Source organism: Delphinus delphis, chromosome 1, assembly GCF_949987515.2.
Source record: "Delphinus delphis chromosome 1, mDelDel1.2, whole genome shotgun sequence".
Taxonomy (NCBI): domain Eukaryota; kingdom Metazoa; phylum Chordata; class Mammalia; order Artiodactyla; family Delphinidae; genus Delphinus; species Delphinus delphis.
In genome coordinates, this window is record NC_082683.1 from 96,846,245 (window position 1) to 96,990,423 (window position 144,179).

General features: G+C 38.4%; 2 protein-coding genes, 1 non-coding gene and 2 pseudogenes across 4 annotated transcripts in view; 2 read left to right on the forward strand and 3 right to left on the reverse strand.

Moving 5' to 3' along the window:
• Positions 1 to 15,125: 15,125 nt before the first annotated feature.
• LOC132423058 (large ribosomal subunit protein uL13-like) lies at positions 15,126 to 15,690 on the reverse strand (annotated as a pseudogene).
• A 20,297-nt stretch (positions 15,691 to 35,987) lies between these two features.
• On the forward strand, positions 35,988 to 64,415 carry CD53 (CD53 molecule). The gene is made up of 8 exons (XM_060006787.1): positions 35,988 to 36,075; positions 49,897 to 49,976; positions 50,869 to 51,057; positions 53,134 to 53,208; positions 53,777 to 53,872; positions 61,514 to 61,594; positions 62,624 to 62,707; positions 63,568 to 64,415. Exons 2-8 carry the CDS (start codon positions 49,914 to 49,916, stop codon positions 63,637 to 63,639), a joined length of 660 nt encoding a protein of 219 aa, XP_059862770.1. The 5' UTR covers positions 35,988 to 36,075; positions 49,897 to 49,913; the 3' UTR covers positions 63,640 to 64,415.
• A 3,560-nt stretch (positions 64,416 to 67,975) lies between these two features.
• Positions 67,976 to 69,023, reverse strand: LOC132421950 (polyadenylate-binding protein 2 pseudogene; annotated as a pseudogene).
• Positions 69,024 to 76,069: 7,046 nt separating this feature from the next.
• LOC132416079 (U6 spliceosomal RNA) lies at positions 76,070 to 76,172 on the forward strand. The gene has a single exon (XR_009517456.1). It is a non-coding gene; the product is annotated as a U6 spliceosomal RNA (small nuclear RNA).
• Positions 76,173 to 131,561: 55,389 nt separating this feature from the next.
• The window catches only part of LRIF1 (ligand dependent nuclear receptor interacting factor 1), a 17,910-nt gene continuing 5,292 nt past the window's right edge, over positions 131,562 to 144,179 (reverse strand). Inside the window, exons 2-4 of one of the 2 annotated variants that reach the window (XM_060027032.1) lie at positions 136,504 to 138,013; positions 134,970 to 135,242; positions 131,562 to 134,166 (exon numbers count right to left, since the gene is read on the reverse strand). In XM_060027032.1, coding sequence (XP_059883015.1) covers positions 133,714 to 134,166; positions 134,970 to 135,242; positions 136,504 to 138,013 — 2,236 coding nt within the window. In that variant the 3' untranslated portion in view covers positions 131,562 to 133,713. The remainder of the gene's footprint in view (positions 134,167 to 134,969; positions 135,243 to 136,503; positions 138,014 to 144,179) is intronic. The other variant, XM_060027041.1, reaches the window with a different exon arrangement.

A 144,179-nucleotide genomic window follows, 5' to 3' on the forward strand; every position in this document is an offset into this window, starting at 1 on the left:
TAAATTATAAAGAAGAGTGAACAGTACTACCTGATTCCTGTAAGAATGTGTGGTGTGAGACGAGGGGAAGATGGCAGACGAGGAAGATGCAGAGATCTCCTTCCTCCCCACAGATACACCAGAAATACATCTACACGTGGAACAACTGTTACAGAACACCTACTGAACGCTGGCAGACGACCTCAGATCTCCCAAAAGGCAAGAAACTCCCCACGTACCTGGGTAGGGCAAAAGAAAAAAAGAAAAAACAGAGGCAAAAGAATAGGGACGGGACCTGCACCAGTGGGAGGGAGCTGTGAAGGAGGAAAGGTTTCCACACACTAGGAAGCCCCTTCGCGGGCGGAGACTGCGAGTGGCAGAGGGAGAAAGCTTCGGAGCCGCGGAGGAGAGCGCAGCCACAGGGGTGCGGAGGGAAAAGCGGGGAGATTCCCGCACAAAGGATCAGTGCTGACCGGCACTCACCAGCCCGAGAGGCTTGTCTGCTCACTCACCAGGGCGGGCGGGGCTGTGAGCTGAGGCTCGGGCTTTGGTCGGAGCGCAGGGAGAGGACTGGGGTTGGCAGCGTGAACACAGCCTGCAGGGGGTTAGTGCACCAGGGCTAGCCGGGAGGGAGTCCGGGAAAAGTCTGGACCTGCCTAAGAGGCAAGAGACTTTTTCTTCCCTTGTTGTTTCCTGGTGTGCGAGGAGAGGGGATTAAGAGCGCTGCTTAAAGGAGCTCCAGAGATTGGCGCGAGCCGCGGCTACAAGTGTGGACCCCAGAGACGGGCGTGAGACGCTAAGGCTGCTGCTGCCGCCGCCAAGAAGCCTGTGTTCGAGCACAGGTCACTATCCACCCCCCTCTTCCAGGGAGCCTGTGCAGCCCGCCACTGCCAGGGTCCCGGGATCCAGGGACAACTTCCCCGGGAGACCACATGGTGCGCCTCAGGCTGGTGCAAAGTCACTCAGGCCTCTGCCGCCGCAGGATCGCCCTGCACTCCGTACCCTTCCCTCCCCCCGGCCTGAGTGAGCCAGAGTCCCCGAAGCAGCTGCTTCTTTAACCCCGTCCTGTCTGAGCGAAGAAAAGACGCCCTCCGGTGACCTACATGCAGAGGTGGGGCCAAATCCAAAGCTGAGCCCCTGCGAGCTGTGAGAACAAAGAAGAGAAAGGGAAATCTCTCCCAGCAGCCTCAGGAGCAGCGGATTAAAGCTCCACAATCAACTTGATGTACCCTGCATCTGTGGAATACATGAATAGAAAACGAATCATCCCAAATTGAGGAGGTGGACTTTGAGAGCAAGATTTATGATTTTTTCCCCTTTTCCTCTCTGTGTGAGTGTGTATGTGTCTGCTTCTGTATGAGATTTTGTCTGTATAGCTTTACTTCCACCATTTGTCCTAAGGTTCTATGCGTCCTTTTTTTTTAAATTTTTTTTCTTAATAATTATTTTTTAATTTAATAACAATTATATTTTACTCTATTTTATGTTACTTTATCTTCTTTCTTTCTTCCTTTTTTCCTTTCACCCCTCCTTCCTTCCTTCCTTCCGCCCACTGTCCCTCCCTCCCTCACTCCCTTCCTTCCTTCCTTCCTTCTTCCTTCCTTCTTTCCTTCCTTCCTTCCTTTCTTTCTTTCTTCCTTTCTTCCTGCTTCTACTAATTCTTTCTCTCCACTTTTTCTCCCTTTTATTCTGAGCCGTGTGGATGAAAGGCTCTTCGTGCTGCAGCCAGGAGTCAGTGCTGTGCCTCTGAGGTGGGAGAGCCAACTTCAGGACACTGGTCAACAGGAGACCTCCCAGCTCCACATAATATCAAATGGCGAAAATCTCCCAGAGATCTCCATCTCAACGCCAGCACCCAACTTCACTCACCGACCAGCAAGCTACAGTGCTGGACAACCTATGCCAAACAACTAGCAAAACAGGAACACACCCCCACCCATTAGCATAGAGGCTGTCTAAACTCATAATAAGTCCACAGACACCCCAAAACACACCACCAGACGTGGACCTGCCCACCAGAGAGACAAGATCAAGCCTCAACCACCATAACACAGGCAATAGTCCCCTCCACCAGGAAGCATACACAACCCACTGAATCAACCTTACCCACTGGAGAGAGACACCAAATCAACAGGAACTATGAACCTGCAACCTGCAAAAAGGAGACCCCAAACACAGTAAGATAAGCAAAATGAGAAGACAGGAAATCACACCGCAGATGAAGGAGCAAGATAAAAACCCACCAGACCTAACAAATGAAGAGGAATAAGGCAGTCTACCTGAAAAAGAATTCAGAAAAATGATAGAAAAGATGATCTAAAATCTTGGAAATAGAATAGACAAAATGCAAGAAACATTTAACAAGGACCTAGTAGAACTAAAGATGAAACAAACAACAATGAACAACACAATAAATGAAATAAAAAATACTCTAGATGGGATCAATAGCAGAATAACTGAGACAGAAGAACTGATAAGTGACCTGGAAGATAAAATAGTGGAAATAACTGCTGCAGGGCAGAATAAAGAAAAAAGAATGAAAAGAATTGAGGACAGTCTCAGAGACCACTGGGACAACATTAAATGCACCAACATTTGAATTATAGGGATTCCAGAAGAAGAAGAGAAAAAGAAAGGGACTGAGAAAATATTTGAAGAGATTATAGTTAAAAACTTCCCTAATATGGGAAAGGAAATAGTTAATCAATTCCAGGAAGCACAGAGAGTCCCATACAGGAGAAATACAAGGAGGAATATGCTAAGACACATATTAATCAAACTGTCAAAAATTAAATACAAAGAAAACATACTAAAAGCAGCAAGGGAAAAACAACAAATAACACACAAGGGAATCCCCATAAGGTTAACAGATGACCTTTCAGTGGAAACTCTGCATGCCAGAAGGGATTGGCAGGACATATTTAAAGTGATGAAGGAGAAAAACCTGCAACCAAGATTACTCTACTCAACAAGGATCTCATCCAGATTTGATGGAGAAATTAAAAGCTTTACAGACAAGCAAAAGTTGAGGGAGTTCAGCACCATCAAACCAGCTTTACAAGAAATGCTAAAGGAATTTCTCTAGGCAAGAAACACAAGAGAAGGAAAAGAACTACAATAACGAACCCAAAACAATTTAGAAAATGGGAATAAGAACATACATATAGATAATTACCTTAAAAGTAAATGGACTAAATGCTCACACCAAAAGACACAGATTGGCTGAATGGATACAAAAACAAGACCCATATGTATGCTGTCTACAGTAGACCCACTTCAGACCTAGAGAAACATACAGACTGAAAGTGAGGGGGTGGAAAAAGATATTCCATGCAAAAGGAAACCAAAAGAAAGCTGGAGTAGCAATTCTCATATCAGACAAAATAGACTTTAAAATAAAGACTATTACAAGAGACAAAGAAGGACACTACATAATGATCAAGAGATCGATCCAAGAAGAAGATATAACAATTGTAAATATTTATGCACCCAACATAGGAGCACCTCAATACATAAGGCAAATACTAACAGCCATAAAAGGGGAAATCGACAGTAACTCATTCATAGTAAGGGACTTTAACACCCCACTTTCACCAATGGACAGATCACACAAAATGAAAATAAATAAGTACACACAAGCTTTAGATGATACATTAAACAAGATGGACTTAATTGATATTTATAGGACACTCCATCCAAAAACAACAGAATACACATTTTTCTCAAGTGCTCATGGAACATTCTCCAGGATAGCTCATACCTTGGGTCACTAATCAAGCCTTGGTAAATTTAAGAAAATTGAAATGGTATCAAGTATCTTTTCCGACCACAATGCTATGAAACTAGATATCAATTACAGGAAAAGATCTGTAAAAAATACAAACACATGGAGACTAAACAATACACTACTTAATAACAAAGTGATCACTGAAGAAATCAAAGAGGAAATTAAAAAATACCTAGAAACAAATGACAATGGATACACAACAACCCAAAACCTATGGGATGCAGCAAAAGCAGTTCTAAGAGGGAAGTTTGTAGCAATACAAGCCCACCTTAAGAAACAGGAAACATCTCGAATAAACAACCTAAACTTGCACCTAAAGCAATTAGAGAAAGAAGCACAAAGACCCCCAATGTTAGCAGAAGGAAAGAAATCATAAAAATCAGATCAGAAATAAATGAAAAAGAAATGAAGGAAACGATAGCAAACATCAATAAAACTAAAAGCTGGTTCTTTGAGAAGATAAACAAAATAGATAAACCATTAGCCAGACTCATCAAGAAAAAAAGGGAGAAGCCTCAAATCAATAAATTAGAAACGAAAAAGGAGAAGTGATAACTGACACTGCAGAACTACAAAGGATCATGAGAGATTACTACAAGCAACTCTATGCCCATAAAATGGACAACCTGGAAGAAATGGACAAATTCTTAGAAATGCACAACCTGCCAAGACTGAATCAGGAAGAAATAGAAAATATGAACAGACCAATCACAAGCACTGATATTGAAACTGTGATTAAAAATCTTCCAACAAACAAAAGCCCAGGACCAGATGGCTTCACAGGTGAATTCTATCAAACATTTAGAGAAGAGCTAACACCTATCCTTCTCAAACTCTTCCAAAATATAGCAGAGGGAGGAACACTCCCAAATTTATTCTATGAGGCCACCATCACCTTGATACCAAAAGCAAAAAAGGATGTCATTAAGAAAGAAAACTACAGACCAATATCACTGATGAACATAGACACAAAAATCCTCAACAAAATACTAGCAAACAGAATCCAACAGCATATTAAAAGGATCATACACCATGATCAAGTGGGGTTTATTCCAGGAATGCAAGGATTCTTCAATATACGCAAATCAATCAAAGTGATAAACCATATTAAGAAATTGAAGGAGAAAGACAATATGATCATCTCAATAGATGCAGAGAATGCTTTTGACAAAATTCAACACCAATTTATGATAAAAACCCTGCAGAAAGCAGGCATAGAGGGAACTTTCCTCAATGTAATAAAGGTCATATATGAAAAACCCACAGCCAACATCATCCTCAATGGTGAAAAACTGAAACCATTTCCACTAAGATCAGGAATAAGACAAGGTTGCCCACTCTCACCACTCTTATTCAACATAGTTTTGGAAGTTTCAGCCATAGCAATCAGAGAAGAAAAGGAAATAAAAGGAATCCAAATCGGAAAAGAAGTAAAGTTGTCACTGTTTGCAGATGCCATGATACTATACATAGAGAATCCTAAAGATACTACCAGAAAACTACTAGAGCTAATCAATGAATTTGGTAAAGTTGCAGGATACAAAATTAATGCACAGAAATCTCTTGCATTTCTATACACTAATGATGAAAAATATCAAAATGAAATCAAGAAAACACTCCCATTTACCATTGCAACAAAAAGAATAAAATATCTAGGAATAAACCTACCTAAGGAGACAAAAGACCTCTATGCAGAAAATTATAAGACACTGATGAAAGAAATTAAAGATGATACAAATAGATGGAGAGCTATACCATGTTCTTGGATTGGAAGAATCAACATTGTGAAAATGGCTCTACTACCCAAAGCAATCTACAGATTCAATGCAATCCCTATCAAACTACCACTGGCATTTTTCACAGAACTAGAACAAAACATTTCACAATTTGTATGGAAACACAAAAGACCCTGAATAGTCAAAGCAAACTTGAGAACGAAAAACGGAGCTGGAGGAATCAGGCTCCTGACTTCAGACTATACTACAAAGCTACAGTAATCAAGAGAGTATGGTACTGGCACAAAAACAGAAAGATAGATCAATGGAACAGGATAGAAAGCCCAGAGATAAACCCACGCACATATGGTCACCTTATCTTTGATAAAGGAGGCAGGAACGTACAGTGGAGAAAGGACAGCCTCTTCAATAAGTGGTACTGGGAAAACTGGACAGGTACATATAAAAGTATGAGATTAGATCACTCCCTAACACGGTACACAATAATAAGCTCAAAATGGATTAAAGACCTAAATGTAAGGCCAGAAACTATCAAACTCTTAGAGGAAAACATAGGCAGAACACTCTCTGACATAAATCACAGCAAGATCCTTTTTGACCCACCTCCTAGAGAAATGCAAATAAAAACAAAAATAAACAAATGGGACCTAATGAAAATTAAAAGCTTTTGCATAGCAAAGGAAACCATAAACAAGACCAAAAGACAACCCTCAGAATGGGAGAAAATATTTGCAAATGAAGCAACTGACAAAGGATTAATTTCCAAAATTTACAAGGAGCTCATGCAGCTCAATAACAAAAAAACAAACAACCCAATCCCAAAATGGGCAGAAGACCTAAATAGCCATTTCTCCAAAGAAGATATACATACTGCCAAAAAACACATGAAAGAATGCTCAACGTCATTAATCATTAGAGAATTGCAAATCAAAACTACAATGAGATATCATCTCACACCAGTCAGAATGGCCATCATCAAAAAATCTAGAAACAATAAATGTTGGAGAGGGTGTGGAGAAAGGGGAACACTCTTCCACTGCTGGTGGGAATGTGAATTGGTATAGCTGCTATGGAGAACAGTATGGAGGTTCCTTAAAAAACTACAAATAGAGCTACCATATGACCCAGCAATCCCACTACTGGGCATATACCCTGAGAAAACCATAATTCAAAAAGAGTTATTACCAAAATGTTCATTGCAGCTCTCTTTATAATAGGCTGGAGATGGAAACAACCTAGGTGTCCATCATCGGATGAATGGATAAAGAAGATGTGGCACATATATACAATGGAATATTACTCAGCCATAAAAAGAAATGAAATTGAGCTATTTGTAATGAGGTGGATAGACCTAGAGTCTGTCATACATAGTGAAGTAAGTCAGAAAGAGAAAGATAAATACCATATGCTAACACATATATATGGAATTTAAGAAAAAAAATGTCATGAAGAACCTAGGGGTAAGACAGGAATAAAGACACAGACCTACTAGAGAACAGACTTGAGGCTATGGGGAGGGGTAAGGGTGAGCTGTGACAAAGCGAGAGAGCGTCATGGACATATATACACTACCAAGTGTAAGGTAGATAGCTAGTGGGAAGCAGCTGCATAGCACAGGGAGATCAGCTCGGTGCTTTGTGACTACCTGGAGGAGTGGGATAGGGAGTGTGGGAGGGAGGGAGATGCAAGAGGGAAGAGATATGGGAACATATGTATATGTATAACCGATTCACTTTTTTATAAATCAAAAACTAACACACAATTGTAAAGCAATTATACCCCAATAAAGATGTTAAAAAAAAAAAAAGAATGTGAGGTGTGTATGTGAGTGTGTGTGAGCTAAGAAAGGGAGAAGAGAGAGAAAGGGGAAAAAATATGATAAGACATACATCAAAATATTAATAGCAGTTATTTTTAGGTGATGGGATGTAGTAAATTTATTTTCTTCTTAAAAATAAACATTTTAAAAACAGTCTGTTTTCAGTCGATCTTTGACTTCACAATTTATTTTTTATTTTGCATAATGATGGGGTGAAACTTTGTGTTACACAGGTCAAGCCAATGCTAAGTTCTGAATCCCCCTAGCTTCAGTTCTGACTTTCAGACTTTCTACTGTCACCTGATTTCTGCATATCCTCACCATCATTATCATCATAATTTGCATTGCTTTATAGTTTACAAAGCTCTTCTTCTGTATTGTTTCATTTTTCCATTGGGAAAACAAAGGAAAAACTTTAATGACTTAATAAAATTTACACTGTAAAAATCTTCCAACAATATTTAGAGCTTAACTCTTCACACAACATTGGTGTTCAGAGTTTTAGTTTCTATAGGCAGTTAAATATATCTTAATGCTTTCCTTTAGTCAATAGTTTTCTATTGGGGGCATAAAATTTTAATTTTTTATTTATAAATTTTTAAAATTTTCTTTTGAACGAGATACATAGTAAACACTCAATAATGCTTGGTTTTGGATGTTGTAGTTTGATGCTCTTGATTACTGGTAGTGATTTTGAATATAATGATGTTGACTGCTGTTTGAGATGATGACAGCCTTGATTTCAATTGTTATCTTGTTGCTCAACTTATTATGATTCACTTTAACATCTTATCCACAATGTCTTTTGTGTAGTGTTTTCACCTCTGTTCTTGAAAAATGTTCTTTCTCACCAGTCTTTTAATGATTAGCTTTTCAAGATTATCTCCCAATGTTAAAAAAAATTCTATTGGAAAGGATGGAAACAAGAATAATTCACAATAAAGAAGATAAAATAGCAGTTGGATCTACTTTGTTGGATGCTCAGAATTAAAAGATGAAGTTAAACAGCTCAACTAGTAATGTTGCTGTGTCAAATATAGGTCTCTTAGTAGACATTCTCCCTTTTTTCCTAATAATTACAGAACTTTCTCTCCTGCCAAAAAAATTTCAGCAGGGCAAACGACTATCAAATTAGAGTTGACATTTCCAAAGATGTAAGTGCAGTAATGTGTTCAATTTCCTTGTCAAATTATTAAAAGGAAATTGCTTGCTTTCACTTTCTCCTTTTCCTGATATTACCTTCTCCTTCTCCCTCTTCTTTCCTATTTCCTTTTCTCAAGACTATGAATGTGAGGATTTGGGCTACATATCCACCTTGGAATAATGAGGGAAAAGTCAAGATCATTACAGAAACCTCAGTCCTAAGATTCTGGGCCATCAAACCTATGCCAGTATCTGCTTAACTAACACTTCTTGCTACATGAGAAAATTACCATCCAAAATGTGTTTAACCATTATATAGATAACTTTTCTGTTACTCATAGCTAAACACTATTCCTAACTGATTCATGAAAGAGCAAAGAGAAGGTAACTCTCACTGAGGAAAAAGAGACAAGATAAACTTCCTTCAGCAGAAACAGATTTTGCTACCTATTATTTATCTATTGCTATTATAAACATGCTGTATGACAAATGACAATAAAGCCTCAGTGGCATTAAATAGGAAACATTTATTGCTTATGAATCTGGAGCCTACTGGAATTTGGCTAGGTGGCTCTGCTAATCTTGGTTGGGCTTGCTCACATATCCAAGGATGGGCTGTTTCTTGGCTGATCTAGTACGCCTCACATGGGTTGGCTTCGGTGAGTCTCTACCTGTTTACCATCCTCCAACACAATAGCTTTGGAATGTTCTCATGTTAGTTGCAGAGATACAAGAGCAAGGGTAAACTCAAGTGCTCAAAAACTTTTGAAGTCTCTATTTGCTAACAACTCATGAGCCTAAGCAAATCAAGTGGCCAGACCAAGATTCAAGGACTAAAATAGAATAGCCACGGACTTGCCTGGTGGTCTGGTGGTTAAGACTCCATGCTTTCACTGCAGGCAATGCAGGTTCAATCCCCTGGTCGGGAAACTAAGATCCCTCAGGTCATGTGGTGCAGCCAAAAAAAAAAAGAAAAAAGAATAGCCAGGACACAAATTACAGCACTATGTTAGGATAAAGAATTTGTTCACTTAGAAAAGAAGATAGTAACTCAGGTTATCTCTACACTGGTTATTTTGGGGAAGTTCGGGATAGGTACCACTATCCCCCCCGAAGTTACTAACTGCCAGAAATTTTTAAACAGCTGAGATCAAACATCTACAAAGATAGATATGATCACCTTAGGACATGGTGATTAAGTTAAGACACTTTTGATTGTAATTATCAGAAATTCCACTTCCAATATCTTAACTAATAACACATTAAAGAAGTGGAAATTTAGTAGAGTAGGTAATCTGAAAGATCTTCTACCTAAAAATGTCTAGAAATGCCTAAATTCTAGATTAAAACAACAACGTCTTTCAGATGCGTGACTGAGCTCAAAGAGAGGAAGAGGAAAAAAGCAGAGAAGGCAAAAACTAGGGGAGTGAGTGAGTGCTGAAGTCACAGTCACCTTTGGGTCATTTACCAATCTCAGAAGACAAGACACTTGTTTTTTTGTTTTATTTGTTTTTTGCGGTACGCGGGCCTCTCACTGCTGTGGCCTCTCCCATTGCAGAGCACAGGCTCCGGACATGCAGGCCCAGCAGCCATGGCCCACGGGCCCAGCTGCTCCGCTGCATGTGGGATCCTCCCGGACCGGGGCACTAACCCGTGTCCCCTACATCGGCAGGCAGACTCCCAACCACTGCGCCACCAGGGAAGCCCGACACTTGTTTCTAACTGGCTACATGAGGCCAGGGAATAAAGCTTTGGGCTCAAATGCCGTATAGTTGAATTTAAGCCTCAGTTTAAAGCCGAGACTCTACATGTCCTATATGTTCAGTGAAAGAGTGGATTAGAAAATACGCAATTCTGTCAAAAAGAGATAGCAAAGACTATCTGAGTGGAAAGTAGGGTAATCTAAAATTCCTAACCACAGCCTTTCATCAATCATGTGGTAGGTAGAATAATGTTTCCCCCAAACCCCCAAGATAGCCATGTCCTAATCCCTGAAACCTGTGAATATGTTACCATAAATGGCAAAAGAGACTCTGCAGATGTGGTTAAGTTAAGGATCCTGAGGTGGAAAAATCCTCAATTATCCAGGTGGATCCAATGTAATCACAATTTCCTTATAAGGAGGAGACAGGAAGGAGTGTCAGAGAGGTATTTGACATCTGGTTTGTTTCACTTAACATAATGCCCTCCAAGTCCATCTATGTTGCTGCAAATGGCAAAATTTCATTCTTTTTTTATGGCTGAGTAATATTCCATTGTATGTGGAATCCACATCTTCTTCACCCATTCATCTGTTGATGGACACTTAGGTTGCTTCCATAGCTTGGCAATTGTAAGTAATGCTACTGTGAACATCGGGATGTATGTATCTTTTTGAATTAGTGTTTTTGGTTTCCTTTTGGATACATACCCAGCATTGGAATTGCTGGATCATATGGTAGTTCTACTTTTAGTTTTTTGAGAAACCTCCATACTGCTTTCCATAATGACTCTACAAATTTATATTTCCCACCAACAGTGCGCAGTTTCCTTTTCCTCCACATCCTCACCAATATTTGTTATTTGTGATCTTTTTGATGATAGCCATTCTGACAGATGTGAGGTGATATATTTTTGTGGTTTTAATTTGCATTTCTCTGATGATTAATGATGTTGAGCATCTTTTCATGGGCCTGTTGGCCATCTGTATGTCTTCTTTGGAAAAATGTCTATTCAGGTCTTCTGCCCATTTTTTAATCAGGATGTTTTTGTTTTTGTTTTCATTTGAGTTGTATGAGCTGCTTATATATTTTGGATATTAACCCCTTATCAGATATAATGTTTTGAATATCTTGTCCCATTCAGTAGATTGCTTTTTGTTTTGATGATTGCTTCCTTTGTTGTACAGAAGCTTTTTAGTTTGATTAGGTCCCATTTGTTTATTTTTGCTTTTATTTCCTTCACTTTAGGAGACAGATCCAAAGAAATATTGCTACAATTTATGTCAGAGAGTGTTCTGCCTATGTTTTCTTCCAGGAGTTTCACAGTTTCTGGTTTTACATTTAAGTTTTTAATCCATTTTGTGTTTATTTTTGTACATGGTGTTAGAGAATGTACTGATTTCATTCTTTTACATGTAGCTTTCCAGTTTTCCCAGCACTACTTATTGAGAGACTGTCTTTTCTCCACTGTATATTCTTGCTTCCTTTGTTGTAGATTAATTGACCATAAGTGTGTGGGTTTATTTCTTGGGTCCCCGTTCTTTTCCATTGATCTATGTGTCTGTTTTTGTGCCAATACCATACTGCTTTGATTACTGTAGCTTTGTAGTATATCAGAAAAGCATGGAATATCTTTCCATTTATTTGTATTTATTTCTTCCATTTCTTTTATCAATTTGTACCTTCTTCCATATCTTCAGTGTAGAGGTCTTTCACTTATTTGGTTAAATTTGTTCCTAGATATTTTATTCCTTTGATGCAAGTATAAATGGGATTGTTTTCTTATTTCCTCTTTGCAATAGCTCTTTTTAGTGTATAGACAAGCAACTTTTTTTTTGTAAATTGATTTCATATCCTTCAATTTTACTGAATTTATTTATTAGTTCTAACAGGTTTTTTGTTTTGTTTTGTTTTGTGTAGTGTCTTTAACGTTTTCTACCTATTATATTATGTCATCTGCAAACAGGGACAGTTTTACTTCTTCCTTTCAAATTTGGATGTCTTTTTTTTTTCCCCCTTTTTACCTAATTGCTCAGTCTAGGACTTCCAGTACTATGTTTAATAAAAGAGGCAAGAATGGGTATCCTTGCCAGGTTCCTTATCTTAGAGGAAAAACTTTTAGGTTTTCACTATTGAGCATGGTATTAGCTGTGGGCTTCTCATATATGGCCTTAATATGCTGAGTTACATTCCCTCTATACCCAGTTTTTTGGGAGTTTTTTTTTTTTTTTAATCAGGAGTGGATGTTGAATTTTGACAAATGCTTTTTCTGCATCTATTGAGATAACCATATAATTTTTATCTTTCATTTTGTTACTGTGGTGTATCACATTAATTGATTTGTGGATGTTGAACCATCCTTGCATCTCTGGAATAAATCCCACTTGATCATGGTATATGGTTCTTTTAAGTATTGTTTAGTTTAGTTTGCTAATATTTTAATAAATTTTTGCATCTAGGTTGATCAGAGATATTGGCCTGTAATTAAATTTTCTTGTACTGTCCTTGTCTGGTTTTGGTATCAATTAATACTGGCCTTGTAAAATGAGATTGGAAATGTTTCCTGGTCTTCATTTTTTTGGAAGAGTTTGAAAATGATTAATATTAATTGTTCTTTAAATGTTTGGTAGAATTCACCAGTGAAGTCATCTGGTCACAGACTTCTATTTTCTGAGAGGTTTTGATTACTGACTCAATCTCCTTATTAGTAATTGGAGTTTTAGATTTTCTATTTCTTTATGGTTTAATCTTGATATGTTGTACATCGCTAGGAATTTGTTAATTTCTTCTAGGCTGTTCAATTTATTTGTATATGATTGTTCAGAGTAATCTCTATAATCTTCAAACTTGTGGGGATCGATTATATTAATTTTCATTTAGAATTTTATTTATTTGAGTTTTTCTTCTTTTTTTCTTGGTAAATCCATCAAAAGTTTGTCTACATTTTTAATCTGTTTTAAAAATTAACACTTAGTTTCCTTGATCTTTTCTATTATCTGTTTAGTCTCTATTTCCACTCTGATCTTTGTTATTTCCCTCCTGCTACTACTAACTTTGGGTTTAGTTTGTTCTTTTTCTAGTTCCTTGAGGTAGAATGGTAGTTTGTTTATTTAGGGTTTTTTTCTTAATGTAGGCATTTATTGCTATAAACTTCCCTGTTAGAACTTCTTTCATTGCATCCCAAAGTTTTGGTATGCTGTATTTTCATTTTCATATGCCTCAAGATAGTTTTACCTTCTCTTTTATTTCTTCTTTGACTCATTGGTTATTCAGGAGCATGTTGTTTAATCTCTGCATATTTGTGAATTTTACAGTTTTCTTCTTGTAATTGATTTCTAGTTGCATACTGTTTTGGTCAGAAAAGATGCTGGATATGACATCAATCTTAAATTTATTAAGATTTATTTTGTGGCCTAAAATATAATCTATCCTGGAAAGTATTCCATGTGTGCTTGAGAAGAATGTATATTCTGTTGCTGTTAGATGTGATGGTCTGTAAATGTCTTTTGGTCCATCTGATCGAAAGTGTAGTTTATTTATTTTAAATAAATTTATTTATTTTTATTTATTTATTGTTGGCTGTGTTGAGTCTTCTTTGCTACACACGGCCTTTCTCTAGTTGCGGTGAGCAGGGGTTACTCTTTGTTGCAGTGTGCATGCTTCTCACTGCAGTGGCTTATCTTTTTGTGGATCATGGGCTCTAGGTGCATGGGCTTCAGTAGTTGTGGCTCAGGGGATCTAGAGCACAGGCTCAGTAGTTGTGGTGCATGGGCTTAGTTGCTCCATGGCATGTGGGATCTTCCCAGACCAGGGCTTGAACCCGTGTCCCCTGCATTGGCAGGTGGATTCTTAACCACTGTGCCACGAGGGAAGTCCCTAAAGTGTAGTTTAAACCCAATGTTTCCTTATTGATTTTTCTGTATGGAAAAATTGATTTTTCTGTCTCTATTGTTGATAGCTACCTTCACTTTTTAAAATTCTTTTTTTCTTTTTTCTCCTCTGATTGGATAATTCAACTGTCCTGTCTTTGAGTTTACTGATCCTTTCTTCTGCTTGATCCAGTCTTCTAGATCTAGTCTTCTATTGAACCCCTCTATTTAATTTTTCAATTCAGTTATCATGTGATTTCTGCTTTGGTACTTTTAAATATTTTCTATCTCTTCATCAAAATTCTCACTTTATTCATGTATTACTCTCCTGACCTAAGTGAGCAACTTTACAACTATTATTTTGAACTCTCTATCATGTAAATTGCTTATCTCTGTTTCATTAAGATATATTTTTGTAGATTTACCTCGTTCTTTTATTTGGGATATATTTCTTTTTTTTCTTCATTTTCCTCAACTCTCTGTGTTGGTTTCTATACATCAGATTAAAACGCCACCTCTCCCCATCTCGACAGAGTGGTCCTGTGTAGGAGATGAACTTTGTCTATCAGTCCAGCCAAATCTCCTGATTACCTCTCAAATCTTTGATTGTCCAAGCTTATTCTTAATACCTCCCCATACCTGAGGGTGTACCAAGGCCCATTAGCATCCCAAAGGAAAGATTACATTCAGCACCTAGATGCAGGCTGATTGGAAATCACATCCTCTGACAGCAACTGAGAAAGTATATAGTTAAGCTCCTTCCAAGGAAGAAGAAATTGGGAGATAGTTGATTTTGTCTGTTTTCTCTGCGCTGGGTCCAAGTGTATAGCTGCAGAGGGGTTCTCCTGCACTTGTTAAGAACTGCTTCTTTGCTATAGTACTATGGGACTTGTGAATTCAAACCCCATTGGCTATCAGAGCCAGGCAATCCAGAGGCCCATCCCTCAGCAGCCACAAGATCTGAGGTGCCAGATATGTGTACAAGCTCTTTCCAGGGAGATACTTGTGACTTTGGAGTGGGCTAAAGGGAAAAGAGTGTCCAGTATCTTCCACAGAAACTGGAGAGGACCACAGCCAGCTCCCAGATGCATGCTATATTAGAAGCCTGACCCGTAACCTCATGAGCTGCTTCTTTTTCCGCTAGTGGATCTTGGCCTTCTCCTTTCTCTTCTCAAGTGTAGCCATTACTACGTGGTACTTCCAGCCAGCCTCATGAGCCAGGCACCCTAGGTAGGCAAACTTCCGTGTAGGCTTCAGACGAACAACCTTGAGGGTGGCAGGGACCACCATCCACTTTTCCTTGTCATAGGGTGGCGGGATCCCATCAAACACTTTGGGGCAGTCCAGAGCGGCCTGGCCTCGCTTGGTCTTGAGGGGCAGCATGCCTCGCACTGTCCGCCAGAAGATGCGGCTGGGGGCTCGGAAGTGGTAGGGGCCACGGGAGGGGTTGGTGTTCATCCGCTTGCAGAGGAATGCCAGGTACTTCAACTTGTTTCTATAGAAATTGCCAGAAATATTGATGCCCTCACAGCGCACAACCACCACCTTTCGACCCAGAAGCACCTGCTTAGCCACGATGGCCGCCAGGCGGCCCAGGAGACGGCCTCGGCCATCGAGAACCAGGACCTGCCCCTCCGCCATCTTCGGCAGCCGCCTGGGAAAAGTATTCAGATAGAACTTTCTCAGGGAAAGACTAGAAGCAATTTTGCCTGCTTCCTCTCTGTTGAACCCTGGGGAGACAGCCATGATGTGTGCCTGCACCTGCTAACAACTCTTTCTTTGCTATAGTTTTGTGGGTCTTGCAGATGCAAACCTTGTTGGCTTTCAGAGCTAGGTGTTTTAGGAGCCTGTCATTCAAGTTGGAGTCTTAAAAGTTGGGGCCCTAAATATGGGGTCCAAACTTTAATTCCTCATGTAGAAGTTTGGAATTGGGCATTTCCTCCCAATTGTATGACACTGTGTTGAGCATGGGGCTTATGCCAAACATGTCTCACTCTGCTTTCCTACCTGTTTTGCTGTGGGTATTTTCTTATTCACCCAATATGTAGGAGTCACACAACTTGCTTCTGGATTTCTTTCAGAGGTAATTGCTCTCTGTGTAGTAGCAGAACATTCATTGTGTCCATGGGAGAAGTGGGGTTAGGAGCCTCCTTTGTCATCATCTCAGCTGACCCCTCTTTCCCTCAGTCTTCTTTTAAAGTAGTTTTATTTATATCTCATTTTATTGACATTATCTGTTTGTACTCAACCTCCCTAATTGGACTCAAAATAACATGAAGGCAAGGCGTGTACCTTCATAATTTCCAGTCTGCATTACCAAATTAGCACAGAATACATAGTCAATTAATTAACAAAGACATAAACCAAATGGAACCAGGAAGCCTAGTAATTATGTAGGTAAATAGGTCCCTTCCTTCTGAACCTTCAGGCATGATATCTGGAAAACAGTTTGAGCAAGACAACTTTGGAATGAGTGAATTAGAGCCATGGTTGCCAAGAAAGCCTTTCATGATTGGAAGGGAACCACCAAACAATTTATGTAGGCTCAAGGAGTCACTCTGAGAAACAGTTCTGTTTCTTCTTCCATTTTATAAGAAAAATAGTAGGAAATAAAGATGAAGAGGAACTTTGAAATAAAACCTTATAAAGCAAAAAGCGATGCCCCTCCCATCTTTTAACTATTGTTCACAAGTCACTTAAAAGTCCTAAGAAGGTAAATTAATATCTTCTCTTCTCACAGGTTATGAACAGGGAAGTAAGACTGGACTAGAGCCACCTATCAACAGACCCTGAAGCTCAGGTTCTGGAGCAGTCCACATTCCCCACAGTGCTTCTGGCCTTAAGCAAAAATTCACCTTGATATGAGGCTCAGACAATAAATAAAATAACCTATGAGGAACTGGAGCTGGAGTTTATATATATTTTTAAAATCTTTATCTTCACTTAAATTTTATTCAATGCAAGTAATTTATTTCTTTACTATTCACATGTCTATTTTAAAATATGGCTAAGGAGTAGGATTGTGTGGTCGACATTTCCTCTGTCTGTGGTCTGCATGTGAAGAATCTTGACTGGTTAGTCATTGTTGAGAGTTTTGCTAGACTACTCGATAATATTGCTGCCCCAGCATCCATTTGTGTGGCCAAGCAGCCTGCAGGGGACTTGAACTGACTGGCCCCCGTCCTGTGAGTGCATGCCCTAGATAACACCATTACAGTCATAAGTAAATGTAAGATCCTGATATGACTACCCCAGCTACCTTTGGATAATTACTCTCCCCTGCCTGCCAAGGCCTTCTCCTTGCGTACCCCTTAAATAAGATGCCCCACAAAGTTCACCAAAATCCCACTCTTTTTGGTTTGAATTAACCAATCTGGACTTAGCCAGGGAACACCAACATATTCCACCTGTAGACCCTAATAAAGGCATATGCCCCAGGTCCTGCCATGCTCTCTCTGCCTGTACCCTGCCTTGACCTCCTCTCATGGCCCCATGAGGCATGCAGTGCACCTCCTCCAGGACCTGTGAGTAATAAACTTCTCTATTTCAATTCCTCTTCTTGAACTTTGGCTCAGCAACCAGATACCCAGGGCTCTACTTAACAAATGCTCATTTAACAAAGTCACAATAGTCATACAAGTACCATTTTCCCCCTGAAGGCAAAGTCCCTAAAGAAAATAACCAGTCCCTAAAGGGGCTGAAAATCCAATCACTTAGAATAACTGCAAACTTCAGGTAACACTATAGATTTTTGTTTTCATTATTTCCTGCAAATAGTTATTGTCTACTATGTGCCAGTTATTACCTACTGTGTGGAGACACACAGACTATCTGCACTGGATATAGTAGCAGACAAGATAGAAACATCCCTGCTCTTGTAGGATTATAGTCTTAAGGGGGAGATGGTCAACAACCAAGTAAACAAGTAAAATGAAATGAAATAGTGATACCCGACACAAAGAAATGGAAACAGGGCATAGTCTAGACAGAGTCAACAATTACAAAGTCTCTGAGATAGAAGGGGCTTGAGGTTCTTAAGGGCTGGGGACGAGGGAGTAAAAGAGAAGATGTAATTGGCAAACATACAGTGAACTTTCCATTATATCCACAAAGTCACCTTCCCAATCATCTTGAATAACTGAACTTAACACATTAGGCTCAAACATGCTATTATTTTAATACTTTTAATTTTCTTTTTAGAAATTTTCACCTTTTTTAGACTTACAGTATGTAGACATTATAATTTAAATTCTTCTTGAAGCCAAAGGAACAGAGTTATAATTGCTTGTTGCACTGTGGTATATGGCTTGAGAGTCCAAAGTGTTTACCTGGAATATGAACCAGCTGCAGAACATATCTGAAGCTTGTAATCTTAAATAAATTTGCATCAGTGGCTTGGTTTCCAAAAAATAAATATCTTTTCTTTTTAAGAGTAGAAAATGGTTTCACAACCTCTTAGAAATTGAGAAGTAGCCTTTCTGAAAAATAACTAATTGGCTTAATTGCTGAATCAGGCTTCTCCTAAATGACTTTGCTCTAAATAAAATAATCTTTGCTTTTTTTTTTAGGTATAATTTGCCATTAAAAGTTTTTTAGCATCAGTAACTGCTTCCATTACCTAGTCAGCTTCAAGTCAGGTTTTAGAGCCCTTCCTTTAACTTAACAGGGCTACAGTATCATTTTGTGAAGGTTGGAGGAAGGGGCTTGATAAAACAGAAAGAACACTTTATATGAAGTCAGATATTTGCTCACGTATTTATTCATTCATTGATTTATAAATATTTATTAGAAATCTTACTATGTGCCAGGCTCTGAGGTAGATAGAGTAGTGGCTGAAATAGACATGCTCTGTCCTCATGGAGCTTTTAGTCCATTTCCAGTTCCCTCACATTCTTCTGGCTGGGTAATTCTGAACAAGTCATATCACCTCTAAAAGCCTGGATTTCCTCATGAGTAAAATAAGCAATATGTAAGAAAGGTTGTGAGGAATATAGATAATAGCATAGGCTTAGCACAATGTCTGGCATATGGTGGTTACTTAGTAGATTTCAATAAGGACATCCTACCCAGAAGCCTCATGTATTCAGATAGTTCATTAGAGGAAAATATTTCAGTTCTAAAGAACAAATGAGGTAGTTTCAATTCATTGATTATTTTATTACTGTTTCATTTGTTACACTTATTGGATAGCTGTATTAATATGTTAGTTTGAGCTAATAGCTCTCCAGTTTGTTAATGTCTATCAGTAAATGATAACTTTAATTCCGTAAGGTTTCCACTCACAAATGTATACTTCCCAGAACAGAACTAGCCTTGCTTACTATTTTTAATCAATAACAAGAATCCAAGACATCACAAGTTCTTTAGAATCCTAATTAATGGCTTTGGTGATAAATGTTTACTATCACAGATACTTGCTTCAGTTTCTACCAAACCTACACAATAAAGATGTGCACAGTAATTTTTCTTCCTGAGGATAGAAAAAAATTGAATATTTCCTTCAAAATGTTACTTTAATCCATTCTACCAAAACATAACATAATGATACATTTTCAATAGCTCTTTACAAATTAAAGCTCTTTACAAAGGTCATATAAATACAGAGTCATTATTAAAGTAGAAACTTAACACAAAGCAAGGGGAAGAAGATATTTCCTCTAAGGTAACTTGGTTTCATATTATTTCCAAAATAAGAACAATTCCCCACAAATGTCACTTGGGAAATGCCCATGAGCACCAATATCAGAGGAGGTTATGGCTTTGCCCACAGAGGGACTTAAGTTTACACAGAGGAAGGAGGTTGAAAGATGGGGCCAAAAGTCAACTGGCCTCCTAAGGTTCATGTGGAAATATAGCTCCAACTTTGTTTTTGTCAATTGCACAGGGAGGTGTATTTTTGGATAAAAGCAGGATTCCAGCTGTCTAGCCCAGTTCTATGAATCAAGGGGAGATTTACATGCATTGTCTTTGTGGCCTGACTCCCCAAATTTGATGTGGACCCCTCTGAGGCACTGACAGGTAGAGCTTATCTATTCTGCTGGTGTATGCTTCTTTTTTTCCTGTTTAAAATCTGTCCTTTACTAGATGAGGTCAGAGATACAATTCCCTGGCATACTAAATCAGTTATCAGTTTAGTGAGAAAATCAAATTATTTGTCTGTCTGGTAGACCAACTGTTCAGCTGAATTAACCAGCAGCTGGCAAGAGACAACAGCCCTTATCAATAAGCCAAATGTTGGCTGACTTGATTGGTTAATTCATTGACCACTGAATTCAGCTAAGAGAATGGCTCCTTTTCAGATAACACCTGAGTCATTTCATGTCTTTCCTTGATTTTTGTTAGTGGAAGATATAAAACCTCTGATTATTTACTGAGTATTTGTGTTTTTACTTTGCTTTGTGAGAAGTCTCTTCTCTTTCCCACAAGCTTGCTTTATGTGTGTGTCCTAAGGGAATGGAATGTGTCCCAATTAGGAAAAACATTCAAGTTTGGAAGGGATGTTAAAAATCATCAAATCCAAATAACTCTCCAGTGCTTTAGTCTCTTTGTCTTTATAATTTGTCCTCTCAATATCTCCAATGAAGGGAAGCAGATGCTTTTCTTTTAGCATAAGAGCTCATCTACCTATAGATAGCACTAAATGGGCTGGCATACTTGGGAGGAAGGAAGGAGTGGAAGAGAAAGAGATGAAGAAGAGAGGAGGGGTGGAATGTGCTACAATTTATTGAGCCCTTACTCTGGACCCAGCTCTGTGCAGACATGAAGCACAGACATATCATGTGATTTGGGGTTGTGGCTCTAGAGTCCAGCAGTGTGCATGAGCAGAGTTAACACAGGAGCGTGTTAGCAGAGTCCACATCTCTACCTTTTTTAATAATATCCTTTTTTGATTTCCTCGCTTCTGCGAGGGAGATAGAGGGAGAGATAGTAGTTGTATATTAGGGTCAGAGGTGGGGGATTAGTATCATCAACCTCTCTGCTGCCCTTAAAAGATTCATCTTCTCAGACCTAGAGGCAGCAGAGTTGCTCTTCCCTTAAAGGTTATAAAATGGTTTCGCTCACATATATTCGTGGTTGAGCAGGAATTTGAATCTAGGCCAGTTTAATTTTAGAGGCTGTGCTCTTAACCAGGCTCCACTGCCTTTCTAGTCAGTTATCTCATACCTTTCACCTGCTTTCTATTCTCTATCATGCCTTCCTGTACTGCATCAAGATAGTGCAGCAGCTCTATAATTGCCTGGTAGAGGGAAAGTAGTAATTTCCTATGCACATATCCAAAAAATGTTAGATTTATTTTTAAGGTAATAAAGAAAGGACATAAAAGTAGTAGTGTGAAAGCAAGTAAAGGAGACAGGTAGAGAAGGTTGTCAGAGTTTGTAACCCTTTATGGAATTGTTCCCTCACCAACTGAAAAAGCAAGTCTCACCTTCCCTGAAGTTAAAACTTGGATGAGAGGCTTCCTTGTGGAACCGTTCCCCTTCCCACCTCTGTGAAATAATGCAAACTAGCCATGTACCCAAGCCCCATGAGAGGCAGTGTTCATGGTTAGGAGTGAGGGATCCAGAGCAAGTCTGAATCTCACCCCTTCCATTTTCTAGCTGATGACCGTGGTTAAGTTATTTAGCTTCTCTGTGACTCCATCTGGAAAGTAAAGATAATAAGAGTACTCACTACATAGGGTTGTTGTGATGATTAAGTGGGTTACATATTTTCAGCACTTAGGACAGTACCTGGGATCAAGTCCTAACATCATCATTAACAGCAACAAGCAGTAACATCCTGGAGTTTGGTTGTATTCTGTCAGACCGAAGCCTTCTCTCTGAGATCTCAGGTTGTTATTTGCACTTTGCAGAGGACTGAGAGAAGTTCTCTCTTTGTGCCTTCTCCATGCTCCACTGAATGGGCTCAGTCTGAATCGCCAGTTGCTGGACATCTTCTGGGCACCAGGAATTTTGGTCAGCACAGATTCCAGGTTAGTTCTATGAGCCCCTTTGAAAAGCTGGAACCAGACCTCCACAAAATGGTACCTAGGACACTGGGTCAATTTTAAAATGGGATTAATGTATTGAAGGCTTTTGTATGATAAGAGATAGCAGGACGAGCTTCACTACTCACACAATTACATGCTCACACACTGCAGGATGTGGCAAAAGAAATGGCCACATTTCTCTGCTGCTTCCTTCTCACAGCAATCACAATGGTCCTACTGTCTAGACTAACCTTCTGTGAACCCAATGAAATTGATCACTTCTTTTGTGACTTCACACCTCTGGTCCATCTCTCCTGCATGGACACTTCACTGACCGAGACCATTGCCTATGCCACCTCTTCTGCAGTGACTCTGATCCCATTTCCTCTCATCACAACCTCCTACTCCTTCATTCTTGCTGCTGTCCTAAGAATTCCATCTGGCACAGGCTGGCAAAAGACCTTCTCCACCTGCTCCTCTCACCTCACCATGATCATGGTGTTCTATGGGACACTGATTGCCACATACCTCATGCCCTCAGCCAATTCTTCCCAACTCTTGCACAAAGGATTTTCTCTACTTTATACCATCCTAGCACCCATGTTTCAACCCCATCATCTATAGCCTGAGAAACAGAGACATCCATGAAGCCCTGAAGAAGTGTTTGAGTAAGAAGCCAGGTTTCCTTAGATGATGCAAAAAGGAAAAGAACTATATTTGTTCAATGGTTCATAAACTGGATTGAGTAATTTAGAGTTAACATAAAAGGCAATTATCTAAACTATTAGCTACCAAAGACTGATGACCAGATGCCTATGAGTATGGCTGTGGACACTGCTGAATTCTGACAGTGAACTGGTGTCCCAGGAATGGTCTAAGCAGGTCAGATTCTGCTCCATTCTGCTCCAGGATCCTTGTGTAGAAGCTCATCTCCAAAATGAACTGGTAATGCTGGCCACTCATTTGTTCAAATACTCATTGAGGGTCTACTATGTCCAAGGCATTGTACAAAATATAAGTGCAAAATAAACAAAAACAGAGGAAGTCCCTGCTCTCACTAAATTCACAGTCATGGGGGAAGACAAACGTTAATCAAATAACTAGTGTAAAACTACATATATAAAATTACACTTGTGATTCAAAATTAAAAATAATAAGATGACTACTACACACCTATTAGAATGGCCAAAGTCCAGAATACTGACAACACCAAATGCTGGTGAGGATATGGAGCAACAGAAACTCATTCATTGCTAGTGGGAATGCAAAACAGTACAAATGCTTTGGAAGACATTTTGGGCATTTCTTACAAAATTGAACATACTTTTACCATATGTTTGAGCAATCACACCACTTAGTATTTACCCAAATAAGTTGAGAACGTATGTTCACACAAAAAACTGCACCTATTTGTAGCAATTGTATTTATAATTGCCAAAACTTGGAAGCAACAAAGATGTCCTTCGGCTGATGAATGGAAAAATAAAATGTGATGCATAGACAATGGGATGTTATTCAGCACTAAAAAGAAATGAGCTATCAAGCCATAAAAATACATGGAGGAAACTTACATGCATATTACTAAGTGGAAGAAGTCAATCTGAAAATGATATATAGTGTTTTATCCTAATTATATGATGTTCTGGAAAAGGCAAAACTTTGGAGACAGTAAAAAGATCAGTGGTTGCCAGTCTTGCACTCAAGAGTTAGAAGTGGGAAACAAAGATTTGGGGAAATGAGGGCTAGGCAGAGGACCCATGATGAATCTATGATGCTCTATCTCCCCTGCTATTATGGTAGCAGGCTCAGTTGGAAGCTGGGACATTGTATTTATTGAGTTCCACCTCTTCCTGCCAGGCCCTCTACCAGGCTCTTGCCTGCACTTGCTCCCTCTCCTACTGGCACATGTTCTTAGTAAGTTAGAGCATAGGGTGTGGTGGGCATGTGTTTTTTGCTCTTTGCAACTCTAAAGAGCTGAGTTGACTTCTGAGTAGAAAAGCTGAGGTCAACATTGCACATTCAGATGCTGCCTGACTTCTTTTCTGGCTCCTACAAATTATGTGCCCCTAGTGCTGAGGTTAGGATTATCTCTTGCCTAAACTTTCTTCTGAAACATTCTTTTTTTGAGTTAAGCAAAGAGATTATGTTCACCATGCGTGGGTGTTACTCAGAACCTTGGATTGGAAACAGCACATATGAGACTATGCTGGGTATCTGAAAACATTCTCAGACCTTGCTTTATGAAGAGAGAATTGCCCTCTTCTTGCTCCTCTTGTAAACTAGGAAAATATTGTGTGATCATCTTAGGGTACTCCCAGTAAAAGTAAAACTTGTCAGCTTTCATTTATCCACAGGTGGCTCATTGGGAGCCAGGGTTAATGTCAGACTAGCTCTGCAGGAAATTGGATAGGAGAGCAGGCTTTTGTGTCATGGGAAAGTTTTTAATTTTAGCTCTGCCACTTTCTTGTAATGTGCTTTGGGAAAGTTACCTAAACTCACCAATTTTAGTCTTTCTCATCTGTAAAGGAGGACATGCCATGCCCATCTCACACTGTCCCTAAGTGAGAACATGCACTGCCTGTCTGGCCCATAGCAAGTGCTCAGTAAATGGTAGCTCTTGTAACTCTTCTTCTAGGTTCCACCTTCTGTACCAAATCCCAGCCAAAACTATTATGTAGTCAAATTTCATTTTGACATTACAAAGTAATAAATATTCAGAATGTTTAAGGCCCAGAGAGAATGTATGGATTACACAACATCTTCTTCACAAGAAGTGATCCCCTAAGGGATTAAGTGGACTTTCCCCAGGTAACACAGACTAGAATCCAGAAATTCTATATCTGAGTCCTGTCCTCTCTCCCCTATACCACACCACCTACCAACTCAGTAGGTTTTCTCCTTGCCTAGGGACACATAAGGAGCATTTCTGTATATGCCGGCATCACTGTTTGGTTATACTTGGCTAGGAGAGAGTGTAGTGTATCACAGCACATGCCAGAGCCGTGGAACTTCCCCTCCAGCCCCAAGTCTTACATTCCATCTCCTACAAGCCTGCAGCTCCACTCAGGTAACAAAGCCTCAGAATGTTTGTGGCCAGCACAATTGCCATCAACTGGGAGAAACTTCTCCACTACTCCATCTGCAGGAAGCCACAGCTCTCAACCTCTCAAATGGGGAAGGGGACATGTTGCGGGTAGAACTGGCTTCCTATTTCCACTGAGACATGGCAATGAAACATGAAGCCTGGGGAGTCTCTTCCAAGTTAGTGAGGGCTACAGGAATGGAGCAGCCACAGCCCTGCTCCCACAACTGAAAATAAGCCCCAATACTGCCAAAGAACCCAGGAGTCTCATCTCACCCAAACCAGTGGTTTTCTGACCTTAGAGTTGGGCAAAGGTGCTTGAGAAGCCACCAAAGGTGAGGAAGAAGTTGAGCAGTCTCTGAGCCCCATCCCTGCACTCACTGAGCAATTCTGTTTTGATGTATCTTATTTATTCCATTTAAAACTTCATTTGAATAAAGACTTTTGCTGCTAAATATGTGTACACACACACACACACACACAAACACACACTTTTTTTTTTTTTACTAGACCTTTCCTTCCATTATAGCTTCCCTTATTTTCCCTGCTGGAAAAACATACAAAAACATGAAGGTCATGTTTGGATTAGTTTACATCCCATAAAGTCAAGGACAGTTGGTGTACCCTGACTAAGAGGACAAGACAGAGAAAGTATTTAGAGAAGACCACAGCTTCTAGGATGATGATTTCTGCAGGAAATTTTGTATGTCAATTACCTGCACTGTATTTTTTAAGCCTCTGAATCTCTGTAACTGACTTCTATCAGGTTGAAGCAACACTTGTCAGTGACTTTCCCAGGTTTATCAGGGATGCCTGTCCTTGGGGGACACTGGACACCTCCAGGTAGCATGACCACACCCTGACATATTTGTGCCTTTAGGCTCAGGAGTGGGTTAGTCTGCAAAAGAAGCCTTTTGTCACTCACAGACTTAGATTCCTTCTGAGAAGAAGTGAAAGGAAGGTTACACGATGACCTGTAAATTTCTGATTCTTGTCCCAGGGCTGTGCAGGCCTTTACTGGTAGATGAGAGGGATATAGATGTACAACCAACTAGATGGAGTCAGAAGAAAAGGTCATAGCCACTCCTGCCATCATAGGGAGTAGCTGTGTTTCCACAGAGACCTGCCACCCTGCTCTCTCTGATCTCAGGCAGGAGGGCAAGAAAGCCCATATACAATCTTGGTGGTTTCTCACTGGTCCACACCTGCTCAAGCTCAAAGAATTTGGGACCTTAGTAAGAGAGAGTCACAACTTTCAGGCAGAAATCAAGAGTCTTCAGCACAAGGGGTCCACTCCTTGTGCATGCTCCTGGGGTCTGACCACACCCCTAACCAGTGAAAGAGTAGAGGGTTGTGGTATCTGCTTAGTTCTTTCTTAGCTGAGGGACCTGAGGCAAGTCTCTTCAGCACTTTAGGTTTTAGGCTCTGAATCTGAAAAATTGGGAAGATTGGCTAAGTGTTTTCCAAGGAATATGCTGAGGATAACAAGTAACATTCATATCATACTTTAAATTTTATAAAGCTCTTTCACATAGTTTCTCATTTGGTCCTCATTTGGCTATAAAGTAGAAACGATCCCCACAGCACAGATGAAGAAACTAAGACTCAAAGATATTAAATGACTTCCTTAAAGTATCTCTCTGAATGCCTTTTGATTTCCAACCCTCTGTTATTTCCTTTACAGTGTACTCCTAGCTCTGACTTCCATAATTCAGTTCTTCTCTTCTGGGTATGTGCTATAAACTGAAAGTGTTCCCCAAATTCATATGTTGAAACCTAATCCTCAATGTGATGGTATTAGTAGGTGGGGCCTTTGGGAAATAATTAGGTCATAAGGGTGGAGCACTCATGAATGGAATCAGTGCCCTTATAAAAGAGACCCCAGAGCTCTCCATCTCTCCTCTGTACCTTGTGAGGACACAGCAAGAAAACGACCTTCTATCAACCAGGAAGCAAGCTCTCACCAGACACCAAACCTGCTGGCACCTTGATCTCAGACTTCCCAGTCTCCAGAACTACAAGAAATTAATTTCTGTTGTTTATAAGCTACCCAATCTATGGTATTTTTGTCATAGCAGACTGAACATACTAAGACAGTACTTTTTAATTTTTTTAAATTTATTTTTTATTGAGATAACATTGGTTTATAACACTATAAGTTTCAGTGTACAGCACTGTATTTCTACTTCTGCAGCCCGTATCACTCCTAGGGCCTAAATCAGGTAGGCATAATATATCATAGACATTATGTTAAAAAGTGCCAGGCACTTCCCTGGTGGCACAGTGGTTAAAAATCCACCTGCCAACACAGGGGACACGGGTTGGAGCCTTGGTCTGTGAAGATTCCATATGCCGTGGGGCAACTAAGCCCGTGGGTAACTGAGCCTGCACTCTAGAGCCCACGAGCCACAGCTACTGAGCCTGCATGCCACAACTACTGAAGCCCACGTGCCTAAAGCCCATGCTCTGCAACAAGAGAAGCCACCACAATGAGAAGCCTGTGCACCGCAATGAAGAGTAACCCCCACTCGCCACAACTAGAGAAAGCCCGCATGCAGCAACGAAGACTCAACACAGCCAAAAAAAAAAAGTGCCAAACTTTTTGGCAGTATGGTATCTGGGACAATGATGCGAGTAGGGGGCTGCTTTGGATGCAGGTTTCCCAATCCCAATGTCACATTGGATTATGCCTTAAAAGCAAGGCAGTATCATTGTTGGTTATTATAGCTGAAATTAAAAAAAAAATGCTCTCTACCCTCAGCTTGGAATTTTATCTGTATTCTTCTCATATTTCAATATTTTCCAATAATAAAAACAGACTCACTCATCTTAAAAAAAAAAAAAAAAGAAGGCTTAAATGGGAACCCAGTGATTTCTCCATGTCTATGTGAGGTTTTGTCCATTCAGGAGGCGTTTTGGCAGGTACTACTGCATGATAACGCAGCATCAATATTTTGTGTCCCCACTCCTTATCTGGCCAACTTCAGGTCTCCTAAACACCCAGATTCTGTTATCACCTACCATACTTGATCAATAACATGCACTGAGAAAACCAAACCATGGGTCTGACCTTCTGCTATATCCTTTTTCTAATTTAGTTTTTCTCATAGTTTTTGAGCTTTCTTCTGGATTATTCAAAAACATGGGCTGCCCTGACATTGTCTTATTCTCCATTTTTTTTCTTCTTCCTCCAAATGGATTGTAAATATCTAATGGTCAGAAACAACATTAAGTTCTCAATGAAATCTTGTAGGTTTGGGTCTGAGTGGGTATAGAGCTCTCTACCCTTCCCTGACTCCCAGGACACAGCTGCCTCTGGTTGTCAAGCACTTGGATCAGCAATTGGGATGAAGGAGAGGAGCACATTAAATAAATTTTCTCCATCAAAATGATCATTCATTTCTGCTATGAGGAACTCTTGTCTTGAGATATTCTTCCTGATATTCCTAAAATCCTCTCTCTAATAACCACTTCTCTCTCCACAGATGTTCACTCTACTTATCTCTCTATCCTTCTCTTATTTTCTCCTCCCTTCCCAAGTCTCCAGTTCTCCTAAGTTTCAGGCCTGAAGTTATTCAAACATTTATAGAGCACCTCTTATGTTCCAGACACAATTGTTCAACATACACAGAGCAACACAGAGGTTTACAGAGCTTTGAGTCTACAGGTGAGAGAATATTCCAAAGACAAGAGGGGAGGGAGGGAGGGAGAGTGAGAGAGAGAGAGAGAAAGAGAGAGAACTAGAGTGATTTGTTCAAGCAATTAAAAGGAATTCAATAACCAGTATGGCAGTACAGTGGGGGTGGGTGTGGGGAAGGACTGGCCAGCTGAGTGTGAGGAGTTAATAGGACCTGCTTAAAACCTATGGGAAGCCATTAAAGAGTTTGTTTGGTTTTTTTTAACATCTTTATTGGAGTATAATTGCTTTACAATGGTGTGTTAGTTTCTGCTTTACAACGAAGTGAATCAGTTATACATATACATATGTTCCCATATCTCTTCCCTCTTGCGTCTCCCTCCCTCCCACCCTCCCTATCCCACCCCTCTAGGTGGTCACAAAGCACGGAGCTGATCTCCCTGTGCCATGCGGCTGCTTCCCACTAGCTATCCTCCCTACGTTTGGTAGTGTATATATGTCCATGCCACTCTTTCACTTTGTCTCAGCTTACCCTTCCCCCTCCCCATATCCTCAAGTCCATGCTCTAGTAGGTCTGTGTCTTTATTCCCATCTTGCCCCTAGGTTCTTCATGAGCATTTTTTTTTCTTACATTCCATATATATGTGTTAGCATATGGTATTTGTTTTTCTCCTTCTGACTTACTTCACTCTGTAGGACAGACTCCAGGTCCATCCACCTCACTACAAATAACTCAATTTTGTTTCTTTTTATGGCTGAATAATATTCCATTGTATATATGTGCCACATCTTCTTTATCCATTCATCTGTTGATGGACACTTAGGTTGCTTCCATGTCCTGGCTATTGTAAACAGAGCTGCAATGAACATTTTGGTACATGACTCTTTTTGAATTATGGTTTTCTCAGGGTATATGCCCAGTAGTGAGATTGCTGGGTCGTATGGTAATTCTATTTGTAGTTTTTTAAGGAACCTCCATACAGTTCTCCATAGTGGCTGTATCAATTTACATTCCCACCAACAGTGCAAGAGTGTTCCCTTTTCTTCACACCCTCTCCAACATTTATTGTTTGTAGATTTTTTGATGATGGCCATTCTGACCAGTGTGAGGTGATATCTCATTGTAGTTTTGATTTGCCTTTCTCTAATGATTAATGATGTTGAGCATTCTTTTTCTGTTTGTTTGTTTTTATGTTTTTTATTCTTTATTTTTAAAATATGGGTGAAAATATATATTTAGAATTAGTCATCTGGACTCAGTTTAGATGATTCCAATTTTGTTGGCAATATTCAAGGCACCATAGTCAGGAACCAGTGGAACCTATGCCTTCTTCTTTCTTTTAGGCCTGATGAGAGCGTTGACCTTGGCCACATCAGTGTCACAGAGCTTCTTCACAGCCTGTTTGATCTGGTGCTTGTTGACCTTGACATCCACAATGAACACAAGTGTGTGTTATCTTCTATCTTCTTTATGGCTGACTCAGTGGTCAGGGTGACCTTGATGATGGTGTAATGGTGGAGCTTGTTTCTCCTGAGTGTGCTCATCTGAGGGTATTTGGGCAGCCTTTTTTTTTTTAAGTATTTATTTATTTTTACATCTTTATTGGAGTATACTTCCTTTACAATGGTGTGTTAGTTTCTGCTTTATAACAAAGTGAATCAGTTACACATATACATATGTTCCCATATCTCTTCCCTCTTGCGTCTCCCTCCCTCCCACCCTCCCTATCCCACCCCTCCCGGCTCACAAAGCACCGAGCTGATCACCCTGTGAAATGCAGTTGCTTCCCACTAGCTATCTACGTTACGTTTGGTAGTGTATATATGTCCATGCCTCTCTCTCGCTTTGTCACAGCTTACCCATCCCCCCCTCCATATCCTCAAGTCCATTCTCTAGTGGGTCTGTGTCTTTATTCCTGTCTTACCCCTATGTTCTTCATGACATTTTTTTTCTTAAATTCCATATATGTGTGTTAGCATACAGTATTTGTCTTTCTCTTTCTGAATTACTTCACTCTGTATGACAGACTCTAGGTCTATCCACCTCATTACAAATAGCTCAATTCTATTGATTTGAGGCCTCTCCCTTTTTTTCTTGATGAGTCTGGCTAATGGTTTATCTATTTTGTTTATCTCCTCAAAGAACCAGCTTTTAGTTTCATTGATCTTTGCTATCATTTCCTTCATTTCTTTTTCGTTTATTTCTGATCTGATTTTTATGATTTCTTTCCTTCTGCTAGCTTTGGGGGTTTTTTGTGCTTCTTTCCCTAATTGCTTTAGGTGCAAGGTTAGGTTGTTTATTTATGTTTCCTGTTTCTTTTTTTTTTTTTTTTAACATCTTTATTGGGGTATAATTGCTTTACAATGGTGTGTTAGTTTCTGTCCCATAACTGTTTCTTAAGGTAGGCTTGTATTGCTATAAACTTCCCTCTTAGAACTGCTTTTGCTGCATCCCATAGGTTTTGGGTCGTCGTGTCTCCATTGTCATTTGTTTCTAGGTATTTTTTAATTTCCTCTTTGATTTCTTCAGTGGTCACTTCGTTATTAAGTAGTGTATTGTTTAGCCTCCATGTTTTTGTATTTCTTACAGATCTTTTCCTGTAATTGATATCTAGTCTCATAGTGTTTTTGTCGGACAGATACTTGATACGATTTCAATTTTCTTAAATTTACCAAGGCTAGATTTGTGACCTAAGATATGATCTATCCTAGAGAATGTTCCAGGAGCACTTGAGAAAAATATGTATTCTGTTGTTTTTGAATGGAATGTCCTATAAATATCAATTAAGTCCATCTTGTTTAATGTATCATTTAAAGCTTGTGTTTCGTTACTTATTTTCATTTTGGATGATCTGTCCATTGGTGAAAGTGGGGTGCTAAAATCTCTTTCTATGAATATGTTGCTGTCGATTTCCCCTTTTATGGCTGTTAGTATTTGCCTTATGTATTGAGGTGGTCCTATGTTGGGTGCATAAATATTTACAATTGTTATATCTTCTTCTTGGATCGATCTCTTGATCATTATGTAGTGTCCTTCTTTGTCTCTTGTAATAGTCTTTATTTTAAAGTCTATTTTGTCTGATATGAGAATTGCTACTCCAGCTCTCTTTTGGTTTCCATTTGCATGGAATATCTTTTTCCATCCTCTCACTTTCAGTCTGTATGTGTCCCTAGGTCTGAAGTGGGTCTCTTGTAGACAGCATATATGTGGGTCTTGTTTTTGTATCCATTCAGCCAGTCTGTGTTTTTTGGTGGGAGCATTTAATCCATTTACATTTAAGGTAATTATTGATATGTATGTTCCTATTCCCATTTACTTAATTGTTTTGGGTTTGTTATTGAAGGTCTTTTCCTTCTCTTGTGTTTCTTGCCTAGTGAAGTTCCTTTAGCATTTGTTGTAAAGCTGGTTTGGTGGTGCTGAACTCTCTCAGCTTTTGCTTGACTGTAAAGGTTTTAATTTCTCCATCAGATCTGAATGAGATCCTTGCTGGGTAGAATAATCTTGGTTGCAGGTTTTTCTCCTTCATCACTTTAAATATGTCCTGCCAATCCCTTCTGGCATGCAGAGTTTCCACTGAAAGGTCATCTGTTAACCTTATGGGGATTCCCTTGTGTGTTATTTTTCCCTTGCTGCTTTTAATGTGCTTTCTTTGTATTTAATTTTTGATAGTTTGATTAATATGTGTCTTGGCATGTTTCTCCTCAGATTTATCCTGTATGGGACTCTCTGTGCTTCCTGGACTTGATTAACTATTTCCTTTCCTATATTAGGGAAGTTTTCAACTATAATCTCTTCAAATATTTTCTCAGGCCCTTTCTTTTTCTCTTCTTTTCTGGGACCCCTATAATTTGAATGTTGGTGTGTTTAATGTTGTCCCAGAAGTCTCTGAGACTGCCCTCAGTTCTTTTCATTCTTTTCTCTTTATTCTGCTCTGCAGTAGTTATTTCCACTATTTTATCTTCCAGGTCACTTATCCGTTCTTCTGCATCAGTTATTCTGCTATTGATCCCTTCTAGAGTATTTTTATTTTCATTTATTGTGTTGTTCATCATTGCTTGTTTCTTCTTTATTTCTTCTAGGCCCTTGTTAAATGTTTCTTGCATTTTCTCTATTCTATTTCTAATATTTTGGATCATCTTCACTGTCATTATTCTGAATTATTTTTCAGGTAGACTACCTATTTTCTCTTCATTTCTTATGTCTGGTGGGTTTTTAACTTACTCCTTCATCAGCTGTGTGTTTTTCTGTCTTTTCATTTTGCTTAACTTACTGTGTTTGGGGTCTCCTTTTTTCAGGTTGCAGTTTCTTAGTTCCCTTTGCTTTTAGTTCTGTCCCAATTGGCTAAGGTTGGTTCAGTTGGTTGTGTAGGTTTCCTGGTGGAGGGGACTAGTGCCTGTGTTCTGGTGGATGAGGCTGGATCTTGTCTTTCTGGTGGGGAGGTCCACGTCTGGTGGTGTGTTTTCGGGTGTCTGTAGCCTTATTATGATTTTAGGCAGCCTCTCTGCTAATGGATGGGGCTGTGTTCCTGTCCTGCTAGTTGTTTGGCATAGGGTGTCCAGCACTGTAGCTTGCTGGTCATTGAGTGAAGCTGGGTCTTGGCATTGAGATGGAGATCTCTGGGAGATTTTACCCATTTGATATTATGTGGAGCTGGGAGGTTTCTTGTGGACCGATGTCCTGAAGTTGGCTCTCCCACCTCAGAGGCACAGCACTGACTTCTGGCTGGAGCACCAAGAGCCTTTCATCCACACAGTGTTCTTCAGGATTTCTTGGGTATATTTTTCTTTGCTTTCTTTCTTTCAGGTATTTTTTTTTCCTTACTTAGTTGCAGTGAAATTTCCAGGAATGAAGCAATGGGCAGATGAATGGTCTCCAATTCAAAGCCAGGCATTTGTCAAGCTCTTGCTCGTTCTTGTTTTCCTTGTTTCTCTGGAGGGAGAACCAGGAGGTGGTTCCAGGCTCTGTCCCTACTGCTTCCCCATGCGGACCCATGCACACACGTCCTCTTGCTGCCTCTGCTCTTGGAGGGGCAGCTTTCTGAGAGATGAGAAGTGCTTGCAGACACCAGAACTCCAGGCTAAGATCAGAGGAACAGGACAGATTGCTTACATTTCCCCTGAAATGGCTGCTAGTGTTGGAGGGTCTCCAGCAGAGGCCGGGAGTGTCTCTGTTTCACTGTGGGGACAAGGACACTGGCAGCAGAAGTTCTGGGATGTACTCCTTGGTGTGAGCCCTCCCAGAGTCTGTCCCATTGAAGAGTTTTAAAGTGGGGAGTGACATGATTAAATATGCATTTTTAAAAGCGCTGTTCAGGACTGAGGCAGAAAACATCCAAGCTGATCTTGAAGGAGGCTGGTATCCAGTGACCCAGGAGAGAGATAAGGATTAGTGTAATGGTCCTGGAGTAATAAGAAGTAGCCTGATTTGAAAAACATTTAGGCAAAGGTATAATTTAAAACACTTTTTGGTTGATAACATTGACATAACTCTTTAGGCCCAGGATGGAGCTGCTCCTGCCCCAGGTGCCATGTCAGCAAACTGAAATTTTTTATAACTTTTGTGTCCTTGTAAATGCTTTGCTTGACTGGTCAACACATCAACTCTAGGCTCTATGCTTATTTCCTTGTTCCTTCTCACCCCAAGCAAGTTTGACTATGTGGCCCCAGTCAACCAGATATTTTTCTCTTTTTCTCTTCTTTGCTCTTTATTTTCTATTCTATAAAAGCTTCCTGCTTTCTGCCCCACTTTGCAGTTCTCTGAATGGAGACTGTCTACTTCAAGAAGTGTTAAATAAAATTTGCTCCTGTCACCAAAATTGTCTTCTTTAATCATTTTTTAGCAATAATATGTGGTAGTGTGGGAGAAAGAGTAGCCTAAAAAGATGCTTTGAATCTGACTTGGGCAACTGAGAGTTTAGTCAATCTTTCCCTGAGATGGTAATGGGGGTGAGGGGGTGGAAATCAGGCTGAGTGGGAGGAAGGAGTTTACTAAGCTGAATTTTGGATACTGTACTTGAGGTTCCTGTGTGGTGCTCAAGTGAGAGACCAGGTTGCACATAGAGATGTGAATCTTTGACACAGAGACATAGTAATCAAACTCATCAAGAAGTCTTTCCTCAATTACTCCACTTCAGCGGCCTCGGGTGAGGGGCAGTGATTTCTCAGAGTGATGCCAGCTGAAGAGAGGAAAGTTTATAACAGCATTTCCTGAAGTACAATTACACTGAAAAATTGTTCCCTGAGAAATACCTCCCCCCCCCACACACACACACACGCACACACACACATTGTTCTATGATCTAACAAGTTTGGGAAAAGCTACATATTTAGGGAATGTTAAGAGAATATTAAGGACTGACACAGCACAGTCTGCAATAAAGAACATTTTCTTCTTTGTTTAACTCAGCTTTCCCCATGAGCCAACCCTGGCCAGAAGTTATTCCAGAATCTTAATGTCTCAGGGCAAAGGAAGATAGTAGAATTATTATTGGATGTTACTATTAATAAACTGAAGCTGAGAGGTTGAGAGTTTCTCAGTATCTCACAGCTAACAGAAATAAAGCTTAGACTGAAACCCAGATGTTGGGACTCTAAACCTGGAACTCCCTCTACTAACCAAATCATTTCTACTAGTGCCCGCTGGATTGTGCCTTGGAGTTTGCTCCTGAAAGTACCTTTACATAAGGACAGTCCAGCTTTTGAGACATGGAAATCTGAAAATAGTGACCCAATCAAACTGGAGACTACAGATCTTCTGGAAGGTAGTTGGAGGGAGGGTGGAGAGAAGGTGGAATGGCTTAAGAGACATTCCTAAGTCTCAGTCCTAGAAAACTTCTTAAAATATTGATTCTTGGGTTCCACTCCAGTCTGTCTACCTGAATGGGACTGGAGAAGTATGGTGGGGTCAGGCCTACTTATCCTTGAACAGATCCACAGGTAATTCTGAGATGTCACCTTGATTGAGAAGCACTGCCCTTTTCTAGACAAAAAACAATGTCAAAATCTCCCCAGAACCCACCAGTTCTCACAGATTCCTACCTGAACCAACTTGGTCGTTGAGATTTTCCTGAGTTGCAGAGAAACTGGTTTAGACATTTGGGTGGGTTGTGGAGTAAGCTTCTAAAAAGCCTCAGGGGAAGGATTGTATCTTTGAGGCTAAAGAGGGCGGGCCCAGCCCCACTTCCTCTGTCTCCTCATCTGGGCTTCCTGTCATCACAGTGTGATCACATTTATTCCCCCTTCACTTCTCCTTTTACACAAATAGCCCCAACTTCCGTGTTACCAGCCTTGTCTCGGCGCCTCATTGATAATCACCAATTCTGCCTAAAGGACTGAGGAAAAGAGCCTGCAAAAGGTAAGATTGGTGATATTTTAACCTTGTTTGAGAGCAGAGACCTGAACCATATTATGTGGGCTAGGGTATCTTCTCAGGAGTCTCTATATACCTCTCTAGTAACTACAATTTCCTGAAACTTTTGCAAATATTTACTGCAGGTAGTAAAATTATGAACAAGATTCTAGTGACCCTCAAAAGGCAATCAGGCTGGAAGGAGTTTCAATTAACTGGATTCCCATTATCTGATATCACTTTGGGTCAGGGCATTTATGTGCTTAAATTGCTTCAGAACTTGAATTTGGGTCTGGTCATTTCTGTTGACCAGAGCCATCTGTACAAGATGAAGCTGGGGAGATTTCCTACATGTGCTGATCTTCAGAAGATTTGTCTTGTGATTTTTAAAGTGAGCAGAGAACAAACAGTCATAGTTATTTTAAAAGGTAGCTGGGAGATGCAGATCTTCTTCATCTGAGAAATTTTCAAAAGTAAAGTTAGTGACTCCCACTGTGATTCCTCAGAGACACTAAACAGAAGGACTGATATAAATCACAATACCCAACTCAGAGTCAAGGACACAGGACATGCTCAGAACCTGTATTTTGAGAAGTAAAAGCTAGATACCACTAAGAGATGCTTAGATTTGTTGTTTTTAAAGGGCAGGAAGACCACTGTGATCCTCAGGTTTCCCCCAAATAAAAGTATCCTTAGTATTCAAAACAAGAATATTGATAAATATAATATGACGTGCACCAACTTTGCATGACTTGCAAAACAAACTTGATATTGCAATGATTTCTAATTTAGGCCCCATAACTAATAACTGAGGTCTTACGGACTCAGAAAGTGATAGCTAAGCTTTGGTCCTGGCTTTCTGTAACCACTATAGTCACTGGGGGTAAGGTTACCACAGGGAACTCTAGATGAAAGCTTTCTCCTTCCAATATTTGCAAGGATCTTACTGGGAATGGAGAGGAAAGTCCCCTAGAACCACACTCACCCACCTAACAATGAGGCATGGGAATGGGGGAAAGGGCTGTAGATTCCCAAAGCACCTCAGGGACTATTGCACTTTGAATTTAAAAAATAATCAGATGTTAAGTACCTCCTAGGGCCAGGCACTGTGCCTGGGAGGAAGGGGCAAAGTAGAAAGAAGATATTTGTCCAAAAAACAATCTTGCCCTTAAGGAACTCCCTTGGGAGATAAGAAATATCAGATATGTATGCAAGGGCTTTGGAAGAGAACTGAACAAAAGCAGAATCTTAGCTGCTGGCTAAACAAAGAAGTTTTGCTTTCTCAATCTCTACCAGAATCTGCACTATTTTGAAATTGTGGTTGAATTAGAGCAGAGGTTGAACTGAAACATGATTTCCTGTGATGTTTCCTGTGTAGGCCAGTTAGAGTATTTAACCTTTAAATGAAAGGATTGGACACCTTTATACCAGCAAGGAATGATTCAAAGCCCAGCCTTTTACATCTACTACTATCTAAGTGACCTTGCATTTGGTAATTGACAAGAGACACACGCTGGAAACCTCAAACTCTGTTGGTCTGTAGTTTCTTATGTCCTCGGGTTGACTTCTGACCGTGCAGAGGGCTTCAGACTAGGACCTGAGGTCTGTTTAAACTTCCTCACTCCTACTTTGCAACATGCCAGCAGCTAGGCATATGCTAAACACTGGAGACCCAAGGATAACTGATGTGGTTATCAATTTCAAAGCATTTGTAGAGTAACATGAAGGACAGACACAGCAATACAAAAATATGACACAATGTGAACTTTTCTATAATGGAGCAAGTGTGTGCACAAAATGTAGGAGTTCAGGAGTGTGCCAAAGACTCCCTGGGAGAGGTGACTGCTTGGGTTCATTTTCAGGGAAGGATGAGTTTGCTATGGAGACTGGGGGTAATGGCATTTCAGACAAGACACAGTATATGCAAACTCAAAGAAATGTGAACACACAGGCATGCTAGAAATGAGAGTAAGAAAATGAGATTGGACTATAACAAACCATGGTTGCAGGACCACAGGAAGTAGGAAATTTCTCCTACTTGGTTCTAGACCCCCAACACCTGAAAGTGGAAGGCAAGATCTCTAACCAGGAGGGTCCCAAGCCCAGCCCTGGATGGAGCTATGCCTGAAACCTCCACTTGACAGGCTTGATGGAATGTGGTTTGAAATGAGGGTGAGAGTCAGATTTCTTCTTCTTCAACCTAGGTTTTCCCCCTAGATTTAAGTGAAAGGTGGAGCTTTTTGCAAGGTTACAGACATTCTGTTTCCCTCAGCTTCTGTTTCCGGAAATGCTGTGTTGATTTAGTCATGGTGGTTTGGTTTATGTTCCTGAAATAGTCAGCCTACAGTACTTCTTGTACCGAGTGAGCATCCAATGTGTGCAGATCACCATGGGCCTAGAGACTGGACACTTGCCTTCAGGAACCTCCAGGACCCAGCTGCCACTGCAGGTGCAGAGCACTGAATGTCTAATGCAGAGACATTAGACAGCTCTGCAGAGTGGGTCTCCAGGGTGGCTGCTGGGACAGAGGAGGAGAGGATTGCAACTGGTGCTTGGGTGGTCAGTTTGGGAAGGCCGTCTGGAAGTAGGTCTTCTGAACGAGGAAGATAACATTTTTCCAAAGCCAGTGGGTGAGCCCTCAGGCCATCCATCTCTGTGTTGGGATATAGAGGCAATTCCTCTATTCATTTCCCATTTCACAGTAGAGTTCCTACCCAAGCAGTAGCAACAATACATCCTAGCTATGGCCAAAAGTTGTTCAGCCACAAGGATACATTTCCACAAACATTTAAAATAAATGCACTATATTCCAAGTGTTAGAATGTTGACACTTAAAGGGAACTTAGAGATTATTTAAGCTTAAATAAATTGTCCAACTCATAGTGGGAGCCCTGTTTTGCTATTATAACATTCCAATCTGTATATTTTTCAGGTCAGGTGACTTGTCCAAAGTCATAAAATTACTTAACTAGTTATCTAGAATGTTTCCTGAGTCTCTGTGAAATGTTCTTTTCTCCACACTACATTATACACCTTTTCTTATAGACTTCTTTTTAAATAGGCATCATTAAACTGTGTTATTTGTTCACATAAAGAAGTTTCCAGTGCTTTTTAACATAGGTAGACATGAAAATACAACTTAACTATAAATCCAGATGATCTGAAATCAATATGCTAACAAATCAAGTATTTAATATCTATTTAATTTGTCAAACTTTTGTTTGACATTTTATATTTCAGGAGAACTAAAGAATAAAGGTGAGAAATGATTTTGATAACTCACATCTTTTAAAATTTATTCAAGTAAATTTGAACTCATGGCTTAATATTTACTCTATATTATGAACAAATAGAGGCCTTAAAGAATTATCCCATGGTTTATTCTTCTAAACATAGTTATTGTAGAATCACAGTATTTATACCATGAGGGACTTAAATCGTAATGATTTCAAGATAGGTATCCTTCAGATCATTTACTTATGTTCAACTTTTTTTTTTTTTACTTTTTATTTTGACAAAAATTTGTACTTACAGAAAAGTTACAAAAACAATATCAAGAATTTCTGAACCCCCTTCATTCAGATTTCTCAAATATTAACGTTTTATCACATTTTCTTTATCCTTCTCCAGCTTTCTCATTTGAGAGTAATTGCTGACGTGATATCTTTTCCCCTTAAGTGTTTTAGTGTGTATTTTCTACAAACGAAAACATCCTCTTATATATCCACTTTACAATATCAAAATCAAGATTTTAACACTGATACAATACTATTACCACTCTACAGATTTTATTCAGATTCCACCAATTGCCTACTAATATATTTTACAGCAAAGGGAAATCTCTGATCATACATTGTTTTACACCCTCGTCTCTCTAGTCTCCTATCTGGAATGGTTCCTGAGTCTTTCTTTGTGTTTCATGATGCTGATATTCTTGAAGAGTACAGGCAAGTATTTTCTAGACTGTCTCTCCATTTTGGTATTTCTGATGTTTCCTTGTGACTAGATTCAGGCTATTCCAACTTCTGTTAGGAATATCACAGAAACGGCTTTCATTATCCCACAGAGAGCCTTGTCCACCATGGGCATAACTTGCCTGAACACACCATGGACAGGTCTCTAGGACAGGGACCCTCCACAGCAAAATTCTACATATTTTATGCTAAGGAAAGAGAACCACTAGTCCACTGACTCTGGAACAATGGTAACTGTTTTATGTAACTGTTCCTGATTTACAGAGAGCCCTTGTTATATAAGTCCCTGTCTCAGCTCAGCTGCTAGGAGCATCTATGATTTTTCTGTTGAGTGATGATCTTCCTAAGCTCCCAAATGGAGGAAAATGAGACCCCCAAGATAATCTGGATTTGTTTTTCTTCATTTCTTCTCTTCTCTTTGCTTCTTGCTTCTTTCTCTCTTTTATAAATCACCAATTCCTCTCCCTTGAGGACAGCCTTGAAAGGAAATTTTCACCTGAACACAATTTCAGGGAAGAATAAGATGACAGACGCATTCCTTTGACAAAGTGATGGAGAGGTGAGAGGAAACTAATACATGAAAGTTGATGGTTTGATTTGGTTTTAGTATCACCCTTTCCCCTGTAACTACTTATTACTCCATGAATAGACAGAAATGCAAAACCCACAACCTACCTCAGCCACTGCTCACAGGGGTTCAGACTGAAAGATGGAAGGAGTCCTCCTGGAGGCTCATCACATTGCAGTGGGGGGAGTTGAGTTGGGAAGTGGGAGGTAAGAACTCAGAACCTGGGACAATGAAAGGAACGTAGGCTTGGGAGACTGAAAGACCTTGGCCTGTGCCCTGTCATTGTTGATTATTAGCTGGGTGATCTTGTGCCAGTTACATAGGCTGTCTGAGTCTTGGACTTCCTGTTTGAAAAGTGGGGCTATTGACACCTAAGTTACGAGGTTGATATGAGGATTATAAATAAAATTTATTTATGAAGAGCTTGGCATTTTGCAGAGTTCAGTGAACTATATCATTTATCTAAATTTATTTTGTCAAGACGGCCATAATTTGGGAGCCCTCATGGAGAACAGATTTCCTTTCCTATTTAGAAAAAAACTTATGTTAATAATGGCCCCAATATTGTTCAGTGATGAATTAAAGACCTCCACAGACTCTGTGTAGGAATAAATGGGAAGCCAATACTTACCTTGCTGGATGTAAGAACATTACATGTTCTTCTATGTAAATTAGCAAATAGATCTGTATATCAAGAAATGTCTGGAAAGATGTTCACCAAAAATGTTAATGGTGGTTATCTCTGGGATGTGGAGTTTCAGAAGATTTTATGTTTTCTTCTTTGTACTCTCTTTATGGTTTAAATTTTTTCACAAGAACACACAAAACTTTTTTAAAAAGATATTTACAAAAAATGAAACAAGCAAAGGATTACTAAAAAGGTGTTCTGGCACCCAATGTATTTTATTCCTGAAAATCTAGCAGAAATTTCAGAGTCACCCTTAAGAATTGACTGTTAGGGAAGCTCTGAACTTGATCTTTTCCTCAGTTTTCACTGAACCAGGCACTCTGATACTGAACCATCCAGGAAATATTATCTCATTTAACTCTCAGAACAACCTATGAGGTATGCATTAATGTATCACCATTTTAAAGGTGAGGAAATTGGAAAAGTTAGAGAGATTAAGGAAATTGCCTAGGGCCATACTTCTGGTATGTACCACTGCTAGAATTCAAAACTAAACTTGCCCGCATCCATTACTAGTGTTTGTCAAACTGTGTTCCATGGAACACTATGTTCTCTGAGCTGTTAATAAGTAACCTGTAATATATGAATAGGTTTGTAGTTATATAAGTAGACTTTTCTCTTAGACACCCACAATGTACATTAGTACATATCAGTTTTCACAGAAGTCACTCATTAAAAAAACTGTTCATTATTTTATGTTTTATTTTTATGTAATCTCACTTCCAAAATTATTGACCATGGATACCTCTCATTCCCTATGGTTTTGTTTGTTTTTGTTTGTTTGTTTGAGGAATATTTATTAACATCTCATAAATCTAATAGTCCGTGTAACACCAAAGCTGTCTTGCTGTGGCTCCAAATCTAAAATTGGATCAGATAAGGCTGGAGAGCAAGAATTGATAGTTTCTTGAAACTTCTGTCCAACTTTAGCCACTTCTAAGCTTGATTACCTTCAACACTGTATTAGATGACCTGCAAGTATGGGTTAAAGAAAAGAAAGAGATTGAACTAGAAATCCATGAGACAGCTTATCAGCCTGAGCTCTTTGCTTGGAGGAAAATTAGTAAAGGGTGAACTTCCTCCCTGGCCTCCACGTTGGGTGTGGGAGGTGCTGCAATTAACTGCAGTTCAGTCATGGAGGTTTCCTGGAAACTGACGTCAGGGGCTTTCTTCACAGGGCCACATTAGTCACAGATTTTGACTGCAGAGGGGTGTCAGTTTTTCCAGTGGGGTTGGAAGGGGTGGAAACTCAATAACTGACCAGCTACAGTGAAGAAAGGAAAGGGGAATTCTCTCTTGATTTATGTAAAAACTGGGTTCATTGTTGCATATGGTAAAAGTAGTAATGATCTTCACAAAATGGGCAGCTTTTCTCCTTCCGTTTGGTGCAAGTCTAAGTGGAAAATCAGGAAGGAGAAAGAGGTTCTTTTTCCTGTCTGTGAAGGAAAGAATCAGTGGGGATATACGCAGGTTTGTGGGCACCTCATTAGTTGGTGTTCTGTGGACAATTAGATTACAGGGTCCTGAAGCAGCTGTCACAGGATCTGAAGATATTGGACATGAGATGACTCTAGGAGGCATCTGGCCCAGTCTTCTTCTGGGTCAGTTATTTTCAATGTCTGAAAGATTAGATTAATGGCACAATAAATCTCAAGCCCAAAGCTCCTCACTCTGCAGTGTCATGTTCATTCCACTACACAAGATAATTTAGAGTTAATGAGCAAAGTTCCAGTCATTTGTTCATTCAACCATCTTACTTTTTTAGTGTAATTAGGTACTGTGTTAGGCCTCGAGGATTCAAAGATGAATCCCTCAAGAAGCTGACAGTCTAGTGAGCTTAGACTCAGGATGATTAGTAGCTAACTTAATTAAGGGGTCACAGGGAAAGAAAGGGGCAAATTCCAGCAAAGGACTGCTGAGCAAAGGTAAGGAAGGAAGAATGGAGAAAAGTATTCAATGTTACTTGTTAGATTTTAAAGTATAAGACCAAGAACGTTGCTATGAATTTGGAGAGATGGACAGGAGCAAATTAGGAAGGACCTTTTAACATATGTATACATGCATAAAACCTAACTACAAACACTGTAAATTAACAATACAATAAATAAATAAATAAAGTTGTAAATTTTCCTCTAAAAAAAAAAAACTGAAGAGGAACAGTCAGCTCTACCCACCACCAGTACCTCCCATCAGGAAACCTACACAAGCCTCTTAGATAGACTCATCTACCAGAGGGAAGACACAGAAGGAAGAATAACTACAATCCTGCAGCCTGTGAAACAAAAACCACATTCAGAGAAAGATAGACAAGATGAAAAGGCAGAGGCCTATATACCAGATGAAGGAACAAGATAAAACCCCAGAAAAACAACCAAATGAAGCAGAAATAGGCAACCTTCCAGAAAAAGAATTCAGAATAATGATAGTTAAGATGATCCAGGACCTCGGAAAAAGAATGGAGGCAAAGATCGAGAAGCTGCAAGAAATGTTTAACAAAGACATAGAAGAATTAAAGAACAAACAAACAGAGATGAATAATAAAATAACTGAAATGAAAACTACACTAGAAAGAATCAATAGCAGAATAACTGAGGCAGAAGAATGGGTAAGTGACCTGGAAGACAGAATGGTGGAATTCACTGCTGCAGAACAGAATAAAGAAAAAAGAATGAAAAGAAATGAAGACAGCATAAGAGACCTCTGGGACAGCATTAAATGCAACAACATTTGCATTATAGGGGCCCCAGAAGGAGAAGAGAGAGAGAAATGATCAGAGAAAACATTTGCAGAGATTATAGTCGTAAACTTCCCTAACATAGGAAAGGAAATAGCCACCCAAGTCCAGGAGGCGCAGCAAGTCCACTACAGGATAAACCCAAGGAGAAACATGCTGACACACATAGTAATCAACTTGGCAAAAATTAAAAACAAAGAAAAATGATTGAAAGCAGCAAGAGATAAATGAGAAATAACATACAAGGGAACTCCCATAAGGTTAACAGCTTATTTCTCAGCAGAAACTCTACAAGCCAGAAGGGAGTGACATGATATACTTAAAGTGATGAAAGGGAAAAACTTACAACCAAGATTACTCTACCTGGCAAGGATCTCATTCAGATTCGATGGAGAAATCAAAAGCTTTAAAGAAAAGCAACAGCTAAGCGAATTCAGCACCACCAAACCAGCTCTACAACAAATGTTAAAGGAACTTCTGTAAGTGGGAAACACAAGAGAAGAAAAGGACCTACAAAAACAAACCCAAAACAATTAAGCAAATGGTCATAGGAACATACATATCGATAATTACCTTAAACGTGAATGGATTAAATGCTCCAACCAAAAGACACAGGCTTGCTGAATGGATACAAAAACAAGACCCATATATATGCTGTCTACAAGAAACCCACTTCAGACCTAGGGACACATACAGACTGAAAGTGAGGGGATGGAAAAAGATATTCCATGCAAATGGAAATCAAAAGAGAGCTGGAGTAGCAATACTCATATCAGATAAAATAGACTTTAAAATAATGAATGTTACAAGAGACAAGGAAGGACACTAGATTTAAACCCACGCACCTATGGTCAACTAATCTATGACAAAGGAAAAGATAGACAATGGAGAAAAAACAGTCTCTTCAACAAGAGGTGCTGGGAAAACTGGGCAGCTACATGTAAAAGTTAGAACACTCCCTAAGTTAGAACACTCCCTAACACCATACACAAAAATAAACTCAAAATGGATTAGAAACCTAAATGTAACACTGGACACTATAAAACCCTTAGAGAAAAACATAGGAAGAACACTCTGACATAAATCACAGCAAGATCTTTTTTGATCCACCTCTTACAGTAATGGAAATAAAAACAAAACTAAACAAATGGGACCTAATGAAACTTAAAAGCTTTCGCACAGCAAAGGAAACCACAAACAAGATGAGAAGACAACCGTCAGAATGGGAGAAAATATTTGCAAATGAATCAATGGACAAAGGATTAATTTCCAAAATATATAACCAGCTCATGCAGCTCAATATTAAAAAAACAAACAACCCAATCCAAAAATGGGCAAAAGAACTAAATAGACATTTCTCCAAAGAAGACATACAGATGGCCAAGAAGCACATGAAAATCTGCTCAACATCACTAATTATTAGAGAAATGCAAATCAAAACTACAATGAGGTATCACCTCACACCAGTTAGAATTGGCTTCATCAGAAAATCTACAACCAACAAATGCTGGAGAGGGTGTGGAGAAAAGGGAACCCTCGTGCACTGTTGGTGGGAATGTGAATTGATACAGCCACTATGGAGAACAGCATGGAGGTTCCTTAAACAACTAAAAATAGAATTACCATATGATCCAGCAATCCCACTACTGGGCATATACCCAGAGAAAACCACAATTCAAAAAGACGCATGCACCCCAATGTTCACTGCAGCACTATTTACAATAGCCAGGTCATGGAAGCAACCTAAATGCCTATCGACAGACTAATGGGTAAAGAAATGTGGTACATATATCCAATGGAATATTACTCAGCCATAGAAGTGAACAAAATTGGGTCATTTGTTGAGACATGGGTGGATCTAGAGACTGTCATACAGAGTGAAGTAAGTCAGAAAGAGAAAAACAAATATTGTATATTAATGCATATATGTGGAACCTAGAAAAAATGGTACAGATGAACCAGTTTTCAGGGCAGAAATTGAGACACAGATATAGAGAACAAACAGATGGACACCAAGGGGGAAAGCCACGGGTGGGTGGGTGTGGTGGTGTGATGAATTGGGCGATTGGGATTGACATGTATACACTGATGTGTATAAAATTGATCACTAATAAGAACCTGCTGTATAAAAAGATAAAATAAAATTCAAAAATTAAAAGAAGGATGCTAAGTTGTGACAGCAATAGGAAAAGAATACCAATCGCATGTAGTAGCTACCTAAAAAAATCAAATAAAATAACCGTCACTACAGTCAAAGTAACAAACATATTCATCACTCACAAAATATTATTCATGGTCTTTTGTGATCTCTTCTTCCTGTCCTTCCCTGCTCCCCCTCTATTTACCCCATGCCATACTCCTCTACCCCAGTCTCCAGGCAATCATCCATCTGCTTTCTGTTGCTATAGTTTTCAACTATAGTTTTTCAACATAGTTTTTCAACTATGGATTTTCTTTCTTTATTTAAGTATAGTTGATTTATAATATTGTGTTATTTCAGGTGTACAGCATAGTGATTCAGTATTTTTGCAGATTATACTCATTATAGGTTATTACAAGATGATGCATATAATTCCCTGTGCTATGCAGTATATCCTTGCTGCTTATGTATTTTATATATAGTAATTTGTATCTGTTATCCCATACCTTTAATTTGTTCCTCCATCTTCCCTCTCCCATTTGGTAAACACAAGTTTATTTTCTATATCTATGAATCTGTTTCTGTTCTGCATATTCATTTATTTTTATTATATTTTAGATTCCACATGTAAGTGATATCATATAGTATTTGACTTTCTCTGACTTATTTAACTATGCACAATATTCTCTAGGTCCATCCACATTGTTGCAAATGGCAGTATTTCATTCTTTTTTATGGCTAATATATATATTATATATATATATTTCTTTATTCAATTCAATATCTTATTTATTCAATTGTCTGTTGATAGGCACTTGGGTTGCTTCCATGTCTTGGCTATTTTCAATAGCCAATAGGCTATGAACTTTAGGGTGCAACTATCTTTTTGGATTAGAGTTTTTGGTTTTTCTCAGTATATAACCATGAGTAGAACTGCTAGATAATATGGTAGTTCTATTTTTAGTTTTTTGAGGAACCTTCATAGTTCCTTAGTGGTTGCACCAATTTGCATTCGCACCAACAGTGTACAAGGATTCCCTTTTCTCCACATCCTCACCAACATTTGTTATTTGTAGACTTTTTGATGACAGCCATTCTGACAGATGTGAGGTGATACCTCACTGTGGTTTTGATTTGCATTTCTCTAATAATTAATGATGCTGAGTATCTTTTCATGTGCCTGTTAGCCATCTATCTGCATGTCTTCTTTGGAAAAATGTCTGCTCAAGTCTTCTGCCTGTTTTTGATTGGATTATCTGGTTTTTTGATATTGAGTTGTATGAGCTGTTTATATATTTTGGATACTAACCCCTTGTTGGTTGCATAATTTGCAAATATTTTCTCCCATCCCATAGGTTGTTTTTTTATTTTGTTGATGGTTTCCTTTGCTGTGCAAAAACTTTAATTAGGTCTCATTTGTTTATCTTTGCTTTTATTTCTTTTGCCTTAGGAGACTGATGCAAGAAAATATTGCTATGATTTATGTTGAGAATGTTCAGCCTATGTTCTCCTCTAGGAGTTTTATAGTTTCTGGTCTTACATTTAGGTATTTAAACCATTTTGCATTTATTTTTGTATATGGTGTGAGAGAATGTTCTAACCTCTCTGTTTTACATGTGGCTGTCCAGTTTTCCCAGCACAACTTTTTGAAGAGACTGTCTTTTCTCCATTGTGTATTCTTGTCTCTTTTGCCATAGATTAATTGATCATAGGTGCATAGATTTATTTCTGGGCTCTCTATTCAGTTCCATTGATCTATGTATCTGTTTTGGGGCTGATACCATGTTGTTTTGATTACTGTAACTTTGTATTGATCTTATGGATAAAATCTTATAGAAAAGCCCGCAAGAACTTTTTGGCCAACACAATAGTACATGTGAAGTCTGGGATGGTTATAATCCCAGCTTTGTTCTTTTTTCTCTGTACATTGACCAAGTATCTCCCAGACTAAGATATATCTATGGATAAATTATTTGTTTAACTAGAATTTTAATTAATTTAACTCTTAAGATGTAAAATTTACCAGTCCTTATCTCCAAATTTTTGAGATTCCTTACAATAGCCCTTTGCACAGGCAATATCAGGTAATGAAATAGAATGAAATAGATTTGAATATGTCAAGTCCCAAAGAACAGTACTAACTGCCATGGAAATACAAAGATTTTCAGCTGGATTGATGAAGGAGGTGACATTCAAATAAACACATTCAAATGAGTGTAGTCTTTTTGAGCAGCTAACTCTTGACTATGAGGCCTGGGAAATACTCAAATCCATCTAAATAAACATGGGTTCCATTCATTGAGTACTGGTCATACATCAGTCTCTTTGGTAAGATGATTTAACCTTTACTTCTACCCTATAATGTATAAGTATTACCTCATTTTACACAGGGATAAATTGTAACTGGAAATGTTAAGTAGGTTTACAAATCTCACACACCTGTTCAGTGACATAGGTGAAAGTTGACTTCAACTTTGACTTCAAAGCCTATGTAATAAATCATTATACTTTTTTTTTTTACCTCTTAAGCATTTCCAAATAAAATTAAAATCTACCTTTATTTTAACTTGGTTAAAGTAATTGTTAACAATTAAGAATAATTCTGAGGGTCAAGATAAGAAGGAAGGGAAAAGAGAAGGACAAAATAAAGAAATAGGAAAATGGTATGAGATAGATATAAGTATTTGACCTTTTTAACAGAGAAGATTACTCTATTATGTAACATAAGTAGCTCATCAGGCTTATTTATAGCCTGAATGAACTATCACTTAAGACCATCTGATTTCTGGGTATCTTGACACTGAAATGAGGGTATGATGGATTATAAAAGCAATCTATGCACTAGAAAAAGCATAGTTCTAATGGGAGAAAAAACAAAAATTGACTTTATTGCTTTGTATATCAGTCTTATGTGCAGTTTTAAAATATGAGTCACTATACAGAAACTCATTACTTCTGAGAGAAAATTCAAAACTGTGTATCTGGATCTCTAGAATTGAGGACCAGACTGTGGATACTGATGTCCTCACTGAAAAACAAAATTATATTTTTAAAAATTTCAAGCTCTCATTGTAATCTCTTTTTGTTTCTTCACTGGATATTTGTTGCTCAATATTATCTCTGCTGTAAGGTTGACATTTTCTGGAGGATTGCTATTGCTTAGTCATGTTTATATCTCCCACAGCACCTAGAACAGAAAACACCATATATATTTCTTCAGTAGAAGGATGAATGAGGCATAGATATGTTCCCCACATTTTCATGTGGAGAAGTTCATAGACCAAATGTAGAGTGTATATGCAACTCAGGGTATATAAGAAACTGGTGGATCAAGTCACTGACCTTCTCCACAGCTGATTGACCAGCCTATCCCTGATCCCAGGGCTTCCTTCAGTCCCTGAGCACTGACATGGTATGTGTCACTGACTCAGCCTCCTCTAAGAATGGCTCTATTACTTACTTCTAGAGTGCTTAATTCAATGTTAAGCATCTTTAGCTTGCTGAATTGAAACAAACGTGGTGTCCAAGATGAACCAATTGGTTCCTCAGTTCAGAGACTAAAAGAGCAAGAAGTTTGGGGAAACTTTCCAGAAAAGATTCACAGCTCAAACCCAAGGTGATGCTGGAGATCCTTGAACCCTGGACATATGTGTCCTCTGATCTCTGGTGCCACTTTGCAGAGCCAGGTCACTTATGTCCTCTTTTCTTCCTTCTACATTTTAGGGCAAGAATATCTCAGCATGGGCATAAGTAGCTTGAAATTGCTGAAGTATGTCCTGTTTTTCTTCAATTTGATCTTCTGGGTAAGTCTGTCTCTTATGAGCATGGTTGAACTCACCTCTTCCTAGCTATACTCTACTTCTCTCTCCTCTCCTGAAGAGCCTGGTGTGGAGTGGAACCCACACATGCCCAGGTCAGGTGCAGTATACACAGCCTAAGAGGAAGGGGATGATAATTTTCTCCCCTCTTTCCATCCTGCCATAATATAAGCCTGCAAAATTGAAAGATACCAGTGCAGTAGAGGATACTGTTTCTCTGGGAGCTTTAGGCTATTACTGCTCACTGCTGACATCTATGGGTCAGAAACCTAAGACTCTACATTCCCTGTATTTAATGGCTCTTTTCTTCTTGCTCCCCCGATGCCCAAACCTAACCCCTTGGAAAGAATAGATGATTGAAAAGGAAGTCACCTTTTCTGGGGAGGTGTCACTATACCAGATTAAGCAATTGAATTTCAGACATAGGATAGGTTGGTACTCATGTTTCTATGAGAAGATTCTTAAAAGTTTGGCTTCTCTAGTTTTCTGCCAAGAAAGATGAACTTCTCAACCAGGGTATTCCCTTTACATGGTTGTGGTTTCCAAAGGGAAGACCATATATAAGTAGTTGAGGGAACAAGGAGTAGGGATCTGAATCATGAAGATCTGGAAGCAAGAGTGGGAATCTGAAGCATGAAGATACTGTGTTACCCATAGGAATGAGCTTTCCCTGGTATCTGATATGGGTAGGATGAGGCATGAGTGGGACATCACAGGAGATGATAACTTTTTTTCTAAGGGCATGGGGAAATCTGGGTAAATAGTTTGTTGTGTAGAACCAATAGAAAAAGGTGATTCTAATCTCATGTAAGTGAATATGAGGAGATATTCAAGGACCACATTTTATTTCAGAATGTTATGTGATTCTTCCTTTCAGCTCTGTGGCTGTTGCATTTTGGGCTTTGGGATCTACCTCCTGATCCATAACAACTTTGGAGTGCTCTTCCGTAACCTCCCCTCTCTCACGCTGGGCAATGTGCTTGTCATCGTGGGTTCCATTATCATGGTGGTTGCCTTCCTGGGCTGCATGGGATCCATCAAGGAGAATAAGTGCCTGCTTATGTCGGTGAGTTACTCTCGCAGTTGATGTGGTGCCCTAAGTGGGGAGACATGATGCCTTGGCTTAAGCCACAAGCAAGATATTTTCTGGCAACTCACCTATTAGTGCAGGGAAATCATAGGAACATAAAATTGGCACCTCAGGTCAGTCCACTCTGTCTAGACCAGTAGTATTTTGTTCTTGACTGCGGTCCTAGGGATAGATAAGAGAGGGCATTGCTATCCTCCTTGACATCCATTTTACACTGTTAATGATGAACTTATCATTATAATTTGCCTTCATAACTTTTATTTCTTCTTTCTTTTTCCTATAGATTTCATCATTTATTTTATTTTAAAAATTTTTATTGGAGTATAGTTGATTAACAATGTTGTGTTGGTTTCCAGTGTACAGCAAAGTGAATCTGTTATACATAAATATATATCCACTCTTTTTTTGTTTTTAGATTCTTTTCCCATGTAGGCCATTACAGAGTATTGAGTAGAGTTCCCTGTGCTATACAGCAGGTTCTTATTAGTTATCTATTTTATATATAGTAGTGTTTCTATGTCAATCCCAATTTCCCAATTTATCTCCCCCCATTTCTTATTTATATCTGGTTGAAATCAACTGTCATCCATCTGCCTAAATCCTCCTCACATTAGTATATATTTCCAGGATCTGACTCAGAGTCACTAACTGATGGAAAATATAGTCTCTAGATTCTTCTGAGTGCTGTAACCCTCCTAAAATGGCAGAGGATGCTTACCTATCTGATATCTGCACTAGATACACCATAGTTTGAGTGACCCAAATGGGTGAAGGCCTAGGCTGCAGCTATTGAGGTCTAACATGAGAGATGCTAGAGCTTTTCACTTTCTCCCTGTCAGTTACCTATCCTAAGGAGCACCTTTAGACTTAGGTTTTTCCTGTAAGATCTATGGAGGAAGAGCTCTTCATTCCTCTGGTGTACTCAGAACAGAGCTCGGTATAACAGTGTCACTCTATCCATAAATATGGGTTCCCAATCACCTTTCTTTTTCCTCAAGTTATGTGGTTAATCTTCTTTCCATTATGGGTCAAGTGTTAAACTGGAGTCAAGAGATAGAATAAGAGGGCTTCCCTGGTGACACAGTGGTTAAGAATCCACCTGCCAATGCAGGCGACATGGCTTCGAGCCCTGCTCCAGGAAGGTCCCACGTGTCGCAGAGCAACTAAGCCCATGTGCCACAACTACTGAGCCTGCACTGTAGAGCCCTGCGAACCACGACTACTGAAGCCCATGCGCCTAGAGCCCATGCTCTGCAACAAGAGAAGCCACCGCAATGAGAAGCCGGTGCACAGTAACGAAGACCCAACACAGCCAAAAATAAATAAATTAATTAAAAAAGAATAAAAAGGGGAGATAGAATAAGAAAGTCCTTGTTCTCAGATAGTTCCCAGACTAGTGGCAAAAGATGGAAGATTATAGACTTGGTAAAAAGGTTTTAAGTAGTCAAAATTTGTGTTGGGGTAAAAAATGAAGGAAAGTGAATAAGTGAAAATGTGTTTTCTGTTAATTGTGATTGGTATAAGCACCTAGAGTTGGAGATAAATATGAGTTAAGATCATGATTAGAGCGCCTTTTCTCCCCATCTGTACAGGGCTCCTCTCAACCTCTACCATTACCTTCCTCCACCCTAAAATAGCCCTTTGCTTGCAGAAAGGACCAGGCCCCAAATTCTAAAGACACATGGTTCAGTTTACTAGTTTTTGCTCAGTTGTTTCAATAGGCTGATGCTAAAACTTCTTCATTGATTCAACAAATGGTATTGCCTATTCATTATGCACATGGAGCTCAGTGGGCACAATGGGTAGAAGCACAATGGGAAGAAGAGAAAAAAGTTAGAAGACAGCTGATCTGCCCTCTAGAGTCTTGGAGTATAGTTGTAGGAAAAGAACAAATATTCCTCACAAAACAAGAGAAAGCTTATGAAGGCTCAAACAGGCAGGAACAGAACCTCCTGCCCATGTGCAGAGACATGCCTGGATGCTCCCAGGGTGGAGTAGAAGTGGGGGAGGAATGAGGATCAGTGCTGTGAGCATCTCTCTTCTTTGCCCCAGTTCTTTGTCCTGCTGCTGATTATCCTCCTTGCTGAGGTGACCTTGGCCATCCTGCTCTTCGTGTATGAACAGAAGGTAAGTTATAGAGAATCAAACTCGTTGTATTGCTAAGAGTGGGTAGTGTGCAGTGGAGAAGAAATTGGCACAAAATAAGTCCTATAATAGAGTTAGAATCAAAGTAGGATGAAGGAAAGAGGGATTAATTGCAATTGGGGAGAGAAAAAAAATCATGAAGGAGATTGCATTTGAGTGGTGTTTTGAAGGATGAATAGGAAGAACAGTAAAAAAGCAAGTTTATCTTCCTCTTATTTACCTATTTACTTTTCTCCATGTGTTTGGCAGTACAGAATATCTGTCTCAGTGCCTAAGAGAACTCATGCTTTGATTGTCCGTTTTCCTCCTTTGTAAAACCAGAGTTCTGGAAGGACAAGAGACCACTGTGTACTTCTTCCTTCAATGCCATCTCATCCTCAGCATTTCTTCCTATATATAAGCTCCCTCCCCTCACTTCCTAGTTCTGAGGAGACCATTTGGAAGGGAGGAGCAGATGGAACCATTTTATTAGCCTACATTAGAAATTCCTTGTTCCTTGAACTCACTTGCTTTTTACAATGTCTTCTCTGCTGGAATGTGCCCCACCCAGCTGAATGACTATGTGGCTGAGGGTCTGACTGACAGCATCCAGCAATATTACTCAGACAACAGCACCAAGGCGGCATGGGACTCCATCCAGTCATTTGTGAGTACAAGTGGAATCCTCCTCGGCTCAGCCCAGACATAATTTTCCAACCTCAGTCCCTGGGGACTAGACAGGTCTTCCTTTCATGAAAGTTTCAGAATCTAAGGTCCACAGCTCCTAGGTTAAGAATAATGCTTGGCTATCACAAACAGGAGAGCACAGGAATCAGCTTGATTGGTACAAAGTTGTCTACATTCTCTTTTACCCTTCATCCACTCAGGCTCATTTTTTAAGCCCTACTAAGATGTAAGAAAGACCCAAACATGCTATACTGGATTCGTTTATGTATTTTCCAAAATTTTTCTGAAAACAGAAATTGTTTAATGCAAGAAATCTCTTTTGAAGTCCTGAGTAGCCCAAATCATTCTTGTTATCTAGCTCACCAGCACCCCATTCCTTGTACCCTAACCCACCAACAAACATATATATTAACTTGGTATTCCTGCCTTGGTGTGTTGGGGTCAGGGGGCCAGCATGACACTGGCATAGCTTGTGTCTCAGACAATACCATTATGACCACATGGAGCCGCCTGTGGTCCTGCTATGCCTGCTTAGTGTGGAGTAAAAGAAATAGCACAGGGCTTCCCTGGTGGCGCAGTGGTTGAGAGTCCGCCTGCCGATTCAGGGAACACGGGTTCGTGCCCTGGTCCGGAAAGATCCCACATGCCGCAGAGCGGCTGGGCCCGTGAGCCATGGCCGCTGAGCCTGCGCCTCCGGAGTTTGTGCTCTGCAACGGGAGAGGCCACAACAGTGAGAGGCCCGCGTACTGCAAAAAAAAAAAAAAAAAAAAAAAAAAAAAAAAAAAAAAAAGAAATAGCACAGAAATTAAAGCCCAGAGACCAGGATTGGGTAGTCTTGGAAAAGTCACTTAACCTTTCTGGATCCCCAATTCTTTCTTTTTTTTTTTTTTAACTCCTGTTTAGAAGCCTTCTTACTATAGAATTTCTAGACTTATACAAAAGAAAAGAGAATAATAGAAAAATGTATCTCTGGGTACATATCACCCAGCTTCAATAGTCAACATTTTGCCAATGTTGTTTTAGCTAACCCTCTATACTTTTTTGCTAGTATTTATTAAAGCAAATAATAGATATTATATCATTTAAAATTAAATATAAAGATAATAACTTCCTTTTTAACAAACACTTTATTTATTTTTTTGCGGTACGTGGGCCTCCCACCGCTGCGGCCTCTCCCGCTGCGAAGCACAGGCTCCGGTCGCGCAGGCTCAGCGGCCATGGCTCACGGGCCCAGCCGCTCCGCGGCATGTGGGATATTCCCGGACTGGGACACGAACCCGCGTCCCCTGCATCGGCAGGCGGACTCTCAACCACCGATCCACCAGGGAAGCCCCAAACACTTTATATTTTTAGAGCAGTCTTAGGTTTACAACAGAACTGAGAGGGAGGTACAGAGATTTCTCATATACTCCCACAAATGCATAGCCTCCCCCATTATCAACATCACTCACCAGAATGGTACATTATTTTAGATGAAGGATGAGCCTACATCGACACATAATTATCAACCAAAGTCCATAGTTAACATTAGGGTTCACTCTTGGTGTTGCACATTCTATGCATTTGAACAAACTTATAATGACATATGTGCATCATTATAATATCATACAGAGTAGTTTCCCTGCCCTAAAAATCCTCTGTGCTCTGCCTATTTATACCTCCTCCTACCCTCATCCTTGGCAACCACTGATCTTTTTATTGTCTCCATAGTTTTGCCTTTTCCAGAATGTCATATAGTTGAAGTCATACTGTATATAATCATTTCAAGCTGGCTTCTTCCACTTACTAATATACTTTTAAGATCCCTCCATGTCTTTTCATGGCTTGATAGCTCATTTACTTTTAATGTTAATATTCCATTTTCTGGATATACCACAGTTTACTTATTTATTCACCTATTGAAGGACATCTTGGTTGCTTCCAAGTTTTGGAAATTATGAATAAAGCTGCTATAATCATCCATGAGCAGTTTTTTTCCTGTGGACATAACTTTTCAACTCCTTTGGATAAATACTGAGGAACATGATTGCTGGTTCATTTGGTGAAAGTATGTATAATTTGTAAAAAGCCTCCAAATGGTCTTCCAAAGCATCTGTACCATTTCTCATTCCCACCAGCAATGTATGGGTGTTCCTGTTGCTCCACATCTCATGAGTATTTAGTGTCAGTGTTCCAGATTTTGACCACCTTCACAGGTGTGTACTGCTAGCTCATTGTTTTAATTTTCATTTCCTTGATGACATATAATGCGGATTTTCATATGTTTATTTGCCATCTGTATATCTTCTGTGGTGAGGTGTCTGTTAAGGTCATTGGTTCATTTTTTAATCAGGTTGGTTGTTTTCTTATTGTTGAGTTTTAAGAGGTTTTTTTTTTTAAATATTTAGGCAAAAATTCTTTATCAGATGTGTCTTTTGCAAATATTTTCTCCCAGTCTGTGGCTTGTCTTCTAATTCTCCTGATATTGTCTTTTGCAGAATATAAGTTTTTAATTTTAACTGAGTCCAGCTTATCAATTATTTCTTTCATGGGTCATAACTTTGGTGTTTCTTCTAAAAATATATCTTCATAATCAAGGTCATGTAGGTTTTCTCCTGTATTATCTTCTAGGATTTTTATAGTTTTGTGTTTTACTTTTAGGTCTATGATCTATTTGGAGTTAACTTTTGTGAAGGGTGTAAGGTCTCAGTCTAGATATTTTCTTTCTTTCTTTCTTTCTTTTTTTTTTGCATGTGAATATCCAGTTGTTCCAGCACCACTTGTTAAACAGACTACCTTTTTTCCATTGTATTGCCTTTGCTCCTTTGTCAAAGATCATTTGACTATATTTTTGCAGGCCTGTTTCTGGGCTCTCTAAATCTATTTGTCTATTCTTTCACCAATACCGTACTGTCTTGATTACTGTAGCTTTATAGTAAGCCTTGAAGCTGGGTAGCATCAGTCCCCCAACTTTGTTCTTTTTCTTCAATATTGTATTAACTATTCTCAGTCTTTTGCCTCTCTATATAAACTTTAGAATCAGTTGGTTCATATTCATAAAATAACTGGCTGGGATTTTGATTGGGGTAGCACTGAATCTATAGATCAAGTTGGGAAGAACTGATACCTTAACATTGAGTCTTCCCATCCACGAACATGGCATATCTCCCCATTTACTTGGTTCTTCTTTGATTTTGTTCATCAGAGTTTTATGAGTTTTTTCCTCATACAGATCTTGTACATATTTTGTTAGATTTATATTGAATACCTAAGTATTTCATTTTGGGGGATGCTAGTGTAAATGGTATTGTGTTTTTAATTTCAAATTCCACTTATTCATTGTTGTAATATAGGAAAGCAATTGACTTTTGTATATTAACTTTATATTCTGCAACCTTGTTATAATTGCTTGTTAGTCCCAGGATTTTTTTATGTCAATTCTTTCAGATTCTCTTCATAGATGATCATATCACCTGTGAACAAAAACAGCTTTATGTCTTCCTTCCCACTCTGTATACTCTTTCTTTCTTTCTTTTTTATATTTTTGTGTTCCTCTCTAAAGTTTTCACTGTGTACATCTCTTATTTTCCCTAATTCAGTTAACATTTTTATTACCAATATTTTGAATTCTTTATCTGTAAATTATTTCTATTGCATTATTTATTTATTCAGAGGTTTTCTTTTGCTCTTTCAATTGAGAGCAGGTCCTCTGCCTTTTCATTTTGCTTAACTTTCTCTGCCTCTATGAATTTAGGTGAAAGAGTTACCTATTGCAGTCTTGAAGGGGTGTTGTTATGTGGGAGTGTCCCTGTATAGACTATGCATGCCCAAAGCCTTTGGTGGGAGACCTGGATTTGATGTGGATGCAAGTCACATCTTTCCTTAATGTGTGCTGACAGCTATCACCTTGGTGGCGAGTGGGGCTAGAGATGGAAGGGCTAGATCTAGAGCCAGATGTAAGGTGGAACTTCCCCTCTGCTCAGTGATCATCACTGCCCTATCAGTGGCAGGGTCTAATCCAGTTGCTGGAGCCAAAGCCCTGAGAGTCAGACCTGAACTGGCTCTGTTCCCTTTAAGTGTGTGTTTTCCCCTCTGCCTGCACTGGGGCCCTTGACCCAGAAAGAGGAAGTGCTGAAGCAAATGGGACCCCTGTGGGCTCTTGGCTCATGTCAGCTGAAGACAGGCATCTGAGCTGTCTTTGATGTGCTGCTTCACAGACACCTGCAATTGTTTCCCTCATTCTGCTCAGAAGCAGCCTTGGGTGCAAACCCCCTTGTCCCTCACAGCCAATCACTGCCCCCAGCCTCTGCTTCCCCTGCCCTGTTGTGGAGCCACACCTCAGGGCAGGTGGGGTCCGCATGAACTCTCAGTGTATGGTGGGCGGGGGGAAGGTGGTGGAACAGCCTCCATCAGAGATCTAGGATGTTTCTGATGCACTGCTTGAGTAAACACCAACAATGGCAGCTGCTGCTCCACCCAGGCTCCGCCCCGATACTGGGTCACCTCTGTGTCCCATGGTTTCCATCTTCTCCTTGGTCATGGCCACACCAGATCAAGTGCTGCACTGTGACATGGAATGAATGGGGCCAGAGCATTTGCTTGGCTTGGGTTAGGACCTGTGAGCAGGTGGTTGCAAGAAATCTGGCAGCTGTTAAAGCAAACCTCTCTCCACCCTGCCTTGGAGGCAAACCAGCATGCATGCACTCCTCACGAGTGGAGTCCAGGCTTCCACAGCCCTCCTGTTGATCCAACCAGTACTCCAGTCAGACAAGGTACCTTTTCTCCCAAGCATAGGAACCCACGACTGGGGCTCCAAATTTGGGGTTCTCACCACTCACTCCCCAGCATCGGTATCCCACCCATGCATTCTCCCTTTTACTCTGAGTTCCCTCCCAGGGGCACAGGTCCTGACCTAATCACTTTTTTCCCCTTCCTACCCAATTATATGTGTATTTTTTTACAGCCTTGGTTGTACAGGATTCCTTCAGCCAGTTTTTAGTTAGTTTTCAGTGAGTTTTTTTTTTTTTTTTTTTTTTTTGCGGTACGCATGCCTCTCACTGTTGTGGCCTCTCCCGTTGCGGAGCACAGGCTCCGGACGCGCAAGCTCAGCGGCCATTGCTCACGGACCAGCCGCTCTGCGGCATGTGGGATCTTCCCGGACCGGGGCACGAACCCATGTCCCCTGCATCAGCAGGTGAACTCTCAACCACTGCGCCACCAGGGAAGCCCTCAGTGAGAATTTTTCTACATGTAGATGTATTTTTGATGTGTTCATAGGGGGAGGTGAGCTTCACGTCCTCATACTCCACCATCTTGATCAATCTCTCCAGGCCACCTTTTAATTTTGATTATTTTCTCTATTGATTTCCTATTTTCAATTTCATTGATTTCTGCTTTAATTCTCATTTATTTTTCTTCTTACTTTGAACTTAATTTGCTCTTCTTTTTCTAGTTTTCTAAGATATACACTGAGATTATTGATTTTTTGATCTTTCTCCTTTTCTAATATTTTTATTCAGTGTATCAATTTCCCTCTAAGCACTGCTTTTGCTGCATCCCATATATTTTTATAAGTTGTGTTTTCACGTGTGTTTTCATTTTTGTATACGTTTTCCAATATTTTTAAATTTCTCTTGAGATTTCTTCTCTGATCATGTGTTATTTAGAAGTGTGTTGTTTAATCTTCTTGTAAAATAAGGTCTATTTAATACACCTAAAATTTTACAATAATTCTTTAATATCATTAATAAATGTCTATAATCATTTATCTAAAAATATTATTTTTAATTGGTATCTTCCAACCAAGATCCAAACAAGGTCCACATATTATATTTGGATAATACGTTTCTAAATCTCTTTTAATTTATGATAGTATCTCTCTGTGTTCATGCTATTTACTTGTGGAAATAAATTAGGTTGTGTGTCCTATAGAATTCCCCAATTTCTGGATTTGGCTATTTGCTTCTCAAAGGATTTTAGCATCAGGGAGTCTCTGTCTCCCATACTTGTGAATCTAGAGGCTTGATAAAGTTTCCATTTGTGGTGAGACTAACATACATATTTCCTACAGCATCACGTAAGCAGGCACAGAATATCTGATTGTCCTACTTTTTGTGATCTTAAGACTTGTTGGTGAGTGTCGGAGGACAGAGGGAACAAAAACTGCCCAACAAACTGAGAAGGCATCTTGAGACCAAAAAGTGAGGCATGCAGCTCCATATAATCAATGGATCAGCTTATTATAGGGTAACTTACAGAGTGGGATTGGGAGTGGGCAGATGATTTGGAGGCATTTGCAGATGTATTCCACACTGCCAAGGGGCCATTGGGATGGTCTTATAGGTAACCTAGGGTATGGGGGTAGATACTTGGAAACAGGACGTGCATTCCTAAGTCAAGATTAACCATCTTACATTCTGTCACTTCAATATGTTCTTCTTCTTGTTGTATTTTCTTTGACATAACGTCCTAAGTTGCAGAACATGCCATCCAGACGGTCCTCCCTAGTGCCAGCGCCTCTTTAGTCTTCTCTTGTTCCCAGGTGAACTGTAATTTCTTTTCTGTGCTAATATTTAGAGTACATAACAAAGACCATGCAACAGTTGCAATAGCTTGCTCACTTTTTTTTCACCCCACTTTTGCTTTGCTACCTCTTTGGTTAATATATCTAGTATGCCCTTTGGTGTTTTCAGGGTATCCCTCTACTCTTGCACCAGCCTGAAGTGTTCCATAAATATAGCCAGATCACCCCACATGGAAATGGCTGGCCAGCCTGGAATTTCCCCCACAGACAACAAGTTTTCCCTGTTTGGCCCCTTCACCCATTCCTGCATTATTTTCAGTCTCCTGCCTGGCTTGCCAATTGTCCAAGGATGGAGGGAACAAAAAGTGCCCAGTGAACTGAGGAGGCATCTTGAGACCAAAAAACAAGGCAGGCAGCTCCATATAATCACTGGATCAGTTTATTATAGGGTAACTTACTCACAGGGTAGTATTAGGATCTGGAGGACAACGATCAGGAAGCATTCGCAGCTACACTCCACACTGCCAAGGAGCCGTTGGGACAATTTTATAGTTAACTTAGGGTATGGAGGTAGATGCTTGGAAACAGGACATTCATTCCTAAGTCAGAATGAATGGTAACTAGTCTTGTGGGCACTGGGAGTACATCAGCAAATGTTATCACCATTGTTTTGGGACTAACAGAGCATAGAGGCCACAATATCTATTAATTACAAAGCTCTTTATGACATAGAAGTGATTTATTGTACCCTGGGTAGGGTCAGCGGTAGGACAGGAGAAACTGTAAGGGCCCAAGATAGCATCAGCTATGCTAACAGCCATACAGTGGGTCTAGGTGTGGTCAGCCTGATCCCTCCATTATAAAGTCTCCTGTGTGCCTAATTTTTTATTTGTAAAATGTGAATAAATTAAATATGCCCTCTCTACTTCAAGAAGTTTTGTGTGAAGGGAATGGTATCACAGGTTTGAAAGTACTTAGTTCTAAGGAGCCATAGTAGTCAGGCCAATTCTGGATTTTCTGCTAGAGAGTCAGATCTGAAGGGACTACCGTTTCTCCAAGGCCCATGGTTTTCTTTCTGTTATCTTACTAACCAACACTTGTTTGGGGTTTGGCTTTCAGCTGCAATGTTGTGGTGTAAATGGTACAAGTGATTGGATGGACAGCCCACCAGCATCTTGCCCCTCAGACCCACAAGTTAAGGTAATTTATTTTCAGAAACTTTTCTGCTATTGGTCACTGTGGTTAAACTTTTAATTACCTTAGAAACTCCAGTCGTACAGGACCTAGTCCTCCCAGCCAGAAACAGGAAACCTTAAACAAAAGAGAGACCAGGGAAACAACTCATATAACTAGACAAATAAGAAAAACAAACAAGAAAAAAATAAGTTCATCTAGATTAGAGATGCCGTGAAGAATCTTGCTACTCTAAACTATTACATTAGAGGGGGAAATTTATGTGATAGTGGCAGAAGACTATGTCTAGATTTTTCTTGAGCAAGAATTAGGTCTTCTTATGGTTGAAAGTGAAATTGTAAGGTTGAAGCAGAAAAGCTTCTCTCTACCTGTTTCCCTGCTCTCCTTCCTTGGAGATGGCAGCATCCAACCCTTTAGCAGAATGCATCATAAGTGAAGGAGTGAGGAGTTGGGGAAGAGAGAGTTGACAGAACTTCTGACTAGACCCAGAGAAGAAGCCCACATCAACTTTCAAATAGACTAAGTCCCTAAGGTCCTCACTTGAGGTTGTTTGGAAATCTCTGGAATTTGGGAGGGTCTGTGAAGAAGGACTGGGACACCTACCAACCAGCAACTGCCCTGCAGCTTGGCAGGCCTATTATGTTTACTGGCTTTTGAAGCAGAAGCTGAAATGCAACCAGTCCTAGGATTGCATAGCCTATATTCCCATTTGCCAATCCCAAGACACTAATGAATATTCAAAAAACACAAAGACATATGTTGTTGACCTGCCTCTTAGGATCTAGTTTAACTCAGTGTGTAAAGATCTAAGACTTCTACTTTAGATGACACTGTAATGATAATAATACCAGAAAAGTCTCTAGTTTAATGTTTTCTATTTTATGCCCATTTCTTCATCCATATAAAAATAATAAAAATATAATGCCTGGCCTAAGTCTCTTGGCATAAGGCAAAATACAAACTATCTTCCCAAATAAACCTCCTGATAAAGTTGAGTAATATAGTAGCGTCATTTGTACTTGTAATTTTTTCTAGGGTTGCTATGTAAAAGCAAAACTGTGGTTTCACTCCAATTTCCTGTATATCGGAATCATCACTATCTGTGTATGTGTAATCCAGGTAAGAGCTTAACCAGAGGATTACTTTGAGGATTAAATGAGATGTCATGTAATTTTTAGAATGATACCAGGTACAAAAATATGAGTTCCCCCAGTAAAGTAGAAAATGATGTTATTACCAGTTTAAGGCATACAGAAAATATGCTGTAAGATCTATCTGGTCAATTTATCCCTAAGAGAAATGAGTGTTTCATTGTCAAATTAAAAGCCACCAAGCAGAACCTTACTTTGGTCCCTCACAGAGCTGGTCTGGAAAAGCCTGTGATGAATAAAGCATTCTACTTGAAAAATTGGCCTTGTGTGCTAAGCAGGAGTTGGTGATGAAAACTGTAATCAATTTCCTCATTGCTTCTCTGCTTAGTTTGACAAGTCAGGGGTGAATGGGTGATAGTTTTTTTTTATTATTATTATTATGTGATATTTCTACCATTTTTATACCCAAGTTTCTTGAGTATATGACAGATTAGCTAAGACCTAATCAAGAAGCTCAGAGAGAAATGATTTTTCTCTACTTGAAAACCAAGGAGGCCTAAGGCAAGGGTAAAGATCACTCACTGCACAAAGTACTGACCTGTGCAGAGCTTGATTATACCAGCAGCAGGACTTCTGTGATTTATTAAGGAGACAAAAGGTGTCCCAACACTTTATACTCTACTGTCTTGCCATCATTACCCCCACTTGTCTCCCCACTGCCATTCTAAAGCTAAAGGAGAAAACTCCTGAGAAAGAATTAGAAGTGAGAGTAGGAAGGGTAGTCTCAGTGTGATGGACAATTTCTTTTTCTCTGAGACTGATTCCAGGGACTGTGGGTGAGATGTTTCCACCTGTAAAGACCTCACACTTTCCCAACTGTTTCCTCAGGTATTGGGGATGTCCTTTGCACTGACGTTGAACTGCCAGATTGACAAAACCAGCCAGGTCCTAGGATTATGACCTGTGGCTGCCTTGTGCTGGAAAGACTTGTTTCATCACTGGAAATCCAAAACCACTTGTAACATGAAGCTCTAAATGACCAACTCCTGAACTGGTGTCTTTGTCCCCCTCCCACCTCTTCCCTGTTGAGTCCCTGTCTCATACAACCAGAGAAGAGGGTGTTGGTCAGGCACTTCCCATCTCAGATAGCAAGACAATCCTTTATCATTCATGGCAGCAGCCTTGTCACTCATTAATAACTGAACATTTGTCAGACATGAAAGTCCAAGAGAACCTGTGGTACTAATGGCTCAAGATCAAAGGATGGGTCTGCAGCTTGGGTTTTTGCATCTTCCCATTGTCAAACAAGTCTCTGGCCTCTAAATCATGCCCAGTCCACTCTCCAAAGTCAACCAAGAGATAAGCTTAAGGGAGCTCTGGGGCCAGGCTCATTGGATCATTGTCACAATCCTGTTTCCTTTTGACTGGGGGCCTTGGCTACAGGAATGACAGAGTACCCTTTCTCCAAAGGTTAGGTTTCATTTCAATTTCTTTATTAAAGGGTCTTATTGATTCATCTAAGTCTTTCCAAAATAAACTATCCAATGACTCACACCCTGATTTCAGCCAATCTCTTAGCCTTTGATTTACATAACTATGAAGGAATTCAGCAGGATAGGTATTTCTGGTGGTTTAGGTAATAATTACATTCAAAAGAGTTCTGGTGTTATTTCTCTTTCAGATAAGGTTTTGTTAATGTACTGTTTTAATTCTTCAATAAATAAAATAGCTTATGCTCTGTCAATCACTACATTCTCATTCCTTTGTCTCAAATATAATTTCCATGACTCAGCCTAATTGCCCTGCCAGCAAGTTAGGGATATTAGTTATCTATTGCTGCATAATGAATTACTCCAAAACTTGTCGCTGAGAACAATGAACATTTATTATCTGACAGTTTTTGTTGATCATGAATCTGGGAGCAGCTTTATTGGGTGATTATGGCTCGTGATCGCTCACATGACTACAATCAAGATGTCAGCTGCAGTCATCTCAAGTCTCAACTAGAAGAGGATACACTTCCAAGTTCTCATATGGCTCCTGATAGGCATCAATTCTTTGCCACATGCACCTTTCCATAGCACTGCCTTATGACATGGAAGCTGATTCTCCCCATAGCAAGGTATTCAAGAGACAGCATGAAATACAGCACCCAAAACAAGCCATACACTCCTTTTATAACTTAACTCAGAAGTGCCATCACATCAGTCCTGCTGTATACTTTTCCTTAGAAGTAAGTTGAAAAGTTCACACTCAAGGGGAGGAAATTACACAAGTGTGTAGATACTATGGGGTGGAGATCACTGGGGGCTATCTTAGAGGTGGTCAACTACACCATGTTTGTTGGGTCAGGAGAAGCTAAATTTAATTGTCTATATGATAACCATACTTTGAAAGCAAAAGATCAGACCACATGTAATACAGAGTCAAATGTAGAGAAGTTAGAGAAAGGGGTGACAGAATTGGTTTCTATTCTCAAAGATTTGTGTAGGATCTCCAACTTTCTTTTAGGAAAATTGGTCAAATTCATAGTAGTTTATAGGGAAATGTATATCTTTTGCACTTTCCTGAGACAAAGGAGCAGAGGAGACATTCTCATGATTATCACAAGTATCAAACATGTCTCACATTCAACATGCACAAAATAAAACTTATTATATCTTCCAAGCCTGTTTCTCTTCTTTGTTCCCCCATATCAGTGAGTGATAAGACCACCTTCTGGTTGCCATAGCCAGAAACCTGGGCTTTGTCCTAACTCTAGCCTGCCCTTCACTCCCAACATCCAGTCAGTCATAAAGGTCTAAGGATTCAGCTACAAAATACCTAATTCATCCACTCTCCCCATTTCATTTCTTACCTATATTCCTTCAGTTGTCTACTATCTGTTCTCCTAGTACCCACTATTGACCCCATCTAAGCTATTCTCCATACAGTAGCCAAAATAATATTTCTAAAACATAAATATAATCAGGAGACTTTCGAACCCTGGGTCAAGATGGCAGAGTAGGAGAAAGTGGAGTTTGCATCTCCTCACAGGTACAGCAGGGGTACATCAGAACAGTTCTCGCCGAGCACCTTCTAGGCATTGATGGGGAACCTTAGACACCTGGGGAACAGGAGGGGTCCCTGTGCAGCTGGGTGGGACATGGGAGGGAAGGAGAGAGGGAAGGAGGAAGGGAAGAGTGATGGAGACGGGACAGGGCTGGCACCCCTAAGGGGAGGGGCTGGGGGAGAAGAGAGGTTTCAGCACTCAGGGGGACACACTAGTGGCAGGGGGATCAGCAGGGACAGGGGGGACCTTCAAGGGGCGGGAGGTCAGAGGGGTGCCCTGCAAAGGTCTGTGGGGGTAGGGACGGAGTGGGGCCTGTGTGTGTGGTCTGTGCCAGGCCCCTACACACCCCAGCCTGGGTTGTGTGTCCCCTGGTGGGGAGAAGGGCTGCGTGCTGGACAGTGGGGTTTGGAGGGTGGACCCAGGGAGGGGAGGTGGGGAGGTGACCTGGGGTGGCAGGGGGAAGTGTTCCACAGCCAGGAAGGTTGGTGGAGGAGGCCCAGGCCACCAAGAAAGTGGGACGCAATTGTTGAGGGCAAGGCCACCATTGCAACACCCTTCTCTGCCCACCAGCCTGGCCTCCTTGGGCAGTGGCAGGGGCACACACCTAAGCAGGCTCAACCACCCCTCAAACCAGGGTTTTCCCCCACCACTGAGGCCCCAGCAAGCCTGCTAGTGTGCTGGGCCTGAGCCCTAACCTCATGGAGGTCTCTTCAGGCCATATAGGTCCCATGCCTGAGCCCTGCCCCTGCTGAGGCCTCCTCTGGCTTCTCAGGTCCCAATGGACCCAAGTACAACACCCCCCAGGGCTTCTGGGGGCCGCTCGGGTCCTGGTGGACCTGAGGACTGTCCCCCACAAAGCCTACAAAGGCTGCGCAGGTCCTGGTGGCCCATGTGCCGCCCCTGACAAAGCCCCTCCTAGGGCTGTGAGGGTCCAGGCAGGTCGAGCATCACCATTTTCCAAAGCCTCCTCAAGCCATGATGGCCCCTGTGGACACACCCATGGAAACCTGCCCCCAAGCTGGCTTACATGAGCACATGTGCTCTGGGTCAACTTCAGGAGCAGACACTGGTGAAAGAAACACACGCAGAGGTGGGGCTGACACAGAGGGTACAGATAACTACCTAAAGGTGTTGGAGGCCCTCCTGGGGAGACAGGGGTTGGATGTAGCTCACTGTGGGGGCAATGAAACTGATAGCAGAAGCACCAAGGAATTTTAATTTTTTAATTAAAAAAAGCTTTTTTTTCAAAACCAACTTTATTCATGACACATATTAAAAAAAACTCCCACCCCCTGGAAATGAGCTAAAAAAATAAACAAAATCCACCTCCCACTTCCATGTCCCCACTTCCTCTCATTCCCTCCAAACAAAAGGGGAAAAAAGGCAAAGGAAAACAAAACAAAAAAAACCCCAAAACCGCCCAAAACAAGGTAGTGCATTTCCCCAGGGGAAAGGGGAAATTACACTGGAGCCACTGGGAGCAGATAGGAGATCCTCTGGCTACAGAATCCTGCAAAGAAAGACAGACACTCAAAACAGAAAAAGAAACACAAAAGGAAACAAAATAGATCACCAGGCAATCTGGAGGGGCAGGGAGCCAGAAAAGAGGGGTGGGGTGGGTGGTAGACCTGGCAGGACAGGAACAGGCAGGAGGGGACTGTGAAAGCTAGGGAGAAGATGGAGGGAAGGTAACAAGCAGAACAGTTTGGTGTCCTTCCAGAGCCCTGGGTAAAAAAAAAACCTCCTACCACCCATGCCCACCTACCCTTGAGCAGCCCGCAAGGGGGCAAAGGGGGACAGGGAAACAGGGGGAGCAGCTTGCGCGGTTGAGACATGTCCATGGCGAATCCCCAGAGTGAATGAGCAGCCCCCTGCCCCACTCCCTGGGCCTTCCCTTACTCCCGAAAGCAGGTCCCTCCTCAGCAGTTAGAGTTACCCCCTTCCACAGTATATCTTTTTTTTTTTTTTTTGCGGTACGCGGGCCTCCCACTGTTGTGGCCTCTCCCATTGTGGAGCACAGGCTCCGGAAGTGCAGGCTCAGCGGCCATGGCTCACGGGTCCAGCTGCTCCACAGCATGTGGGATCCTCCTGGACCGGGGCACGAACCTGCGTCCCCTGCATCAGCAGGCAGGCTCTCAACCACTGCGCCACCAGGGAAGCCCCATCCTTTTTTTTTAATATTTTTTTTCTATCAAGGTCATCTTCTGCTTTTCTTTTTTTTCTTAATTCATTTTTTTTCCTTCTTTTCTCTTTTTTCCTCTCTCTCCTCCTAATACACACTTTTTTTAGTAAGGGGAATACCATGATGTCGCTCTAGCCCGGCCCCTGTAGACATGACCCCAGGGCCTGTTGTTAAAACCACTGTAGAATAGAGAGTGGGAACTGTTGTAGTTGGTGGTCCAGGCATGGTATCAGGCTCGCGGGAAACCCCAGTCTGTTGTGCTGATGCCTGGTCTGTTGGTTTGTTTTGGGATCACCTTGATTTGTCTTCCTCTAAATAGGGACTCATCTAAGGCCAAGGAAGTCCTCACTGACTCTTTGTCTGAGAACTCTATATATGCAAACTCTTTGGGATGGCCACTAAATTTGTCACATAGTATAGTAACACAGTTGACTGAACCACAGCCATGAAAGTGTGCTTCCAGCTCTTCTGCTGTTGCACCATAGTCCACATTGCCAACATAGATGGAACGGGAATCGGCCTCCATCTTCTCCTCAGTGGACATGATCACTGAGCCAGCGTTGCCTGCAGGTAGACTCATATTCATCTGCTTCTCTACCTTGTTCTGTAGCTCCTTTAGCTTCTCAGTTTCTTCCTCCATCTCCCTGACTCAAGCTTTGATCACTTCCAGCTCTGGGTCCTCAATGGCGCCATCCCTCATGTCACCCTCGACCAGTCCCAGCTTCTCCTCCTCCTGGCTGCTGGGGGCTCCCTACCTGGGCCCAGGGCCTGGAGCTCCCAGGGGGGCACGGGGCCAGGATGGCTCCTCTTCGGGCTCAGGCTCTGGCTCAGGCTCCAGCAGCAGATCCTCAGGCTCCAGTTCCTCAGACTTCAAGCCGTTCCCATAGTACCCTGTGCCCCCCGGGACCCCCTCCCTGGCCTCCCCACCAGCCCTGGGCACAAGATGGTGCCACCACCCCAGCCCGGAGCCCCAACTGCCCGCAGCCTCCACTGCTGCTGCCACCGCCACCACCACCACCATCACCCTAGAGTTAAAAAAATTTTTTTGGCTGTTGTGTTTTGTTGTTTCATTTTTATTTTTATTTTTCCTAATATATTTTTTATTTTTCTTATTTTATTTTTCATTCTTTGTTATTGTTCTGCTCTTTTTTGCTTGTTGTCTTTTTTTGTTTCTTTTTGCTGCACCTCATGGCTTGTGGGATCTTAGTTTCCAGGCTGGAAGTTGAGCCTGAGTGCCTGTGGTGGCAACACTGAACTAACAGAGAACTTCAGACACCAGGGAACATTAATCTCTGTGAGCTCTCACAGAGATCCTCACCTTGGCACCAAGACCCAACTCCACCCAACTGCCTGCAAACTCCAGTGTTGGATGCCACAAGCCAAACAAGCAGCGAGATAGGAACATAACCCCACCCATCAACAAAAATGAGATGACAGAGAAATATGTTACAGATAGAGGAGCAAGGCAAAAGCCTGCAAGACCAAATAAATGAAGAGGAAATAGGCAATCTACCTAAAAAAAAATTCAGAGTAATGATAGTAAACATGATCCAAAATCTCAGATATAGAATGGAGGCATGGGTCTAGAAAATACAAGAAATGTTTAACAAGGACCTAGAAGAACTAAAGAACAAACAATCAGTGAAGAACAACACAATAATTGAAATGAAAAATACACTAGAGGGAATGAATAGCAGAATAATTGAGGGAGAAGAATGAATGAGTGAGCTGGAAGACAGAATGGTGGAAATAACTGTCTAGGAGCAGAAAAAAGAATGAAAAGAAATGAGGACAGTCACAGAGACTTCTGCAACAACATTAAATGCACCAATATTTGAATTATAGGGGTCCCAGAAGAAGAAGAAAGAGAGAAAAGACCTGAGAAAATACTTGAAGAGATTATAGCCGAAAACTTCCTTAACATAGGAAAGGAAATAGCCACCCAAGTCCAGGAAGGGCAGAGAATCCCACACAGGATAAATCCAGGGAGAAATATGTTGAGACACCTATTAATCAAACTAACAAAAATTAAATTCAAAGAAATATTAAAAGCAGCAAGGGAAAAGCAATAAATAACAGACAAGGGGAACCCCATAAGGTTATCAACTGATTTTTCAGCAGAAATTCTTCAGTCCAGAATAGAGTGGCAGGATATATTTAAAGTGATGAAAGGGAAGAACCTACAACCAAGATTACTCTACCCAGCAAGGATCTCATTCAGATTCGACAGAGAAATAAAAAGCTTTATAGACAAGCAAAAGCTAAGAGAATTCAGCACCACAAAACTAGCTATACAACAAATGCTAAAGGACCTTCTCTAAGTGGGACACACAAGAGAAGAAAAGGAATTACAAAAACAAACCCAAAACAATTAGGAAAATGGTACTAGGAACATACATATCGATAATTACCTTAAATGTGAATGGATTAAATGCCCCAACCAAAAGACACAGACTCCCTGAATGGATACAAACATAAGACCTGTATATATGCTGTGTACAAGAGTCCCACTTCAGACCTAAGGACACATACAGACTGAAAGTGAAGGGATGGAAAAAGATATTCCACACAAATAGAAATCAAAAGAAAGCTGGAGTAGCAATACTCATATCAGACAAAAGAGACTTTAAAATAAAGACTATTACAAGAGACAAAGAAGGACACTACATAATGATCAAGGGATCAATCCAAGAAGAAGATATAGCAATTTTAAATATATATGCTCCCAACATAGGAGCACCTCAATACATAAGGCAACTGCTAACAGCTATAAAAGAGGAGATTGACAGTAACACAATAATAGTGGGGGACTTTAACACCTCACTTATATCAATGGAGAGATCATCTGAACAGAATATGAATAAGGAAACACAAGCTTTAAATGACACAATAGACCAGATAGATTTAATTGATATTTATAGGCCATTCCATCCAAAAACGGCAGATTACACTTTCTTCTCAAGTGCACACAGACCATTCTCCAGGATAGATCACACCTTGGGTCACAAATCCAGCCTCGGTAAATTTAAGAAAATTGAAATCTTATCAAGCATCTTTACTGACCACAATGCTATGAGATTAGAAATCAATTACAGGGGGGAAAAAAACGCTTAAAAAACACAAACACTTGGAGGCTAAACAATACGTTACTAAATAACCAAGAGATCACTGAAGAAATCAAAGAGGAAACCAAAAAATACCTAGAGACAAATGACAAACAAAACACAACCATCCAAAACCTCTGGGATGCAGCAAAAGCAGTCCTAAGAAGGAAGTCTATAGCAATACAATCCTACCTCAAGATATGAGAAAAATTTCAAATAAACAATCTAACCTTACATCTAAAGGAACTAGAGAAAGAAGAACAAACAAAACCCAAAGTTAGTAGAAGGAAAGAAATCATAAAAATTAGGGGAGAAATAAATGAAATAGAAACAAAGGAAGCAGTAGCAAAGATCAATGAAACTAAAAGCTGGTTCTTTGAGAAGATAAACAAAATTTATAAACCTTTAACAAGAGTCATCAAGAAAAAAAAGGGAGAAGACTCAGAAAAATAGAATTAGAAATGAAAAAGAAGTAACAATTGACACTGCAGAAATACAAAGGATCATGAGAGATTACTACAAGCAACTATATGCCAATAAAATGGACAACCTGGAAGAAATGGAAAAATTCACAGAAAAACACAAACTTCCAAGACTGAACCAGGAAGAAAGAGAAAATATAAAGAGACCAATCACAAGCACTGAAATTGAGACTGTGATTAAAAATCTTCCAGCAAACAAAAGCCCAGGAACAGATGGCTTCACAGGAGAATTCTACCAAACATTTAGAGAAGACCTAGCACCTATCCTTCTCAAACTCTTCCAAAATATAGCAGAGGGAGGAACACTCCCAAACTCATTCTACGAGGCCACCATCACCCTGATACCAAAACCAGACGAAGATACTATGAAAAAAGAAAATTACAGACCAATATCACTGATGAATATAGATGCAAAAATCCTCAACAAAATACTAGCAAACAGAATCAAGCAGCACATTAAAAGGATCATACACCATGATCAAGTAGGGTTTATCCCAGGAATGCAAGGATTCTTCACCATATGCAAATCAAACAACGTATACACCATATTAACAAACTGAAGGATAAAAACCATATGATAATCTCAATAGATGCAGAAAAACTTTTGAAAGAACTCAACACCCATTTATGATAAAAACTCACCAGAAAGTGGGCATAGTGAGAACCTACCTCAACATAATAAAGGCCATATACGACAAACCCACAGCAAACATCATTCTCAATGGTGAAAAATTGAAAGCATTTCCTCTAAGATCAGGAACAAGACAAGGATGTCCACTCTTGTCACTATTATTCAACATAGTTTTGGAAATCCTAGCCATGGCAAACAGAGAAGAAAAAGAAATACAAATTGGAAAAGAAGTAAAATGTCACTGTTTGCAGATGACATGATACTATACATAGAAAATCCTAACGATGCCACCAGAAAACTACTGATGCTAGTCAATGAATTTGGTAAAGTTGCAGGATACAAAATTAATGCACAGAAATCTCTTGAATTCCTATACACTAGCAATGAATTAGCAGAAATATAAATTAAGGAAACAATCCCATTTACCATTGCAACAAAAAGAGTAAAATAGCTAGGAATAAAATTACCTAAGGAGGCAAAAGACCTGTATGCAGAAAACTATAAGATACTGCTGAAAGAAATAAAAAATGACACAAACAGATGGAGAGATATACAATGTTCTTAGATTGGAAGAAACAAGTTTGTCAAAATGATTATATTACACAAAGCAGTTTACAGATTCAATGCAATCCCTATCAAATTACCAATGGTATTTTTCACAGAACCAGAACAAAAAATTTTACAATTTGTATGGAAACACAAAAGACCCCAAATAGCCAAAGCAATCTTGAGAAAAACACAAAACAGAACAAAACAAACAAACAAACATGGAGGTGAAGGAATCAGACTCCTTGACTTAAGACAATACTACAAAGCTACAGTAATCAAGACAGTAGGGTACTGGCACAAAAACAGAAATATAGATCAATGGAACAGGATAGAAAGCCCAGAGAGAAACCAACACACATATGGTCACCTTATCTTTGATAAAGGAGGCAGGAATATACAGTGGAGAAAAGACAGCCTCTTCAATAAGTGGTGCTGGGAAAACTGGACAGCTACATGTAAAAGAATGAAATTAGGACACTCTCTAACACCATACACAAAAATAAACCCAAAATGGATTAAAGACATAAAGGTAAGACCAGACACTACAGAACTCTTAGAGGAAAACATAGGCAGAACATTCTTTGACATAAATTACAAGATCTTTTTGACCACCTCCTAGAGTAATGAAAATAAAAACAATAATAAACAAATGGGATGAAATGAAACTTAAAATCTTTTGCACAGCAAAGGAAACCATAAATGAGATGAAAAAACAACCCTCAGAATGGGAGAAAGTATACGCAAACGAAGCAGCTGAGAAGGGATTAATGTCCAAAATATACAAATAATACGTGCAGCTCAATATCAAATAAACAAACAACCCAATCAAAAAATGGGTGGAAGTGCTAAATAGACATTTCTCCAAAGAAGACATACAGATGGCCAAGAGGCACATGAAAAGATTCTCAACATCACTAATTATTAGAGAAATGCAAATCACAACTACAATTAAGTATCACCTCACACCGGTCAAAATGGCCATCATCAAAAATTCTACAAACAATAAGTGCTGGAGAGGGTGTGGAGAAAGGGAAGCCTCTTACACTGTTGGTGGGAATGCAAACTGATACAGCCACTATGGAGAACAGTATGGAGGTTCCTTAAAAATCTAAAAATAGAACTTCCATATGACCCAGCAATCTCACTACTGGGTATATACCCAGAGAAAACCATAATTCCAAAAGATGCATGCACCCCAATATTCATTGCAGCTCTATTTACAATTGCCAGGACATGGAAGCAACCTAAATATCCATCAACAGTGGAATGGATAAAGAAGTTGTGGTACATATATACAATGGAATATTATTCAGCTATAAAAAGGAATAAAATTGTGCCATATGCAGAGACATGGATGGACCTAGATACTGTCATACAGGGTGAAGTAAGTCAGCAAGAGAAAAACAAATATTGTATTAACACATATATGTGGAATTTAGAAAAATAGTAAACATGAACCTATTTGCAAAGCAGAAATAGAGATAGAAACATAAAGAACAAACATATGGACACCAAGGGAGGAAAGGGTGGGGAGGTGGGATAAATTTGGAGATTGGGATTGATATATATACACTACTATGTATAAAATAGATAACTAATGAGAGCCTCCCGTATAGCACAGGGGAAAAGAAAAAGAAGATACAATCTGTTTGTTAGACATATTTTAAGGTAACCTTAAAAATGCATTCTAATATACACTAGGTGTAGACAAATATTGTTTCATTCCACTTATACGAGGTACCTATAATAGTCAAATTCATAGAGTCAGAATGTACATTGAAAGATGCCAGGGACCAAGGGGTGAGGGGTGGGTTGGGGAGGGGGAATGGGGATTTAGTGTTTAATGAGGACAAAATTTCAGTTTAGGAAGTTGAAAAATTCTGGAGATGAATGATGGTGAGATTTGCACAACAATGTGAATGTACTTAGTGCCACTGAACTGTACAGTTAAATATGATTAAAATCATGTGTTTTATATTATGTGACTTTTACCACAATTTAAAAAATTACTTTAAAAAAATCAGGAGACTTTCCTGCTTGAAACCCTTCAATAACTATGTTTCTCTTAGAATAAAGTCCAGATTCCTTATTATGCCTACCAGGCTCTACATGATATGCTTTACTCTTAGGTCTTCAACCTCAACCCCTGCCATTACCACTCTTTTATTCTATGCTTTAATTATGTTAAAATTTATTTAGTTGTTCTAAGTTTTATCAGTACTAAACTTTTCGCACTCATCCACTGATACCCTTTGTCTGGACAATCCTTACCCTCTGCTTTCTCTAAGAAAGCTTTCCTTAATACTGTAAAGTTTAATATTGAAATTGAGCAGAACCCCTGAGGGGCTCCTGGGCACAAAATCCTTTCTGTCTCCTGTTTCTTGACTCCGTCTCCATGACCTTCCCTTAGTTCCAAAGGGCAGATTCCAACAGTTGTTAACCCGGGAAAGGAAGGGATGCAAAGACAAGGGAGGGGCAGCCAGGAAACAATAGTGCAGCCTTAAGGCATGGTCCTGGTTCCACCTCAAGGGATGCACATAACAATGTCTTTAAGCTCTTTAACATGTCATTATTCTGCATACCAGAGAAAGGCCTCCTGAGGCTACATTAAAGGAACCAGAGAAACTCATCAAGAAGATTACCTGAGATCAGATTAGAGGAGTAGAGGCTGCATACACACTAATCTTATCAGCAACCTCACCCTTGAACCATTGCTATAAAACTCCTCATCAAATCCTCCCCTGTTGGGACACATAGTTGTTGGGGCAGGAGCTCATTGTGTCCACCTTTGCCTGGCAAAGCAATAATGCTATTCTTTTCTACTTCAACCAAAACTCTGTCTCCAAGATTCGATTTGGCATTGGTGCACAGAGGCTGAGCTTTCAGCATCAATATCTATTGAGGTTTTATCAAGTATGAGACAGTGTGCTAAGAACTTTACATACATATTCCTATTTAGTCTTGACAAAATGTCTCTTGTGTTTACCTCCATAACACACTCATAGAAATTCCATAGTTCTTATCACATTTTTTAATCAACTATTTGTCTATATTAATTATATTGGCCTGATCACATCAGAAAAAGAGAGGGGAAATGTAAGAATTAACTATAAATAAAAATTGGGCCATAACCACAGATATAGTTAAAATTTTACAGCCCTTGAGAGAATATGGTAAAAAAAAAATTAGACCAATCAATTTTTTAAATGTATGTGGTGGAGATAATTTTCTAAAATAATAGAAATCATCCAAATTGATTAAAAAAGAAAAAGAGGATTTCTGTTTCTGTTAAGACAACAGACAATATTACTAGACTAAACTTCTTATTTTAAATAACTAAGCTACTAGATAAAAACTTTAAAATGTTTTATTAAGAGCACTGTTGAATGCTTGCTTTGGCAGCACACATGCTAAAATTGGAATGATACAGAGAAGATTAGCATGGCCCCTGCACAAGGATAATACACAAATTTGTGAAGCATTCCATATTAAAAAAAAAAAAAAAAAAGCACTTTTGAGCAGCAAAGAAAGTAAGAAATTCTCAATCCAGGGATATAGTGATGGTGTGAACCAGATAGGTAAAAGGAATTTGAGGGCCTTTGCTAAACTAGGTGAACTTGGGTATCAGTTTTCGTAGTCTCATGGCACATGGAGTACAGGAGGAAAATTTTGTGATCTGCTCAAAATGGGGAATATAAGAAGAGATCTTTCCCCATTTAAGTCAAAGACCCCAAAGGGTTTCACCTTAATGTAAGAGAGAACTAGAAATACTGCTCACTTTCACCAAAGATTACATGAAAATCTGTCTGAAACTTGGCAGTTTAGCAGAGGAAAGCAACAGCCCTAAAACACTGAATTCATAATCTGGCTTAAGGTGTGAGATTAAATTTGCACTTAAGGTGCAAATTTATAGTGTCTGAATCATTCTTAAACGCTCAAACTAAAAATTTAATGTAGTTCCAAATAAAATGTTATCCTTAGCTCTGGCAGAAACAAAATGCACACACTTTCTGAAGGAACCCACATAATACCAGGTCTCCATGAATTTTTTTTTTAACATCTTTATTGGAGTATACTTCCTTTACAATGGTGTGTTAGTTTCTGCTTTATAACAAAGTGAACCAGTTACACATATACATATGTTCCCATATCTCTTCCCTCTTGCGTCACCCTCCCTCCCACCCTCCCTATCCCACCCCTCCAGGCTGTCACAAAGCACCGAGCCAATATCCCTGTGCCATGCAGCTGCTTCCCACTAGCTATCTACCTTACTACGTTTGTTAGTGTGTATATGCCCATGACTCTCTCTCGCCCTGTCACAGCTCACCCTTCCCCCTCCCCATAACCTCAAGTCCGTTCTCTAGGAGGTCTGTGTCTTTATTCCTGCCTTACCCGTAGGTTCTTCATGACATTTTTTTTTTCTTAAATTCCATATATATGTGTTAGCATACGGTATTTGTCTTTTTCTTTCTGACTTACTTCACTCTGTATGACAGACTCTAGGTCTATCCACCTCATTACAAATAGTTCAATTTCGTTTCTTTATATGGCTGAGTAATATTCCATTGTATATATATGCCACATCTTCTTTATCCATTCATTTGATGATGAACACTTAGGTTGCTTCCATGTCCTGGCTATTGTAAATAGAGCTGCAATGAACATTTTGGTACATGCCTCTTTTTGAATTTTGGTTTTCTCAGGGTATATGCCCAGTAGTGGGATTGCTGGGTCATATGGTAGTTCTATTTGTAGTTTTTTAAGGAACCTCCATACTGTTCTCCATAGTGGCTGAACCAATTCACATTCCCACCAGCAGTGCAAGAGTGTTCCCTTTTCTCCCCACCCTCTCCAGAATTTATTGTTTCTAGATTTTTTGATGATGGCCATTCTGACTGGTGTGAGATGATATCTCATTGTAGTTTCGATTTGCATTTCTCTAATGATTAATGATGTTGAGCATTCTTTCATGTGTTTGTTGGCAGTCTGTATATCTTCTTTGGAGAAATGTCTATTTAGGTCTTCTGCCCATTTTTGGATTGGGTTGTTTGTTTTCTTGTTATTGAGCTGCATGAGCTCCTTGTAAATTTTGGAGATTAATCCTTTGTCGGTTGCTTCATTTGCAAATATTTTCTCCCATTCTGAGGGTTGTCTTTTGGTCTTGTTTATGGTTTCCTTTGCTGTGCAAAAGCTTTGGAGTTTCATTAGGTCCCATTTGTTTATTTTTATTTTTATTTCCATTACTCTAGGAGGTGGGTCAGAAAGGATCTTGCTGTGATTTATGTCATAGAGTGTTCTGCCTATGTTTTCCTCTAAGAGTTTGATAGTTTCTGGCCTTACATTTAGGTCTTTAATCCATTTTGAGCTTATTTTTGTGTATGGTGTTAGGGAGTGATCTAATCTCATACTTTTACATGTACCTGTCCAGTTTTCCCAGCACCACTTATTGAAGAGGCTGTCCTTTCTCCGTTGTACATTACTGCCACCTTTATCAAAGATAAGGTGTCCATATGTGCATGGGTTTATCTCTGGGCTATCTATCCTGTTCCATTGATCTATCTTTCTGTTTTTGTGCCAGTACCATACCGTCTTGATAACTGTAGCTTTGTAGTATAGTCTGAAGTCAGGGAGCCTGATTCCTCCAGTTCCTTCTTTCGTTCTCAAGATTGCTTTGGCTATTCGGGGTCTTTTGTGTTTCCATACAAATTGTGAAATTTTTTGTTCTAGTTCTGTGAAAAATGCCAGTGGTAGTTTGATAGGGATTTCATTGAATCTCTAGATTGCTTTGGGTAGTAGAGTCATTTTCACAATGCTGATTCTTCCAATCCAAGAACATGGTATAGCTCTCCATCTATTTGTATCATCTTTAATTTCTTTCATCAGTGTCTTATAATTTTCTGCATACAGGTCTTTTGTCTCCTTAGGTAGGTTTATTCCTAGATATTTTATTCTTTTTGTTGCAATGGTAAATGGGAGTGTGTTCTTGATTTCACTTTCAGATTTTTCATCATTAGTATATAGGAATGCCAGAGATTTCTGTGCATTGATTTTGTATCCTGCCACTTTACCAAATTCATTGATTAGCTCTAGTAGTTTTCTGGTAGCATCTTTAGGGTTCTCTATGTATAGGATCATGTCATCTGCAAACAGTGATAGCTTTACTTCTTCTTTTCCGATTTGGATTCCTTTTATTTCCTTTTCTTCTCTGATTGCTGTGGCTAAAACTTCCAAAACTATGTTGAATAAGAGTGGTGAGAGTGGGCAACCTTGTCTTGTTCCTGATCTTAGTGGAAATGCTTTCAGTTTTTCACCATTGAGGATGATGTTTGCTGTGGGCTTGTCATATATGGCCTTTATTATGTTGAGGAAAGTTCCCTCTATGCCTACTTTCTGCAGGGTTTTTATCATAAATGGGTGTTGAATTTTGTCAAAAGCTTTCTCTGCATCTATTGAGATGATCATATGGTTTTTCTCCTTCAATTTGTTAATATGGTTTATCACATTGATAGATTTGCGTATATTGAAGAATTCTTGCATTCCTGGAATAAACCCCACTTGATCATGGTGTATGATCCTTTTAATGTGCTGTTGGATTCTGTTTGCTAGTATTTGTTGAGGATTTTTGCATCTATGTTCATCAGTGATATTGGCCTGTAGTTTTCTTTCTTTGTGACATCCTTGTCTGGTTTTGGTATCAAGGTGATGGTGGCCTCGTAGAATGAATTTGGGAGTGGTCCTCCCTCTGCTATATTTTGGAAGAGTTTGAGAAGGATAGGTGTTAGCTCTTCTCTAAATGTTTGATAGAATTCGCCTGTGAAGCCATCTGGTCCTGGGCTTTTCTTTGTTGGAAGATTTTTAATCACAGTTTCAATTTCAGTGCTTGTGATTGGTCTGTTCATATTTTCTATTTCTTCCTGATTCAGTCTTGGCAGGTTGTGCATTTCTAAGAATTTGTCCATTTCTTCCAGATTGTCCATTTTATTGGCATAGAGTTGCTTGTAGTAATCTCTCATGATCTCTTTTATCTCTGCAGTGTCAGTTGTTACCTCTCCTTTTTCATTTCTAATTCTATTGATTTGAGTCTTCTCCCTTTTTTACTTGATGAGTTTGGCTAGTGGTTTATCTATTTTGTTTATCTTCTCAAAGAACCAGCTCATAGTTTTATTGATCTTTGCTATTGTTTCCTTCATTTCTTTTTCATTTATTTCTGATCTGATTTTAATGATTTCTTTCCTTCTGCTAGCTTTGGGGTCTTTTTGTTCTTCTTTCTCTAATTGCTTGAGGTGCAAGGTTAGGTTGTTTATTCGAGATGTTTCCTGCTTCTTAAGGTGGGCTTGTATTGCTATAAACTTCCCCCTTAGAACTGCTTTTGCTGCATCCCACAGGTTTTGGGTCGTTGTGTCTCCATTGTCATTTGTTCCTAGGTATTTTTTGATTTCCTCTTTGATTTCTTCATTGATCTCTTCATTATTAAGTAGTGTATTGTTTAGCCTCCATGTGTTTGTATTTTTTACAGATCTTTTCCTGTAATTGATATCTAGTCTCATGGCGTTGTGGTCAGAAAAGATACTTGATACAATTTCAATTTTCTTAAATTTACCAAGGCTTGATTTTTGACCTAAGATATGATCTATCCTTGAGAATGTTCCATGAGCACTTGAGAAAAATGTGTATTCTGTTGTTTTTGGATGGAGTGTCCTATAAATATCAATTAAATCCATCTTGTTTAATGTATCATTTAAAGCTTGTATTTCCTTGTTTATTTTCATTTTGGATGATCTGTCCATGGGTGAAAGTGGGGTGTTTAAGTCCCCTACTATGAATGTGTTACTGTCGATTTCCCCTTTTATGGCTGTTAGTATTTGCCTTATGTATTGAGGTGCTCCTATGTTGGGTGCATACATATTTACAATTGTTATATCTTCTTCTTGGATCGATCCCTTGATCATTATGTAGTGTCCTTCTTTGTCTCTTTTAATAGTCCTTATTTTAAAGTCTCTTTTGTCTGATATGAGAATTGCTACTCCAGCTTTCTTTTGGCTTCCATTTGCATGGAATATCTTTTTCCATCCCCTTACTTTCAGTCTGTATGTGTCTCTAGGTCTGAAGTGGGTCTCTTGTAGACAGCATATATAAGGGTCTTGTTTTTGTATCCATTCAGCTAATCTGTGTCTTTTGGTGGGAGCATTTAGTCCATTTACATTTAAGGTAATTATCAATATGTATGTTCCTATTCCCATTTTCTAAATTGTTTTGGGTTCGTTATTATAGGTCTTTTCCTTCTCTTGTGTTTCTTGCCTAGAGAAGATCCTTTAGCATTTGTTGTAAAGCTGGTTTGGTGGTGCTGAACTCTCTCAGCTTTTGCTTGTCTGTAAAGGTTTTAATTTCTCCATCAAATCTGAATGAGATCCTTGCTGGGTAGAGTAGTCTTGGCTGCAGGTTTTTCTCCTTCATCACTTTCAGTATGTCCTGCCACTCCCTTCTGGCTTGCAGAGTTTCTGCTGAAAGATCAGCTGTTAACCTTATGGGGATTCCCTTATGTGTTATTTGTTTTTCCCTTGCTGCTTTTAGTGTGCTTTCTTTGTATTTAATTTTTGACAGTTTGATTAATATGTGTCTTGGCGTATTTCTCCTTGTATTTATCTTGTATGGGACTCTCTGTGCTTCCTGGACTTGATTAACTATTTCCTTTCCCATATTAGGGAAGTTTTCAACTATAATCTCTTCAAATATTTTCTCAGTCCCTTTCTTTTTCTCTTCTTCTTCTGGAACCCCTATAATTCGAATGTTGGTGCGTTTAATGTTGTCCCAGAGGTCTCTGAGACTGTCCTCAGTTCTTTTCATTCTTTTCTCTTTATTCTGCTCTGCAGTAGTTATTTCCACTATTTTATCTTCCAGGTCACTTATCCGTCCTTCTGCCTCAGTTATTCTGCTATTGATCCCATCTAGAGTACTTTTAATTTCATTTATTGTGTTGTTCATCGTTGCTTGTTTCATCTTTAGTTCTTGTAGGTCCTTGTTAACTGATTCTTGCATTTTGTCCAATCTATTGTCCATTCTATCTCCAAGATTTCGGATCAACCTTACTATCATTATTCTGAATTCTCTTTCAGGTAGACTGCCTATTTCCTCTTCATTTGTTAGGTCTGGTGCATTTTTATCTTGCTCCTTTATCTGCTGTGTGTTTTTCTGTCTTCTCATTTTGCTTATCTTACTGTGTTTGGGGTCTCCTTTTTGCAGGCTGCAGGTTCGTAGTTCCTCCTGTTTTTGATGTCTGTCTTCAGTGGCTGAGGTTGGTTCAGTGGGTTGTGTAGGCTTCCTGGTGGAGGGGACTAGTGCCTGTGTTGTGGTGGATGAGGCTGGATCTTGTCTCTCTAGTGGGCAGGTTCACGTCTGGTGGTGTGTTTTGGGGTGTCTGTGGCCTTATTATGATTTTAGGCAGCCTCTCTGCTAATGGGTGGGTTTGTGTTCCTGTTTTGCTAGTTGTTTGGCATAGGTTTTCCAGCACTGTGGCTTGCTGGTCGTTGAGTGAAGCTGGGTGCTGGTGTTAAGATGGAGGTCTCTGGGAGATTTTTGCCGTTTGATATTATGTGGAGCTGGGAGGTCTCTTGTTGATCAGTGTCCTGAAGTTGGCTCTCCTACCTCAGAGGCAGAGCCCTGACTCCTGGCTGGAGCACCAAAAGCTTTTCATCTACACGGCTCAGGATAAAAGGGAGAAAAAGTAGAGGGAATTAGTAGAAGTATGAGGAAAGAAAGAAGGAAAGGAGGGTAGGAAGGAAGGAAGAAAGAAAGAAGCAAAGAAGGAAAGAAGGCAAGAAGGAAAGAAAGGAGGGAGGGAGGGAGGAAGGAAGGAAGGAGGGAAAGAAGGAAAAAAGAAAGAAAGAAAGAAGATACAGTAAAAATAAAATAAAGTATAATAAAGTTATTGAATTAAAAAATTCTTGTTTAGGAAAAAAAAAAAAAAGGGACGGAAAGAACCTTAGGACAAATGTTGGAAGCAAAGCTATACAGACAAAATCTTACAGAGAAGCATACACATACACCCTCACTAAAAGTGGTAAATGGGGAAAAATCCTAAATCTTGCTGTCAGAGACCACCTCCTCAATTTGGGATGATTCGTTGTCTAAAGGAGGGAAGGAAGGACGGAAAGAAAGAAAGAAAGAAAGAAAGAACGAAGGTAAAATATAATAACGTTATTAAAATTAATTATTAAGAAAAAAAATTTAAAAAAAAACATGGACGGATAGAGCCCTAGGACAAATGGTGGAAACAAGACTATACAGACAAGATCTCACACAGAAGCAAACACATACACATTCACAAAAAGAGGAAAGGGGAAAAAATCATAGCTCTTGCTCCTAAAGTCCACTTCCTTAATTTGGGATGATTGGTTGTCTATTCAGGTATTCCACAGATGCAGGGTACATCAAGTTGATTGTGGAGCTTTAATCCGTTGCTTCTGAGGCTGCTGGGAGAGATTTCCCTTTCTCTTCTTTGTTCTCACAGCTCCCAGGGCTCAGCTTTGGATTTGGCCCTGCCACTGCGTGTAGATCGCTGGAGGGCGTCTGTTTTTTGCTCAGACAGGATAGGGTTAAAAGAGCCGCTGATTGGGGGCTCTGGCGCACTCAGGCCGCCGGGGACGGAGGGGCACAGAGTGCGGGGCGGGCCTGCGGTGGCAAAGGCCGGCGTGACTTTGCACCAGCCTGAGGCGCGCTGTGCGCTCTCCCGGGGAAGTTGTCCCTGGATCCCGGGAACCTGGCAGTGGCGGGCTGCACAGGCTCCGCAGAAGAGGGGTGTGGAGAGTGACCTGTGCTCGCACACAGGCCCCTCGGTGGCGGCAGCAGCAGCCTTATCGTCTCCCGCCCGTCTCTGGGGTCCGCGCTTTTAGCCGCGGCTCGCGCCCGTCTCTGGGGTCCGTGCTTTCAGCCGCGGCTCGCGCCCGTCTCTGGGGTTCGCGCTTTTAGCCGCGGCTCGCGCCCGTCTCTGGAGTTCCTTTAAGCAGCGTTCTTAAACCCCTCTCCTCACGCCCCAGGAAACAAAGAGGGAAGGAGAAGTCTCCTGCCTCTTCGGCAGGTGCAGTCTTTTCACCGGACTCCCTCCCGGCTAGCTGTGGTGCACTTACCCCTTCAGGCTATGTTCAAGCCGCCAACCCCAGTCCTCTCCCTGCGCTCCGGCCTCAGCTCGCAGCCCCGCCCGCCCCGGCGGGTGAGCAGACAAGCCTCTCGGGCTGGTGAGTGCCGGTCGGCACCGATCCTCTGTGCGGGAATCTCCCCGCTTTGCCCTCCGCACCCGTTGCTTAGCACTCCTCCGCGGCTTCGAAGCTCCCCCCTCCGCCTCCCGAGTCTCCGCCCGCGATGGGGCTTCCTAGTGTGTGGAAACTTTTCCTCCTTCACAGCTCCCTCCCACTGGTGCAGGTGCCGTCCCTATTCTTTTGTCTCTGTTTTTTCTTTTGCCCTACCCAGGTACGTGGGGAGTTTCTTGCCTTTTGGGAGGTCTGAGGTCTTCTGCCAGCCTTCAGTAGGTGTTCTGTAGGAGTTGTTCCACGTGTAGATGTATTTCTGGTGTATCTGTGGGGAGGAAGGTGATCTCCGCGTCTTACTCTTCCGCCATCTTCCGCCTTCCCCTTCCATGAATTTTTAAAAGCAAATTTTCAATGAAATTGAACTACTCAGACAAAATTCACTAAACACATGAGAAAACAAGGCACTCTTAACCAAGAGAAACAACAAAATAGGAAAGGATGCATGAAACTCCAGATATTGCAGTAACGATACAAAATATAGATAGTCAAGTTTTTATATATTTACAAAAATTAAGGACTGGTTTTCAAAATGTGCAGAGAAGAATCTAAAAGACTAAGCATTTTGAATAATGAAAATTTAATAATTGAAAATTTTAAAACATAAATGAATACATCGAACAGCAGATTTGATTCAACTAAAGATAGATTAATAAACAGGAAGATTTATACAAGTAGATTAATCAGAATGTAGCTGCAGTGTGTTAAATTGTGTCCCCAAATAAGATATGTTCAAATCCTTGCCACTGGGACTTCCCTGGTGGTTCAGTGGTAAAGAATCTGCCTTAAAATGCAGGGGACATGGGTTCAATCCCTGGTCAGGGAACTAAGATCGCACATTCCATGAGGCAACTAAGCCCACATGCCACGACCTCTGAGCTTGCACACCTCAACTAGAGAGCCTGCGTGCCACAAACTACAGAGCCCACATGCTCTGGAACCCGTGCACCACTACAGAGTCCACGCACCCTGGAGCCTGCACACCACAACTAGAGAAGAGAAAACCCACACGCCACAACTAGAGAGAAGCCAATGTGCTGCAATGAAAGATCCTGCATGCCTCAGTGAAGATCCCGTGCACTGCAACTAAGACCCAACGCAGCCAAAAGTAAATAAATTAATGAATAAATAAATCTTAAAGAAAATCCTTGGCACCTATGAATATGACCTTATTGAGAAATAGGGTTTTTGCAGATGTGATTGTTAATAATCTTGAGATGAGTTCATCCTAAATTTAGGGTGGGTTCTAAATCCAATGTCTGTTGTCTCTATAAGAGAAAGGAGAGGATGATTTGAAACACAGATACAGATGAGAAGACCCATAAGGAAAGACCATGTAAAGTCAGAGGCAGGGAATGGAGTGATGGGTCTACAAGCCAAGGAACACCAAGAATTGCCAACAACCACAAGAAGTAAGAGAGTGACATGGAACAGATTCTTCCCCAGAGCATCCAGAAGGAGCAAACCCTGAAGACACCTTGATTTTGGACTTCTAGCCTTCAGAACCATGAGAGAATAAATTTCTGTGGTTTGAAGGCACCAAATTTACGGTAATTTGTTCCAGCAACTCTAGCAAATGAACACAGTATCACACAGAAAGAGTGAAAAATATTAAAGTGAAGTTAAGAAATGATGAGGACTGAATTAGAGAGTCTAACGTAAATGTAACTGGAGTTCCAGAGAGAGGAGATACAAAGCATGGTAGACACAATACCTGAAGTGATAACAGCTGAGAGTATTCCAGAAATGATGAAAATACAATTAATAAATAAGAAGTCCAATGAATTATTTTCATGAGGGAAAATAGAAACTCATGCCTAGACATAGCATGATGATGCCCAGTAAAAATAAAGAAAAGAATTTTAAAACAGCCATAGAATTTGTGGTTCTAGTAATGGGCAAAGAGAAGTATAATATTAGAACACCAAAGTTGCCTATGTCCAAAGGTATGAACTAATGCTACAAGTACTTACATTTTGATATTTTGGGTGTGGGGAAAAAGTCTTGTGGGAGACTTTTATATTGAACCACACCCTCAGTCATAACAAAAGAGAGGTTGACCCACTATATTTCCTTCAAACTCTGATTATTTGTGGAATGGACTGCTGTGGTTTTGAACCAAGTAGGAAAGGAAAAAGAACAGGAAAATCAAAAAGAAACATACTTGTGTGGTTATAACAGCAGACAAGTCTCCCATGTTGTTGCACACTAGGTAAGCAAGGTCTAGGTGGAGTAATGACTCGCAGAACTTAAATTTGGTTTGAAGTTGTCCCAACTAAACATGCTCAGAGACCTAAGAGAGGTAAATCAAAAACCTATATTGAGGAGGGAAAATCCATCTTATGCCTCAGGAAGTGTCCCAAAATAATTTTTCAAGGACAATGGCTAGTAAGTAATCAAAGTTTCTGAGCCAAAAAATAAAGCAACAATATAACATGAGCAAGAACCAACATAAACCAGAGTCAGCAGAGACAGAGTTCAGATGTTGAACTTTTCAGACACATGTTTTAAATCAATTGTGTTTACCATGTTATAAAAGTAAGTCACAAATGTTAAAATTTCTACCAGAAATAGGAAACTATAAAAAAACACAGACTTTAAAAAGAACCAAATAACATCTAGAAATGAAAAAAGGCAATAACTGAAATTAAAAACCTCAACAGATGTATGTGGTAACAGATTGAATACAAACAAATGACGAAATATGTGACCAGGAAGATAGAAGAGAAAAATATATTGAGAATGTGGCATAGATATATATAAATATAGAAAATGTACAGAGGACAAGAGATACATAAAATACAGTTTGAGTTCATTTGATTTTAGTCCTGGAAGGAATAGAGAGAAATGAGCCAAAGGAAATATTTGAAGAGAATATATCTAAGAATTGATGAAAGGCTCCAATGTATAGATTAAAAAGGTCCATTTAATTTCAAGGATAAGTAAAAATAAATCCACAGTCATGACTATCATATGAAAACTGAAGAAAACCAAAGACAGAAAAATCTTGACAGCAGCCAAAGAAAGATTATTTCTGAAGAAATGACAGATTGACCATTGATCAGTAGTAAATCTCTCCAAAGACAGTGGACTTCAAAGTGCTGAATTTGAAATAAGAATGTTCTTAGAGAAATAAGTCAAGAGAATTTGTCATCAGCAGATGCTCATTAAAGAAAATTATAAAGGATAAATTTCAGGCATAAAGAAAGTGATCCTAGATGGAAGGTCTGAAATACAAATAGAATCAAGGAGAAAAAAATAGTAGTAAATATGTGGGTAAATGTAAATGACCATTGATTCTATATAAAATAATTATAATAATGTATTGTTGGGGTGGAAAAAGAGATAGATTTAAAACACTAGACAACAACAAGTCAAGAAGAGGATAAATGGAGTTAAAATGTTCATTGTATATCTAAGAGGTAGATAAATATTTTTTAAATTCAGACTTTGAAAAGTAAAGTGTACATGTTATAATTTCTAGGGTAGGCACCATAAGAGGAGAAATAACATTTTAAAACTTCCAAGAGAATATAATAATGATAAAATAATATTTAGTCAATTAAAGCAGTCAAGAAAAAAAAAGAGTGAACATATATGATAAATGTAAAGGACAAAATAAGAGGGTAGAAAGAAACTCTAATTTATAAGTAATTAAATTGAATGTAAATGAATGATATTAACTAGTCAAAGGACAAATTATCATACTGAATTTTTTTAACGTTAAACTATATATTGTTTACAAGAGAAATATCTAAAATTTCAGAGGAATGAAAATATATAGGATATGTCCTTTGCTCATAATCCATTTAGACTGGAAATCTACTAAAGAAAGACAAAAAAGCACTTCCATTCATTTAGAATTTAAGAAGTACACTTCCTAGAAACCCATGGAACAGAGAAGAAATATAAATTACATATAAATTTTTAAATATAAATTAGAATATATTTTGAACTGAATGATAGCACTAATACTATATATCATGATCTATGGGAAGGCACTGCAATTTGGAGAGAATTTACAGCCTTAAATGCATATATTAGAAAAAGAGAAAAGATGAGAATTAATGAGCTAACATCTCAAGAAGTTAGAAAAAGAGAAGCAAAATAATTAAACGTAAAGATTTTTTTAAAGCAGAAGGAAGAAAATTAAACAAAGGAGCAGAAGTTAAAAAATAAAAAACAAGCATAAGCAAAGTCCAAAGTATGCTCTTTGAAAAGACAAACTTCTGGTGGTGAGACTTCGGGTGGGGTGGGGAGAAAGGAGAAAGAGAGGGTGGGGGGGGGAGAGAGAGAGAGAGAGAGAGAGAGAAAGCCAGAGAGAAAAGGCAAATAACAGGAATGGAAAAGGGGACATCATTACAGATGCTGCAATGACATTAAACAGATAATAAGAGCACCATCTTTAGAATAAAGTAGATAATTCTACAGTAGCAGAAAACAACACAGATTTATTTCTTGCTTGTGTTACATATTTATTATTGGGAGAGGGCCACTTCTCACTGAAGTCACTCAGACACCCTAGCTAATGGAGTTGAAATTTATGCCCACAAATAGACCTGTGCACAGGTTTATAGCAATTTTATTCATAATTGCAAAAGCTTGGAAGCAAGCAAGATGTCCTTTAGTAGGTGAATGGATAAACACACTGTGGTACATCCAGGCAATAGAATATTATTCAGTGCTAAAAAGAAATTAGCTATCAAGTCATGAAAAGACATGGAGGAATCTTAAATGCATATTCAAAGTGAAAGAAGCCAATCTGAAAGCTACATATTGTATGATTCCAAGTATATGACATTCTGGAGAAGGAAAATCTATGGAGACGGTAAAAATGATTAGTGATCACCAGGGGTTGGGGGGAAGGAGGATGAGTAGGCAGAGCAAATAGTATTTTTAGGGCAGTGAAACCATTATGTACGATACTATAATGGTTGATACATGTCATTATATATTTGCCAAAACCCATAGAATGTTCACCAAAGTGAACACTTATGTAAATTATGGGCTTTGGATGATCATGATTTGTCAATGTAGGTGCATCAAGTTTAACAAATGTACAACTGTGGAGAAGGATGCCAACAGTGGGGGGAGGATGTGCATGTATGGGGACATGAAGTATATGGAAACTCTGTACTTTCTGCTAAATTTTTCTGTGAATCTAAAACTGCTCTTAAAAAATAAAGTTTGCAATCTAAAAAATAAAAGTGAAGCAAAGACAATTTGAGGCAAAAATAATACAGGCATTTATCACCAGGAAAACCTCATTAAAAGAAATTCTAGGGGGAAGGCGGAAGATGGCGGAAGAGTAAGACGCGGAGATCACCTTCCTCCCCACAGATACACCAGAAATACAACTACACGTGGAACAACTCCTACAGAACACCTACTGAAGGCTGGCAGAAGACCTCAGACCTCCCAAAAGGCAAGAAACTCCCCACGTACCTGGCCTGTGGATGAAAAGCTTTTGGTGCTCCAGCCAGGAGGCAGGGCTCTGCCTCTGAGGTAGGACAGCCAACTTCAGGACACTGATCAACAAGAGACCTCCCAGCTCCACATAATATCAAACGGCGAAAATCTCCCAGAGACCTCCATCTTAACACCAGCACCCAGCTTCAATCAACGACCAGCAAGCCACAGTGCTGGAAAACCTATGCCAAACAACTAGCAAAACAGGAACACAACCCCACCCATTAGCAGAGAGGCTGCCTAAAATCATAATAAGGCCACAGACACCCCCAAACACACCACCAGACGTGAACCTGCCTACTAGAGAGACAAGATCCAGCCTCATCCACCACAACACAGGCACTAGCCCCCTCCACCAGGAAGCCTACACAACCCACTGAACCAACCTTAGCCACTGGAGACAGACATCAAAAACAGGAGGAACTACAAACCTGCAGCCTGCAAAAACGAGACCCCAAACACAGTAAGATAAGCAAAATGAGAAGACAGAAAAACACACAGCAGATAAAGGAGCAAGATAAAAATGCACCAGACCTAACAAATGAAGAGGAAATAGGCAGTCTACCTGAAAGAGAATTCAGAATAATGATAGTAAGGTTGATCCGAAATCTTGGAGATAGAATGGACAATAGATTGGACAAAATGCAAGAATCAGTTAACAAGGACCTAGAAGAACTAAAGATGAAACAAGCAACGATGAACAACACAATAAATGAAATTAAAAGTACTCTAGATGGGATCAATAGCAGAATAACTGAGGCAGAAGAAAGGATAAGTGACCTGGAAGATAAAATAGTGGAAATAACTACTGCAGAGCAGAATAAAGAAAAAAGAATGAAAAGAACTGAGGACAGTCTCAGAGACCTCTGGGACAACATTAAACGCACCAACATTCGAATTATAGGGGTTCCAGAAGAAGAAGAGAAAAAGAAAGGGACTGAGAAAATATTTGAAGAGATTATAGTTGAAAACTTCCCTAATATGGGAAAGGAAATAGTTAATCAAGTCCAGGAAGCACAGAGAGTCCCATACAGGATAAATACAAGGAGAAATACGCCAAGACACATATTAATCAAACTGTCAAAAATTAAATACAAAGAAAGCATATTAAAAGCAGCAAGGGAAAAACAACAAATAACACATAAGGGAATCCCCATAAGGTTAACAGCTGATCTCTCAGCAGAAACCCTACAAGCCAGAAGGGAGTGGCAGGACATACTGAAAGTGATGAAGGAGAAAAACATGCAGCCAAGACTACTCTACCCAGCAAGGATCTCATTCAGATTTGATGGAGAAATTAAAACCTTTACAGACAAGCAAAAGCTGAGAGAGTTCAGCACCACCAAACCAGCTTTACAACAAATGCTAAAGGATCTTCTCTAGGCAAGAAACACAAGAGAAGGAAAAGACCTATAATAACGAACCCAAAACAATTTAGAAAATGGGAATAGGAACATACATATTGATAATTACCTTAAATGTAAATGGACTAAATGCTCCCACCAAAAGACACAGATTAGCTGAATGGATACAAAAACAAGACCCTTATATATGCTGTCTACAAGAGACCCACTTCAGACCTAGAGACACATACAGACTGAAAGTAAGGGGATGGAAAAAGATATTCCATGCAAATGGAAACCAAAAGAAAGCTGGAGTAGCAATTCTCATATCAGACAAAATAGACTTTAAAATAAGGACTATTAAAAGAGACAAAGAAGGACACTACATAATGATCAAGGGATCGATCCAAGAAGAAGATATAACAATTGTAAATATTTATGCACCCAACATAGGAGCACCTCAATACATAAGGCAAATACTAACAGCCATAAAAGGGGAAATCGACAGTAACACATTCATAGTAGGGGACTTAAACACCCCACTTTCACCCATGGACAGATCATCCAAAATGAAAATAAATAAGGAAACACAAGCTTTAAATGATACATTAAACAAGATGGACTTAATTGATATTTATAGGACACTCCATCCAAAAACAACAGAATACACATTTTTCTCAAGTGCTCATGGAACATTCTCCAGGATAGATCATATCTTAGGTCACAAATCAAGCCTTGGTAAATTTAAGAAAATTGAAATTGTATCAAGTATCTTTTCTGACCACAACGCCATGAGACTAGATATCAATTACAGGAAAAGATCTGTAAAAAATACAAACACATGGAGGCTAAACAATACACTACTTAATAATGAAGAGATCACTGAAGAAATCAAAGAGGAAATCAAAAAATACCTAGAAACAAATGACAATGGAGACACAACGACCCAAAACCTGTGGGATGCAGCAAAAGCAGTTCTAAGGGGGAAGTTTATAGCAATACAAGCCCACCTTAAGAAGCAGGAAACATCTCGAATAAACAACCTAACCTTGCACCTCAAGCAATTAGAGAAAGAAGAACAAAAAAACCCCAAAGCTAGCAGAAGGAAAGAAATCATAAAAATCAGATCAGAAATAAATGAAAAAGAAATGAAGGAAACAATAGCAAAGATCAATAAAACTAAAAGCTGGTTCTTTGAGAAGATAAACAAAATAGATAAACCACTAGCCAGACTCATCAAGAAAAAAAGGGAGAAGACTCAAATCAATAGAATTAGAAATGAAAAAGGAGAGGTAACAACTGACACTGCAGAGATAAAAGAGATCATGAGAGATTACTACAAACAACTCTATGCCAATAAAATGGACAATCTGGAAGAAATGGACAAATTCTTAGAAATGCACAACCTGCCAAGACTGAATCAGGAAGAAATAGAAAATATGAACAGACCAATCACAAGCACTGAAATTGAAACTGTGATTAAAAATCTTCCAACAAAGAAAAGCCCAGGACCAGATGGCTTCACAGGCGAATTCTATCAAACATTTAGAGAAGAGCTAACACCTATTCTTCTCAAACTCTTCCAAAATATAGCAGAGGGAGGACCACTCCCTAACTCCTTCTACGAGGCCACCATCACCTTGATACCAAAACCAGACAAGGATGTCACAAAGAAAGAAAACTACAGGCCAATATCACTGATGAACATAGATGCAAAAATCCTCAACAAAATACTAGCAAACAGAATCCAACAGCACATTAAAAGGATCATACACCATGATCAAGTGGGGTTTATTCCAGGAATGCAAGGATTCTTCAATATACGCAAATCTATCAATGTGATAAACCATATTAACAAATTGAAGGAGAAAAACCATATGATCATCTCAATAGATGCAGAGAAAGCTTTTGACAAAATTCAACACCCATTTATGATAAAAACCCTGCAGAAAGTAGGCATAGAGGGAACTTTCCTCAACATAATAAAGGCCATATATGACAAGCCCACAGCAAACATCATCCTCAATGGTGAAAAACTGAAAGCATTTCCACTAAGATCAGGAACAAGACAAGGTTGCCCACTCTCACCACTATTATTCAACATTGTTTTGGAAGTTTTAGCCACAGCAATCAGAGAAGAAAAGGAAATAAAAGGAATCCAAATTGGAAAAGAAGAAGTAAAGCTGTCACTGTTTGCAGATGACATGATCCTATACATAGAGAACTCTAAAGATGCTACCAGAAAACTACTAGAGCTAATCAATGAATTTGGTAAAGTGGCAGGATACAAAATTAATGCACAGAAATCTCTGGCATTCCTATATACTAATGATGAAAAATCTGAAAGTGAAATCAAGAAAACACTCCCATTTACCATTGCAACAAAAAGAATAAAATATCTAGGAATAAACCTACCTAAGGAGACAAAAGACCTGTATGTAGAAAATTATAAGACACTGATGAAAGAAATTAAAGATGATATAAATCGATGGAGAGATATACCATGTTCTTGGATTGGAAGAATCAACATTGTGAAAATGACTCTACTACCCAAAGCAATCTATAGATTCAATGCAATCCCTATCAAACTACCACTGGCATTTTTCACAGAACTAGAACAAAAAATTTCACAATTTGTATGGAAACACAAAAGACCCCGAATAGCCAAAGCAATCTTGAGAACGAAAGAAGGAACTGGAGGAATCAGGCTCCCTGACTTCAGACTATACTACAAAGCTACAGTCATCAAGACGGTATGGTACTGGCACAAAAACAGAAAGATAGATCAATGGAACAGGACAGAAAGCCCAGAGATAAACCCATGCACATATGGACACCTTATCTTTGATAAAGGTGGCAGTAATGTACAATGGAGAAAGGACAGCCTCTTCAATAAGTGGTGCTGGGAAAACTGGACAGGTACATGTAAAAGTATGAGATTAGATCACTCCCTAACACCATACACAAAAATAAGCTCAAAATGGATTAAAGACCTAAATGTAAGGCCAGAAACTATCAAACTCTTAGAGGAAAACATAGGCAGAACACTCTATGACATAAATCAAAGCAAGATCCTTTCTGACCCACCTCCTAGAGTAATGGAAATAAAAACAAAAATAAACAAATGGGACCTAATGAAACTTCAAAGCTTTTGCACAGCAAAGGAAACCATAAACAAGACCAAAAGACAACCCTCAGAATGGGAGAAAATATTTGCAAATGAAGCAACCGACAAAGGATTAATTTCCAAAATTTACAAGCAGCTCATGCAGCTCAATAACAAGAAAACAAACAACCCAATCCAAAAATGGGCAGAAGACCTAAATAGACATTTCTCCAAAGAAGATATACAGACTGCCAACAAACACATGAAAGAATGCTCAACATCATTAATCATTAGAGAAATGCAAATCAAAACTACAATGAGATATCATCTCACACCAGTCAGAATGGCCATCATCAAAAAATCTAGAAACAATAAATGCTGGAGAGGGTGTGGAGAAAAGGGAACACTCTTGCACTGCTGGTGGGAATGTGAATTGGTTCAGCCACTATGGAGAACAGTATGGAGGTTCCTTAAAAAACTACAAATAGAACTACCATATGACCCAGCAATCCCACTACTGGGCATATACCCTGAGAAAACCAAAATTCAAAAAGAGTCATGTACCAAAATGTTCATTGCAGCTCTATTTACAATAGCCCGGAGATGGAAACAACCTAAGTGCCCCTCATCGGATGAATGGATAAAGAAGATGTGGCACATATATACAATGGAATATTACTCAGCCATAAAAAGAAACGAAATTGAGCTATTTGTAATGAGGTGGATAGACCTAGAGTCTGTCATACAGAGTGAAGTAAGTCAGAAAGAAAAAGACAAATACCGTATGCTAACACATATATATGGAATTTAAGAAAAAAATGTCATGAAGAACCTAGGGGTAAAGCAGGAATAAAGACGCAGACCTCTTAGAGAACGGACTTGAGGTTATGGGGAGGGGGAAGGGTGAGCTGTGACAGGGCGAGAGAGAGTCATGGGCATATACATAGTAACAAACGCAGTAAGGTAGATAGCTAGTGGGAAGCAGCCGCATGGCACAGGGATATTGGCTCGGTGCTTTGTGACAGCCTGGAGGGGTGGGATGGGGAGGGTGGGAGGGAGGGAGACGCAACAGGGAAGACATATGGGAACATATGTTTATGTATGACTGATTCACTTTGTTATAAAGCAGAAACTAACACACCATTGTAAAGCAATTATACCCCAATAAAGATGTTAAAAAAAAAAAAAAAAAGAAATTCTAGATTGGGAGTCAACAAGATGCTGACATAGGAGGATCCTGAGTTTCCCTCCTCCCACGGATGCAATGAATGTACAGTTACACACATAGAAATTCCCTCTGAACGAGATCCAGAAACTAGCTGAGTGATTTCTACACAACAGACTAATGAGAAAATACTGACACTGAAATGGGTAGGAAAGACTGAGACACTCTCTTACACCATAAACCCCACCTTTAGCACAGTACCATACAGTTGGGAGGGAACACCCAACTCCCAGATTCTTCTCAAAGAGTGAAGAGTTTGGACCCCACAAAACTTTGGACCCCAACTTTTGGACTCCCATCAGAGGGACAGGTTCCCAAAACACCTAGCTCTGAAACCCAGTGGGGCTTGTGTCCAAGAGACCCACAATACAATGGAAAACACAAAAAAACAATTCCGAATGGGCACATGAGAACTCACCATGCCTCTCCCTCCAGGGTTCAGCACAGATGAAGCAGGTAAAATCACGCATCTCCTAGTATTTCCTTGAAAGAAGCTTATCAGAATACTTTGAAATCTACTATCTGAGGGCCAGCCTTCCAGTTTTGCAGGTACTAGGGACTGGCTGCAATTCTCCCCAAAGACCAGGGAAGATGGCAGACACCCATTCCACCTTCTCCCTTCAGCCCATTCCAAATTATTAGTATCTGACTGGAAGGAGATTTTACACATGTGTGCAACCCAGTTTTTAGAGCTTCCACAAAAGGGGAATGTCCCCAGATTGCGTGGCTCTGATAACCAAAGAGACTTCCTTCAAAAGTCCCACAGGTCTCATACAGCATATAAAGAAACAATTCTTAACAGGTTATCCTCCAAGGCTTAGTGCAAAGGGAGCAGGCAAAATCATACATCTCCAAATCTTTCCCTGAAAGAGGTTTATTTGCATACTTTAAAAACTATTGTCTGAAGGTCAGACTTCTAATTTAGCAGGCACTAGGGACTGGCTGCCATCTTCCCCAGAGGCCAAGAAAGCTTATGTACGCCCTGATCCAATAACAAGATTAAGTTGACAGTGTCTTCCTGAAAGGAGCTTGTACACACATATAGTGCCCCAGGATTTGCAGGTCCCATATGAGGGATGGGTCACTGGATCACTTGGCTCTATAGCCAGTGTTGCTTGCATTCATGAGTCCCACAGGACTGTAACAAATATAGAAACACTTTCTTAACAGGTGTAGGGGCATCCCCTTCTCTGTGGCCTTACATCAAGGATGAGTACAGACGGAACAGGCAAAATGGCCATCTCCCAGTTTCTCCCTTGGAGGAGGTTAAATGTATACTTTCCCAGCTGCTACCTGAGGATCCAGGTTCTAATCAACCTGCATCTAGGTGCTGATTGAAATCCTCCCTTTTGGGACACTGAGATGTCTTGACATACCCTAAACTACCGGGAGCCACTGAAAATGGAGAAGGAGGCTTGGACAGTCACAGAAGATTGAAAGACAGCTAGGAGCTCAGGCCAAACCATCAATGAGGTTCAATCTCCTATAAAAGACCACTCTATCAAGATGGGGAGAGGTGGCTATTTTATCTAATGCACAGAAACAAACACAGTCAAAGAAGATGAAGAAACAGAGGAGTAAGTACCAAACAAAAAAGCAAGATAAAGCTCCAGAAACAGATCTTAATGAATTGGAGATAAGTGACTTACCTGATAGAGAGTTCAAAATAATAGTCATAAAGATGCTCACTGATATCAGAAGGGTAATGCAAGAACAAAGGGAGAATTTTAATGAAGAGATAGAAAATATTAAACAGTACCAAAAAGAAATCGTAGAGATGAAAAATATAACTAAACTGAAAATTTCACTAGAAGCATTCAATAGCAGACTAGACCAAGTAGAAGAAAGAATTCCAAGGCAGTGGAGTTCATCCAATCAGATGAGTAAATAAAAAAGAATGAAAAAAGTGAATATAGCCTGATGATGATAGAAGACATCATCAAGCCAACCAATATATGCATTATAGAGGTCCCACAAGGAGACAAGAGAGAGAAAGGGGGCAGAAAGCTTATTTTTAAAAAATAATGGTTGAAAACTGCCCTAACCTGGAGAAAGATAAAGATATCCAGGTTCAGGAATCCCAGAGAGGGACCCAAATAAATAAACCCAAAGAACCATGCCAAGACACATTATAATTAACTTGCCAAAAGTTAAAAACAAGGAGAAAATCTTAAATAGCCAGAGGAAAGCAACTTATAATTTACAAGGGAACTCCCATAAACTTTCAGCAGATATTTAAGCAGAAACTTTGCAGACAGGAAGATGTATTCAAAGTGTTGAACAAAAATCTGCCAACCAAGAATACACTACCTGGCAAGGTGTGCCTTTAGAACTGAAGGAAAGATAAAGAGTTTTCCAGACAAGCAAAAGCTTATGAAATTAATTACCAATAGAATAACCTAACACGAAATGTTAAAGAACATCTCCAAGTTGAAACAAAAGGGCTCTAATTAATAACAGAAAAATATATGAAAGTATAAAACAACAGTATTAAAAAACAGCTATAATTACATCAATTTGTTAATGGATACACATCGTAAAAAGATATAAATTAGTGATATCAAAACCAAATGTGGAGAGAGGGAGTGTAAAAATGTAGAACATTTGTATGCATTCAAAGACAAGTGATCAGCTTAAAAGAGACTGCTATAAATATATTTTATATGTCTCAAAATAACCACAAAGTTAAAACTTATAGTAGATACACAGAAGATAAAGAGAAAGGAATCAAACAATACCACTACAAAAAAAATGGCAATAGTAAGTCCACGTCTATCAATAATACTTTAAATGTAAATGGACTAAATTTTCCAATCAAAACACACAGAGTGACTACATGGATTCAAAAAACCCAGAAAACAAAAACCAAGACCCAACTATATGCTGTGTACCAGAGATGTACCTCAGCTTTAAGGACACACATAACTGAAAGTGAAGGGATGGAACAAAGATATTCAATGCAAATAGAAATCAAAAGAGATCAGGGGTACCTATACTTATATCAGACAAAATACACTTTAAGCTAATGACTGTTACAAGAGACACAGAAGGTTTTTCTATAATGAAAAAGGGATCAATTCACCAAAGGGTATATAAAAGTAGTAAATATTTCTGAACCAAATATAGAAGCACATAAATATATAAAGAAAATATTAACAGATCTGAAGAGAGAAATTGACAGCAATACAATAATAGTAAAGAACTTAAATACCACAATTCAATAATGGATAGATCATCCTGACAGAAAATCCATATAGAAATATTCAATTTTAACTACACATTAGATCAGATGGTCATATCAGACACTTAACATTCCATCTAACAGTAGTACAATACACATTTTTCTCAAGCTCACATGAAGCATTCTCCAAGACAGATCATAATTTAGGCCACAAAAGTCTTAATAAATTTACGAATATTGATATTATATCCAGCATCTGTTCCTACCACAATGGTATGAAATTAGAAATCAAATACAAAAAGAAAACTAGAAAATTCACAAACATGTGGAGAATAAACATGTTCCTGAACAACCAAGGGTCAAAGAAGAAATCGAAATAAAAATTTTAAAAAAACTTGAAACAAATAAAAATGGAAACACAACATACCAAAACTATGGGATGGAGCAAAAGCAGTTCTAAGGGGAAAGTTTAGAGCGATAAATGCCTACATTAAGAAAAAAGGATGATCTGACATAAACTAACTGTAAACCTCAAGGAACTAGAATAATAAGAAGAAACTAAACCCCAAGTTAGTAGAAGGAAGGAAATAATAAAGATCAGAGTGGAAATAAATAGAGACTAAAAAGAAAATAGAGAAAAATCAATGAAACCAAGAGCTGTTTTTTTAAAAGAAAAAGAAAATATACAAACCTTTAGTTATATTTACCAAGAAAAAAAGAGAAAGGATTCAAATAAATAAACTTGGAAATGGAAGAAGAGTCATTAGATGCCACAGAAATACAAAGAATCATAAAAACAAGTATATGCTTGTTTATTGAACAATCTAGAAGAAAGCAATAAATTCTTAGAAACATAAAACCTTCCAAGATTGAATCATGAAGAATACGAGCAGTCCAATTACTAGTAAAGAGCTTGAGTCAGTAATCAAAAACCTCCCAAGAAAGAAAAATTTATAATCAGAAGACTTCACTGATAAACTCTACCAAACATTTGAAGAACTACTATACATCCTTCTCAAACTTTTCCAAAAAATAAAAGAGGAGGGGCACTTCCAAACTCATTTTATGAGGTCATCATTACGCTGATACCTAAGTTAGGCAAGGACACTACAAGAAAAGAGAATTATAGTCCAAAATCCCTGACAAACATTGATGTAAATATCCTCAACAAAATATTAGCAAATCAAATTCAACACTACATTAAAAAGATCATACACCATAACCAAGTGGGATTTACTCCAGGGAAACAAGGATGATTTAACATCTGCAAATAAATCAATGTGATATACCACATTAACAAACTGAAAAATAAAAATTATATGATCATATTAACAGATGCATAAAAATCATTTGACAAAATTTAACATTTCATGATAAAACTCTTAACGAATTGACTATAGGGGAATGTATCACAAAGTAATAAAGTCCATAAATTACAAGCCCACAGCTAACATCATACTCAACAGTAAAATGTTGAATTCATTTCCTCTAAGATCAGGAACAAGATGAGGATGCCCACTCTTGCTACTTTTACTCAACATAGTAGTGAAATTCCTAGCCAGAGCAATCAGGCAATAAAAAGAAATAAAAAACATCCAAATAAGAAAGGAACACACAAAATTATTTCTATCTGCAGATGGCATAATATTATGTATAGAAAACTCTGAAAACCCCACCAAAAACACTGTTAGAACTAACAAACGAGTTCAGTAAAGTTGCGGGATAAAAATTAATATAAAAATGTAAATTGTTTCTATACACCAACATTGAACTATCAGAAAGAGAAACCGAGAACAATCCTATTTACCATAGCATCAGAAAGAATAAAATACTTAGAAATATATTTAACCAAGGGGTTCTAAGTTCTATATACTGAAAACTAAAAGAAACTGAAGAAAACCCAAAGTAATGGAAAGATGTTCTTGTTCATGGATTGGAAGAATATCATTAAATGTCCATACTGGGGACTTCCCTGGTGGTGCAGTGGTTAAGAATCCACCTGCCAATGAAGGGGACAGGGGTTCGAGCCCTGGTCTGGAAGATCTCACATGCTGTGGAACAACTAAGTCCATGCACAACAACTACTGAGTCTGCTCTGTAGAGTCCATGTGCCACAACTACTGAGCCCATGTGCCACAACTACTGAAGCCTGCACATCTTAGAGTCTTTGCTTAACAACAAGAGAAGCCACCACAACGAGAAGCCCACACACCACAACGAAGAGTAGCCCCCACTCACCGCAACTAGAGAAAGCCCACGCACAGAAACAAAGACCCAACGTAGCCAAAAAAAAAAAAAAAAGAAAGAAAACGTCCATATTGCCCAAAGCAATCTACAGATTCAACATAGTTCCTATAAATTCCAATGACATTTTTCTCATAAATAGGAAAAACAACCCTAAAATTTATATGGAACCACAAAATACCTCAAATAGCCAAAGCAATCTTGAGAAAGAAGAACAAAGCTGGAGGCATCACATTTCCTGATTTCAAACTATTTTACAGGGACTTCCCTGGTGTTCCAGTGGGTAAGACTCCACACTCCCAATGCAGCAGGCCCTGGTTCAATCCCTGGTTGGGGAACGAGATCCCACATGAAAATAAGAGTTTGCATGCTGCAACTAAGGGGTCCACATGCCGCAACAAATATCCCACACATCACAACTAAAACCAAGTGCAGCCAAAATAAAAATAAATAAATATTTTTTTAAAAACCTATTTTACAAAGCACGGTCATCAAAACAGAATGATTTTGGCATAAAAAATACATGTAGACCAATGGACCAGAATAGAGAGCCCAGAAATAAACCTATGGATATGTGGTCAATTAACGTACAACAATAGAGCCAAAAATATACAAAGGAGAAACAAGAGTCTCTTCAATAAATTGTGTTGAGAAAACTGGTTAGCTACATGAAAAAGAGAAGAACTTGACCCCTGGCTTACACCATACAAAATTTAAACTAAAAATGGATTAAAGAGTTGAACATAAGATCTGAAACTGTAAAACTCTTAGATGAAAAGAGACTGTAAGCTCCTTGACATTGGCTTTGATAATTATTCTTTTTGGATTTGACACAAAAAGAACAAACAAAAGCAAAAATAAGCAAGTAGTACTACATCAAACTAAAAAGCTTCTTCTCAGCAAGGGAAACCATCAAAAAAGAGAAAGGCAACATATGGAATGGGACAAAATATTTGTAAACCACATATCAGAAAATAAGCTCATCTCCAAAATATGCAAGGAACTCATAAAACTCAGAAAAAAAAAATAAAGAGGGGGCAAAGGACCTGAACAGACATTTTTTCCCAAGAAGAAATACAAATACAACAGGTACATGAAAAAAGTGTTTAACATCAGTGATCATCAGGGAAATTCTAATCCAAACCACAATGATCTAGAGAGACCTTCAAGATGGCAGAGGAGTGAGACACGGAGATCACCTTCCTCCCCACAATACATCAGAAATACATCTACATGTGGAACAACTTCTACAGAACATCTACTGAACAATGGCAGAAGACCACAGACTTCCCAAAAGGCAAGAAACTCCCCACATACCTGGGTAGGGCAAAATAAAAAAGGAAAAACAGAGAGAAAAGAATAGGGACAGGACCTGCCCCACAGGGAGGGAGCTGTGAAGGAGGAAAAGTTTCCACACACGAGGAAGCCCCTTCACTGGTGGAGACTAGGGTGGGGTGGGGGGGTCGGGGGACGGTGGTGGTGAGGGGGAAGCTTCAGAGCCACGGAGGAGAGCGCAGCAACAGTGGTGCACAGGGCAAAGTGGAGAGATTCCTGCACAGAGGATCAGTGCCGACCAGCACTCATTATCCTGAGAGGCTTGTCTGCTCACCGGGCAGGTGGGGGCTGGGAGCTGAGGCTCGGGCTTCTGAGGTCCGTTCCCAGGAAGAGCACTGGGGTTGGCTGCGTGAACACAGCCTGAAGGGGGCAAGTGTACCACAGCTAGCTGGGAGGGAGTCCAGGAAAAGGTCTGGACCTGCCTAAGAGGTAAGAGACTATTGTTTCGGGGTGCAAGAGGAGAGGGGATTCAGAGCACTGCCTAAATGAGCTCCAGAGACAGGCACGAGCTGCGGCTATCAGCGTGGACACCAGAGATGGGTATGAAACACTAAGGCTGCTGCTGCAGTCACCAAGAAGCCTGTGTGCAAGCACAGGTCACTATCCACACCTCCCCTCCCAGAAGCCTGTGCAGCCTGCCACTGCCAGTGTCCCATGATGTAGGGACAACTTCCCCGGGAGAACACATGGTGCCTCAGGCTGTTGCAACATCACACCAGCCTCTGCCTCTGCAGGCTTGCCCCACATTCCGTATCCCTTCCCTTTCACTGCCTGAGTGAGCCAGAGCCCCCTAATCAGCTTCTACTTTAATCCTGTCCTGTCTGAGCGAAGAAGAGACACCCTCAGGTGACCTACATGCAGAGGCAGGGCCAAATCCAAAGCTGAACCCCAGGAACTGAGCAAACAAAGAAGAGAAAGGGAGATTTCTCCCAGCAGCCTCAGGAGCACCAGATTAAGTCTCCACTGTCAACTTGATGTACGCTGCATCACTGGAATACCTGAATAAACAATGAATCATCCAAAAATTGAGGTGGTGGACTTTGGGAGCCACAATATATATATTTTTTCCTTCTTCTCATTTTGTGAGTATGTATGTGTATATTTCTTTGTGTGATTTTGTCTGTAAAGCTTTGCTTTTACCATTTGTCCTAGGGTTCTGTCTGTCCGTTTGTTTTTGTTTTTATAGTATCATTTTTAGCGCTTGTTGTCATTGGTGGATTTGTTTTTTGGTTTCATTGTTCTCTTCTTTCTTTCTTTTTTTTTTTCTCTTTTTTATTACTTTTTAATTTTTTTATTTTTAATAATTATTTTTAAATTTTATTTTAATAACATTATTTTATTTTATATAGTTCTTGCTTTCTTTTTTTCGCCCAGAGAACTCACGGCTCCATGTAATATCAAACAGCAAAAGCTGGGTTTTCCTGGTGGCGCAGTGGTTGAGAGTCCGCCTGCCAATGCAGGGGACACGGGTTCGTGTCCCGGTCCGGGAGGATCCCACATGCCGCAGAGCAGCTAGGCCTGTGACCCATGGCCACTGAACCTGCACGTCCAGAGCCTGTGGTCTGCAACGGGAGAGGCCACAACAGTGAGAGGCCCGTGTACCGCAAAAAAACAAAAACAAAAACAAACAAACAACAACAACAACAAATAAAAGAGCAAAAGATATCCCAGAGATTTCCATCTCAACACTAAGGCCCAGCTCCACTCAACAACCAGTAAGCCACAGTGCTGGACACCCCAAGCCCAACAACTAGCAAGAGAGGAACACAACCCCAGCCATTAGCAGAAAGGCTGCCTAAAATCATAATAAGTACACAGACATCCCCAAACACACCACCAGACGTGGTCCTGCCCACAAGAAAGACAATATCCAGCCTCATCCTCCAGCGCACAGGCACTAGCCTCCTCCACCAGGAAGCCTACAAAAGCCATTGAACCAACCTTAGCCACTGGGGGCACACACCAAAAACAACAGGAACTACAAGCCTGCAGACTGCAAAAAAGAACCCAAACACAGTAAGTGAAGCAAAATGAGAAGACAGAGAAATACACAGCAGATGAAGGAGCAAGGTAAAAACCCACCAGAGGAAATAAATGAAAAGGCAATAGGAAGTCTACCTGAAACAGAATTCAGAGTATTGATAGTAAAGATGATCCAAAATATTGGAAATAGAATGGAGAAAATACAAGAAACATTTAACAAGGACTTGGAAGAACTAAAGAGCAAACAAACAATGATGAACAACACAATAAATGAAATTAATTAAAACTTCTCTAGAAGGAATCAATAGCAGAACAACTGAGGCAGAAGAATGGATAAGTGACCTGGAAGATAAAATAGTGGAAATAACTATTGCAGAGCAAATAAAGAAAAAAGAATAAAAAGACTTGAGGACAGTCTCAGAGACTTCTGGGACAAGATTAAATGCACCAAGATCCGAATTATACGGGTCCCAGAAGAAGAAGAGAAAAAGAAAGGGACTGAGAAAATATTTGAAGAGATTATAGTTGAAAACTTCCCTAATATGGGAAAGGAAATAGATAATAAATTCCAGGAAACACAGAGAGTCCCATACAGGATAAATCCAAGGACAAAACCTGAAGACACATATTAATCAAACTATCAAAAATTAAATACAAAGAAAAAATATTAAAAGTAGCAAGGGAAAACCAACAAATAATGTACAAGGGAATTCCCATAAGGCTAAAAGCTGATCCTTCAGCAGAAGCTCTGCAAGCCAGGAGGAAGTGGCAGGACATATTTAAAGTGATGAAAGGGAAAAACCTACACCTAAGATTACTCTACCCAGCAAGGACCTCATTCAGATTTGATGGAGGAATTAAAATCTTTATAGAGAAACAAAAGCAAAGAGAATTCAGCATCAGAAAACCAGCTTTACAACAAATGCTAAAGGAACTTCTCTGGCAGGAAACACAAAAGAAGGAAAAGACCTACAATAACAAACCCAAAACAATTAAGGAAATGGTAATAGGAACATACATATCAATAACTACCTTAAATGTAACTGGATTAAATGCTCTAACCAAAAGACATAGACTGGCTGAATGGATACAAATATAAGACCCAGATATATGCTGTCTACAAGAGACCCACTTCAGACCTAGGGACACATTCAGAACTGAAAGTGGGTGGATGGAAAAAGATATTCCATGCAAACGGAAATCAAAAGAAAGCTGGAGTAATAATTCTCATATCAGACAAAATAGACTTTAAAATAAAGACTATTATAAGAGACAAAGAAGGATACTACCTAATGATCAAGTGATCAATCCAAGAAGAAGATATAACAATTGTAAATATTTATGCACCCAACATAGGAGCACCTCAATACATAAAGCAAATACTAACAGCCATAAAAGGGGAAATTGAAAGTAACACAATCATAGTAGGGGACCCTAACACCCCAATTTCACCCATGGACAGATCATCCAAAATGAAAATAAATAAGGAAACAATAGCTTTAAATGATACATTAAACAAAATAGACTTAATTGATATTTATAGGCCATTCCATCCCAAAACAACAGAATACACATTTTTCTCAAGTGCTCATGGAACACTCTCCAGAAGAGAACATATCTTAGTCACAAATCAAGCCTTGGTAAATTTAAGAAAATTGAAATAGTATCAAGTACCTCTCCTGACCATAACACTATGAGACTAGATATCAATTACAGGGGAAAATCTGTAAAAATTACAAATACATGGAGCCTAAACAATACACTACTTAATAACCAAGAGATCACTGAAGAAATCAAAGAGGACATCCTAGAAATAAATACCTAGAAACAAATGACAATGAAAACACAATGACCCAAAACTTATGGGAGGCAGCAAAAGCAGTTCTAGAGGGAAGTTTATAGCAATAAAATCCTACCTCAAGAAAGAAGAAATATCTCAAATAAACAACCTAACCTTACACCTAAAGCAAATAGAAAAAGAAGAATAACAACAACAAAACCCCAAAGTTAGCAGAAGGAAAGAAATCATAAAGATCAGATCAGAAATAAGCGAAGAAGAAATGAAGGAAACAATAGTAAAGATCAATAAAACTAAAGGCTGGTTCTTTTAGAAGATAAACAAAATTGATAAACCATTAGCCAGACTCATCAAAAAAAAAAAAAAGGAGAAGACTCAAATCAATAGATTTAGAAATGAAAAGGGAGAAGTAACAACTGAAACTGCAGAAATACAAAGGATCATGAGGGATTACTACAAGCAGGTATGTGCCAATAAAATGGACAACCTGGAGGAAATGGACAAATTCTTAGAAAAGTACAACCTTCTGAGACTTAAGCAGGAAGAAATTGAAAATGTAAACGGACAAATCACAAGCACTGAAATTGAAACTGTGATTAAAAATCTTCCAACAAACAGAAGTCCAGGACCAGATGGCTTCACAGCCAAATTCTATCAAAAAATTAGGGAAGAGCTAACACCTATTCTTCTCAAACTCTTCCAAAATATAACAGAGGGAGGAACACTCCCAAACTCATTCTATAAGGCCACCATCAACCTGATACCATAACCAGTCAAAGATGTCACAAAGAAAGAAAACTACAGGCCAATAACACTGATGAACATAGATGCAAAAATCCTCAAGAAAATACTAGCAAACAGAATCCAACAGTACATTAAAAGGATCATGCTCCATGGTCAAGTGCGTTTTATCCCAGGAATGCAAGGATTCTTTACTATATGCAAGTCAATCAATGTGATACACCATATTAACAAACTGAAAGATAAAAACCGTATGATAATCTCAATAGATGCAGAAAAAGCTTTTCACAAAATTTAACACCGATTTACGATAAAAATCCTCCAGAAAGTAGGCATAGAGGGAATGTACCCCAAAATAATAAAGGCCATATATGACAAACCCACAGCCAACATCATTCTCAATGGTGAAAAGCTGAAACCATTTCCACTAAGATCAGGATGAAGACAAGGTTGTCCACTCTCACCACTATTATTCAACAGTGTTTTGGAAGTTTTAGCCATAGAAATCAGAGAAGAAAGAGAAATAAAAGGAATCAAGATCAGAAAAGATGAAGTAAGGCTGTCACTGTTTGCAAATGACATGATACTATACATAAAGAATTCTAAAGATGCTACCAGAAAACTATTAGAGCTAATCAATGAATTTGGTAAAGTAGCAGGATACAAGATTAATGCACAGAAATGTCTTGCACTCCTATACACTAATGATGAAAAATATGAAAGAGAAATTAAGGAAACCTTCCCATTTACCACTGCAACAAAAAGAATAAAATACCTAGGAATAAATCTACCTAAGGAGACAAAAGATCTGTATGCAGAAATCTATAAGACAATGATGAAAGAAATTAAAGATGATACAAAGAGATGGAGAGATATACCATGTTCCTGGATTGGAAGAATCAACATTGTGAAATTGACTATACTACCCAAAGCAGTCTACAGATTCAATGCAATCCCTATCAAACTACCAATGGCATTTTTCACAGAAGTAGAACAAAAAATTTCATAATTTGTATGGAAACACAAAAGACCCTGAACAGCCAAAGGAAACTTGAGAAAGAAAAATGGAGCTGAAGGAATCAGGCTCCTGACTTCAGACTATACTACAAAGCTACAGTAATCACGACAGTATGGTACTGGCACAAAAACAGAAATATAGATCAATGGAACAGGATAGAAAGCCCAGAGATAAACCCATGCACATATGTTCACATTATTTTTGATAAAGGAGACTAGAATATACAATGGAGAAAAGACAGCCTCTTCAATAAGTGGTGCTGGGAAAACTGGACAGCTACATGAATAAAATAGAACAGTCCCTAACACCATACACAAAAATAAACTTAAAATGGATTAAAGACGTAAATGTAAGGCCAGACACTATCAAACTTTTAGAAGAAAACATAGGCAGAACACTCTATGACATAAATCACAGCAAGATCCTTTCTGACCCACCTCCTAGAGTAATGGAAATGAAAACAAAAATAAACAAATGGGACCTAATGAAACTTAAAAGCTTTTGCACAGCAAAGGAAACCATGAACAAGACGAAAAAACAATCCTCAAAATGGGAGAAAATATTTGCTCATGAAGCAACTGACAAAGGATTAATCTCCAAAATTTACAAGCAGCTCATGCAGGTCAATATCAAACAAACAAACAAACAAACAACCCAATCCAAAAATGGGCAGAAAACCTAAACAGACATTTCTCCATAGACGATATACAGATAGCCAATAAACACATGAAAGAATGCTCAACACCACTAATCATTAGAGAAATGCAAATCAAAACTACAATGAGCTATCACCTCAGAGCAGACAGAATGGTCATCATCAAAAATCTACAATCAATGCTGGAGAGGGTGTGGAATAAAGGGAACCCTCTTGCACCGTAGGTAGGAATGTAAATTGATAAAGACACTAGGGAGAACAGTATGGAGGTTCCTTAAAAAATTAAAAATAGAACTACCATACGACCCAGCAATCCCACTACTGGGTGTGTACCCTGAGAAAACCTAATTCAAAAAGAGTCATGTACCACAATGTTCATTGCAGCTCTGTTTATAATAGCCAGTACACGGAAGCAACCTAAGTGTCCATAGACAGATGAGTGGATAAAGAAGATGTGGCACATATATACAATGGAATATTATTCAGCCATAAAAAGAAATGAAATTGAGTTATTTGTAGTGAGATGGATGGACCTAGAGACTGTCGTACAGAGTGAAGTAAGGCAGAAAGAGAAAAACAAATATTATATGTTAACACATATATATGGAATTAAAAAAATGGTACTGATGAACCTAGTTGCAGGGCAGGAATAAAGATGTAGACATAGAGAATAGACTTGAAGACATGGGGTGGGAGTCGGAAGCTGGGGCGAAGTGAGAGTAGCATCGACATATATACACTACCGAATGTAAAATAGTTAGCTAGTGGGAAGCAGCAGCATATAACAGGGAGATCAACTTGGTGCTTTGCCATGACCTAGAGGGGTGAGATAGGGAGGATGGTAGGGAGGCTCAAGAGGGAGCGGATATGGTGACATATGTACGAATATGGCTGATTCACTGGGACGAAGTGAGAGAGTTGCATGGACATACACACTAGCAAATGTAAAATAGATAGCTAATGGGAAGCAGCCACTTAGCACAGGGAGATCAGGTAGGTCCTTTGTGACCACCTTGAGGGGTGGGATATGGAAGGTGGTAGGGAGATGCAGAGGGAGGAGATATGGGGATATATGTATATGTAAAGCTGATTCACTTTGTTATAAAGCAGAAACTAACACACCATTGTAAAGCAATTATACTCCAATAAAGCTGTTTAAAAAACAAAAAAAGAACAAAACAAAACAGAAAAAACCCACAATGATCTATCACCTCAAGTCTGTTAGGATGTCTATTATCAAGAGACAAGAGACAAAAATATTGATGAAGATGTAGAGAAAAGGGAACATTTGTGCACTGTTGGTGAGAATGTAGACTGGTAGAGCCATGGTGGAAAACAGTATGGAGGTTCTTCAATAAATTAAAAATAGAGCTATCATATGACTCAGCAATATCTCTTCTGAGTCTATGTGCAAATGGGACAAAACCACTCTCTTGGAAAAGTATCTGTACTCTCGTGTTCTTTGCAGCATTATTTACAATAGCAAAAGCATATAAATAACCTAGGTACTAAGTGTTCATTATGAATGAATAGATGAAGAAAATGTGATACACACACACAGATTGGAACATTACTGGTCTCAAAAGAAGGGAATCCTGTCATTTACAACAAGATGGATTAACCTGGAAGGCATTATGTTAAGCGTAATAAGACAGAAAGAAAAAGATTAATACTGTATGATATCACTTATATGTGAAATCTTCTTTTTTAAATGTCAAACTCATTGAAATACAATATAAAAGTGGTTGCCAGGGTCTGGGAGGCTGGGGAATTAGGGAGAGGTTGGTAAAAGAATACCAACTTTCAGTTATAAGATCAATAAGTTCTGAGGATCTAATGTGTAACATGGTATCTATAGTTGATTAAACTGTATTGTATAATTGAAAACTGCTAAGAAAGTAGACCTTAAATGTTCTCACTAAAAGAGGAAAAAGTAAATATGTGAGGTACTGGATGTGATACTTAACTTGATGAGGGTAATTCTTTCAGAATGTATATTAATATCATATCATCATTGTACACTTTAAATATCTTACAATTTTATTTGTCATTTATACCTCAATAAAGGTGAAAAAAAGAAATTCTAAAGATGTATTTGCTTAAAGTAAGTACAAAATGGTGCTAGACAGAAGATCTGAGATGCATAAGTTAATGAGAAAAGAAAGTGGGCAAATGTAAGTGAACATATATGAAACAATAATATTAGTGTTTATTGGAATTTTAAAATTTTACTTAAAAGATATACTCAAATTGTCAGACAACAATAATATTTAAATTATGAGAGGTACATATATGAAGTTAAAGTGTTCTGAAATCTGTATAATCTGGGAGATGAGTAAAGATTTCAATTAAATTAAGACTTTGGTAAGTTAAGTTTGCATGTTGTCATTGGTTGGGTTACCACTGAAAGTATGGAAATAACACAAATAGCTGCCAAACTAGTAGAGGTAAAAAATAAAATGTTTTAAAAAAATACTTATTCAATCCAAAAATATCAAGAAAGGACCTTTCTACTAGTGGAACTAACAGAAAGCACCAAATAAAATGGCAAATATAAGCCCAGCTATTTCAATAGAAAAACTAAATGTAAAATCATTAAAGTTCCAATTTTTTTTAAAAAAATCATTAAATTGGATAAAAACAAAATTAACCTAACAATAATAACAACAAAAACTGTCTTTACATCAGGCAGAAAGTACTTTAAGGAAAACAACATTATTACAGGTAAAGAATCACTTCATTTCACCAGAAAAAAATTAAATATTTTTATGTACCTAATTACATAACCCTAAAATATATAAAAGCAAAAATTGACAGAACCATAGGGAGAAATAGGCAAGTAAATAAGTATAGTGGAAATTTTCTGGAAAACTTCTTTCAGTGGTAGATAGAACATTAAAAAAATCAGTAAAGATTTAGTAAACATGATAAATAAAATTGACCTAACAGACCCATATAGAATGCTATCCAACCAATCTGAACAATACAGATTGTTTTCAAACACACATAATATTAGTTTACTATTTCTATTTCACAAATTTAGTGGCTTAAAACAACATAAATTTATTCTCTTACAGTTCTGGATATCCGATGTCTAAAACGGACCTTAAGAAACTAAAGTCAAGATGCCATCAGGTCTGATTCCTTCTGGAGACTCTAGGAGAGAATATGTTCCTCTTTTAACTTCTAGAGCCTATGGCAGTCCTTTGCTCCTGGCCACAACGCTCCAAACTCTGCTTCCATTGTCACATTGCCTTATTCCCTCTACAGTCAAATCTGCCCCTCCCTCCTTCTTGTGATTACATTGGACCTACAGGGATAATCCAGGATAAATTCTCCACCTCAAGATTCTTATCACATCTGCCAAGTCCCTTTTATTGTTAAGGTAACTTATAGGTACTGGGCATTTAGACATCAACATTTAGGGGGGCATTATTTAGTCTACCACATAAATAAATATTTACCAAATTTGACTATATAAACGATCATAAATCAAGTCTCAAAAATATCAAGTGATTAAAATCATACAGGGTATTCTTTTACCATAATGCAATTTTGCTAGAAATCAATAACAAAAGATAACCAGAAAATCTCCATATATTTGGGAATTAAGAAGTAGACTCCTAAACTGCCATGCATTAGAGAAATAAACAATGACAATTAGAAAACTTTTAAACTGAAAATAAAAAATACATACTCTTAAGGGATAGTGGTTGAGAATTTTTCAAAATAGATTAAATGTACAAGATGGAGTTAAAACAGTGTTATACTGAGATTTAATTTCTAAATTCATATATTAGAAGATAAAAAAGATTGAACATTTAAGATCTGGGTATTCACCTCGGGAAGTCAAAACAGAACAGAAAAATAACCTGAAAGTAAAGTAAAAATAAATAATAAAAAAATAAGCAAGAATTAGTTATGCAACAATATGTAGTAGGTAGGATCAATAGTACTAGAAATATTCTTTTTAAAAATCTGGTATAAATCGGGACTTTCCTGACAGTTCAGTATTTAAGACTCAGTGCTTCCACTGCAGGAGGTATGGGCTCATTCCTGGCCAGGAAACTAAGATCCCGCATGCTACATGGTGCAGGGCCCCTGCCCCCCAAAAGAAAAAATCTAGTATAAACGAAAAACTTCTGGTAAGATTGTACTGGGAAAAAAAAGAAAAAGGCATAAATGAAAAATATGAAGAATGAGAAGAGCTATCCCTAGAAATTCCAGAGAGATTAAGAGTATTGTGAATAACTTATGATGATACATTAAAAACACTAGTTGAACTGGGAAAAGTCTTAGACAATTTTTTTTTTTTTGCCGCACTACTCGGCTCATGGGATCTTAGTTCCCCCACTAGGGATTGAACCCAGGCCCACAGCAGTGAAAGTGCCAAGTCCTAACCACTGGACCACCAGGGAATTCCCTGGGAAAAGTCTTAAGAAAATAATTTATCAAAACAATTTCAAGTAGAAAACATGAAGAGTCAATAACTGTTTATAAAATTGAATCAATAGTCAAAAATATTCTCATAAAAATCTAGGCCAAGATGGCTTCACTGGTGAGTTTTACCAAATATTTAAGTAAGAAATTATTTTAATCTTCCAAAAAACAAAAACAAAAGAAAAACCAGGGTATAGAAAAAGATTGAATACTCCTCAAGGTAAACTTGATACCAAAACCTAAAAGAACAATATGAGAAAGGAAATTAATAAACATTCTTAGTCATAAATTTACATGCAAAAATCTTAAAATATTAACAGAATTAATTTTGGAATAAATTTCTGGATAAAACATCATTATCATGTTAGGTTTATCTTAGGAATGATACAATCAATGTAACTCACCATGCTGACCAAGTAAAGGAGAAAAACATTATCCCCTCAATAGATGTAGAAAAATCATTTCATAAAATTTAACTATATCATTAAGTATTAAAACAAAAATGAAATACCTTGTAATAAACTAATAATTAGAAGGGAATTTTTGTAACCTATTTTGATGGATGATGTTATGTGGCCTTTGCTAGGTCACAGCACCCAGATATTTGGTAAACCACTATTCTAGATGTTTCTGTGAAGGCATTTTTGCATGAAATTAAGATTTAAATTAGCATATTTTGAGTAAAGCAGAATGCCCTAGGTAATGTGGATGGGCCTCACTCAATTAGTTGAAGGTCTTAAGAAAACTGCCCTCCTTCAAAGAAGAGGGAATTCTGCCAGCCGACTGCCTTCAGACTTAAATGGAAAACCTCCCCTAGGTCTCTCACTTGCCAACTTACTCTGTGGATTTTCCAACCTCCTCAGTTGCATGAGCCAATTTCTTAAAAGAAATCTCTTTCTCTCTCTCTCTCTGTCCCTCTTCTTCCTCTCTGTCTCTTCAGTCCTCCCTTTGTATCTGCAGGGAATTGGTTCCAGGAGCCACTATGTACACAAAAATACCCAGACATTCAAGTCTCATAGTTGGCCCTCAGTATCTGAAGGTTATGCATCTGCATGTTCAAGAACTAGAGATGAAAATTTCAATCTGTGGTTGGTTGAATCTATGGATGTGAGACTTGTAAATATAGAGGGTGAATATATATTTATTGGATAAAATCCACTCATAAGTGGGCCTTTGCAGTTCAAACCCATGTCTTCAAGGGTCAGCTGTATATATAGACATATATGTATATGTACACATATACACACCCTATTGATTTCTCTTAAGACCCCTGACTGATATACCTACAAAAGAGTATTTACCAAAAACAAACAAACAAACAAAAAAAACAAACATTATTCTGCATGGGAAAATTTTGAATTTCTTCTCTTTTATATTGAGAAAAAATAATTATTTCATATTAAACCAGAGATTCTGGAGCAAGAGAATAAGGCAAAGAAAATAAATGGATGAGAATGGAAGAAATAAAACCATTATTGGCATATGATATGTGACTGTGTATTGGCATTATTGGCATATGATATGTGACTGTGTATGTAGGAAATCGAAAGAATCTACTTATAAACTATTAGAAATAATAAGATATACCATCAATATAAAAAAATGTATCTTGATATACCAATAGTGTCTAGTAGAAAATGAAATTTTAATCAGATATCATAAAACTTTTTTTAATTAAGTAAATCAAATGACAAATCTAATAATAGATGTGAAGAATATTATGGAGAAAATCACAAAACTTTATTGAGAGAAATTAAGGTAGGTTTAAATAAATGGACACCCCATCTCATGGATTGAAAAGACTGACAAAAATGTCATTTCCCCAAAAATTGATTTATAATTTAAATATTATATTATCAAAAATACAATCAAAAGCACAATAATGTATGAGTATGAGTAAGACAAGAACTGACAATGATTCTAAAATTTAAATGGAAGTTGACAGAACTGGAAATAGTCAAGATACTCTTGAAGAACTATTGATATAAGGTAGGAGACTTGATCTATGAAATATACACATTATTAAGCTAAGGTAATGAAGATAATATTGGCATAGGGATAGATAGTTCAACCAATGGAATAGAAGACAAAATATAGAAACACACTCATGCATATATGAAAACTTGATATATGACAGATGTGGCACTAGAGAGCACTGGAGAAGTGATGGATTTCTTAATATATGGTGCTGTGACATTTGTGTACCAATATGGAAATAAATAATTGTACTCCTACAAAAATCAGTTCCAGAATCAGTGCTGTTTAAATGACCATACCACTCAAGGCAATCTACAGATTCCAAGCAATATCAAATTACCAATGGCATTTTTCACAGAACTATAACAAAAACATTTTAAATTTGTATGAAACCACAAAAGACCCCACACAGCCAAAATAATATTGAGAAAGAGGAATGGAGGTGGAGGAATTATACTCCCTGACTTCAGACTATACTACAAAGCTACAGTAATCAAAACAGTATAGTTCTGGCACAAAAACATACACATACATCAATGGAACAGGATAGAAAGCCCAGAAATAAACCCACGCACTTATGATCAGTTAATCTATGACAAAGGAGACAAGAATATACAATGGAGAAAAGAAAGCCTCTTCAATAAGCAGTGCTGGGAAAACTGGACAGGTATATGTAAAAGAATGAAATTAGAACATTCTCTAAAACAATATACAAAAATAAACTCAAAATGTATTAAAGACCTAAATGTAAGACTGGATATTCTAAAACTCCTAGAGGAAAAGATAGGCAGAACACTCTTTGACATAAATTGCAGCAATAGTTTTTTGGATCTGTCTCCTAGAGTAATGGAAATAAAGATGAAAATAAACAAATGGGACCTAATTAAACTTAAAAGCTTTTGCACAGCAAGGGAAATCACAAACAAAACGAAAATACAACCTACAAACTGGGAGAAAATATTAGCAAAGAATGCTACCAACAAGGGATTAATTTTCAAAATATAAAAACAGCTCATACAGCTTAAAATCCAAAAAAACAAACAACCCAATCAAAAAATGGGCAGAAGCCCTAAACAGAAATTTCTCCAAAGAAGATATAGAGATGACCAACAGGTACATGAAAAGATGCTTGATATTGCAAATTATTAGAGAAACGCAAATCAAAACTACAATGAGGTATCACCTCACACCAGTCAGAATGGCCATCATGAAAATGTCTACAAATAATAAGTTCTGCAGAAGGTGTGGAGAAAAAGGAACCCTCCTACAATGTTGGCAGGGATGTAAATTGGTGCAGCCACTATGGAGAACAGTATGGAGGTTCCTTAAAACATTGAAAATGGAGTTACCTTATGATCCTACAATTCCACTACTTGGCATATATACAGAGAAAACTCTAATTCAAAAAGCTACATGCACCCCGGTGTTCGTTGCAGCACTATTGACAATAGTCAAGACATGGAAGCAACCTAAATGTCCATTGACAGATTAATGGATAAAAATATGTGGTGTATATATACAATGGAATCTAGTCATAAAAAAGAATGAAATAATACCTTTTGCAGCAACATGCATGGACCTAGAAATTATAATATTAAGTGAAGTAAGTCAGTAAAGATAAACATCATATGATATCACTTATATGTGGCATCTAAAAAATGATACAAATGAACATATTTACAAAAGAGAAATAGACACTTCGACATGGAAAACAAACTTATGGTTACCAAAGAGGATAGCAGCGGTGGGGGGGGAGATAAATTAGGAATTTTGATTAACATATACACACTACTATATATAAAATAGACAAACAACAAGGACCTACTGTAGAGTACAGGGAACTATATTTAATATCTTGTAATAACCTATAAGGGGAAAGAATCTGAAGAAAAAAGAATATATATATATAACTGAATCACTTGGCTGTACTCTTGAGACCAATACAACATTGCAAATTACACGTCAATAAAAAATGGTTTAAAAATAAAAAGATAAATGAGCATACAATAATACATAAATAAACATTATACTAACTTTTTAAAATTATTTTTAAAAAATCAATTCCAGGTGAAATAAATACCTAACTATGAAATAAAAAGAAATATAAAGTTTTTAGAAGATAATATAGGAAAATTTCTTCTTGATCTTGGGGTAGATAAGGAATTTTCCAAAAACATGACAATAATCACAGAAAGAAAAGACTGATGAATTTGATTACTTTCCACATATCAAAAAACATCCCCAAATAATGAACAGACAAACCACAGAGGAGGAGAAAATATCTGCATCACAGATAATCAATAAAAATCTTCTATTCAGAATGGATAAAGAATTCCTACAAATGGACAAGAAAAGTAAAATATAGAGAAAATGGACAAAAGACTTGAAATGGCACTTCACAAAAGAGGAAATTCAAATGACTGGTAAACATGATAAATTACTCAGACTCTTTAGGAATCAGGGAAATAAGATACCACTGCATACATATCATTTTGGCTAAGTAAATAAATAAATACTAGAGCTGACTAATTCCTGTGTTAGATAGGTTATGGAATATTGGGAACTCATACGCTGCTGATGAGTACATAAATTAATACAACCCCTTGTACAACAGTGTGACACTTTCTGTGATGCAGTAATTCGACTGTTAGATAAGCATCCTACAGAAATGCATAGTTACATGCACAGGGAAATAGTATAAATTTTTGTTTTATAGAAGCATTGTCTATAACAGTTAAACACTGGGAAAATTCCTAATGTCTGTCAACAATAGAATGGATAAATTGTGACTATTCATGCAATGAAATACTACATGGCAATGAAAATAAATGAACTAAAGGATGATTCTTTAAAATGTAATATTGGATGAAAAAAACAGCACTCTGATAAATATATACAGTATATTTCTATTAAGCACCTATAAAGTTATATGTTATATTTTACACCAAAATTTTTTAATTACCATTTTTAATGTTTCAAAAATATAAGTATCTAGAAATAAATTTCTAAAAAGTTATGCAAGAGCTTCTTGAAAAATATATTAAAACTCAATTGAGGGGGGACCTTGAAGATGGCGGAAGAGTAAGACGCGGAGATCACCTTCCTCCCCACAGATACACCAGAAATACATCTACACGTGGAACAACTCCTACAGAACACCTACTGAAGGCTGGCAGAAGACCTCAGACCTCCCAAAAGGCAAGAAACTCCCCACGTACCTGGGTAGGGCAAAAGAAAAGAAAAAACAGAGACAAAAAAATAGGGACGGCACCTGCACCAGTGGGAGGGAGCTGTGAAGGAGGAAAAGTTTCCACACACTAGGAAGCCCCTTCGTGGGCGGAGACTGCGGGAGGCGGAGGGGGGAGCTTCGAAGCCGCGGAGGAGTGCTAAGCAACGGGTGCGGAGGGCAAAGCGGGGAGATTCTCGCACAGAGGATCGGTGCCGACCGGCACTCACCAGCCCGAGAGGCTTGTCTGCTCACCCGCCGGGGTGGGCGGGGCTGCGAGCTGAGGCTCTGAGGCTCGGGTTTCGGTTTCGGATGGAGCGCAGGGAGAGGACTGGGGTTGGCGGCTTGAACAAAGCCTGAAGGGGTTAGTGCACCACGGCTAGCCGGGAGGGAGTCCGGGGAAAAGTCTGCACCTGCTGAAGAGGCAAGAGGCTTTTTCTTCCCTCTTTGTTTCCTGGTGCGTGAGGAGAGGGGTTTAAGAACGCTGCTTAAAGGAACTCCAGAGACGGGCGCGAGCCGCGGCTAAAAGCGCGGACCCCAGAGACGGGCGCGAGCCGCGGCTAAAAGCGCGGACCCCAGAGACGGGCGGGAGACACTAAGGCTGCTGCTGCCGCCACCAAGGGGCCTGTGTGCGAGCACAGGTCACTCTCCACACCCCCCTTCCGCGGAGCCTGTGCAGCCCGCCACTGCCAGGTTCCCGGGATCCAGGGACAACTTCCCCGGGAGAACGCACGGCGGGCCTCAGGCTGGTGCAAAGTCACGCCGGACTTTGCCGCCGCAGGCCCGCCCCGCACTCCGTGTCCCTCCCTCCGCGCCGGCCAGAGTGCGCCAGAGCCCCCGAATCAGCTGCTCCTTTAACCCCGTCCTGTCTGAGCAAAAAACAGACGCCCTCCAGCGACCTACACGCAGAGGCAGGGCCAAATCCAAAGCTGAGCCCCGGTGAGCTGTGAGAACAAAGAAGAGAAAGGGAAATCTCTCCCAGCAGCCTCAGAAGCAGCGGATTAAAGCTCCACAATCAACTTGATATACCCTGCATCTGTGGAATACCTGAATAGACAACCAATCATCCCAAATTAAGGAAGTGGACTTTAGGAGCAAGAGCTATGATTTTTTTCCCCTATTCATCTTTTTGTGAGTGTGTATGTGTATGCTTCTGTGTGAGATCTTGTCTGTATAGTCTTGCTTCCACCATTTGTCCTAGGGTTCTATCCATCCATGGTTTTTCTTTAAAATTTTTTTCTTAATAATCAATTTTAATTTTAATAACGTTATTATACTTCACCTTCGTTCTTTCTTTCTTTCTTTCTTTCTTTCTTTCCTTCCTTCCTTCCCTCCTTTAGACAACGAATCATCCCAAATTGAGGAGGTGGTCTCTGACAGCAAGATTTATGATTTTTCCCCCTTTACCTCTTTTAGTGAGGGTGTATGTGTATGCTTCTGTGTAAGATTTTGTCTGTATAGCTTTGCTTCCAACATTTGTCCTAAGGTTCTATCCGTCCCTTTTTTTTCCTAAATAAGACTTTTTTAATTCAATAACTTTATTATACTTTATTTTATTTTTTACTGTATCTTCTTTCTTTCTTTTTTCCTTCTTTCCCTCCTTCCTTCCTTCCTCCCTCCCTCCCTCCCTCCTTTCTTTCCTTCTTGCCTTCTTTCCTTCTTTGCTTCTTTCTTTCTTTCTTCCTTCCTTCCTTCCTTCCTTCCCTCCTTTCCTTCTTTCTTTCCTCATACTTCTACTAATTCCCTCTACTTTTTCTCCCTTTTATTCTGAGCCGTGTAGATGAAAGGCTCTTGGTGCTCCAGCCAGGAGTCAGGGCTCTGCCTCTGAGGTAGGAGAGCCAACTTCAGGACACTGGTCCCAAGAGACCTCCCAGCTCCACATAATATCACACGGCAAAAATCTCCCAGAGACCTCCATCTTAACACCAGCACCCAGCTTCACTCAGCGACCAGCAAGCCACAGTGCTGGACAACCTATGCCAAACAACTAGCAAAACAGGAACACAACCCCACCCATTAGCAGAGAGGCTGCCTAAAATCATAATAAGGCCACAGACACCCCAAAACACACCACCAGACGTGAACCTGCCCACTAGAGAGACAAGATCCAGCCTCATCCACCACAACACAGGCACTAGTCCCCTCCACCAGGAAGCCTACACAACCCACTGAACCAACCTTAGCCACTGAAGACAGACATCAAAAACAGCGGGAACTACGAACCTGCAGTCTGCAAAAAGGAGACCCCAAACACAGTAAGATAAGCAAAATGAGAAGACAGAAAAACACACAGCAGATAAAGGAGCAAGATAAAAATGCACCAGACCTAACACATGAAGAGGAAATAAGCAGTCTACCTGAAAAAGAATTCAGAATAATGATAGTAAGGATGATCCGAAATCTTGGAAATAGAATGGACAAAATGCAAGAAACAGTTAACAAGGACCTAGAAGAAATAAAGATGAAACAAGCAATGATGAACAACATAATAAATGAAATTAAAAGTACTCTAGATGGGATCAATAGCAGAATAACTGAGGCAGAAGGACGGATAAATGACCTGGAAGATAAAATAGTGGAAATAACTACTGCAGAGCAGAATAAAGAAAAAAGAATGAAAAGAACTGAGGACAGTCTCAGAGACCTCTGGGACAACATTAAACGCACCAACATTCGAATTATAGGGGTTCCAGAAGAAGAAGAGAAAAAGAAAGGGACTGAGAAAATATTTGAAGAGATTATAGTTGAAAACTTCCCTAATATGGGAAAGAAAATAGTTAATCAAGTCCAGGAAGCACAGAGAGTCCCATACAGGAGAAATACAAGGAGAAATACGCCAAGACACATATTAATCAAACTGTCAAAAATTAAATACAAAGAAAGCATATTAAAAGCAGCAAGGGAAAAACAACAAATAACACATAAGGGAATCCCCATAAGGTTAACAGCTGATCTCTCAGCAGAAACCCTACAAGCCAGAAGGGAGTGGCAGGACATACTGAAAGTGATGAAGGAGAAAAACCTGCAGCCAAGACTACTCTACCCAGCAAGGATCTCATTCAGATTTGATGGAGAAATTAAAACCTTTACAGACAAGCAAAAGCTGAGAGAGTTCAGCACCACCAAACCAGCTTTACAACAAATGCTAAAGGATCTTCTCTAGGCAAGAAACACAAGAGAAGGAAAAGACCTATAATAACGAACCCAAAACAATTTAGAAAATGGGAATAGGAACATACATATCGATAATTACCTTAAATGTAAATGGACTAAATGCTCCCACCAAAAGACACAGATTAGCTGAATGGATACAAAAACAAGACCCTTATATATGCTGTCTACAAGAGACCCACTTCAGACCTAGAGACACATACAGACTGAAAGTAAGGGGATGGAAAAAGATATTCCATGCAAATGGAAACCAAAATAAAGCTGGAGTAGCAATTCTCGTATCAGACAAAAGAGACTTTAAAATAAGGACTATTAAAAGAGACAAGGAAGGACACTACATAATGATCAAGGGATCGATCCAAGAAGAAGATATAACAATTGTAAATATTTATGCACCCAACATAGGAGCACCTCAATACATAAGGCAAATACTAACAGCCATAAAAGGGGAAATCGACAGTAACACATTCATAGTAGGGGACTTAAACACCCCACTTTCACCAATGGACAGATCATCCAAAATGAAAATAAACAAGGAAATACAAGCTTTAAATGATACATTAAACAAGATGGATTTAATTGATATTTATAGGACACTCCATCCAAAAACAACAGAATACACATTTTTCTCAAGTGCTCATGGAACATTCTCCAGGATAGATCATATCTTGGGTCACAAGTCAAGCCTTGGTAAATTTAAGAAAATTGAAATTGTATCAAGTATCTTTTCTGACCACAACGCCATGAGACTAGATATCAATTACAGGAAAAATCGGTAAAAAATACAAACACATGGAGGCTAAACAATACACTACTTAATAATGAAGTGATCACTGAAGAAATCAAAGAAGAAACCAAAAAATACCTAGAAACAAATGACAATGGAGACACAACGACCCAAAACCTGTGGGATGCAGCAAAAGCAGTTCTAAGGGGGAAGTTTATAGCAATACAAGCCCACCTTAAGAAGCAGGAAACATCTCGAATAAACAACCTAACCTTGCACCTCAAGCAATTAGAGAAAGAAGAACAAAAAACCCCCAAAGCTAGCAGAAGGAAAGAAATCATAAAAGTCAGATCAGAAATAAATGAAAAAGAAATGAAGGAAACAATAGCAAAGATCAATAAAACTAAAAGCTGGTTCTTTGAGAAGATAAATAAAATAGATAAACCACTAACCAGACTCATCAAGAAAAAAAGGGAGAAGACTCAAATCAATAGAATTAGAAATGAAAAAGGAGAGGTAACAACTGACACTGCAGAACTACAAAGGATCATGAGAGATTACTACAAGCAACTCTATGCCAATAAAATGGACAATCTGGAAGAAATGGACAAATTCTTAGAAATGTACAACCTGCCAAGACTGAATCAGGAAGAAATAGAAAATATGAACAGACCAATCACAAGCACTGAAATTGAAACTGTGATTAAAAATCTTCCAACAAAGAAAAGCCCAGGACCAGATGGCTTCACAGGCGAATTCTATCAAACATTTAGAGAAGAGCTAACACCTATCCTTCTCAAACTCTTCCAAAATATAGCAGAGGGAGGAACACTCCAAACTCCTTCTATGAGGCCACCATCACCTTGATACCAAAACCAGACAAGGATGTCACAAAGAAAGAAAACTACAGGCCAATATCACTGATGAACATAGAGGCAAAAATCCTCAACAAAATACTAGCAAACAGAATCCAACAGTACATTAAAAGGATCATTCACCATGATCAAGTGGGGTTTATTCCAGGAATGCAAGGATTCTTCAATATACGCAAATCTATCAATGTGATAAACCATATTAACAAATTGAAGGAGAAAAACGATATGATCATCTCAATAGATGCAGAGAAAGCTTTTGACAAAATTCAACACCCATTTATGATAAAAACCCTGCAGAAAGTAGGCATAGAGGGAACTTTCCTCAACATAATAAAGGCCATATATGACAAGCCCACAGCAAACATCATCCTCAATGGTGAAAAACTGAAAGCATTTCCACTAAGATCAGGAACAAAAAAAGGTTGCCCACTCTCACCACTCTTATTCAACATAGTTTTGGAAGTTTTAGCCACAGCAATCAGAGAAGAAAAGGAAATAAAAGGAATCCAAATCAGAAAAGAAGAAGTAAAGCTATCACTGTTTGCAGATGACATGATCCTATACATAGAGAACCCTAAAGATGCTACCAGAAAACTACTAGAGCTAATCAATGAATTTGGTAAAGTGGCAGGATACAAAATCAATGCACAGAAATCTCTGGCATTCCTATATACTAATGTTGAAAAATCTGAAAGTGAAATCAAGAACACACTCCCATTTACCATTGCAACAAAAAGAATAAAATATCTAGGAATAAACCTACCTAAGGAGACAAAAGACCTGTATGCAGAAAATTATAAGACACTGATGAAAGAAATTAAAGATGACACAAATAGATGGAGAGATATACCATGTTCTTGGATTGGAAGAATCAACATTGTGAAAATGACTCTACTACCCAAAGCAATCTATAGATTCAATGCAATCCCTATCAAACTACCACTGTCATTTTTCACAGAACTAGAACAAAAAATTTTGCAATGTATGGAAACACAAAAGACCCCGAATAGGTAAAGCAATCTTGAGAACGAAAAAAGGAACTGGAGGAATCAGGCTCCCTGACTTTAGACTATACTGCAAAGCTACAGTTATCAAGACGGTATGGTACTGGCACAAAAACAGAAAGATAGATCAATGGAACAGGATAGAAATCCCAGAGATAAACCCATGCACATATGGACACCTTATCTTTGATAAAGGTGGCAGGAATGTACAGTGGAGAAAGGACAGCCTCTTCAATAAGTGGTGCTGGGAAAACTGGACAGGTACATGTAAAAGTATGAGATTAGATCACTCCCTAACACCATACACAAAAATAAGCTCAAAATAGATTAAAAACCTAAATGTAAGGCCAGAAACTATCAAACTCTTAGAGGAAACCATAGGCAGAACACTCTATGACATAAATCACAGCAAGATCCTTTCTGACCCACCTCCTAGAGTAATGGAAATAAAAACAAAAATAAACAAATGGGACCTAATGAAAGTTCAAAGCTTTTGCACAGTAAAGGAAACCATAAACAAGACCAGACAACCCTCAGAATGGGAGAAAATATTTGCAAATGAAGCAACCGACAAAGGATTAATCTCCAAAATTTACAAGCAGCTCATGCAGCTCAATAACAAAAAAACAAACAACCCAATCCAAAAATGGGCAGAAGACCTAAATAGACATTTCTCCAAAGAAGACATACAGACTGCCAACAAACACATGAAAGAATGCTCAACATCATTAATCATTAGAGAAATGCAAATCAAAACTACAATGAGATATCATCTCACACCAGTCAGAATGGCCATCATCAAAAAATCTAGAAACAATAAATGCTAGAGAGGGTGTGGAGAAAAGGGAACACTCTTGCACTGCTGGTGGGAATGTGAATTGGTTCAGCCACTATGGAGAACAGTATGGAGGTTCCTGAAAAAACTACAAATAGAACTACCATATGACCCAGCAATCCCACTACTGGGCATATACCCTGAGAAAACCAAAATTCAAAAAGAGGCATGTACCAAAATGTTCATTGCAGCTCTATTTACAATAGCCAGGACATGGAAGCAACCTAAGTGTTCATCATCAAATGAATGGATAAAAAAGATGTGGCACATATATACAATGGAATATTACTCAGCCATAAAAAGAAACGAAATTGAGCTATTTGTAATGAGGTGGATAGACCTAGAGTCTGTCATACAGAGTGAAGTAAGTCAGAAAGAAAAAGACAAATACCGTATGCTAACACATATATATGGAATTTAAGAAAAAAAATGTCATGAAGAACCTAGAGGTAAGGCAGGAATAAAGACGCAGACCTCCTAGGGAATGGACTTGATGTTATGGGGAGGGGGAAGGGTGAGCTGTGACAGGGCGAGAGAGAGTCATGGACATATACACACTAACAAACGTAGTAAGGTAGATAGCTAGTGGGAAGCAGCCACATGGCACAGGGATATTGGCTCGGTGATTTGTGACAGCCTGGAGGGGTGGGATAGGGAGGGTGGGAGGGAGGGAGACGCAAGAGGGAAGACATATGGGAACATATGTTTATGTATGACTGATTCACTTTGTTATAAAGCAGAAACTAACACACCATTGTAAAGCAATTATACCCTAATAAAGATGTTAAAAAAAAACTCAATTGAAAGCCATTACAGAAGACTTAAATAAATGGAGAAAGGCATCATGCTTAGAGATTGTATTATTAACATTGTATACATGTTAATTATCTCCATTTTATTGATTTAATTCAACCTGAATACATGTTCAACAGATTACATTATGGAATTTGACAAGATATTTCTAAAATTTATATAAAAATGCAAAAGATCAAAAATGCCAAGATACTCTCGATGAAGAAGAGTAAGATAGGGCACTTACCAAGATTTATATTAAAGCTATTATAATTTAGACACAAGTACTCACTAGGACATAGATATCCCCTCACTTAAACTTAGTTACAGCTTATAGATATACTAAGATATGTACATAAGTAAACTAAGAGAAAGACCAGAAGATAAACCCATACATATATGGACACTTGCTATATGATGAAGTTGGTATTACATGTTAGTCAAGAAAAGACGAACTTTTCAATCAAGAATCTTGAAACAATTGATTAATCATTTGGAAAGAAATGGAATTGAACTCCTTGTTCACACTATACATACACGAAAATCAATATGAAGTGAATTAAAGACCAGTCTTTGAAAGGAAAAATTCTATAACTCTTAGCAGAAATTATTAGAGAATTTAAAAAATAAATTCAGGGTAGTATATAAGTCAGAGTTCAGTCAGAGAAGCAGAACCAGTAGAATGTGGAATATGTGTGTGTGTTTGTGTATGTGTAAAAGGATTTGTTCCAGGAATCTAACTTTCTTGCCTCCTTGTGAGGATCTATTTTTCTCCCTATCTGATCCTGAATCTTCAAGTCCACAGGGCAGGAAATCAGGAAGAATAGATGAATGTGGCATGAGGGAGAGGAAGAACAATCTAGAACACCCAGGGCCAAGCTGAGGGACACAGGATAGATTGAAACCTGTGTCAGTTCTTGTTGTCTGTGACCTTGATGCTACACATGTCCTCTTTGTCACAGAGCTAAACACAATTACTTGGCCAACAAATAAGAGAAGCTGAAGAGAAATCCAGGGGAAGATGAAGTAGTTCCAGATCGGGTCACACCTCATGTCAATGAGAAGCACCAGTAGATCAGAGACAATGTGTGTGAGCTACAAAGTGGCTGCTGCTTTGCTTTTGCCCTCCAAGTCTCCTACCGGAGTCTGTCTCTCTTGTAGTCGACCCTAACTAGAAATACTATATACAAAAGGGAATTCTGGGAAATGTAGTTTAGCCTAGCCAAGCTGACATAGTACAAAGTCACCAGAGGTGGAAATATTTTTCTTAAGACACAATGAGCAGGGAATTCCCTGGCGGTCCAGTGGTTAGGACCCTGTGCTTCCAATGCAGGGGGACTGGGATCGACCCCCTGGTCAGGAAACTAAGATCTTGCAAGATGTGGGGCCAAAAAAAAAAAAAAAGACAAAATAAGCTGTAATAGCACATGTTAAAGTAGTTTTATTCAAGAAGGAAAGATGAGAAGTATATTTTCTTGGCTCCTGAATATTTGAGAATATCTTTTTCTTGATATCATATTTCATTCAGAACTTAGGTTCGTAGAAAATTCTTCATTTACGATTTTTCCCCTCAGAACTGTAAAATTTGTGCTGTTTTTATTTTTCCCTTAATATTCCTGAAACAAAAGCAGAAATTTATGAAAGTTTTTGGCTACCTTTTAAGCAATATTTTTTGTCTGAATAGTTTATAGTATTCATTCTGTCTTTCTAACCTAAACCTTTTGTCAAAATGTGGTAGATACACAGTAACGTTTCTAGCCATAAAAAAATTCCTAGCCTTCATTGCAGTTAGAGGTTGTCATGTAACGTAGTTTGGCCAGTGATCCAATAACACATGAAGAGAGTTTTTGCTTTCCTAATATATCTCTTCTTTTTTGCCGCTTTTTTCCTGCTCTTGAAACTGGAATAAGACATTGGAGATGAAGCAGCCTCCACATGACTATTCATTCTCTCTTCATGTTCACTGGCAATACATCAGTGAACAAAATAGTCAGACCTCTCCCTAACTTTAACTTAGGTGCAGCTTAAACTCTGCTGTATATCAATGTGTAATAATACAATTAAATAGGTAAAATATGCAGAATATTGATGATGATAATAAGGGCTATGGGAAAAATAATATCAGAATATGGAACTCCAGGAGGCTGGTGGGTACAAAATAAAATAGGGTGGTGAGGAAACTTTCACTGATAAGATGACATTTTAGTAAAGATGAAAAATGTGAAAGAGCAGGCCATGAAGTTAGCTAAAGGAAGAACAACAAGTGGTATCTGGGAATAAACAAATGCAAAGACCTGAGCCGGGAATGTACCTGCTATACCTAAGGAACACCAAAAAGTTAGTTTGGCTAAAATTCAGTGGGGATGGGGAGACTAGTAGGAGATGAAATTAGAGAGGAAGCAGGGGAACAATTAGTGTAGGGCTTTTCCACCATTGTGCAGAATTTGGCATCTAATTTGAGTGAGATAGAAAGCCGCTAGAGGATTTTGAACAGTGGAGGGAATGTTCTGATTTACAATTTTTAAATATTTTGTCTTTTTATAAACTTTTTATTTTGACCTAATTTTAGACTTACAGAAAACTTGTAAAAATAGTACAAAGAGTTCCCTTATATCCCTTATCCCACTTCCCCTATGTTAACATTTTACATCAAAAACGGTAAATTAATACTAGTGCAATATTTTTAACTAAGCTACAGGTCTTATTCAAATTTCATATTTTTTCCTTCACTGTGTCCTTTTTCTGTTCCAGAATCCTGCTCTGGGTCCCATATTACATGCAGTTTTGTTTTGATTTTTCCTCCTTAGTCTCTTCCAGTCAGCAACTGTTTTTCACTCTTTCCCTTGTCTTTCATGACCCTGACACTTTGGAAGAATACTAATCAGTAATTTTGTAGAATGCCCCTCAAATTGGATTTTTCTCATATTTTCTCATCATTGGAAAGAGTATTAGCTCAGGCTGCCATAACGAAATACCACAGACTGGGTGGTTTCAATAACAGATATCTATTTCTCTCAGTTTTGGAGGTTCAAAGTCCAAGAGCAAGGTTCCAGCCAATTCAGTTTCTAGTGTGAGCTGTCTTCCTGGTTTGCAGATGGCAGCATTCTCACTATGTCCTCATTTGATCTTCAGTGTGAGCATGCTGGCTCAGTGCATTTTGCTGGCAGGGGTGGTTGGAGGGGACCATTCTGAAGTCTCATAAGGACACTAATCCTATTGGATCAAAGTCCCATCCTTATGACTTCATTTAACCTTAATTACTTCCTTAGAGGCCCCATCTCCACACTGGGGGTTAGCTCCTCAATGTATGAATTTTAGAAGGGACACAAACATTCAGTCTATAACAGGTTTTGTATTTTTGGAAAGACTACTACCTACAAAAATATCTTTATGCATCATATCAAGGGATTCATGATATTGATATGTCTTATTACTGGTGATATTTATCTTGATCATTTGGATAGGTTGGTGTCTGCTAGGCTTCTCCCCTATAAAGTTACTTTATTTCCCTTCATAGTTAGTAAGTATCTTTGGGGAGATGCTTTGAGACTGCAAATCCTGTTTCTTCTCAAACTTTTGCTCCCTCATTTTAGCATCCATTGGTGAATCTTGTCTGCAACAGGTATTACTAGGGCACTTACAATGATGATTCTCTATTTCCCCTTTCCATCTACATTTATTAACTGATATTCAATTGTGAGGAAAAGCTGTCCCTTCTCCTTCATTTATGCATTTGATTTTTATATTTGCATAGACTCACTGGGTATATATTATTCTAGGGGTTAAACTCAAACACTGTTTTTATTATTCACATTATTCCAGTTTTGGCCATAAGATGCTCCTTCAGATTAGCTCCTCTGTTTTTGATAAGCCTCCAACTTTTGGGGGAGAATTTCCTTATCTTCTGACCTCACAAAATGTTTTAGGTTCACCTTGTGTTTTCTTTGCTCCAGCCTGCCCTGAAATCAAATTATCTAAGAAACCCTGGTTCCTTATGTTAGAGACTCGTGTTTAGAAACCAAGATCTGGTGCTAAGTGTGCTCATTGTTCTGGAGTGTCACTGCCTCTAGGCCTTCTCATTGAATGAGTTAGTTAGGAAATATATGAATGTATACTAACCCCCCCCATATATATATATTTCTTTGTCTGTCTGAATATATATCAAAAACCATGAATTTATACTGATGCCTCTTATTGTAATCCAATACCACAGGGTTTATTTTAGCCTTCTTCCTTTCCTTATGTCTTTCTCCAATTGTAAGAAGCCTGGCTTTCACTATCTACAATATATGTACTTACTTTTCAATTCTAGTATACACACAAATGTAGTTTCAGGATTGCTAACTCATATCCCTGTGAGAAAAACATTTACTAACTAGATTACAGTGCTTAAGTCTTTAGCTTTGTGCTCACTGAAGATACTGCTTCTAAGTTACTTAGGTTAGTTGTTTCTTTTCCATCCCCTTAAGTATGGTCATGTTATTCTTTCACAATATATTTACTTTCATTTGTTAGTATTTGTATTCCAGTTTGTGTTGTCATCATTTCCTGCTTGGTTTTAATCATTTGCTTATTTAGGGTATGTGAAGAGTATGCAAGACATTACTCATTCTAAGAGTTCTACAAAAAGATATAATCAGAGAAATGTTACTCTACTTCATCCTTGCTAACCTATTGCCATTCCCCTCTTCTTTCTATCCCTTTCCTTTAGGTATCAGTCTTGTTAGCTTTTGGTTTATCCTTCCTGTATTTTTTTTTGTACAAATAAACAGATGTTTGTGTATTTTCTTATAGCTCTTCTTTCTTATATGAAGAGTAGCATGCTATACTCTTTTGTGCTTTGCTATTTCTCATTTTATAGTATGTCAGAAATCACTTCATATCAGTTCATAAAGCTCTTCCTCATTCCACTGTGTATACATATCATGGTTTTTTCAACCACTTTCCTATGAATGGGTATTTAGGTTGTTTCCAATACTTTGTAATTAAAAACAATATTGTAATTAATATATTTCTGTATATATATTTTAATATTGTTGGAGGTATATTATCAGGATAGATTCTTAGAAACAGAATTGCTGGCCCCATTGGTTGAAAGGTAAATACATATGTAATTTTGTTAGACACCATGAAATTTCCCTCCAGAAAAATCGTACCAATTTGTATTGCCATCAGCAACGTATAAACAAGTCTATTTCTTCACAGTCTTGCCAAAATAATGTTTCCACATTCATAAATATTTTCCATTCTAATGAAAAATGCTGAGTGGTGTTAATTTGCATTTACCCAATTTCCAGTGAATTTGAATATTTTTCATGTTTGAAGGTCATTATTATATATTTTATCATAAATTGTTCATATAGTTTTCCCATTTTTCTATTTTTTTTCCTTTCCCCCTCATTACTTATACATTTCACAAAATTACTTGGCTATCGTGATAAATAAAGGTTGTAGGAGGACACTGATGGAAGCAGGGAGACAGTTGGTGCTTTCAATAATCCAAATGAGAGATAATGCAAGGTTGTCACAGTAGAGGTGGTAAATAATGATCAGATTCCAGGTAAATGGAGAAAATTTCCTAACAGACTAGGGCATGAGAAAAAGAAAAATCAAGGTTTACTCCAAGTGTGTACACTTGAACAAGTGGAAGCCTGAATTTGTCATTAACTGAGATAAAGAAGATCTTGGTTGAGGCAAATTGTGGGTGTGGATAATTAGAACGTAGGTTTGGCCTGTGTTAATTTTGAGATGCCCACTGGACTTCTAAATAGAAATGTCAAGAAGGTGGTTGGATACACGATGTTGAAGTTCAGAAGAGAGTTCCTGAATATGGATGGTAATTTGATCCATGAGAACTAGGTGAGACTATCATGACTGAATATAGGTATAAAATAAAAGACATACAAGGACTGAGCTGTATGTAACTCCAATATTATGGATCATGGAGAAGGGAAGGAATCAACCAGGGACTAAGGAGCAACTAATAAGGTAGTAGGAAATCAAGAATATGGTGTCTTGGTAGCAAAGTGAAGAACAAATTTCAATGACAGACTTATAAAAAGTGTCAAATGCTACTGACAGGTCAAATAAGATAAAGACTAAGAACTGACCATTAGATTTAGCAATATGTTGATTGTTGAACACCTTGAGAAAAACAGGTTTAGTGGAGTGGTCAAGACAAACCCTAATTTGAGAGACTTTCAGAGTGAGAAGTAGGAGTTTGAGACCATCAGTATAAACAAATTTTGAGAATTTTGCTATAAAGAATTCAAGCCACATTTCCATACCATGGAATTTATTATCAGAAGAAATGTGGTGCTTGATGATTCCATGAGCAGCAAAGCCTTAATAGTAAAAGAAGCAGAAAACATCAAAAGGAGAAGGTAAGAAAATGAAATGAAATGAAAATGGATGCAACATGTCTATTAGAATGATTTTAGTTGAATTTATTTTATTTAACAAACATTGATACATTGCTATGTGTCAAGCACTATTCAAGGATTTGTAAATACAATTCATTCAATAATCTTCCAATCCTCAAAATTCATTTGAGATTGCCCTTTTTCCAACCTTTAAATGTAGTCTGACATGAGCCCACCATTTTAACTTCTCTGTTTATACTGTTTCCCTAAGTGAAGTTTTCCAGACCTATGACTTCAAATAATATCTATTTACTGATAGCCTTTAACTATGTATCTCCTAGCCCCCAAATTTAATGTTTTAGCTTGATGGGAAAGTGAATTTTTAATATTTTAGTTTGTATTTTCAATTTTCCCACAATGGACATGTACTGGTTCTTTTATAAAATGTTTAAAATTTTTTCAAAGGAGGTAATAATTCATGAAATTATATTCCCACTGATAGATAAATTAAGACTGACAATTGACCACTGCATCTAGCAACATGGAAGTCACTGGTGTCCTTAACAAGATCCATTTTGGTGGAGTAGGGGGAGAAAAATCTGCCTGGAATAGTTTGGCAGTTCCTCAATGAGTTAGGGTATGACCAGCAATTACACTCCTAGGTATATACCCAAGAGACTTGAAAACATTATGTCCACACCAAAACATGTACCCAAACGTTCAGAGCAACACAGCAACATAACATCCTAGTAGCCAAATGTGTACACAACCAAAATGTCCATAGACAAATGAATGATAAATTGTGTTATATCCATACAGTGGAATATTACTCGGCAATTAAAGGATTACATACTAATACATGCCACAACACAGATGAAACTTGAAAACATTAAGCTAAGTGAAAGAAACCAGTCACAAAGGGACATATATTGAATGATTCATTCCATGCATATGAATATCCCAAACAGGCAAATTTATAGAGACAGAAAGTGTTGGTGGTTGCCAATGGCTGGGGGAAGGAGGGTCTGGGGAGTGACTGCTAATGGGTATGAGGTTTTTTGGAGGTAATGAAAATGTTCTAATTAGATCATGTTGATGGTTGCACAACTCTGTGAATATAACCACCACTGAGTTGTACACTTCAAAAGGGTGAACTTTAAGATATACAAATTATCTTAATAAAGCTGTTACAAAAACCGAAAAAGGCAAGAGAATCTAGCTGATGCTCAGTTTGCATTTGTTCTACTCCTTCTCAGTATTTTCTGACTTATTGTTTTCTATTTTGTTGCCAATGTCCAGGTTTTATTTGACCGACACTACTTCCAGGAATTTGTTAATCATTTTTTTAAAAAAATAACCCTTTCCTCCCCCTTAATCCCCATCTCTACACCATTCTCCAACTCGCTAAATCAAAGATAACCAGATAGGAAAATGTCTGCCTCTATTATGAAAAACTACACTTTACCACTTTAAAAAGTATTAAATGTGGCCATGTTCATATTTACTTTTCACACAATCCAAGTCACATATGTACAAATTCCCCCCCACACACAAAAAAAGGAAGCATTTGCCTAGGAATAATAACATATCACTTTAAGCAAACAATACACTATATAGCCTGAATTCTAAAACCCATTTTGTATTATATGAAACTACTTTGTAAAGGTTATAAAACAAATGTCCCTCACTCTTGAGAAATGTTTGAATTTTTAAATAATGCTGCTATAATACATTTTCTTTCATGAAATTAAAAAAAATCTTACAACAATGGTGAGAATGTATCATTTACGGGTAAAGAGACATATAGATATACAAGCCCATTGGAAAACCTAAGTTTAGAGCTGATTTCCTCTGTTGGATTGTATAATTTAAAAAGTACACAATAATTACCTATTGTTGGAATAACATCTGAGCAATTTAGCTAAATGTACAAACAATAACAAATATTCAAACTTGGGGAATTCAAGTTAAAGTAATAGAAAAATAGAAAACTTTTCCTTCCAAAAAGAGGTATCTAGACAAAGATTCAGATACCCCATGAGATTATTCACAAAAGTCATATAATCAACCTTTTCTGTATTCCTTAAATAAAATTTGATAATCAACTGATGAAAAGACAAGTTTAATATTCAAAGACACTTTCAGAATGCATCTATAATTAACTTAATGCAAAAGTATATGAAAAAACACAGCTATTTCACTGGTCTTTACGTATAGCAACATTTCATTATTTTTGGCTCATCTTCATACGCATTTCTTCAAGAGCTGCTTCTTTTTCTCTCAGCACCTGCTTAAGTCTTCTTATTTTTTCATCTCTAATGGTTTCTTCTAACTCTGGTGGTGTCATGGGGAAAATATCTTCAGTATAGTTTTTATTGAAGGAATGGCTTTGCTCAAAAGCTGTATTTGAACTCAGTGTGCATTTCTCTTCATTCCCATGGGTAGAGTGTTCTACCTCAGATCTCTTTTCTTCCCTGGTTTTGTTGCAGCCTCTGAGAATGTTATGGTGTGATACATTTGAAGTTGGTAAAATACTGCTAACGAGTTGGGAACTGGTGACATTAGTCCCTCCATTTACAGTTGTGTTATAAACACTCTCAGTTCTTCTCTTCTTTGTGTGATCCATCTTCTTATTGGTTTTTGCTTTTCTTTTCTTACCAAAACCCTGTTGCAATGTTGACTAAGATTCCAAAAGAAAAACAAAATATTATTGCTGAATAGTGTGCTCTCGAATTTAACAAAGTTTGCAGATACAAATATTTAGCCATTAAATTCAACTCAACAAATATAATTCACATATTCCTGCTTAAGTCAAATATTAGAAGCTATATTGATCTACTATGAAAACCTAACAACCATATGTGAAGAGCATAAGAAATAGAATGTATTTATTTATTTTCTCCTCTGCAGAGTAGGCACATAGGGAAGATTATCACTGGGAAAGGTTGACCGGTTTCAGATCTGAAGTTCAGGATATTATACAATAATGAAATATTTATAAGTAGAAAGACAGTAAGCAAAGTTATCGGGATTTTATTTTCATCATTATTGTGTAGATTTCTTAAGATGTTTAAATTAAAGTAATACTTCAGTGAGTATCTGCATGCTTATATTTTCCCTGCATTTCTGTCATTTCTTTTCTTTTCTTTTCCTTTTTTATTTTTTTTGGCCATGCCTTGTGGCTTGCGGGATCTTAGTTCCCTGACCAGGAATTGAACTGGGACCCTCAGCAGTGAGAGCTCGGAGTCCTAACCACTAGATTGGTACGGAATTCCCTAAAGCAACATTTTTAATTAACTGGGGATGCATTTTTACCTGTGCATATATGGTTCTTCTTAACATTGTTTTAGTATAATACATATACATGCAAATTTGGTAACAACTATCATTCATATTAATGCACAAGACTAAAAAAAAATCAAGAAAATTAATACATTCATATATCTTTGGAGTACCTACAAAGGACACTTTAAAATCTATTACCTGTTTTCTCCCTTCCTCTTTCACTATAAACTCTGTCTCTTTGTAAGTATCACTTTTCACCAAACAGCTAAAGGAATCAAAACCTCCTCCAGAGCCCAAATGGTGAGGAATCCGAGTAAGGCACACGCTCAAATCTTTAGTGAGACCAAATATCTTTCTAAGTTCAGCATCATTGTTCAGATATGATGCCTTATTGCTTCTTCCTTGGGAATTGTTCTTGTCATTTCTTTCTTGAGTAACTTTTTCTAATGTTGATGCCATCTCATTCTGGATCTGGAAATAGGAAAAGAAAACACACAAACAATACTGCCAATTACTTAAGCTATTTTATCAGACTAGCAACTAAGTGATTACCTCATCTTACTTAAAATGCTATGCTTTAAAGTCCTAAATGATTGGATTGTATTACTCTTGCCTTACCACCCACACTTGAAAAGCTGAACTTAACTGAGCAAAACCAAAATGTTCTCCTAAAATTTTACTTTCTTGTACTAGGAAAGTAACAGGTAGTTAATTCTCAAACAAATGAAATGAGAATACAGACTAATGACAAGTTAAAAATAATCAATAAAACATCATGTTGGAAATTGTCATCTTTTGGAAAACTCTTATAGCTTTAATCAATTTGTACTTAATCAGAATTTACCTCCTTACATCTCTGGAGTTCATTGAATTCTGTACTGAAGGGGAGAAATACTGAACATTATTAAGTAGACCTCTAAGAAGGAAAATGTGGGTACAAATATTTAGTGATTACACATACACATATCTTAAGTAGAACAGAAGGATAACTATGTGGATATGTTGAGTAATTGAATGATTCAGAAAGAAGGACTAAAAAGAGGAACAGGAGACTTGTATACTAAAAACACAAAAAACAACCAAACAACCCAATCAAGATGTTGATAAATTCTTTTTCCACAAATGACTGAAAGGTATTAATTAGCCATGTCCTGCCCCTTCTACCGTCTACCTAAAAAAGTTGCCAGATATCTCCCTACCACCACAAAACAAACAAACAAATCCCAGCACTGCTCTGTGCATAATATTAATCTCTTCATATACTAAAAGTAAGCTCTTAAGTATATATGTATGCATGTATATGTATTTATGTGTACAAAGATAAGTATGTGTGTTTGTATATATATATATATATGTATATATATATATATATATACACACACACACACACAAAATTTTACTAAGCTTTGAATTCACATTATCCTTCTCCAACTCTTCTAAATCTTGTTGCTCTGTGATTTGTTTGTTTAATTTTGCTTTGAAGACTTGGCATGCCAAATGATTCTAGAGAAAAATACTGCTTCAGCTCTCTCTATTACACTCCTCAAACATTTCCTTCAGATGAAAGCTTTGACTTAATTAAGCATTCATGTGCGTATGGTATGTGTGTGATGAAGAGGAGGATGGGAGAGGAGGGAAAGAGAGGTATCATAGATAACTAACTTTGAGAATTAAGAAAGAAAAATTTTCTATATACATAGATAAAAAGAACACCCTAACATGGGAAAATTACCTTTGGTTCTTGGTCTCTGAAAACACACTGTTGTGAAGTAACAGTTGTTGCATCAACAGAGGAACTTATTTTCTCTATGCTGTGGATGATATTTCCTTTTCTGGGGGAATTTTGTCCTGTACTAAATCCATCTGGAAAGTCTGGCTTTGAGAATAAAGTCTTACTGTGCTTTAAGTAGTTAATGGATTGGTTCATACTATGTGGGTTTGGGGTAGAAAGAGATGGTTTCTCCACTTTCTTATTCTTCTCTGCCCTTAGATTGGCCATGGAAGCAAGCTGGGTATTTGAAAGTGATTTTGTCTCCATCTGGGAAGATTTACTTTTAGCCAAAACAATACTTACAACCTCTCTGGATATTTCTGTGACTGGACTTGAACTTACTATCTGTGATGTATCTTTTCTTGGTGGAATATCAGGAGAAACAGAATTCTCTTGGTCAATTTGTGATGGCAAAACATCTGTCCCCTTTTTAGCCAATAGATAGACTTTCCCATTAAACATAACCAAAGCATTATCTTTAATAGGCATACTTTTGGATTGTGTCCCACTAGGACTGATGGTACTCAATGGTGGCAAATTTACAGTATTATCTCCCAAACTTTTCCTATCTACAAAAGTTTTTAAAATCTTTGAAGCCACATTATTTGAAGATTTAACAGGAACAAGAGATGGAGTGCAAGGCTGTAGATTCTCTTGAAAAATCCATTTCACTGGAGCAGCTTGAGAATGCTGACCACCTTTTAATTGTGTCTCTTTAGCAACATTCATTGGAATCTGTGTGGTGTTTAGTATCATTGGCTTTGCTATTTCTGTAACAGGTTTTGGGTAAATGTTTTGAAAGTTCTTGGTAACTACATTTTTCACTGTATTTACAGGAGATACATAAATAACAGTTGGTATTTGGGAGGCCTCAACTGTTCCTGAGGTACTTGTGGTTGCAGTTGCAAGTATCTTTTGCTGAACTGAAGGAGGCAATGAAGACGCTGGTACAGATTTCACTTCAGCATGGGCTGGAATCTGTAAATGATGCCCAGAAGGCAAAACCGGAGACTTCACAGTCATTGGAAGACTCTGGGTATTTACTAAAATATAAGATGAATCATTTTGTGTTGAGGAGGGAGAAACAGCAAACGTTTGCATGGTGAGTCCATCAATTTTCACACCATGCCTCTGAACTTTAGAAACTGATGAGGTAAAATTTTCAGTTCCCACAGAAGTAACTCTAACTTTTTCTGCTGTGTCTACTGTTCTTGTAAGAAAATAGTTTGAAGAACTGGCTGGCTGAAAAATGGGCAATTGAACTGATGCACTTGTGGAGGAGCTGGAAATCTGAGTCTGAAAAGTAACTTGAACTGGATTTCCTGTATTCCCTTTCAAAGCATCAGACATGACTGTAGATTGAACTAGTGGTATAAGATTTCCAGAGGAATTAGGAATTGGAAGTAATTGCAGAAGATTTTTTCCATCCGAGCCAATCGTCTGAACTACTTGGTACATGCAGCCTGAAACACTTAAAAGAACATCGAGTAAATAAATACAACATACTACATGGTATATACATTTTATTTAAAAACAAGTATTTGCAAACACTATGTTTTAAAAATAAAAATTTATAAAATATAATAACGTAAGTATGTAATTTGTCACTTTGAGTTTTCAAAGTGAAATACTGCAAAAGAAAGAGTTTGAAGAAGTAGAAGAGATAATCAAAGGTATGGTCAGCTTTGATATAGATCTCCTCACATGATTAGGCAATGGGTATAAGATATTAGCATTTATTCCTAAAAGTAGACTTTTCTAAGTTTTACCCTGTATAAAATTTCAGCTACTAGAATATGCTCCTCTTAAACTATTAGCATCCTTCCTTCTTTTCCTTAAATTCTTTCCTCTAGTCCTTCTCCTTTACTATTATTGACCAGGATTCTTATTTTACCTCCATTTATGCTTATTCTATTTCCCTCACTTTTTTCTCCCCCTACCCAATCTGTTCTATATTCTTCCCCCTGATAATGACAAGTTCTACTGTCAGCCATTCTTTTGCTTAAGGCATCTCTTAAGATGATACCTTAGTTTGCCACATTTCTGGAGACTAAACTGAGTTACTCATGTAGGAACCAGTTTCTTCTTTGATTTATTGTTCCAGCATGTTTGATGTTTGGTGTTAAATAGCTCTTGGTATGGCAATTACTCATATTAGTTCCAATTGTCAGTCAACCCATATTTATAATAGCAACATCATTTCAGCTGAATGGTTTTCAGTGAATGTGGAATACACTGGAAGTCAATAATTTTTTTAACTTAGCCTATTTTGATTCTATTAAAAGTTATCAGCTATTACTTAGCACAGATTATCTGATTTTTTTTAAAAAATCCAATACTAATCTGTATCTGTTTGTACAATCAATTATTTGTAGATTACTTAAATGCAGACACCTCAAGTTATCCTGAAACCATCCTTCAGTTCTTGGAAAATACTAAACCCTCATGGGACTCAGGGTAGTCACACATGCTACTTATTCTTCACCCACCCATATACTCAACTCTCAACATAAATGATACTTCCCAGAAGATACATTCTCTGGCCACCTTAACTACCCTTGCTCTTCCTTCACAGGTAATAATATTACATCTGTTAGTTTCCTTCATGGTACATATCATAAGTTGTCATCATATATTAATGGATTTTTTCCACTGGTCTACATATTGTCTCTCATACTAAATTCCAGCAATATGGGTACAGAGTCCATGTCCTATAGACCCAATATGGCCTTACATGGCTAAGATTAAATGAAAAAAATTTAAGAATGAAAAATAATAATAATTAGAATTCTCAGTAGTGTAAAGGTGTGTTTTTCTGCCTATAGGTGTTTTTAAAGCTTCAGGTATTAATACAAATCAAAGCCAAAAATTCTATGCATCTTAGGAAGCACTGGATTTAGTTTTACCTTTTTGCAACCCCAAATAACATAATTATATACTTATAAATATTTAAAAGTTTTCTGGCCCTTTGATAGCACTTCAAAATGTTGTATTTACTTTCAATAAATTAAAAGTTAATCTCTAAAGAAGTATAAACATAAAGAAAAGTATGAATTCTTGCTTTGACAGGTTGAAGAAGAAAACCCACCTTCACCTCCTCCCTATCCCCCAAAAAGCAAATATAAACTGGATCAGAACTTAAATTGTTAAACCAAAATTTACTGAGTGTCTGTTATGGTTTAGGCACCAGACTCAGTTATGTAGCTCAGTAAGCTACAGCCTGGGGCCAAGTCTGGCCCTCTCCCTGTTTTTGTATAGTACACAAGCTAAGAATGGTCTTTATATTTTAATTTAAAAAAATCACAAAAATAACATTTTGTGATATATGAAAATTATGAGTTTCAAAACTCTGTATCCATAAATAAAGTTTTATTAGTACACAGTCACACACATTTTTTATGTATTGTACATGGCTGCTTTCTGCTGCAACAACAGAGTTAAGTAGTTGCAGCAAAGATCACATGGCCTATAAAGCCTAAACATTTACTATCTGGTCCTTTACAGAAAATGTTTGCTAGCCTCTAAACTAGTTCAACCCACAATCCCTAAAAGAACTTAAAATGCTGGGTACATGGACATGTAAATAGGCAATTTTTATTGAGATAAATGATGTACTTGGAAGAGTACAAAAATGCTCACTCCTTTTCTTTAAACATTTTCTTCCCAAGGTTTCCTAGATATGACATACTTCTATCCCTGTAGTGACTCCTCAGTCTTCTTTGCCAACTCATTCTGCTTGAATCAACCTTAAAATGTTGGAATTCACCAAAGCTTAGAGTAAATTCTTCTCTTCTTACTCTGTAAGCTTTCCCCCAGATGATTTATTTTATATGCATGATTTCAACTAAACTACCATTTATATATCAACAATTCAAATAGTTATATCTTAGCTCCTTTGAGATTCAGGCTTATATGTCCAACTTCCCTCTTGACATTTCCATTCAGAATCTCAAATGCACCTAAAACTCAACATGGTCTTTTCCAGTGTTCTTCCTTCAGTAAGTGGCATCCGAACTATCTTAGATGCCTAAGTCTGAAAAAGTAATTCCAACTTTCTTACCATCTGTATTCAACTTATCACAAAATCCTGTTGATATTAACTCCTAAATTTCTCTTGACCTATTCAATCGTTTACAAATCAATTGTTCCCACTCTAGTCCATCTCTGGCTTGGTCTATTATGGTAGCTTCATAACTGGTCTTTTCTTCAGTCTACCATCTCCTTTTAAAATTACTCAGCACTCTAACGCCAGCCCTTCCCAGCTTAAAACATTTCATCAGCTTCCCACTTTCTTTGAGTGGTAGAAAGAAAATCAAGAGATTCTGATGCAATGGAAGCCAAAGGAAGAGAGAGTTTCAAAAAAAATTGGGCAATTCTATTGAAAGTTTCTGAGAGGCCAAGTAGGATGCAGGTTAAAAATGTATACTGGAATTAAGGGCATGAGGATCATTGATGGCTTTAAAAGAGCAGTTTGGTGAGGAAAGAAGTTGGTAGGAGTGAATATGAAGACAACAAGGATAGACAACTCTTTTATGAACTTTGACTGTAAGAGGAAGAGAAAAACTGGAAAGCAGCTGGAAATTAAATGGGGTCAAAGAAAAGATCTTTTCTTTTTTTTTTTTTTTTTTAATGTTAGGTGAACTAGAGCATAAATGCTCATGTGAGTCAATGAAAGGAAGAGACTGGTAATAAAGGAGAAAGAGGGGTAATTAATAATGTAAAGTTTGAAAAGGAGGTAGGAAATTGAGACCATAAGACAGTTGAAGGGACTGAACCTTAAAGAGAGCTGGAGAAGTATGTCCTTTCATCGGAACTGGAAGAGAGGTTAGGTGCATTTGCAGGTAAATTTAAAGCTTTGGTGTTAGAAGGTTGAGGTAATTCTGATCTAGTGGCTTTTACTTGCACTATGAAATAAGGATATGACATCAATTGCTAAGAAGAGCAAAAACAGGGAGAGATTTGAGGATAATCAAAAAGATTTGAAACAGTCTTTGTGAAAAAATAAGCTGACCTCAGAAAATATCAGTCATCAGGCAGGGTTGATGGCCCAGGGAGATAGGTAATGATCATGAATTCATAGTAATACCAACCTGTGCTCATGAGAGTCTCCCTGTTTCACCAGGTATAGGCAGAGAAAGTAAATCACTGAGTTCATCCAAGATTGGGGTGGCTTCAGAAGGGTATAACAAAAATCAAAGAGGAGCAAAAGATTTTAGGGTACTGAAAAAAATTACCAAATGATGAAATACAGAAACTATACTAGATGGGAAGGAAATGAGAACATAAAAGGCTAATGTATAGGGAGAAAATAAAGGGAATGGACTGAAGGCCAGATAAAGAACAGTCAGAGTGGGAATACTTAAACAACTAAGCTAAAATATAGGAACTGGTGTTTGGAAAGCAGGATGCCTAAATCAAGAATTTTGTAGATGCAGCAATTTCATCTGATAACAAGAACTACAGAAGTGGATAGCTGGTGATAGAATGGAGAAAACACTGAGGAAAAAGATCTTTGTACTGAAAGACCAGGTGACAAAGAGGTTATCCATACAGATGCTAAAGTTATGTAGGATTAGAGAGAAGATTGGGATGTGGGTGCCAAGTTCAGTGACAGAAAGTTGGTAGATGGTGTTAATGAACCATAATTAGGACCATCTACCAACTTTCTGTCACTGATATGCCAAAAAGTTGTCTTGAAGCCCACTGTCTTCTGCAATCTATTTTCTTTCCCATTATTCTACGACACCTTATTCTCAAAGATTATGAAATATGTCCACACAGTTAAATCTGGCTTTACTCTATACTCATTCCCTAGGTGCTCTCTGCTGAAATTAGTACTGGTAGCTAATTATCCCTCCATCTTGAACCTCTTTCTACTACGATTTCCATTGTGTACAATATTTCTTGTCTTTCTTAATGTTCCCTTTCTTATTCATTTTCTGCATTTTAAGTATCCAACTATGACTTCTCCCCAAAGTACAGTTCTTGACCCTGTTTCTTCTTTAACACATTCTTCCTTTGTAAATCAACCATACTTCAATAAAAAAATAAAATTTAAAAAAGGCATTCTTCCTTAAAGAGTGCACCAAGGTAATAGTTCAAAGCTTCAACTATTACCTTCAACTATCTCTTCTGCAATGATGACTCTCACGTTATATCCTTTTATTCTATCCCCTAATATTGACCTCAATTCCGTATTTGTGATGTCTGACCAAACATTTTCACTTTTAATACCATTACTTTAAAGTTAAAATTACTCTGTACTGAAAACTACTACTCTATCTTACCATCCAGTCATGTGTCAGCACTACTGTTTTCCAGGTCACTTAGGTCTTAAATCACCTCGTAATCTCTATCTTTACCACCCTCTTTATTCACCTTTAATTCACCCATAGTACTTTGTATAGATGCTTACAAAGGATAAACATTCAATAAATGTATACTGAATGAATCACCAAGTCTATAAACTTTTTTTTTTCTTTTTTACAGCTCTTACTCATATTCTCTTTCTTCACCTTTGCCACTTCTACTTGCTAGATCAGACCTGCATCACCTTGTATCTAGTCCTCATTATCTCATTCCTGTGTTTGGCTCTGACTTTTAAACTCATTTTTCTGACTGTGGCCATTATCATTATGTATCTCTGGCAGACTAAATCATTGTTTTCATCCTGTTACCTCCTTGCTCAAAGTTTCAGTAATTCATCATTGCCAATTCAGCCTGACATGAAAATCATCTACAATCTAGCCCCAACCAATCTCTACAATAGTACCACCTAGAACATCTCAGCATAAAATCTCTGGTCCTACCAGAAAGGTCTCTACTATTCTGGATTGTCTCATGTACAATATTTACTCTAAGCATTCTTTAAGGTTTTTTTTTCTTCTCTAACAATTTAAAACATAGTTATAAACTGAGGATCAATCCATCTTCTCCATGAAATATCTGCTAGTCACTCAAACTCATATTAATTTCTTCCAAATTGGAATCCCTAAAGCACTCTCATTGGTGCCACTAATGCTAGGAGTTACATAATGCCTTCTATAAAGCCTTTGATCTATTAGTTAATTTTAAAAAATTAGAAAGTATTTTTTTCCTCAGTGAGCTTGAAACCCATTATGGTCAGAGACTATATCATTTACTTTGTAACTGTTCTTCCAATACCAAGCACAGTAGGCCCTCAAAAAATTATATAAAAAATAAGGCAGCTCTTTCAAATATTTCAAATATATTGAAATGTCTCAATACCTTTAATGTTTAGTCTCATTTAGTTTATGTACTTCATTTGTCAGTAACACCTGGCTAACACATTAGAAGCTTCAACAGAGCAGAACACACGCTTTTATAATTAATTATTTGCATGGGGCAAACACATTTTAATTGGCATATTAGTTAAACAAATCACACAGAATTCTGATACTTCATTCACATACTTTATTACATGGCCCCTATATTCCCGCTTTATAAAAACATTTATATTGCACAAACTCTTCAAATCTAATCATGGATTTTTCCTCTCTTCTTCATTTCCCCTCCAAAAAAGGGAAGGAAAATACAGTTTCTTCTATGTCAGTATATCAGTAGAGATTCATACAATCTACCAGAGACCATAAATTCCTTAAGGGTAGGTTATTCTA

Excerpts from the sequence above, each read along its gene's own strand:
- CD53 (XM_060006787.1), top strand. The coding sequence starts at position 49,914 with ATGGGCATAAGTAGCTTGAAATTGCTGAAGTATGTCCTGTTTTTCTTC. Across the intron at positions 53,209-53,776 it reads TCTTCGTGTATGAACAGAAG|CTGAATGACTATGTGGCTGA; the intron begins GTAAGTTATAGA and ends TGCCCCACCCAG. Across the intron at positions 53,873-61,513 it reads GGGACTCCATCCAGTCATTT|CTGCAATGTTGTGGTGTAAA; the intron begins GTGAGTACAAGT and ends TTTGGCTTTCAG.